Here is a 118,826-nt window from a genome sequence, read left to right as displayed (position 1 = left end):
GTCAGGGGCCTGCAGCTGAGCCATTCTCCTGACAACCTAATGAGTCTAGCTGGCCCTGATAGAAGCGGTCTGACTGAGCCACCTGATTGGCAGTAGGAGTCAGCATGCTGATACTTAAGGTCAGTAGTAGCAGCAGCACTTCAGTAGCTGCTCAATGTGCTCCTTGCCTGCAGCTGCCCTTGGTCCCGTCTCTCTCTCTCTAGCCCTGCCCTAATTCCAACTAGTACCTGCTTTTGCCTCAGCACCCCACTCTGATCCTCGGCTACACCTCTTGACTGTGACTCCAGCTTACTGTTTGGCTTAGGTGTTGGCTTCTGACTCTTGGCTCTGACCTTTGACTTCACTCCAGGATTCTCCCCGGCTGGATTCAGCTCTAAATAGTAGGCTGGACTGTTGCTCCAACCATTAGGCTAGACTGCCCATGACTTGGTTGCTGACAGCAGCCTTCTCACCTCCAGCACTTTCTGCCTTGGGGATGCTGCATCTAGATATTAATACTGAGCTGAATCTGGCTTCAAAACAAAGCCATCTACAAAAACTATCTGGAATAGGACAAAAATCTCAGCACATTCCAAACGTTGAGCTAGATTCTGAGCCATGCCTCTCAGGAGCCATACCTCAGGAGGTGCAGCAAGTACTTATACACCTCCTAAATTCTGGGCTAGGCTGAGGGCCTGCCTGGGACGTAGCATCAATTAGAGTAGCCCAGACCCTGTTAACATCCACCTAGATCTCTGGCTAGCTGCACCTTCCATTTCAGTGATCAGCGCTTGTGGTATTCCAAAGCTACCTTTGGGAGGTTATAGACTTACAACCAGCAAGAAGGGGCACCAGATCAGCCAGCGTGTGGGACATTTCATCCACTAGATAGAACCCCAGAAGAACATGATTTTCCTTTCATGTCACCCCACTAATTGATGAAAGTTTTGAGTTCACTTTCCCATTATCCAGGCCTGAACAATGGCAGCAGCATAAGAACCAACTGCATCTCATCTCCACTTCAGGAAGGATGCTGTAGGGACACTGAATGAGACAACCCAAGACTCCTACTCTGCACCTTCTGGATTCTTCACAATCCTCACAGAGTGAGTTTGCCATAAATATTATGGGGTAGAAGGCCTAGCCAAGGGAGAAGGCCCATAACATAGGCAAGTTATCCCCACTGCTTTGAAGTAACAAGTTTAGCTGGATTCAAACTGGCAGAGTCTGCTAACCATTCCCTGCACCATCCAGATCTCCTCTTTGCAATGATTCTTCTTATATGAAGAGAGCTGTTAGCAGTCGACAGACAACTCAGCCAAAATCCAGCAGACAGAAGAGCTGTCATAGCCCCACTTTCAGAGCTTAGCTGCAGCAGGTTTGTCTACACTAGGAAATTAACCTCTTGCTGACCCTGGACTTCCTCAGTAGATACAACTGAACAATATTTAATCCTGTTTATGCTGGCAGTTAAACTGTGTTCAGCACCAGTTCTGCTGTACCACTATCAATAGCAGGTAAATTTCCCAGTGTAAACAAGACTTAGGAGAAGGTACTGCAAGCAGTGAGACAGGATGGAACTGCTATTTAGGGAGCCTGATAACTCTTTTCTTTCACAGCTTATGCCTGTTAAAAATTGCCTTCATAAAAAAGAAAGTTGGGAAGATGAGAGTCTTATTTCTCACTACATAGTATTGTTGGCGAAACCTGCTGATAAGAACAAGCAGGTTTAATATGGTGCCATTCATCTCAAAGCACTGTACAAATCATGTACATACACCACTGAAAAGCAGCCATCTAGGCTTGCCAGGCATCCGGTTTTTGGCCTGGTCGAAAAGGGACACTGGCGACTCCGGTCAGCATCACTGACTGGGCCAGTAAAAGTTGGGTCAGCAGTGCAGTGGGGCTAAGGCAGGCTCCCTGCCTGCCTTGGCTCCGCGTGGTTCCCAGAAGCGGCCAATGGGAGCTGGGGGGGCAGCATCTGCGGGAATGGGCAGTGCGCAGAGCCCCCTCGCCCCTCCACCTAGGAGGGAGTTGCCTGAGGTAAGTGCCACCAGGCCGGAGCCCGCACCCTGAACCCCATCCTGCATCCCAACCCCCTGCCCCAGGTCAGAACCCCCTCTCTCACCCAACCCCCTCCTGGAACCTGCACCCCCTCCTACACCCTGACCCCATGCCCCAGCCCCCTCTTGCACCCCAAACCCCTTATCCTCGGCCATACCCCAGAGCCTGCACCCCCAGCCAGAGCCTTCACCCCCTTCCACAGCCAAACCCCCGCCCCAGCCTTGTGAAAGTGAGTGAGGATGGGGGAGAGCGAGCGACAGAGGGAGGGGGATGGAGTGAGCAGGAGGCAGGGCCTCAGAGAAGGGATGGGGCCTCAGGACAAGGGCATTTAGTTTTGTGCGATTAGAAAGTTGGCAATCCTACAGCCATCTCTAGTGTGGAGAACCACCGCCAGCCAGTACACAGCACCCCAGAAGAGGAAGAGGAAATTTTAATTGAGGCTGTCAGGCCAATCCCCTATTCTTCCAATCAGTGCAATATATTATTGTCACCTACACAGAGCAGACAAGGCCAGAGAATCAAAGGTCTCATCTAAAACTCAGCATAACTCCGTTGGAAGGAATGAGTTATTTGCGCTGGACTTTGACCCTGTAGCTTCTAGGAATGTTGATAGTCCCTATGCACTGCTTAGCCCACTATCCTGGTATAAAGCCTGCACCTGGTCGGAAAGTGGGTTGGTGGGACACCTACTATGTTTGAGGAAGGATATAGTCCAGCACTTTGTCCTAAAGCATAGGGTGTGGCAGGCCTTTAGAGTTCCTGCTCTGCCAGAGACTTCCTGTCTTACCACGGGCAAGTTACTTACCCACTCTGTGCCTCAGTTTCCCATTGTAAAATGTCACTTCTATACCTCACAAGGGATGCTATAAAGATAAAGATTATAAAGTGCTTGCATATTACAGGAATGGGGGCTATATAAGCTTGACCTTAGATGGATCAAGCAACCAGAGTGACATTCAACCCTAGGCAGAGGACCAATGCAAGGTCTATGTATCATTATTTAAATCCTACTTATGCCCTCAAAAGAAGACTTTACATATGCTAGCCCTTCTGATGGCCCTCTGCACAGGGGTGGCTTTCATCCCACAGTAGGCAGAAACATTTCAGAAACTGAGCTGAATCCAGAGACCAGATCACCAACTGGAGTTTTGGATTCATAACCTCACTGCCTGTGGCTGAATTTCTGAGACAGCAACCAGACCAGATATAGATAAAGGCTTTTCTAATGATGATTGCCAATTGTGAGGGAAAGTAAAGGCAATCTGTGCTCTGCTTGTGCTTAGTTGGTGTCTTGAGACTGCATCTATTAATGAGTCAATCTGAAATGCATCCAGAAAGGCACCAGCACTGAAACACCAGTTCCTGATCTGCTTATCGTTCCTTAAAGAAGATGAGTGGTTAGCTAGTTACTGTTCAGATGTGTGGCTGCTATACTGACATGGAATGAACACGGCCAGGCAGAGTGCAGGGATGTGCTGCTATTAAACTTTGGATGGTAGCGTCTGCTAAAGGCAAGTCCCAGAACTCTGACTACTGCCTTGGAAATATATCAGTCATGTGGGTGCCCACAACAAACATGGCTGCCTCAGCATCTCTCATTTCACCCAGCTGACAAAACAAGGGGAAACTTCTAGAGCCAAAGTCAGCCTTGGCATGGGTAGGAACAATTTTGATTGACTTCATTTGGAGTTGGGGATACTCAGCCCCTCCAAAAATCAGGGAAAAATACCTCAGGTGGGCACCCAAAAAAATCAGTGGCCCCATAGGAAAATGGACAAGTCACTATGATTAAGGCTGTGTATCTTCACGGAAGTCACGGATTCCATGACTTTCTGTGACCTCCGTGACTTCTGCAGCAGCCAGGCAGCCCCTGAGCTGACAGCAGCAGTTTAGGTGTGTGGGAGGCGGCTTGAGGCAGGAAGTTGGGGTGTGGAGCAGTGTTTACCTCAGCATGGGGGAGCTCCCCAGCTCCCACTGGCATGTCCCTGCAGCTCCTAGGCGGAGGAGCCAGGGGGCTCTGCGCGCTACTCGCACCTTCAGGCACCACCTCCACAGCTCCCATTGGCTGCAGTTCCCGGCCAATGGGAGCTGCGGAGCCGGTGCTTGTGGCTGGAGCAGCATGCAAAGCCCCCCCTTGTTGCCCCTCCCTCTAAGAGCTGCAGGGACATGCTACTTGGAGCCAGGTAGGGAGCCTGCCCACCCCTCCCCCTCACCACAGTGGTCCCGGGCTGCCCTCCCCAGAGCACCCCCAACCCCCCAGCCCAAGTTTTAGTTAGAGGTATATAGTAAAAGTCATGGACAGGTCACAGGCCGTGAATTTTTGTTTACTGCCCATGACCTGTCCATGAGTTTTACTAAAAATACCCGTGACTAAAATGTAGCCTTAACTATGACCAACAAGATCACACAGCAAGTGGCCCAATTAGGATTAGAATTCAGAATTTCCCAAGGAGTTTGACACAGAACAGAAAGCTTTAATAAGAAGCCTGGGAGGTGACTGGATCACAATCTGTAAATCCCTACATGAGGAGGAGTAGAGGACTCTTTAATCTAACCAACAAAGACATGACAAGAACCAATGGCTGGAAGCTGAAGCTAGACAAATTCAAACTGGTAACAACTGACCTACAGATGTGGTGGTTTCTCTATCATTTGAGTCTTTGGATCAAATAGGATGTCCTAATAGATCTGTTCCAGCCCAGCCAGAAGTTATTGGGCTAGATGCAGGATCTATCTGCTGAAATTCTCTAGCCTGTGTTGTGTAGCAAGGCAGACTAGATCATAATAGTCTCTTCTGGCCTTCAAATCTATGACTCTCTGATATGATTGCTTCCTGTTGTAGACGTGAAAACTGGATCCTGGAGTAGCCTTTGGCCTCAGAACTTTTTGGTCCAGAATATAGTTATTAATAAGTTAATTTGACACAGCTTTATGCATTTACTTATTATTGCAATGGGCTTTCATCCTATCACCTCAGGGCTCTGATTGTGTTGTATGGAAGGCAGTAGCCAATCAGAATACAAGGATTTGCATAGTCTGAGTATAATCACAGTATTATTTTCTGGCTCATAGAAGGATGCTGGATGCTTCTCAGGGACATAGTAAGTCCCACCACAAAGAGTGGGTGATTAAAATTCTAGATGTGACACAGTAAGTGGGGGGTAACAAACCCTGCAGAGGTGATGAGGTGAGGAAGGTTTTGGCTGCATGTTGCCATCGGTGCCAGAATGGGCACTGGCATGTTCTGTTGGTCTGTTCAGATGGTTCATTTGTGACCAGAACCACCCAGATAGATAGTTATTGAAAAATACAGGTATAGGTGTTCCCCAAATACCTGTACTCTGATTAGCAGAGGACTACTACAAGGATTTCCATGCTGCATGACTACTGAAAAATAAGTGTGACATAATTAGAATCAGAATCTCTCTGCCACTCAGACTCCTGGGAACTACATAATTGAGAGGTAAGTGTGCAATTATATGCTAGTTACTACATGGCATCCCTGCACTCTGGCTGGCTGAGAAAATTCTCAATTCTTTATGGTACGCCATACATAGGAAGTATCTTTTAAATTATGGGAGGAGAGTTTTAAAACAAAGGCTTATCCTGGCTCTGCCACTGATTTGTTGTATGATACTGCTGATTCACTTCACATTTTTGTGCCTCTGTTTGCCCATCTGTAAGACTTACCTTATCAGGGAATTGTGAAGCTTATAGAGCCTGGAGATCTTTGGACAGAAGGTTCTATAGGAATAGAACATACTATTCGCTAAGTAACTGTTTGGAGTTATATGGTGCTGACACTTCACACAGCATAAAATTTACCATAGCACAAAGTTTACACCCCCCTAAGGCTAGGTCTACACTACCCGCCTGAATCGGCGGGTAGAAATCGATCTCTCGGGGATTGAATTATCGCGTCTCGTCGGGACGCGACAATCGATCCCCGAATTGACGCTCTTACTCCACCAGCAGAGGTGGGAGTAAGCGCCATCGACAGGGAGCAGCGGAGGTCGATTTTGCCGCCGTCCTCACAGCGGGGTAAGTCGGCTCCGATAGGTCAAATTCAGCTACGCTATTCGCGTAGCTGAATTTGCGTATATTAAATCGACCCCCCCCTGTAGTGAAGACCTGCCCTAAATCCCATGTAGGCAACTGTAACGGTGCGGGACTCACCCCTGCGGCGCCTCCTGCTGGTGTCCTGGGAATTAGCTCATTTTCCAGCCTTGGAGCACCCTCTGCAGGTCGGTGTCCCATTGCCACTGGGCCCCCACATCCCTTCCAGGACTCCAGTGGCCCATTATCTGGGGTGCTGCCCCCTGCCACTAACCCCTCACTCTCAGGGTCTCCCCTCCCCAGGGAACCCCACCCTCTATCCCCAGCTCACCTCAGTTATAGGCTACTGCCAGTCACCAACTAGCCCCTGCTCCCTGGGGCAGACTGCAGTATAAGCCTACTCATCACAGGCAAGGTTGGGTTTGGACCTGCTGCCTCTGCCTAGCCTTGGGCTGGCCCCTGCAACCCCAGTACCTGTTTGGCCTTATATTAGGCCACAGCCAGGGGGGTTTCCAGGCCAGAGCTCCCCAGCTTCCTTGGCCTTCCCCTAGCCCTGCTCCACTCCAGGTACCTTCTGTAGCTCCCCAGCAGCCAGGCCCATCTCCCTCCACAGCTAGAGGAGACTGTGTGTCTGCTCCTGGCTTCCCTGGCCTTTATAGGGCCAGCTGGGTCTGTTCGGGGCATGGCCACAGCTGAGGCTGCCTCCCCAGTCAGCCCAGCCTAAGGCTCCCAGCCCCAGCCCTCTCCAAGGGCTGGCTTTTAACCCCTTTCAGACCAGGAGCGGGTGACCACCCTGCTACAGTAACCCTGCTTAAATGGGAATCAATGGATTTAAAGCCAGAAGGGACCATTATCATCATCCGCATAGGGGTTAATTTTACTGACACACAATAGGAGTCACTTGGAATAAGCGGATGAGCCAGCTGTCAGATATTATGAAGCGCCTAAACATGGCTTCCTGTGAATAAGGGATGCATGTAGCCTTCACTCTCAAGATATTATGCTTGATCTCGTCTACTCAGAAACAGCGTATCTATCGTTTACACGTGTTTATGTTGCAACATTCTGATCTCGTCCCCCTGCCCCCCAGACACAGCGGAAGGTAGATTTATATGTTGTATCTGGATGTTGCTTTTGTTGTCACACTTGTTTGTGAAATGACATTTATTTCATCGTGCCTGATCCAAAGCCCAACTTAAGTCAATAGAAAGACTCTCATTGACTTCAGTGGACTTTGAATCAGGCCCTTACACATATGATCCTCAGACCACTACCTCCACTAGTAATAACTACTGAGTAAATCTGCATTCCCGAACTTTTAAACAAGACAAAGTTATTTAAAAACAGTGGAGACATGCTGATTCTAACCTTGTCACCGAAATCTTCCTATAAATATTTATTTATTACCCTCCAGACCCAAATTCAGCTGGACCACACACTAAGCCATATTTAATATTAAGGGCCTGATTGTGTATTCTTCATGCACCCAACATTCTCATAAGAACGGCCAGACTGGGTCAGACCAAAGGTCCATCTAGTCCTGTACCCTGTCTTCCGACAGTGGCCAAAGCCATGTGCCCCAAAGGGAATGAACAGAACAGGTAATCATCAAGTGATCCATCCCTGTTGCCCATTCCCAGCGTCTGGCAAACAGAGGCTAGGGATACCATCCCTGCCCATCCTGGCTAATAGCCATTACTAGCCATGAACATATCTTGTTCTTTTTTGAACCCTGTTATAGTCTTGGCCTTCACAACATCCTCTGGCAAGGAGTTCCACAGGTTGACTGTGTGTTGTGTGAGGAAATGCTTCCTTTTTTGTTTGTTTTAAACCTGCTGCCTATTAATTTAATCAGGTCACCCCTTGTTCTTTTGTTATGCGAAGGAGTAAATAACACTTTCTTATTTACTTTCTCCACATGAGTCATGATTTTATAGACCTCTATCATATCCCCCCTTTGTTGTCTCTTTTCCAAGCTGAAAGGTCCCAGTCTTATTAATCTCTTCTCATATGGAAGCCATTCCATAACCCTAATAATTTTTGTTGCCCTTTTCTGAACCTTTTCCAATTCCAATACGATGCTTCAATGGGAGATTAGGGAATGCCAGAATTGGAGGATCTGGCCCTGAATGATTGTTTTTATTTTGGCTACCCACTTGTTCTTCATAGTCATTTTTTGTCTATCTTTTTGTTATTGTTTAAAAATGGCATCACAGTACTTCACGAATATTTATTTATTCATTTCCCCCCACCCCTCCATTATAAATATTTTGCCTCAGTGTTTAATAAGGCTAATGAGGAGCTTAGGGATAATGGTAGGATGACAAATGAGGATATGGAGGTAGATATTACCGCATCTGAGGTAGAAGCCAAACTTGAACAGCTTAATGGGACTAAATCGGGGGGCCCAGATAATCTTCATCCAAGAATATTAAAGGAACTGGCACATGAAATTGCAAGCCCATTAGCAAGAATTTTTAATGAATCAGTAAACTCAGGGGTTGTACCGTACGACTGGAGAATTGTTAACATAGTTCCTATTTTTAAGAAAGGGAAAAAAAGTGATCCGAGTAACTATAGGCCCGTTAGTTTGACATCTGTCGTATGCAAGGTCTTGGGAAAAATTTTGAAGGAGAAAGTAGTTAAGGACATTGAGGTCAAGTGGGAATGTGCTAATAAAGTCTGCGGATGACACAAAGCTGGGAGGTATTGCTAATACAGAGAAGGACCGGGATATCATACAGGAAGATCTGGATGACCTTGTAAACTGGAGTAATAGTAATAGGATGAAATGTAATAGTGAAAAGTGCAAGGTCATGCATTTAGGGATTAATAACAGGAATTTTGGTTATAAATTGGGGACACATCAGTTGGAAGTAACAGAGGAGGAGAAGGACCTCGGAGTATTGGTTGATCACAGGATGACTATGAGCAGCCTGTCACAGAGTGTGGGGGGACACAAGGCCCTGCACCCCCGGCTTCCTTGGATTCACCATGACTCTCAGCCAGCCAGTAAAGCAGAAGGTTTATTTAGACGACAGGAACACAGTCCAAGACAGGTCTTAAATAAATAGAGATCTCCCATCTCCTAGAACTGGAAGGGATCTTGAAAGGTCATCAAGTCCAGCCTCCTGCCTTCACTAGCAGGACCAAGTACTGATTTTGGCCCAGATCCCTAAGTGGCCCCCTCAAGGATTGAACTCACAACCCTGGGTTTAGCAGGCCAATGCTCAAACCACTGAGCTATCCTCTGTGTCTTGCAGGCACAGACAACAGGACCCCCTCAATTTGGTCCATCTTGGGGTCCCAGGGGCACCACAGCCCTGTTGGGGGGGTCAGAGCCCCGTCTGGGCTCTCCTCCATTACCAGCCAACTCCTGACCAACCTCCACTCCCTCCAGCATCCCTTCCCCCAGCCTTTGTTCAGTTTCCCAGGCAGAGGTGTCACCTGGCCTCTAACCCCTTCCTGGGTTCTCATGTTACATGCTCAGGTATTCTCCCTCACGGCCAGTCTCCCATCCCCCAATGCAGACCATCCTAGCCACACTCCCCTCCAACCTTCCAAGGCCAACACTCCCCACTCAGCCATTTTTGGGGTCGGGAAGGAATTTTCCTTCAGGGCAGATTGGCAGAGACCCTGGAGGTTTTTCACCTTCCTCTGCAGCATGGGGCACAGGTCACTTGCTGGAGGATTCTCTGCACCTTGAGGTCTTTAAATCACAATTTGAGGACTTCAATAACTCAGGCATAGGTTAGAGGTTTGTTAGAGGAGTGGGTGGATGCGATTCTGTGGCCTGCATTGTGCAGGAGGTCAGACTACATGATCATAACGGTCCCTTCTGACCTTAAAGTCTATGAGTATGAGTCTATTATTATTATTGTCACCATTTTACAAATGGGGTAAACTGAGGTGCAGAGAAGGGAAGGGACTTGCATGAAGTCAGAGAGCAAGATTCAGGAAGAGAACCCAAAAATCTTAACTCCAAGTTCCCTGCTCTAACCACTAGACCACATTGGGGGAAGAACCCAGGACTCCTATTGCCAGAGTGCTGCTCTACCCACTAGACCACATTCCCAGCTTGGATGAGTTTAATGCTCTAAGGTGACATTGGTTAAGCTATAGAGAGTGAGCCGTTTGATTTGATCAAAGACTCCATTCCTTACTCCTGGCAGCACCATCGAGGCTTTTAAGTTCTGTTTCACCCCCAGCTGTGCCGTCTATATAGCAAGAGAACTTCATAAAAAGCCTCTTTCCCTATCATCAGTTTCTGCTTGTATAGACTGCTGAGCCCACCCTCCCCACTTGATTCATGCCAGCTCAAAACTAGTAGACACCTTACCTTCTTGAAGATCCTAGCTTCATCTGCTTAGCTATTTAAAAGCTGCTAGTGAAACAGTATATTCCAAAATACTGTATATGACAGATGCACATGTCCACCTTTGCATACATGGAAATTTTATGGCTAAGAAACTATAACTACGTCCCAGGTGCTCAGATATCAAGATGATGAGTGTGGTATAAAGCCTCCATAGATAGATTAGTCTAGACAACATCAGTATTTCATAAAACCAAATGTACTTTAACTGCCCATGAGGTGTATAGATGCAACCTTTTGCCATTCCACTTGGCTACAGTGTGGAAGCCACCTGCATTCAAAGCTAGCCTTATGCCTCTCACACAGATGGCTTTAACAAATGTGTGGGGAGGAAGGGGGGAGGTCGGATGCTGTGATAATTATTTAATTATCATGCCAAAATATTAAGCCCTATTTTTTATGCAATGGATTTAAAAGCAGGAGCAAAGACACAGAGCTAGTTAACTATAAGCACACTTGTGAAATGATTGTGCAATATTACCACTCATACGATGTATAATACAACTCCATTATAGATTCAGAGACCTTTCTACCTAATGAACATATGAATTTTGCACTTGCCTGGCTTGGATAGTTTACCCTCTCTGGAGAAGGGTTTGGGATTCAGGACTTGGACTAACCTCTCACTTGCACCAGTTTTACACCAACAAGAGAGATCAGAGTGAGATTCCCAGCAGGTGGTGAGAGATCAAGCCTTCAGATCACCCTATTATTATGTACAGAACAGCTAATTTAGAGCGTGTTTAGAGATCTGTTCACTCACTAGACAGCCCCCCAACCTGAAGCAAACTCTCACCAGCAACTACACACCACACAACAAAAACACCAACCCAGGAACCAAACCCTCCTACAAACCCAGTGCCAACTCTGTCCACATATCTATTCAAGGGATACCATCATAGGACCTAACCACATCAGCGGGTCAGTCACCTGCACATCTACCAATGTGATATATGCCATCATGTGCCAGCAATGCCCTCTGCCATGTACATTGGCTAAACCAGACAGTCTCTACGCAAAAGAATAAATGGACACAAATCTGACATCAGGAATCATAACATTAAAAAACCAGTAGGAGAACACTTCAGTCTCTCTGGTCACTCAATTACAGACCTCAAAGTGGCAATTCTTCAACAAAAAAACTTCAAAAACAGACTCCAACGTGAAGCTGCAGAATTGGAATTAATTTGCAAACTGGACACCATCAGACTAGGCCAGAATAAAGACTGGGAGTCGTTGGGTCATTACAAAACCTAAACTTAATTTCCCCAATACTAATTTCTCCCTACTGTTACTCACACCTTCTTGTCAACTGTCTGTAATGGGCCACTCTCTTACCACTTCAAAAGTTATTTTTCCTCCTTTGGTATCCTGCTGTTAATTGATTTATCTCCTTAGACTGACCTCACACTTGGTAAAGCAACCCCCATCCTTTCATGTATTTATACCTGCGCCTGTTTTTTTCACTTCATGCATCCGATGAAGCGGGTTCTAGCCCACGAAAGCTTATGCCCAAATAAATTTGTTAGTCTCTAAGGTGCCACAAGGACTCCTCGTTGTTTTCACTAGTTTGAATTGCTCTCTGCTTTTTAAGGAGGAAATATGCACGAATGATAGCATCACCTGGAAGTTCCAAGTTATTTTGTATTTCCCAGTAATACACAGTGGACTAATCTGAAGATTTAATTAATGAGAGAATAACATTCAGTCCCCAAAGCGAATCTGAGACCACCTCACTCCCACTTTATGACTCCATGCCCTTTCTCAATGTCTCCTCTGACTCTCCTCTCTCTGATCACCTTCTTCCCCTTTGCTAGGAAACTCCATTGATGTCACCCTTTGGAGAGCTCCTACTTCATTTTAAAACAGCTGCTCCACTGGGACGCTGATACCAGCTGCCTGGTTTTTTAATCTTTCCCCTCCTCCCACCAGCAATTGCAATTGCAATTTCTGAACTCCACTATCCCAGCTGCTTCCTCATATCCCCTTGGCTCCACCCCCTCACCACAGTCACACTTTGGGGAAAGTGGAAGAGGGAAATAGCAAGCAGAAACAAATATCGATAGTATTTAGGAAGTGCCCATCACTGTATGGAACCTAGGCAGACAGCAGAATGATTGGTTGGCTCAGAAATCATGACATTAAGGCCCACACTTGCAAAAGCGGCCTCTCATTTTGGGTGCATCATTTTTGGGAGCCCAGCTTGACACTTAGAGACGGATTTTCATTCATGCTGGGTTCCCACAGCTCTTACTGACTTCATCTGGAGTTGTGGAGCTTGGGCAGCTCTGAAAATTAGGTTCATAGGATGAAAGCCTCACCCACCCCATCAAAGTAAATGGGAGTTTGCCATTGATTTCAATAGGACCAGGATTTCACCCAACGTAGCTAAAGTTGAACATTGGAGATCACTGGCTCTAATTGCCTTTTAAATTTCAGATCCTGGATTTTGTGAAATCATTTCCCCAAATCTCTGTAGATCTCTGCTTTTCACTTCCTGTCCCTAACTTTTTAACAAATCAGATCTCAGATATAGATTTAAACAAATAAGCCAGGCCTTTTCTGTGCGGCAGATAGGGGAAGTTATTCTACATCATCAGTAAGAAAGGGTCTCTCTGAGACAGACTAAGCACAGATCTGCCAAGTCTCACTGATTGGGGGGAATCTAATTCTAGCTGGTTTTAATTTTTCCTTTGTATGTCTCATTGGATTTTAGTAATTTGCAGCCACATGTTCAAATCCATTTGTGTGCAAATCCCCATGGGCTAGATTGTATCAGCAGGAAGAGGGGGAAAAGCCTTTTCTGAGAGGCTATGGGAAGGGGAACTGTTGTCTTTGTGGCATTGTATTGTTCCCAATACCTCAGGCTTTGGTGAAGCCCCATTGCAAGAATTTGGATTTGCAGCTGGGGAGATGGCAGGGGTAGGAAATGAACCCTCCCCATGCCTCGTCCCCCATGCAAAATCTAATTTAATCTTTCATGTCACCATAATCCCACTTCAGTTAATGCTACCATCAATTAATGCAGGCGCTGCACTTCTCCATGCCATGGGGCCAGGGCCAGCTTCAGCCTTTTTGCTGCCCCAAGTGGCAGGGAAAAAAATAGAAAAAAGCCCAATTGAGCTCCCGCCAAAGTGCGGCCGAAGAAAAAGAGATGGAGCGAAGGACCCACCACCGAACTGCCGCCGAAGAGTAACGTGGAGAGCTTGATAAGCCGCCAATTTGCCGGTGAAGACCCGGACGTGCTACCCCAGCAACGGATGGAGTGCCGCCCCTTTCTATTGGCCGCCCCAGACACCTGCTTCATTCACTGGTGCCTGGAGCCGGCCCTGCATGGGGCTTCCTTTAGAGGAACCTCTGAGAGTGCATATTGACAGGGGAGTGTTCTATTGGACCCATGTTGCTCTTTAGCCAGGAGATGACCAGAGGGGTCTAAGAGTCGGTGTAGAGCAGTGGTTTTCAAACTTTTGGTATTGCTGACCCCCCAGGGCCGGTGCAACCCATTAGGCGACCTAGGCAGTTGCCTAGGACACTACAATTTGGGGGGCAGTGACCGCAGCAGTATTTCGGCGGCGGGACCTTCCGCCGCCTCTGTGGGGGACAGCATTTCGGGGCGGGACCTTCCGCCGCCTAGGGCAGCAGAAAAGCTGGTGGCGCTCCTGTTCACAGTGTTCTTCCAGTCAATCCCAGAGAAACCCTCCCTGATATAACTTTGGGTTTCATGGTCTCTCCTGGTCAGTTTATTAACAGTGAGCTGCTGGGTGGTATCAGAGCAGCGACAGTCAACCGGAAACCCTGCAGACTCCATTCAAGACCTGCAGCGTGCCAGAGTTGTACAAGGAGCTTTGCCAATATTTGAAGGACATGGTCCAGGGCCGGTACAACCCATTAGGCGACCTAGGCAGTCGCCTAGGGTGCTAGCATTTGGGGGGCGGCATTTTGGGTCTTTCGGCGGCGGCCGGATCTTCAGCTGCCCCAGTTGTCGTCGGCATTTAGGCGGAGGGAGCTGGGGCAGGGGGGCGCAGGGAGGGCCTCCTGCAGCAAGTAAGGGGGGGGAGCGGCATGCAGGGGAACTCCCCGCCCCAGCTCACTTCTGCTCCGCCTCCTCCCCTGAGCACGCCGTCCCGCTCTGCTTCTCTTCCTCCCAGGCTTGCAGCGCCAAACAGCTGATTGGCGCCTCAAGCCTGGGAGGTGGGAGAAGTGGAGCAGCGACAGTGTGTTCGGGGAGGAGGCGGAGCAGAGGTGAGCTGGAGCGGGGAGCTGCCGCATGGCTTCCCGGGCTGGGAGGAGCTGCCGCGGGCGGGCGCCTCAGGGTGGAGGGGTGGAACTGCTGCGGGGCGGGCACCTTATGGTGGGGGCGGGGGGATGGAGAGCTGCCACAGGGCTCGGGGGAGGAGGGGCGCAAGGTGGAGGTTTCGCCTAGGGCGTGAAACATCCTTGCACCCGCCCTGCTGACCCCTTTCACACAGCAAGCCTCTGAGTGTGACCCCCCCCTTCCCTTAAAAATTAAAAACACATTTTTTATATTTAACACTAGTTTAAATGCTAGAGTTATAACTTTATGGTTTTAAAATTAATTTACCTTTTCTCTTTTAAATTAAGACTACACACATTTTTATCAAATTATTGTTATAAGCAGAAAAGTTATTTTTTAAAATTGTTACTGTTTAATACTGGAGCATGCAAAGAAACTTTGTCAGTATCGCTTTTCACAGCAGACTTAGCATCCCATTGCCACCCATTGCTTACTTCTGCACCGCTGCTGGCAGCAACGCAGCCTTCACAACTGGGCAGCTCGGGACTCCCACATAAAGACTCTCCCAGTTTGAGAACCCCTGGTGTAGAGGCACAGGGCCTTGGGGAGGCTGGATCTGCTTTGGGGAGGATGGCATTGCATTAGTGAAGGTCTGTTTCTGAAAACCTAGGAAGTCACCCCCGTGCCGACAGCCAGACTATTTTGAAGACTTAAGTGATGCGTAGCCCTGGCTTGTACTGGCCCTTCATTTCCCTCTGAGGCTAACCCATTATGCCATGCTAGGCTTCCCCAGCTCACAAAGGGAAGCTTGGACAAGCCTTAAGGGGATGATGACATTCTTGAATTAAAGACAAAGAGCTGGGCTTGGCTTAGAACAGCCTTTCCTAGCAACAGGGAAGATGGATTCTGGGGCAAACAGCAGAAGCTGTCAGCTCCACAGTCAAGTAGGAACAGGGACACTGCAACTGGCACATAAAGAAACCACTACTAGCCTCCACCCTTTGTGACCTCCATTTCCTATCCTATGGTAGCATAGCTTCCTGTTGCTGGGTCTGCACAAGCACTAGAGTCAATCCTTTATTCTCATCTGTCTCTCTCTTTCTCTAACCAGCTCTGGTCTGACTGTGCCTATCAGCCAGATCTGTTACTAGCGAGGGAACAAGTTCAGATCCACCAACCTGGGAGACAACAAAGCCTCTAGACTGGGGAGAAGAATGGCCAAGAGGTGCCTACCACCCCAGCAGTGCCAAGGTAGGCTCAGTAGGGACTGCAGGTCATGGGATTCTCTGCTGGTACAGAAGAAACCTTCTGGTGTTCAATGAACTGGGGCATAGTGACCTGCCATTAGAGGGGGCAACCCCCTGTCATTCCATGGGGGAGGAGAACAGCGCACCAGAGAAACAAGGCTGGCAAAACTCCATGACGTTCTAGGCCCCTGTGCAGCATATTCATATGTAGAAGACAGTCGGATCGCCAGCATAAATCATGGAACTGGGAAATAAGCAAAAAAGGAAGCAAGGTATAGTGGTTAAATCAGGGACCTGGGAAGCAGCAGAGCTAGGGGTGCTAAATGGGTTATTAACCAGGAGCTCACAAACAGGTTTGATGGGGTCACACCCATCCATGCTTTCTTTATGGATAAATGGGAGGAGCATCTTGAAAATATTTTCTGAGGTAACATGGGTCCTAGTATGGAAGAGCCTGAGTACTGGTCTCTCTAATCTGGCTTCCATGCCCATCCCCATAGTATCAGGGCACCTGACTGCAAGGCCGCCCGGAGGGGGGGGGGGCAAATGTGGCAATTTGCCCCCATGAGAATATAGTATTCTATAGTATTGCAACTTTTTTTTTATGGAAGGGGCCCCCGAAATTGCTTTGCCCCAGGCCCCCTGAATCCTCTGGGTGGCCCTGCCTGACTGTTCTTGGCTGTACAGATTTGCTGAGTGATGTTGGGCAAGTCATTTCCTCCCTTCCTGTCTCAGTTTCCTCATGTGTAAAAACAGGGACAACAATGGTCCTGACCCCACTCAGGGAGGTAAGAATATATAGACAAGAGGGTTCATTTGTTAATTCACTGACAAAAAACTTTGTTAACACAGAGTTCAGTGAGACGTTCCCCTGGTGTTATCTGGACCGGTGATCTCCTAGGTCACTCCAATCCTCGACTCTTGGAGCCAGCCTTACCCTGCTCTGCTGTGAGAACCCCCACTCCTGGGCTGTTCACGCACAGCCTCTGGCATGTCAGCTGCTCCCAGCTACGTGAGTGAGCACTTTTGGCCAACTGCTGCTTGGATTGTGCAACCGAATGACACTAGCCAATATCTCCAGTCCCAGACACAACCCTAGGAACCTCCATTTTGCAGTGTCCAGTTATGCCGGCTGGACGCTGTAAGCTTATATGAGTTTGTCAATTTAACAAAGAAATTGATATGTACCGGGCTTGTTATCCCAAAGGGAGTCTCTGACATGCTTCAGACCAAACACACTGCTTCCGGTAGAATAAACAAACAAATGTATTAATTACAAAAGATAGATTTTAAGTGATTATAAGTCAAAGCATAACAAGTCAGATTTGGTCAAATGAAATAAAAGCAAAACTCATTCTAAGCTGATCTTAACACTTTCAGTGTCCTTACAAACTTAGATGCTTCTCACCACAGGCTGGCTGATTGCCCTTCAGCCAGGCTCTCCCCTTTCTCTCAGCGCTTCAGTCACTTGGTGGTGATGTCTGTAGATAGAGGTGGAAGAGAGAGGAAGAGCATGGCAAACGTCTCTCCCTTTTATCATGTTCTTTCTTCCCTCTTGGCTTTGCCCCCCCCCCCTTCGGGGTCAGGTGAGCATTACTTCATCGTAGTCCCAAACTGACCAAGGGAAGTGGGGTGACTCACTCAAGAGTCCAAGAGATCCTTTGTTGCTGCCTAGACCAGTGAGGCTGGGCTGGGTTTGTCCCATACATGCCCTGATGAGGTGTGAACTGCCCCTCTGCTCCTGGAGTGTTTTGCCTGGGCTTGTTTTAAGCCACGAGGACACATTTTCAGCCTCATAACTATATACATTAAATTACAACCTATAACATCACTGTAACAACAATGCTTAGTGCATCAATGAGCCTTCCAAAGACACCTGACATGACCAACTTTGCATTGCATACCACATAATCATATTATAAGGATGAACATGGGGTTTCAGGGTCTTCCCCCGAGGTACAGAGCATCACATTCAGGTAGCTGGGTTCCAGAATGTCAAGTTCAGTGACACTCAACCCTCTGAAACCCAGGAAATGAAGAGTTTAGGTATACACCAACACAACCTTAACTCTGCCCCCTTGGAGCTGGCAAATGCCATTGGGAATTACCTGTTTGGCCTACAGCTGCATTCCCTGTTTGAAGTGTAGCTGTACTGAATGGTGGAAGCATTAGTTGGAGCAACTTGACTGAGCTCTGATTGTGATATGAGGAGATCAGGGAGGCCTAAGCTCCGCCCACCCCCGTGTGTGTGACAAAAGGAAAGAGGTGCATGTGTACCTTAAGGCAGGGGTTCTCAACCTTTTTCTCTCTGAGACTCTGCCAACAAACTATAAAAACTCCATGGCCCGCCTCTGCCAGAACAACTGGTTTTCTGCATATAAAAGCCAGGGGCAGCATTAGGGGGTAGCAAGCACAGCAACTGCCCAGGCCCCATGGCATATGGGGCCCTGCAAAGCTACATTGATCAGGCTTCAGCTTCAGCTTCAACCCTGGGTGGCAGGGCTCAGGGCCCCGGGCTTCAGCCCCATGCGGTGGGCCTTCAGCTTTCTGCTCTGGTCCCCAGCAAATCTAATGCTGGCCCTGCTTGGCAGCCCCCCTGAAACCTGCTCATAGACCCCCACAGGGGGCCCCATTCCCCTGGTTGAGAACCACTGCCTTAAGGGATCCAGTATACCTCATGTCAGCACACAGTTCTATAGGTTATGTCAGCAGTAGTGCACAAGGGTCTTCTTGCCATGGGATTGTAAGCAGAGAGGAGGAATATGAGAGTGGTCTGTGGGTTTAATGATGGATAACTGAAAATACGGTGTTAGATGGACTCCTGGGAGTACAGGTGAATGGATTGTAAAAGGAAGTGAAGGGGCTGTAAAACTTAACAAGTATGGGATTGTTTCTGGGGAGTAGGCTTGGCGTTTGAGTGTAGAACAGTTGTAGGTAACGCTCCTGATCAGCACTGCTCACCTAAACTCAAGTTTTGCCTTAGCAAAGAGAAGGTGCTTGACTCTGTGCTACAGCTGTCATGTGCCCTTATTCCTTGAATGATATGCACTATCTACAAAGGCAGAGTACAAATAGAGTATAAATATGGCTGTTATGGGCATACTCATCATCACTCAAGGAGGGTAGCATTAAGGTTATGTGGACATGTGCCTCAAAGCCTGTATTTCCTGGTTTTCAGAAGTTTATGCTTCAAATACCTTAATTCTTGAGTTACTGGTTTTGAAAGGTTTGAGTTTTGCTGAACTCGATGTTCTGGAAGGCCTAAAGAGCAATATGAACTCTGTATGAATGATGTTTTTGTCAGTGAATTTGCTAGGTTTTTTTAATAGAAAGAGAAGTGTTTGTTGTAGGAGTCTTTTGGTAGTTGTAGTTATCAGGTAGGTTTGTAGTTGGTATGCTTCTGTGGCTAGGTAATAATTATACTTAGCTCTTATATAGCACTTTTCATCAGTAGATCTGAAAGCATTTTACATCATTATCCCTATTTTACAGATGGGGAAACTGAGGAACAGAAAGGTGAAGTGACAGGAATAGTCCCAGTCCAGTGGTCTCTCCAGTAGGCCATAGTTGCGGTGTGAGTCCTAAGTGCTCCTCTCCACTCCCATATGTGTACACTTTTTTATAGTGCATTGAAGATAATGATCATTCATTTAAATGTTTGCAGTGTATAGTTGCTGAGAGAAATCACAGATGTGGTCTATATCCTACATTTTTGAGAGTTTTATCATGTGGTGGTTACAGTAACTTTAAGCCTGTGAGAGGAAAGTGATGCGTTTCTTCTTTACTATCCCTTCCTCCCCCATTCTCCTCTCCTCCTGCCCATTCCCATTTAGCCTTCTCCCTTCCTGCAGACCCAAACCCCTTTTCCCACCCACTCTTCTGCCTCTAGTTCCTGCTTCCCTCCACCAACCATTCACATAGTTTGAGTGCCTTCTGAATTATCTGATCTGCTCAGATTACATTTCCCCAAAACAATAATAATGATTAAAAAACAAAGGAACAACCCTGGAGAGATGTGAATTTCACTCTGAGATTTCTGATAAGAGTAGATTTCAAACTTAAAGTGCCTGCATGTTAGTCAGTTTTCAATGGCCATGCTCCCTGAGGCTATATGAAGGCTAGCAGCTCTCTTGGCTAGTCTTTCTTCACATGTGCACTGTAATCTGTTCAGCATGTGAGTGTTAGGTTCTCGCCTATACAGTGAGTTTAACTCCTTTTTTGAATAATGTTTTCAATATTGCTTCCCCAAAGGGGCTGTGAATGCCATGCACTAGCTGGGATGAATGTTGATCCTGAGATCATTTTGAGCCCCAGGTCTGAGCAAAAAATGGCAGAATGTGTCAACCTTAAGAAATACTTTTGTGTAGGGGTGTGCTGTATCTTGGGAACCCCATTCTCAAATTAGCCCAATTTTGGAGCAGTTGATTCTACCCTGCGGTCCCATGAAGCACGCCAAATTACAAGGCAATGCGAGTAAGCATGCAGATTTTAGAGCATTTAGAAGAGTTGTCCTTTAAACAGTAAGGGCTCCTGAACCTGAACAATGGCAGAGCTAGCGTTTGGCCCTAGGTAAAGGCACCGGAGACCCTCCCCTGGAACTTCGAAGGTGCTCAGACTGCAGTGGTAGGGTAGGCATGGAGCAGGCAGCTAGATGAGCGATACAGGAAAGCTGGAAAGTACTGCTAACTGGTATTAATGAATTTAGAATTCCTGTGTGTCCAGCACCAGGTGAGTATGTGCACAAGGGGCTCGAAGGTGACAAATGCACTTGCAAACTGCCTGGGGGTCGGTGGGGAAACTTTACTATGTGTTTGCTTTAGTGCCCAGCCCCTAGGAGAGGTGGGGAGAGACAGAACCATGGCGCTGCTTGTATCTATTCGGGGTGGCTATTCATGCTGGTTTGCTACGCTAAATTCACTAATAATCGATTATTAATTATTGTTCATTAGAGAAAATGGTTCATCCTAGCTCATGGGTTCGTGCCTGTCCCTGATTTTCATTAGTTATCGGGGGAATTTAGGGCAAGGGACCCCACCCCCCATCCTTAGCCGCGTGCTCCTGGCGTCAGCCCCCCAGCCTGGCAATGTCCCGGACACTCCGGCAGTGCCGCGGCTGCGGACAGGGGGCGCCGGTGCCCCCAGCATAGGGACAGGCGAGGGCTGGGTTTTGGTCTCCACGTGACTCCGCGAAGTTTCGCTGCGAGTTTGACAGAAGTTTGAATCGCGGGTTTGTGCAGGGCGAAGCTCAGGAGCCAGCAGCCGCCGGCGGCAGCCCCGGAGCAGCGCCCCCCGGACAGCCCCCTCTGCGCCTGGGCTCACCCCCAGCCCTCCTCCCCGCAGCCCATCGCCCTGAAAGGGTGCGCTCCGCCCGGCGACACACGCATCGGCCAGCCCTGTCCGCAGCCTGAACATGTCCGAGCCCACCGCCTCGGCTGGCGACAAGGAGCCCGGGCAGCAGGTACCGCCCACTCCCTCTCCTGTCCCCTTTCTCTGCCTCTCCCTACTCCTCCCGGGGCTTGGCTGACCGTGGCTCCCCGCCCTTGTCTCTCCCCTGCAGGGCCGGCGGCTCTTCGGGCTGCGCTGGGGCCGCCTGGAGGAGCCCCTGGGCTTCATTAAGGTGCTGCAGTGGGTGAGTTTGCTATAGAGGCTCTTTCTATTTCGGTACCAGTGAGTGACGTTCCAGCAAAGCAACGCAGCGCTCGCTGGCTGGCTGCACTGGGGGGGTGGGTGGCTGCTCTTTTCGGGGGCGAGTTCTTGGTGAGTGGGGTATGGGGTAGGGTTAGAGGAGGGAAGGAGCTGGGCATGCGGTGCCCCTCCCAGGCAGCCCTTCTATGTGCAAGGAAGGCCTGCGTTTATGGGGAGGGGTATGGGGACTGGCCTTAGCCCTGCTCACGTTTCACTCTGGGGAGAGGGGGGGAAAGCTGGCTGCAGTGGTTTAACCTTTCCAGAGCTCTGATCCTGCACATACCAGGCCTCCGCGGTCCCCCAGCTCACTTGAACTCTCCTCTCCTGCCTCCCGTGGGAGAGATTGGAGTCCTGCACATATTTGGACCCCAGTACTTGGGGCTGAGTGTGTAGGAACCCTCATCCCCTCTCGGAATAGATCTGTTATAGAACAGCCTTCTGCCACTTTCTCCGATCACCGAATCAGGTGGTAATAGCTGGAATTGTCTGCTACAGCACTGTTGAAAGAACCTGTGTTCCCAGGGCAAAGTTACAATTGTTTTATAGCAGGGGTTCTCAAATGGGGTTGGGACCCCCCAGGGGGTTGCGAGGTTATTACATGGGGGCTCACGAGCTGCCAGCCTCCATCCCAAACCCTGCTTTGCCTACAGCATTTATAATGTTGTTAAATACACAAAAAAGTGTTTTTTAATTTATAAGGAGGGGGTCACACTCAGAGGCTTGCTATGTGAAAGGGGTCACCAGTACAGAAGTTTGAGAACCACTGTTTTATAAGGTCGGAGTCAGGCTCCACTCTGAATGTGTAAGGCATTGTCAAGAGAGCTTTATATGTACTGACATTGTTAAAGGAAAGAACTGTTGTCTAGGGCAGGATGCTGAGAGCCAGGACTCCTGGGTTCTATTCCTACTGACTCTCATGTGATCTTGGGCAAGTCATTTCACCCCCCATGAGCCTCAACATACCCATCCATACAGTGAAGATATGCACCCCCTTCTCAGCAGCGTTTCGCCAAGGCCATTGTGAAGTAATCAGGCCATAGAAGAACGCAGCGTTGGTGTTCTGAATACCACCAATTATGATTATAAAGTTTGCAAAGGGAACTGTTTAAAAGGCCTTCTGTCTGAATGAGGAACTGCAGCACTAGCGTATCTCATGGCACATCAAGGGTACTGCATTTGTTTCATGCCTCCATGTGGTGACGGAACTGTTCAGCAAGTGTTCGTGGTGGGCAGGTCACACTCTTGATCTGCCAGGATCCAGGGAAGCCTGTACTTGGTATATGGTATACCATGTATTCAGCATTCGGCTCGCCTGTAGCTCTCTTCATCCGGAAATCACTTCACAAAGATAGGGGAGTGTCATGACCCTTGTTTTACAGCTGGGGAGAGTGAACCAGACAGGGGAGGTGATTTGCCCAAGGTCACTGGCAAGGCTAGGAATAGACCCACATTGCTTGTCCCGCCCCACATCCCAGCCCCTCACCCACACAGCCTCTGAGAAGCTGTCTGTGACTCTGTTTACTTTGGGTGAACACCTCTAGGCTCACACCTTCCCAAAGTAGCTCCGGTTTTGGATCCCTCTGTTTTTGGAAGCCTAACCTGAGACACTGGGAGCCGGATTTTCAGAGGTGCTGAGTGCCTGCAGTCCCGACTAAAGTCAACGGGAGCTGCTAGTGCACAGCACCTCTGAAAATTCAACATGTTTCAAGTCAAACACCCTGAAATAGAGGCATCCAAAATCAGTGGCCGGTCTCTCAAACATTGGCCTCGCTTCTCACTTAGCCACATCTGAGAGGTGCTGAGTATCCGGAATTCTCATGGAAATCAATTGGAATGGAAAGTGCTTCAGCATGCTGCAGAATCAGGCCTCCAACCAATAGTAGCAAAAGGGTTTAAATCCCAGGGAGGGAAAGAAATGATACAGGGCGGTTCGAAGGGGCATAACTAGGAGGAACACTCTAACACTGAACAAAGAAACTTAAGCTGAATGCAGGAAAACAAGGGGTAACAAAGGCCAAGATCCTCAAAGGTATTTACGCTGTCAGTGGAAGTTAGGAGCCTAAATACCTTTGAGCATCTGGGTCAAGGAGTTCTTTGTGGTATAAAGTCTCAAGTAAAATGGTGGGAGACACATTTAAAATTAGGCTGGGCAAAGTACTTGGGACTATACAGAACGGAACAGTCCCGCACTGGCTGAGAATGGACAAGGCGATACAAGTCCTCCTCTGCCCCGACTGCTGTGATTCTCTGCCTGTTCAGGATTTGGTTACATAGATCAGTCCTTTATAGATGAAGTGGGAACCCCTCAGTCTGTTCAGCCTATGTTTTCATTCTCTTTCCCGTACACACACACACACAGAGTTGTTTTCTCTTCCTGTCGCTCATGGGAGCCAGAGTTCAGGGTGCATGAACTTAACCAGAGCTGAGTGTTTCTGCATGAGTTACCAGAAAACTATTCAGAAGCCACATTCATCTTTCCCCCACCATGCCAGTGGAAGAGAAAGAGAAATTCAACTCAGAACCAAGAACAGGAAATGTCATTTGAGACTCGTAACCATTTCCTGCATGGATGAATTACTCTCATTACAGGGGGCGGGGAGGCAAAGAAAACAAGACATCAGTTTATTGGTCCTGTAATTGAAAACTGATTTTAGTTTAGAGGCATAAAGGCCCTTGACCATCATCAGCCCCAGAAAGCGAATTAAAAGGCGCTTTAAAGGAAAAAGATCCTACTGGAGGCTCAGGCCCTCAGCTTCACAGTTCTGAGAGAGACATTCGGGTATTGGGCTGCATCTTGCAATGAGGCCGGAAGTTTGAGGTTCTTGTGAAAACACAGATTTTTCTTTTAAGGGATTCTCTGCTTCTGCCCATGCCACCTGCCTGCATGTCTCCACATCAGCCGTTCTGGAAACACAAGATTCTCCGGGAGGTTTCTGAACTGCTGATTCTGGGCTTTAGGGCACAGGTGGCCCTGCGGTGAAACTCTTCCAAAGATACCAAGGAGCCTGCTCAACCATCCGCATGGGCAGGTAATCCCCACTGAGGCCAATGGGGCGGGGAAGAACCGTGTGCAGCTTTAGGTCTCGTGGGACAGCATCCAGGTCCCTTCTCTGCCTGTGGCAGTTCCCTTCCACACACCCCCAAGCCCATTGTGCACCTCCCTCTGCCAAGCGAGTGCAGAGAGCCTCATGGAGTGCACACAAGCTGGCCTGCTCACTGGGGGCCAGTGAGCGATGTGGGGAAAGGAGCCAGTAAGAAGAGATCTTTGGGATGGTGCCCGGCCAGCCTGTGTTGCTGGCACAGATGGGTAGGGATGGAACAGAGGAGCTCAGCAGGGAGGAGGAATCACTGAGAGCGTGGGCTGTCTATCAACTGTGCTGGATGGTTACTAATGCTGTCAGCTGTTCAGTGGTGGGGATCAGGCCCCATGGAGCCCCCAAAGGAAGCGCTAGTGTGACAGATCTTTGGAACAGGGAAGCTTAATGAGCCAGCGACGTGTTCACTGCCTTGTGCGCTCAGGTGTCCTGATGCTGTGCTGCAGTCAGTGGGGCCTGTCTGCCCGTGCGGCACAGTGTCTTCTTTGTGAGCAGAGCCCCGGGTGCCATGAGGTGCCCCAGGGGGAGGCATCAGTCCCATTGTCTCCAGCAGTGGGACAGCTCTTGCTGTCTTTAAGCCATGATGCCTATGTCAGTCGCTGCAGCTATTCTCTGCCCTTACCTACTGGTTTCTAAGTGATTCTTAGAGCAGCTAGTAGTTGGAGGTGGGTGTGGGGCAAAGCAGAAATGGATGCTGTGTAAATACCTCTGCCAACCTGGCATGTTGCCCATTAGGGTTTCTTCCTGTGCTGACCCCCCTCAGCCCTGGAACCTGCAAAAGGCCTTGTTAGAAAGGAGAGTTATAGGAGTCATCCTGGCAGTGCTGTTGTTCCCTTCCCTGGGGCTGGTGCAGCTGGGAGGTGCTGGGATCTGCTAGAGCCGGGGGCAGGGAGTTAAGACACTGGGGTTCTATTCCCAGCACTGCTACTACCTGCTTTTGTGCTCCTGGGCAAGTCACTTCCCTGCTCTGGGCCTCATCTCTGCCTTCAGTAGGAATCAATGGGCCTGCTCCACAGCTGCTGTAAACTGGTGTAGTTCTGCTGAAGTGAGAGCACCAGTCTAGGGGCACATAACAGTGGCGGGGAACATGCATCCTGAGAGAGGTTGTAGTCTGAGATCGCACCTCTCATTGTCCCTGCAAACGTGTCTGGTTCTCTCTGAGGAAGGTACGTACTGAGTTCGTATGCAACATAGCAAGTAGAATCCCAACCAACCGAACTGGGAAGAGAGGCTGGCTCAGAGGATTCCTGGGATCTAGAGAATTTTCACTGCTAGGCTGCCAGCTTCGCCAGCTCCCGGTCAGGGGAGCAATGACTGAGAGCTCTGGTGATGGCTCTCCAGTGGTGGTCTCGGCTCAATTCCATATCACAGAACCTCTATCCCAGTTGGCACTGACTGTCCCCCTTACTGGGCCTTAGCCAGAATGGACTACAGAAACTGCTTCCGTCTCTGCCTGGGTCATAGCACTGCCTGGTCTTCTGTGAGGAAGAGATTGACTCCAGCTCCGCTCTTTCCTCCCCTTGCACTGCTGCTCAGGGGAGTGCTCTAAGAGCAGTTGCTTGGGAGACAGGGGTGCTCAGGAGCCCTGGGTTCTGGTTCTCCATGTTTTGCTTGCGTCGGCCTGTTCTGATTTCTTGTTACAAACATTATCACTCAAGGAAAAGACCTTGCTGACTGGGTTTTCTGCTGGGTCCTTGCACCAGGTGACAGGGATATCATATGACCATGGCACTACATTGCAACTGTTGAGGATGTTGCCTTGATGATGATGTGTGGATACGCCATTGTTATATTGTGATGATGCCCCAAATAAACTCAGGACTATTTACCTGTGAACACTGAGGCTATCTTGTAAATTTCAGGAGGCGTGGTGAGCCAAGAAGAGCCTGTTGCATGTTGTTAGTTCACTGTCACCAGCTGGAGTCCCTCTGACTCCAAAACCTTTTGCTTTTCTCTTCCAGCTCTTCGCCATTTTTGCCTTTGGATCTTGCGGCTCTTTCAGTGGGGAGACAGGGGCTACTGTGAAATGCAATGATGACCTGAAAGAGATGACTGCCATCTCTGTCCAGTTCGGATACCCTTTCAGGTAACGGGGGACTTTGCTGGGACTAACCCAGAGGATGCTTCCTCTCCAGAGTTACATGCCACTGGAGATGGTAATCAATCCATCTGAATAGACAGACTTGGCCTGACAACAATACTTGACTCAATGGAGAGAGGTCTGTGAAGGCACCAGAACCCATATCCTACCCCCAGCTTCCCAGATGAGAGCTTTTCCCAAACGAGTACACTCTGACTTGCTTTTATTACCATTTTCAAAACGGAAATACTTTTTGAGGCAATGTATTGTTAACCAGTGGAACTCACTGCTGCATGATATTTCTGACAGAACAGGACTCTCACTGCAGGTTTTTCTTTAATTTTAATGCTACCTAAACAGATTGAACTTAGTCTGGCAGTTGAAGGGTGGCTGTTTAACTGCTCCTATTGAAAAATGACTCCCATTTGGGCTCTCCTTTGGGTTTTGAAATCCCCTTCTGCAATGGGTGTGGGCAAAGGAAGGGGAGAGGGCAGGCTGGTATAGATCTTAATTACCCCCAAACTAACTGCAAATAGGAAGCCGCGAGGGAACGGATCCAAAGAAATTACCTTTGGATGCCTGAAGAGTGGGGGCAAGTGGGCACAAGATGGACACTGCCTGATCCTATGGTGTGGCAGGGAAATTGGTTCCTATGCCAGCTTAGTTGCAAAGAGAACAAGGCAATTTTAAATAAACAAGTGGGGAGAGCCAGCGAGAGGAGCTACCAGCCTTCTCCATGCTCTACCGAAGCCCTGTCTACGCAAGGCTCCTATGGCCACTGAAGCACTGTAACTCAGACCGATTCACACCAACTGAGGATCTGTCTCCACTGAAGTCAGTGGAGCTGCGTCCTTTGACATCAGCATGTCTTAGACCTGCTCTGAGGAGTAAATGGTGCTTAAAATGGTGCCAGCTGTCTCCCTAAGGCTCCCAGCATTGCTGCTGCCGGTGGAGCTGAGCTGGGGTTAGCAATGTTTGGAAAAACTCCCTTTGTGTAGAAAAGGGAGCTGCAGTCAGGACACAACTAAGGTTATGGCCAATGGAGAAACCGCCCCCTCAGCCCAGCCCAGATCTCCTCTCGCCTCAGCAGAGCAGACCCCGCTCCTCAGGCCAGAGTTGGGCCATGCTTTCTCATGTGAGTGCCTGCAGGTCGTGTGTTTTGTTGATTATATTTTTTTCTTTCTCCCCTGAAACATGTTTTGTCCAGTAACATAGACACCCACTCACTGGGGATTTACTCAGGAATGCAGTGTTCTGTATGGGCCCATCTTCTTGGCCCTCTGCTAGGTGACGTAGGGACCTTGAAAGCAGGGTTAATCAATGCTTGAATAGCTTTGACTGCATCGTATTTAAAGGTGTATCCTCTCCGAACATCTCCTGGAGACAGAATACCCAAGGGAGAGCCAGTCCATTATGGACAGATCTGTTCTGAGCCCTTTGCTCTTCATCCAGGAGAGCATTTCAAACACAGACCCCAGAGCATAGGGAACCTTTTGCCCAAGACAAGCTAGGGAGGCTGTATGACTGAGGTGAAACCTTTTGGATATCTTCAGGCTGCATTGTATGGGTGAATGCATGAACAGACCCGGTATCAGTTCCCACAAGAGAGGAATTCGTGCCACTATTATCTGAGGCAAATAGCATAGCAAAGCTTCAAAGAATGATTAGATATTTGTATGAATAAGATCAGCACCTTCAGTTATAGTAGCTCTGATAATAACCGGAAGGGTTTTTAGTCCTCATGCTTCAGGGCATATGCTGATCACCAGCTGGGTCAGGAAGAAATTCTTCTTCCCCCTGCCCTGCCCCCCGGTACGGCATTTAAAACAAGGTATTTTTCTTAAAGCATCTTGCACTGGTCACTATTAAGAGATGAGATGCTAGATAAACCATTGATCTGTTCAGTCAAGCAGTTTCTTTGCTCAATTCTCTGTAGGTTGGAGGGCTCTGAGATCCTCCTTAATCAGCTAATGTGGGTGTATGGAGAAAACCATCATAATTCAGAGGTGACTGCTTTAACCCCTTGTAGCTCACAGGTGTCAATGTCACATCTGTGAATTCTGAGTGCTATGCTATGGACTGGCTGCACGCCTGACCCCCTCGCTGGTGTCGCTGAATGTGCCCCTTCAGGTGTCAGGCCTCATGCCTTTACTTCCCTGGGGGTGGAATTACATGATTCTCTCACTCTTAAACTGGGCCCTGTGCTTCAGCACCTTGTGTATCTACCGTGCTTACCCCGACAGGTCCGAGTGGGTTCAGCACCAGTGGGTCATCCCTTCGGGAGCTTGTGAGCAGTGGTTAGTACAAAGAACCAGAGAGCCTTCTTACACCAAAGCATTGTTTAGCCTTAACAGTAGGAGCCAGGCATAACATAAGAGAAGGATTAAACAAGAAACAGTCTGCACTCATATCTCTTAACTAAGGTCCACCACTCCCTAGGAAGCCTAGAAGGCTGATTTCTTCAGTTCCCTCAAATAGGTGTCTGTGTCTATCTGCCCCTCCCTGACAAGGCAGAGAGAGACTTTTTAACTGTTTGATTTCTGTTTCGTTGGTTGGCTCCCAGTACTGGCAGAGCAAGTCTTGTAACTTGGCTGGAGCCTGGAAATAGCAACTTCACAGCAAATAGCTCAGGCATCTTCTTTTAATGAGTGGCTGGTTGCTTATCTGCAGCCATTGTGTTGCCTTCCTACTTTTTCCTAGTCAGTCCTACTATTAAACTAAACCAACTCGTACAGAGACAGTGAATGTCCCAACAACCCACCATAGCCAACAACCAGGTCACATACAGTGTTCATACATCATCACCCGCTCCTTCCCACATCCTGCACAGCTGTTCCTTTACTCCATTGGCTGTAAACTTGCAAAAGGGGCAGCAGGCCTTGGAAAATATCCCTCAGTCACCTGTTTGGAGGTGCGGTAGGGAGAGGGAATATACTGCAGGATCCATCACCCCCATTCCTGATTGCTGCTGAGGTCAGGAGGCAAGTTGCTGCAGACTTCAGCTCATGTTTCAGGTATAGGCCACTGCTGGGTACTGGCATTGATGAGCCAATGGTCTGTTCCATTATGGCTGGCATTTGTTAATCCCTCAGCCACCCCAAAGCCAGAAAGGTTGTCAAGCAGCAAGGAAGTCAAAGCGAGCACAGGAATAGTCCCGTTTGTTAGGGATCAGCAAAAAGGCCTTTCGGGTGAGCAGAAAAGAGGCCAGAATTAGACTGAAATCCAGCCTGTGAAGCTAAACGTATGAAAAGTGTGAACATGGCTATATCTATCCACACATCTCGGCCTGCCTGCCAACATTTGATAGCTATAAATAGAGGCACACCTCTGATCTCCACTGAAATGCATCTGACTAGGAGCACTGCTAGGAGGCTCAGAGAGGGGGGAAATGGAGAACTGTGCTACTGAAATAACAGTGACTGTCCCTGCTCAATAGGGACAGGTGGCAAGAAGGCGTGGCGAGGCCTTGGGCATATCTCCGTTCCTCCTTAACAAGTGCTCGCACCATCAGAGCTCCTCTAGGGATCTCCAACATATGCAAGACTCCTGCCCAGCTCCGAACACAAGATGGAAGAGTAGAGTTCTCATCCCAGTCTGCTAAGGGCGCGTCACCAAACTCACACCCTGAGATGATGAACACAGGGAGAATTTTAAGCATCTAGCGAACTTGTCCCCCTTTTGACAGTCCCTGTTTGCTTGATACATTTCACTGAATGGAAAGCAGGCTGCTCAGTTTCACTGTCCAGGTCAGGTCCTCATCCTCCATCCTGAGGTACACAGGCCGAGCGAAGTGGAGCGTTGCTCATTTAGACCTGCTCCGACCTGGCACTCGCTTTCTGCTCAGTTTCCAGCTGTAGTTCTTGGGTACTAGCCTGGTGGTGTTGTATTCAGCTGCATGAGAGTGAAGGGAGAGGATCGGGTCAAAGAGAAAATCCCTCTTTTCCTTTAAAGTCAAACTTGGTGGGTGGGGTGATTGGGCCAGAAAGTTTTTCACCCCTCGGTGGCTGTGTCATATTCAGCGTCGGAAGGTGGTGACAGAAAGTTACCTGTTTATGTATGGGGCTTGACTGCCATGGACAAAGGAGATCTCACTGTCCGGGCAGGGTGCAGTCTAATCAGAGCGTACAGAATTGGAATGCTGGTGCCATCTGATGGATCTTAGCAGCCTGTGTGAAATGAGTGGGTGGGTGTCATACCGGAACTGAAGTGACAAGTCACAAAATCCTTTCTGTTACTGGCATGAATCAGCCCCACTGCTGGTAGCCTTAGCAGAGAGGTGGTTGGATACCATGGTGATGGGCAACCTTATGGAAACCCAGATAGACAGAGTGGCCAAGGACTGACTGCTGTGGAATCTGAACTCACTCCTAGAGTATGTCTACACTATCAAATCATCCAGGGGTAGCGCAAGTGTAGACCAGACACCGGCATTTATACAGCCATGGGCAGGGCTACTGGTGTAGGTCAAGCCCCAGAAGGGATGAGGTATGTTGGTAGGCTGAAGTGTGGGGATCTTACCCTGCCACTGCCCGTGCTGTCCTTGCTCTGTGGGTAACTCCCGCCCATGACCCCCCCAGCCCCAAGACCACACTATCAACCTCCTGCAGAGACAGGCCAAGACAGCTGTCCATCTGTCCAGGAGGAAGAAGTAGGACAGGGGTTTCTCTGTGACTATGGGACCTTTTTTCAGGCCCTTGTCCATTCACACATCCAGGCAGGGTTCCTATGGGTGCCATCCACTAACTCCTTGGACTGCTGGGCAGCAGGTGCTCTGTGGGGTTCTCTGCTCAGTGTCTCCCTCTGCATCGCTGGTTTTATCCCATGACCTGCACCACCAATCCTGTTGGCTTTTGTCCCCCATACTCAGTCCACCCCATCTGAGGGGGTAGGCCTTCCAAGGCTCTGCCCACCAATCCCAGCCTTCAGATAGGCTGGCTCCTTTGACCCAAGAGGGCCGATGGAGGTCTCACCTTCCTCCCTGCTAAATGCGTCTCTCTCCCCACCCCTTTCTCTGTGGGCAGGTTATCCAGGATTCCCTTTGAGATGCCTGTCTGCGAGGGCAACACCACTAAAAGGACTCTGCATCTCATGGGGGACTTCTCGGCCCCCTCCGAGTTCTTCGTGACCCTGGGAGTCTTCTCCTTCCTCTACAGTATGGCAGCCCTGGTGATCTACCTGCGATTTCACTCCCTTTACACAGAGAACAAGAGGCTTCCCTTTGCGGTGAGATCCCTGCTGTAGCCCCCAGGGCTGGGGTTTGTTTGGTGGCTCTTACAGCTGCAGGGCTTGCTCTAAAGAACCTGTGCCAGAGCACAGGGCTGGGAGTTAGGTCTCCTGGGTCTGATTTCTGGCTCCTCCACTGACTCGCCATGGGGCTTTGGGCAAGTCACTTCCCATTTCTTGGGAGGGGAAGTCTGGGAAGGCAGAGCTGAGCATCTGAGGGCTTCCGCCACCACCGAGCCATCATTCTGTCCCCGCAGCCCCTTCCAGCCTGGGAGCTCTCTCCCTGTGGTGCTGTCATGGAGCTGACCCATAGCAGGCACCTTCCCCCTAATCCCGGACAGGGTCAGCAGCCAAGTGATTGAGCCTTCAGCTCTGGGTGCTAGGTGCGAAGGCTGAAGGCAGTTTCAGAGCTGGGGCTCGCAGATGAAGGCTGCAGGTCCCGTGCCGGGATGTAGCAGGATGTCTGTCTGGTGCCTGAGGCTTCAGGTCAAGAAAGGGAGGCATTAGATGCAGGCAGCAAGGGCAGACTGAAGCTGTGAAGTGCAAGCCAGGCGGTCCTAGACCCCTTTGCTTATCAAAGATCAGGGGAGGGGCTGGGACACTTGTGGGACCCTCCGGGGAATTTAGGGGCCTTTCTGGAGCATTGGGCCTAGATCTTTTGGAGTCTGCCCTAGTCTGCCAGCCAGAGGGGCTGCGGCAGAGCTGGGGGGTTGGTCCCTGGGCAGGTGGTGTTGGGAGGCAGCATAGGCCAGGTGGGCTGGAGGTCCTGGAGCCAGAAGAGCGTTTCCATCTCCATGCCTGGGGCTGGGGAGAGTGAGAGGAGCCCTGCTGCGCACAGTGCCAGAACCAGCATGACATTTCCTTCCTTCCGCCACCAGGATTTCTGCGTGAGCGTCTCCTTCACCTTCTTCTGGCTGGTGGCAGCTGCAGCCTGGGGCAAAGGCCTGTCAGATGTGAAGGGGGCCACGCGGCCGTCCAGTCTCATCGCCGCCATGTCCGTGTGCCATCTCAAACAGGCGGTGTGCAACGCCGGGGCCACGCCAGCCATGGGGCTGGCCAACATCTCCGTGGTAAGAGCCCGCAGCAAAGCCAGCACCACAGCTGTGTGCAGGCAAAGGGGGCAGGGGACCCATTCGGCCAGATTTACACCTGGTGTAAATGGGCTGTGCTCTGTTGAAATGAACGGCCCATTTACACCAGCTCAGGATTTGGTCCACAAGCTGCAAAGCCTGTGACCACAAAACTGGAGTAGAGCGCTGGTGGAGACTCCTCTTGGGCTATGCCATGCCCTGGGTGGGGGTGGAGGCGTTATCAGCACTGGGGTTTGATCCAGGGACTACGAGCTGCTACTGGCTGAGCTCCAGCACACAGCTCTGTGAGACAAAGCTGGACCAGGCCCATCGGCCTCTGTACATGGACTGCCTGCACCTAGGGGAGATGGATGGCCACATGGTGCTGTAGTTTAACCAGTGCACCAAGGGCAGTCAGGGTGCCAGGAACTGCTCAGACACCCTGGTGTCAGTGGTGCATTGGGTGCTGTCTCTGTACTGAGTGAATTGCCCTGAGAGGCAGTCATTGGGAGTGAATGTGTGCACTCTGAGTGACTTGGCTACTTCTTCAGCACCGGAACAGGGGCAGAGGCAGCAGTTGAAGAGTTGAGGGGATTTTGCCAAGTCTGCATAGCCTTTAGGCCTGGGGAGCTAAGGGAAGTTCTCTGTGAGCTGTAGCAGTAGGCAGCCTTATATCCTTTGAGCCACCGGGGGGCCATGCAGCAGATAGCCGAGCCGTTCTGATTCCACCCAGTAGCGGGGTGTGCACGGCCGGACGCACGCACCCGCCTGAGGCTGGGAGGCCTTGCTGTGAGTGCATTGATGGTAATTGTGCCCTTTGCTCTCTCTGACTCTCCCCTAGCTCTTTGGCTTCATCAATTTTATCCTGTGGGCTGGAAACTGCTGGTTTGTGTTTAAAGAGACCTCATGGCACGCGCAGACCACCAACAAGGAGAACTCTGCTGAACAGGGAGCCATCGACAAGCAATAAAGACCCTCTCAGCCTGCCCGCCCCCCTCGAGACCTCCTCCCATCCTGGACAGCCGGTACCTTGTCACATACATGCCTTCATACCAGCGCTGTGGGACCGCGTTCTGTGCAAGCTCCATCTTCATGTTGGCATCTCTCCTGAGCATTCTGGGATGCCCGCCTATGAGTGACTGGCAGGCGGGAGTCCTGGCTCGGTCCCAGGTATACATAACTCATTGCAGACTCCAAGGTTCTGGTAGCAGGGTTTATTATTTTTGTTAATAAGTGTAATTTATTTGATTCTGCGTTCCTGGCCCCCGAGCCTGCGACTGTGTGGAATTGCTCTTCACAGTTGCTGTGATGAGCCTAAACCAATCAGGAGTTTAGAAGCCACAAGATGGGGTATGGAGTCACTTGCAGGTGAGAGTGGATGCTCTGGGGAGACCTGAGACTGGGGCACTACAGGACCACCCCTCATGCAAGAGCACCCCCTACTGCCCAACCGTGGAAAGGCAGAGGCTGTCTCAGACCTACCCCCTCCTTGACTAGGAACAAGGGAGACAGACTAAGATGCAGAAAGGGAAGGTGGAGAATATGCTGTTTCTTGCTCCTGGGAGGAGAAGGCCGGTATATTTCTCCTCTTCCCTTCTGCCTGCAGCATTGTGTATGTCCTGGAGGAAGCTGATGGAGGGTTTTCAGCTGCTCTTGAACTCCAGTTTGGCTCAGTGGGAGACCACGCATTAGGCCAGATAATCTAGTGTAACAGCAGCTTGACACGGGGGTGTGATCCTGCCTTTGCCGGACAGTGCTCTAGGAGAGCTTTCCCATCTCTGATCGCACACACGGGCAATGCGGGGGGTGGGCGGTTCCTTACTCAGATCTCCAGATCGTTCCTCTGCCCAAGGCAGCCCTTTTAGCAGCTCTTGGTGCTCGTCCCCTCCCTGTCCTACAGCTGAGGAGCAGCCCCAGATTCCTCCAATCCCTCCTTATAAAACCTCCGAGTGTATGTGAGTGTCTGCTCCATCAGCTCCCCGAGGGGCAGCAGCAGGGGACTGACCCTCTCCAGTGTCCTGAGCCAGAGAGCTTTGCTTGGCTCCTAGGAGACTTTTCTCGCAGCCTAGTGGAGGATCCACTAGCCGAGTTCATGACCTTAGGTCCTAGGCGGAAGGACCCAGGGCTGAGCTGTGCTGACACCGGCACAAGCAGAAGGGAAGCTTTGTCCAAACAGAGTGTTCAGATCATCGTCAGTCTCCTTGCCTGCAGTAGTAATGCTGTCCCCTTACCCCACTGGCACTACACCAGCTGCTCCTACTAGTCCTGTCCCTGGAGCCCAGCAACACTGATTGGTGACAGAACCCCTGAACAGTACTATCATCCCCCCGGCCACTGGGGCACTAGGCAGCTGGCCCCGAGCCCGTTGGCATTGTAACCCCTGACCCCCCAAGGTGCTCTGTGCTACCGGAGCCGCTGGGCAGAATGGTAGCGTAGCATCCCTGGTCCCAAAGACAGCCCTGCTTTGTTCTCGGAGAAGGGGCTTGTTCAACAGGTGCCTTAGTGCCCTGAACTCTGTAAACCCCTCTGAGCCTCAGGGCATTGCTCTGTTGCAAAGGGCTCACTGCCTCCCCTAGAGACAGGCGAGAGCTTTGGTTCAGGGGCCCGGGGAATCCAGGCTCCTCGCTGACTCTTCTGGTCTTACTCTCTCCCTTTCCTCCTCCGCCCCCACGATGGGGGTGCCTCCCTTCTGCTGAAGGAGAGACTGGTGTTAATGGTGCTTTGTTAGCTGGGGACCTTCTGTTCAGCAAAGACCCAATTCCTGCATATTTTGTACATTTCCCCTCGCCAGCACCTCTCGCCCCTCTACAGCAGCCAGGCTCTGGCCAGTTGTAGGGAGCCCTCTGGTGTCTCTGCCCCCAGAACCGCAGGGGACTGAGCCCCACACAGCTGCGATACCCAGTTCCCTGCATCACAGTCCCAGTGCCACATGCTCTGATCCTTATTGTGGCCACAGGATGCCCTGCAGGACAAGAGAATCGACCAATCTGTTGCTGGACGGCTTCCCCTTCCCCTTCCCCACCCAGGCTTCCAGTCCAGCCGGCCCTCAGCCGACTTCTCCTGTCCTTGAGTTCCTAGAGGTAGGTATAAACCCTCATGTTTCTGGGCATAAACCACCACTAGCTGCCAAGGGTCAGGAAGAAGCTTCCCCTGTGGCCAGGCTATTCTTTAATTGTCCAGTATGGGTTTTCTTGCACCTTCCTCTGAAGCAGCTGGTGCTGGATCCCAGACTAGGCGGACCACTGGTCTGATAATTCCTACGCTCCCATGGTGGCTCTGAGGGTACCAGGACAACCAACCCACCAAAGCGCCACCACCGCATTTGGTTCCTTCTGCTTTGCCTGTGTCCCTGTTTCCTAATTTGGGGGGATAGTTGAAGCCAATCCTCAGCTGCTAGGCTCCCTTAAAGTCAGGAAGTGACGCTGCTTTACGCTAGCTGAGGGTCTGGCCTCTTTGTGGATAAGCCACTGCAGGGACTGAGGCTGCTCAGATCTTCCAAGAGTCCAGCGGTGGAATGGCCTGGTCTTTATTTTGCTTATCAGTTAATTAGTAATAACGGCTCCAGAACCTGAGGGGAAGGAGAGGGCACGTCTCTGCATTTTGTAACCTCAGCCCTCGGGGGGGAGGGGGGGGAAAGCGGGGGCTGGGAACCATTTCGACTGTGAGGCTTGTTGTGTTCTGTCTGTGTTTATTTATTTGAAAGGGGAGAGAGAAAATATTACTTTTTTTTTTTTGCTTTGGTGCTAAGGTTGGCACCTGCCCCTTTGCCCAGCACTAGGAGCAGCTCCAATGGCAGCCTGCAGTCCTCCTGCATGGATAACCCCCGCCCAGCTCAGGCGGCAGGCTCCAGGCCAGAGATGTGCTCTCCTCACTGGGCCCTGCCCCATGACAGAGATCCCAGAGGAGGGGTCCTGGGGTTAGGCGGAGGGGGAGGGACCAACCTTAGCTGTGCTGGCTTTGCGTTTTCCTGTAGAATCTCTTGACTGGAGGTGGAGGCAGGCCTGGCGCCAGCAAAGGGCCCTGAATGTGTGTGACTCTGCAGGGAGAGGGGTCACGGGGGGGAGGGGAGGAGGCAATTGCTCTTTAACCCTTTTGGACACTGTTAAAGCAACCAATTGCAGCAGGAGTTGAGAAGGGGGCAGTGGCCCAATCCCGAGCTCTGCTGTGTGTGCCCTGGCACTGACTGGCTGCTTTCCAGCAGCCCCTTCGGCCTCCCCAGGCCAGGCCCGGCCCGGGATTACATTGCATGGTTTTCTGGTGCTTGTTGTTATGACTCTGAATAAAAGTGCCGTGAGGGTTTGCTACAACAAGGTGCCACTCCGGGCCGGTTTCCTTTGCGCTCCCCACCCATCTCCAACAGTCGCTCTCTACCCTGCTTCGTGTCACGGTACTAGCAAGCCACTTCTCGGCTCCTACAGCCGTCACGCTTGCAACGTGTGGTGAGCCTCGAGGGGCTAGTCCAGATAGATAACAGCCTACTATTACTGCCAGCCGATGCTCCCCTAGCTGGAGAGCTGCAGGCCTGTGCTGTTGGATCTGAGGGCCGTGGGTTCAAACTCCTGAAAGGGGAGTTGTTAGCACAAGCAAGCTGTTGCCTGCACTTGGCTCTCTCTCTCTCCCCCCCTGAATCGGAGGAGAGCAAATTCAGACCTTGTTCCACCCAGCGGCTCGGGAGGTGCTGGCACTAGGCCACTGAGGACACAAAGCCATGTTTGCATCAGCAGCTAGGACCCAGCTTGATATCCACTCAGCAGCAGGTGCTGATGATAGCCTGTGGCCCCCATGTCTCCCAGGGTGGGGTGGAGTGCAGTGGCCATACCTGTGATGGACCCTGCATTACTCCAGGGAAGGGGTGGGTATGCTGCTGGGCTGGCTGCCTCCCTTGCCCCAAGGGAACACGCCTGCACTCACCTCCAGGGCAGGTGCTTAGGTAACCTAATACAGCTTTGCTATTTGTTGCAGCAGTGTCATCTCTGCATCTCTGATCAGTGTCTCCCCGCTGACTCTACCACCAGTACGCGACATTGGTAATTCGACATTGGTGAGGCCTCATCTGGAATACTGTGTCCAGTTTTGGGCCCCACACTACAAGAAGGATGTGGAAAAATTGGAAAGAGTCCAGCGGAGGGCAACAAAAATGATTAGGGGTCTGGAGCACATGACTTATGAGGAGAGGCTGAGGGAACTGGGATTGTTTAGTCTCCAGAAGAGAAGAATGAGGGGGGGATTTGATAGCAGCCTTCAACTACCTGAAGGGAGGTTCCAAAGAGGATGGAGCTCGGCTGTTCTCAGTGGTGGCAGATGACAGAACAAGGAGTCATGGTCTCAAGTTGCAGTGGGGGAGGTCCAGGTTGGATATCAGGAAAAACTATTTCACTAGGAGGGTGGTGAAACACTGGAATGCATTACCTAGGGAGGTGGTGGAGTCTCCTTCCTTGGAGGTTTTTAAGGCCCGGCTTGACAAAGCCCTGGCTGGGATGATTTAGCTGGGAATTGGTCCTGCTTTGAGCAGGGGGTTGGACTAGATGACCTCTTGAGGTCCCTTCCAACTCTGATATTCTATGATTCTATGATTCTACGCCACTTGTTCTATTGCCCATAGCATCCAGGCAGGGAGGGCATATTGTACGCAGCCATAGCCACCCGTATGCCAGAGTCGCACCATCCCCACTGACCTGGCCTGGGAATACACTGCCATCTCACCCATCACAACATGCCCCAAGGATCAAGGGGGGAAAGCCCTTGCTTTGATTGTTATGTCTGACCAATCATGTTAGCAGAGCCATACAACCAGGAACGCCCCAGAAAGGGAAAATCACCATCTGTTAAGGGCAGAGCAAATCCCACGAGGCAGATAGGTTGGGGTCATATTAGCCCCAACAAGCTGCTGCACCATTCTTTGCCCACAGGCAAGTGCCAATCAGGCAGGGCAAAATGCTTCCCTGCCTTTGAAAACATGGGAGAAAATGCTTCTGGGCTGATCCCAGCCTCAGGGCGCCCCACGGCTCAGCGTGAGCACCAAGGGAAAAGGCTGTGAGGGTGGGATGGTCGTTGCTTCATGTTACTATGTACATCTCAGCAGTGTACATGGCACCTAGAAAGAGGAGCAGCTGGATTGTGATCTAGGTTATACTGGAAAAAATCCACAGGAACTCCACCGACTTGGACAGAGTCACTTTGGATTTACACCAGTGTAACTTAGATCAGAAACTGGCCCAAGCTCTTTGTTGCCAGGATCTTTCGGTGTAGTGTTAGGCTGAAGCCAGGATGAAAGGGTGCTAGACACAGAGGGGATGGGTGTGGCAGTGCTAAAGAAGGGGATGCGGTCTCCTGTGGAAATTGAGTGCTAAAAGCACAGCGGCTTTCTTGTGGAGCATCCTTCCAAACAAGGCTCAGGGCTCACACCCAAATTCCTCCCTCTAAATCGTATTCAGTGCTGGTGTAGGTTGCTGCCCTGCAGCCAGTGAGAGTTGGGCCTTACAGCCTTGGCTCCATGTGCAGTAGGGACTCTGCAGTCAGTGACTGCCATGTGGATTCATTTTAAGGGCATTTGCAATGGCCCTCGCTCTCTGCCTGATCTACTAGGTTCTAGTGCAACAACACCCCAAATCTCCCTCAATTACTGGTGCTTAAGAGGCTCATCTTTGAACACAGAGGAAATGAGCCTTTGTGGAGGCATTTTTTTTTAAAGCGCTGCTGCGCCGCAACCACACAAGGCACGTTAAAGCACTGCCGTGGCAGCGCTTTAGCGTTGCCAGTGTAGACCAGCCCTGAGCTGTGCAGGATAATGAACTATGCAAAGTGCTAATGATGCAAGAGGCTGTGATTACAGCTAGGAGAATCTGGTCTCTGCACAGCTCCCACTGTCTTAGGCTATGTCTGCACTACAGCCTATGTCAGCAGAACTTATGTCACCCAGGAGGGTGAATAAATCACCCCCCGAGCGATATACGTTACACCGACAAGTGCTCATGTGCACAGCCCTATGCCAGCAGGAGAGTTGCTTCTGCCGTTCGTGGAAGTGGTTTTATTATGCCAAGGGGAGAGCTCTCCCCCATTGGCATAGAGTATCTTAACTGGATGCGCTGCAGCAGCGCAGCTGCATTGGTAGAGCTGGGCCATGCACTGCTGTTCATGTAGACATGTCCTTAGTTTAACCTGGTACCCCCAGTGCTGCAGTGGGGCCCTTTCTCCCCCCCCAGCCCTGAGATTTCCAACCCCTAGGCGTATTCCCAGAGCCTGAATCCTCTCCAGGCCTTCAGACCAAATGCTGAACTAAAGCAGGTGGGCAGAACCCCAGTGAGACTGACTTTTATCTCTGTAATCTGATGGGAAGGGGCAGGGTTCTGGGGGAAGGAGGATCTGGACACTGTGATTACAGCCCCACCACAGCCTGCTAAGAGGAGTGACAGATTCCGGAGAAATATCGCCGTTTGGAGACTTAGCAACAGCCCTTATAGGAGAGAAAATATTCATTAGAAAAGGAGCAAAAGTGATGGATGAACTCATTCTGCAGGCTGGGCTGGCGGATGCCGGCTGGCTGGCTGTATTGATTTCCATGTGGAAGGGGGAGAAATGGATCAGCACAGGCACTGTAACAGACAAAAGCTTTCAGGGCCCCAGCGGGCCCCCTTGGCTGCAGTCCTCGCTGACCCCAGGGAGTCCTCTGTCACCATGACAGGAGAGTCAGGCCAGCTCTGCTGGAGTTTCTCAGGCATATTGGTGCAGGCTTCTTACAGCCTCATCCTAGGTGGTGGGGTGAGGCTGCAGGGGTTCTGTCACCCCAGTATCCTGATGGATGGTTACTGCTAGACCCTGTATCTCGGGTCATTACCTTCTGCCTCCCTCAATTCCCCCTGGCAGTTTTCAGTGATACAGGATACTTCTTCACTTCCTGTCCGAACCTGTTGGGTGGTGTTTTCTACTGAGGAAAACAGAAAGGAGCATAAACTTTGGCCAGCCAAGTGTAGAAGTATAATTAGGCAGGGCAAAAAGAATTTGAAGAGCAACTAGCAAAAGACTCAAAAACTAACAGCAAAAAAATGTTTAAGTACATCAGAAGTGGGCACTGGAAGATCAAGGACGATAAGGCCACTGCAGGGAAACTAAATGAATTCTTTGAATCGGTCTTCACTGCGTAAGATGTGAGGGAGGTTCCCAAACCTGAGCCATTCTTTTTAGGTGACAAATCTGAGGAACTGTCTCAGATTGAGGTGTCAATAGATTCGGTTTTGGAACAAATTGATAAATTAAACAGTAAGTCTCCAGGCCCAGAAGGAACTCAAATATGAAATTGCAGAATTAACTGTGGTATGTAACCTATCGCTTAAATCAGCCTCTGCACCAGATGACTGGAGGATAGCTAATGTGATGCCAATTTTTTAAAAAAGACTCCACAGGTGATCCCAGCAAGTAGAGGCTGATAAGCCTAATTTCAGTACCAGGCAAATTGGTTGAAACTTTAGTAAAGAACAGAATTATCAGACAAGTAGATGAACGTGATTTGTTGGGGAAGAGTCAAAACAGCTTTTGCAAAGGGAAATTGTGCCTCACCAATCCATTAGAATTCTTTAAGGGGGTCAACAAGCATGTGGATGAAGGAGGTCCAGTAGATATAGTATACTTGGACTTTTAGAAAGCCTTGACAAGGTCCCTCACCAAAGGTTCATAAGCAAAGTCAGCAGTCATGGGATAAGAGGGAAGATCCTCTCCTGGACCAGTAACTGGTAACAAAAATAGCAGGAAACAAAGAGTAGGAATAAACAGTCAGTTTTCGCAGTGGAGAGGTAAATAGTAGCGTTCCCCAAGGATCTGTACTGGAACCAGTGCTGTTTGACATATTCATAAGTGATCTAGAAAAAATGTAAACAGTGAGGTGGCAAAGTTTGCAGATGATTCAAAATTACTTGAGACAGTTAAGGCCAAAGCAGACTGCGAAGAGTTACAAAGGGATCTCACAAAACTGGGCAAGAAAATGGCAGATGAAATTCAATGGTGATGAATACAAAGTAATGCACATTGGAAACCATAATCCTAACTATACATATAAAATGATGGGGTCTAAATTAACTGTTACCACTCAAGAAAGAGATATTGGCATCATCATGGATAGTTCTCTGAAAACATCCACTCAATGTGCAGCGGCAGTCAAAAAAGCAAACAGAATTAGGAAAGGGATAGATAATAAGTAGGTCCCTACCAAATTCATGGTCCATTTTGGTCAAGTTCACGGTCATCGGATTTTAAAAATTGTAAATTTCATGATTTCAGATATTTAAATGTGTTGTAATTGTAGGGGGTCCTGATTCAAAAAGGAGTTGTGTGTGTGGGAGGGGGTCGCAACGTTATTGTTGGGGGGTTGTGGTACTGCTACCCTTACTGCACTGCTGCTGGTGGTGGCGCTGCCTTCAGAGCTGAGCAGCTGGAGAGCAGCAGCTGTTGTCCGGGAGCCCAGCTCTGAAGGCAGAGCCACCGCCAGCAGCAGCGCAGAAGTAAGAATGGCATATGGTATTGCCACCCTTAGTTCTGCGCTGCTGCTGGTGGGGCGCTGCCTTCAGAGCTGGGCTCCTGGACAACAGCCACTGCTCTCCAGCTGCCCAGCTCTGAAGGCAGTGCAGAAGTAAGGGTGGCAATACCACGGCCTCCCTAAAATAAACTTGTGAGCCCCCCACAACTCCCTTTTGGGTCAGGACCCCCAATCTGAGAAATGCTGTTCTCCCCCATGAAATTTGTATAATCTAGGGTAAAACTTATACAGATTTCATGGTCCATGATGCGTTTTTCATGGCCATGAATTTGGTAGGGCCATAATAACAAGATAGTAAATATCATGATGTCACTATATAAATCCATGGTACTCCCACACCTTGAACAGTGCATGCAGTTCTGATCACCCCATCTCAAAAAAGGTATATTAGAACTGGAAAAAGTACAGAGAACGGCAACAAAAATGATTAGGGATGTGGAAAACAGCTTCCATATGAGGCAAGATTAAAATGACTGTGACTTCAGTTTGGAAAAGAGATGACTAAGGGGGGATATGTTAGAAATCTATAAAATCATCACTGGTGTGGAGAAAGTGAACAGGGAAGTGTTATTTATTCCTCAGAACACAAGAACCAGGGGTCATCCAATGAAATTCATAGGCAGCAGGTTTAAAACAAACAAAAGGAAGTATTTTTTCACACAACACACAGTCAACCTGTGGAACTCTTTGCCAGGGGATTTTGTGAAGGCCAAAAGTATAACGGCATTCAGAAAAGAGCTAGATAGATACTGGGCCAGATGGGCTATTGGTCTGACCCACTCTGTCCATTCTTATGTGTTGCTCTGCAGTGTTAGACAGCTGCTGTGCTCTGTGCCTAGGGTGACTAGGCAGCAAATGTGAAAAATCGGGGCGGGGGTGGGGAGTAATAGGAGCCTATATAAGAAAAAGACCCCAAAATTGGGACTGTCCCTATAAAATCGGGACATCTGGTCATCCTAGCTGTGCCATAACTCCCTGCACTTCAGAGGTAGGTGAGGAATCACTCCCTCCCTCCCCCCCCCAGTAGAAACTGTCTGTACAGCATCAGTGATCCTTGTGCTATGTAAGGCCCTATGGAAACCCCAGAGGCTATTACGACTCTCTAGATAACTTTTGTGCTGTAGAAATGTTGAGGGTGAAACTCCCTCCAGTGGAGGGAGCCCAGGCAGAGCTGGACACAGAATAGGGTGACCAGCTATCCTGATTTTATAGGGACAGTCCCAATATTTGGGGCTTTTCCTTATATACGTGCCAGTTTCCCACACCCCATGCCCTGATTTTTCACACTTGCTATCTGGTCAATCTTAAACAGAAGCCTGGCGTCCGAGCTCCCAGTGCCCCTCCCCTCGAGGGCAGAGCTAGAACCCAGGCATCCAGGCTCCCAGTGCCCCTCCCCCCGAGGGAGAACCCAGGCGCCCCGGCTCCCAGTGCCCCCCCCACAGAGGGCATGGAGAGAACCCAGGCGTCCCGGCCCCGAAGCCAGCAACCCCCAGGGGTGGCGGCTGTGTGGCGCCCGCAGCTGCGCGCCTGCGCAGAGCCGCCCTCCCCCGTCGGGGCCGTGCCCCCTGCCCCGGGCGCAGAGGACTACACTTCCCAGGATGCGCGGCGCGCCTGCGCGTGGGCCGCCCCGGGAGGGCGGCGGGGGGCGCGCGCTCCCGCGGCGGTGATGGCGGTGCGTGGACGCGCGGCGGCGGCGGCAGCAATGGCCGCTGTGGATCGGCGGCTGCCGAACCTCGATGACTTCGCGGGGCAGAGCTGGAGCGCCTGGGTGGAGAGGGCAGGGCCGCCCGCCGAGCCAGGTGAGGGGCCGCGCGCGCCGACCGGGGCCGGGCCGGCGAGGCGGGGGGGCCAGGGCGGGGAGCGGGGCAGCCGCCGCCGCCGTACGGCTCCTCACCCCCGCCCGGCCGCCGGCCCCGAACAAAGGAGCCGCGGGGTCCTAGCGCCGCCTTCGCCTCTTGCGCCGCCGGATCCTAGCGCCGCGGGATTCCCCCGCATCACCGATCCCCGGGATCCTGAGCACCCTGGATCCCTGAGCTCGCGGGATCCCCCGGATCCCTTATGGGATGCTGAGCACCCCGCAATCCCCGGACCCCACTGGATCCCTTGTGGATCAACTACAGCCCCCAACACCACCAGGCCCTGTGATCCTGTGTGTGTGTCCAAAGCACCCCGTGATCCCTGACCCCACGGATCACCCATGATCCATGATGTGTGTTCTGAGCACGTATCATTTCCTGACCCCACTGGATCCCCTGCGATCATTAATCCCTTTTGTATGTGCTTAGCATGGTGTGTGAGATCTGTTATGTGCATGCTGTGATCCCCAACCCTGCCGGATCCCCTTTGATCCGTTACGTGCATCCTGGGCACCCCCTGATCCCAGACCTCACGGGATCCCTCAGGATCTCTGAATCTTGATCCACTAAATCCTGCTACAATCCTTGAGAGCCCTGATCCTTTCTCTGGATTCCTGACCACATGGATTCCTGATCACACTGGATGGTCTCTGTGATCCCTACTTGCCTGACCTTCTCTGTAGCCCCTGAAAGCAGATTCACCCTGTGATCCCTAAAAACAATGAGGAGTCCAGTGGCACCTTAAAGACTAACAGATTTACTGGGGCATAAACTTTCGTGTGTAAAAAAACCCACTTTTTCAGATGCACAGAGATCCTTCTCACCATTTCCTGCCCAGCAGATCCCACCATGATACTTGTCCTCAGCTCCCTAGCCCCCCGATCCTCTGTGATGCCTGTCCTCCGATTGCCCAGCTGTCCCTTGCACCATAGAATATCAGGGTAGGAAGGGACCTCAGGAGGTCATCTAATAATATAATATAATAATAATATATGGAGCTATACCTATCTCATACAGCGGGAAGGGACCCCGAAAGGTCATTGAGTCCAGCCCCCTGCCTTCACTAGCAGGACCAAGTACTGATTTTGCCCCAGATCCCTAAATGGCCCCCTCAAAGATTGAACTCACAACGCTGGGTTTAGCAGGCCAAGGCTCAAACCACTGAGCTATTCTTCCTCCCCACCTATCACTTGTGACTCCACACCAACCTCAATTCCTCACAAACCCATGCCCTCATGGCTCCTTGCTCCTGATGTCACCTCTCCCTGCCCTGTCACCCCCTGAACTTTTCATTTGAATCCCTGAATCTGGTCCTCCTCCATCTCATGCACCCTGATTTTTCCCTGACCCCCCACATTATCCCTGACATTTGAACCCCCAACATGGTATGCCCTGAAACTGATCTCCCAGCCCCACCCCAGAGTCTCTCATGGTCCTCTGAGCTGACCCTCCCGGGATCTTCTCCTCCACTGGATTCCCCAGCAGACCTGAACTTGATCATGTTCCCCTTGTACCAGGATCCTGACCTTTGCCCTCCCTGAACCTGGTCCCTGAGCCTTACCAAGCCCCCATCCTGCTCCCACCCCTACTCCCCTCAGCCTGGACCTCTGCACCCTCAACCCCTGCATCCTGCATCTGTTCCACTTGCTCCAGCTACTTCACCATCCCTCTTAGCCCTCTTTCCTCCCATGCTGCTCTTCACTTCCATGTTGCTCTCACCCCTCACTCCCGCCCTCTGCCCTCTTTCCCCAGGGGGATGGAGCTGATAGCTGTCTCTTGAGACTTTTGCCCTTGAAATCCCAGGAATCGTTCAGAAGCATCACCATTTTGGGGGGGGGGGGTCATTTGATTTCTCCAACACAGTCTGACGCTGGACTCTGGAAAGGCCCTGGAAGTGGGGGAGCGGAGGCTGGTGGAGCTGTCCCTGGTGACGCTTCTTACACTGTGGAGCGGTGTCCCTTCCCCCTCCATTATCTTTCCCTTGCACTAGATGTAGTTAGAGCATCGTGCTTCCTGATCTACTTAGGGCTCCGGCAGAGTTTGCATAATGACTCCTGTGTTTTCAGGGATTTATAGCTGGGCTGTGAAGCAAATTCCCTTTGCAGACAAGTTCATGCTGTCGGCTAAGTTCTTTGCTTGTAGATTGAAAATGGTACAGCAATGAGAGCTGGAGAAAGCCTTGTTAGTTTTTATCTAATCTCTCCTCCCGCTGGGTGCAGTGCAGGAATCTCCCTGCAGTGGGTTTGTCCTGGCTGGCCTGAACTTACTCACACTGTGGCGTTTAACATCCATGGAACTTTTTGCAAGTTGTTGCTTTATAAATAGATGCAGTTTCCCTTCTCCGAGGCTGTTCGTTGCTAGGAGCCTGTTGGCATTTCCCCCTGAGATTGGGCTATGGATTTGCCCTGGTTGGCTTTAATTTCTAGGATCATTTTCAAATCTATTTTTTAAAAAGCGTCGTCTGGGTTTAGTGCCAGAAAGAAATGACAGTGCCGGGAGAAGGGCGAATGCTTTACTGCCTCATTGATGCCTGCATCAAAACGCAGCCCCATCCCGCGAACCGCTGGTTGGTGAGAGTCGGTCCGTGTTTTGAGGTCTGTCTACAGTGGGTGCGTCCTGCGCAGGCGAGTGCAGGCTGTGGTGTCCGGTTATTGGATGCAGAGGGAGCATGGTGGAGTGAAGAAAGCAAGGCCCTGGATGTCAGGACTTCTGAACCTGGCTCTGCCGTTGTGTGATCGTGGGCAGATTAGCCTCTTCAGGCCCAGTTTCCCATGGGGCTTGCTGAGGTTTCGTTGTGTGGGGATGCCTGGGTGAAACGAGCTAGAGAAGGGCACAGTGGTGGGGAGAGGATTGTGACTCCTGTTGTTTGTGTGTAGTACAGTAGCATGCAGAGGCCCAGAGATGGTCAGGACACTGTGCGCTGGGAGCTGCCTGGACATACACTAAGAGGCAGTTCTTGCCCTGACGTGCGTACAGCCGACCTAGCCCAGCTAGACAAAGGATGGGAGAATGGAAGAACCGTCTGCCCCATCTAACAGGGGAGAACTGAGGCATGGAGCGATTAAGTGAGTCGCTCAGAATCACACAGGGAGTCTTTGGGGAACAGGGGAGTGACCCAGGTCTCCTGAGTCTCAGTCTGGTGCTTTAGCCACATGACCACCAGTTTTGGAGCTGCAACAACCAGGTGCATCAGCTCCAACATGAGCGTCCGCAGTGGATTCTCTTTCTGCCCCTAAAGAATTTAAATTAGCCCCAGCTCCCTCCCCCACCAGAAATTCCCAGCCAGCCCTGTTGCAGGTGGCATTCAGACAGTACCATGGGGCTGATTCGAAGGGATGTTTGGAATCCTGGAGCTGGCGTGTTTGCCCCTTGCACCCCGTTGTGTGTGCATGGCAGGGTGGGGGCCGTGCTGCTCAAGTGGCTGGTCTGTGGCACAACCCCAAGGTGTTCATGGGGACCGGAATGGGAGGAGGGAGTGGTGGGAAGCTACTCGTGCCCCCTCTTTCTGCTGTTCTACCTCTGATCCTCTCCACCTTCCTTCCCAGCTGCTGGCCCCTATCCATTTACCTTTCCTTGTGGCTGCTGCCCATTCTCCCCGTCCCTCAGTGCACAGGGGTAGACCTGGGAGTGATAACATGGGTCAGGGTGGGTTCTCCATCACTGGCAATTTGGAAATCAAGACGGGATGGCTCTCTAAGAACTCTGCTGTAGGGGTGGTTTGGGGGCAGGTCTCTGGCCTGCACTATGCCGGGTGTCAGGCTGGATTGTCATATGCTCCCTTCTGACCTTGGAATCTATGAGCTCAAGGAAAGGAAAATGTCCCAACACGTGGAATCTGCTGGATCCCCCCTACCCTCTGCAGATCCACTTGGCTGGGGGATCATGTCCCAGGGGTGGTGGGGGCAGTCCCACAGCTCGGGACTCTTCGAGCAGGTCTGGGCTAAGCCCTGGAGAATGGTGCTGGGGACAAATTAGTGACTCTGATCTCCAGCCACCCTGGCTGAGCACATTGGCTGCCGAGATGGTCAGCAGGGAAAGAGTGAGCCCTCCGGAAGAGTTCTACCAACCTGGAAAAAGTCGGAATAAGAGTGTCCCCAAAGGGAGCTCTTCTGGAATAGTACTGCCCTTGGAATAACTTCCCCATGTAGACAACCTTGAGTCCTGCAGGATCCACTAGGGCGAGCAGAGAGGTTGTCATGCTTCGCAGGGAAAGGAGCTGTGCTAAAGGCCTTTCACAGACCCAGACAAAGACCCCTTCTCTGCCCCGGGGCCGCACCCTGGTTCCACCCCTACCTGTCATGTGGCAAACAGTCCATTGATGGCGCTGTTTGCATGTCCTGCTTGATTCAGGGAGGCCAAGCGGGAGATTCCCTGAGACCGAGGCCCTGCACCTTGTTAACTGACGATTCTTAGGGCTCCTCAGTCTGTTGGCAGCTTGGCGACCTGCCATCCTCCCACTTTGCAAACAATTAACACCCCCCCCCCCCCCATCAGCCTGTAGGGAGCAGGCTCTCTCGGCTTCTGGGTTATGGGGTTTGGGGAAGGGTCCTGACTGTTGCTGATGGGGCTGATTGTCTCTAGCAGGGTCTGAGGTGGAGGAGAGCAGCAAGAACGGAAGCAAGAAAGTGGATGCGATGACACTCATTAAGGAAGGTAAGAGCTCGTCCGGCTTCTTCCAGCTCAGGGAGCTGCCTGGTTCAGTAGTGGGCATGATCTGTTCCTTTGGCCAAGGCTCTTGTTATCTGTGAGAGCCGGGGGTCGGGGGTGGTTAGCACAGGAGCTGTTGTGAATTTGGCATCAGCAGGTAACTTTGTGGCCCTGCTCATGGGTTGAGGCTGTCAGCATCACTTCCCTTCACCTGGGCCGTTCAGACCAGTCCAACGCTGTCCGTCCCTCTCAGAGGAGAGAGCTGCTAAATAGCCAACGCAGCAGGATCCGCTCCTGCTCCTAGCTGCACAAACCACGTCCCCTTTGGGTACAAATGGGCTTCAGTGCACAGAGCAAACGCAGGGCAGACTTGAGCCCAGGCTGTGCCTCTCTGGCCTCGTGCTCTGTGGAGCTCTGCAGAGCTGGCCTGGAGCCCAAGCACAGAACATGGCTGTTGGGGGCTATGCTCTTCTGGGACCCCCACATCCCTTGCAAGTTTGGTGTAGCTCCAGCATTCCTGGCCTGACTGTTCCCCAGCTTCACCTGGCAGCCCAGGGCCTTGATCTTGCTTGCTGCGAGGGAGGCTCCCGCAGACATTGAAAGCTGGCCCAGTGCTCTATAATCCCCCCTAGCCTCACACCAGGCAGCCCTGCAATCCAAGTGGATGAGCCCCAGAAACTCAGCATACCGTATAGCCCTAAGTTAGTTGCTTTGGCCCAGTTGCTCTTGGGGCAGGGGCAACGTGAGGGCCACAGGCTGTCCCCCAGTTTAAGGCTTGAGATGCAGAGGTTTTGGAGCCCCTGGTGAGGCCCTTGTCTCTGGATCGTCTGTGCAGCGCACCCATAAACCGGACACCAAGGTGCCCATAGCCCCAGCATCCGCACGGGTGGCAGCTGCCCCTCCTCCGTGCCAGCCTTGCCCTGAGGGGCCTTCTCCAGAGCTGAGTGGGGAGGTCAGGCTCCATGACCCATTTGACCTTTGGCCTCTGCTGAAACTGCCTGGAGGGGGTCTCACTCATGGTGGCGGCAGCTGCTCTGTGTCCACTGAAATCTGAGACCCACCATGCTCATTTCACACAGGCCATGAACAGCCATTGGCTGGCAGCAGCGCTGAGCTGGGCTGGGTTTGAGCTGGAGCCCCTGTAGTCTCCCTTTAGGGAGGGGGGACGTGACTGTCCATTCGCATTGGGTACAAAAGGTGGATTTCCTTAGGCGTGTCTCTTGGCCTGGGCAGCCACAGCCCCACCAGGCCGCAGGGGGCCCTTCGTGGCCTCTCCCTTACTGCTGTCTCTTGCCCTGGCAGACATGTCTATCTTTGGGCACTGCCCAGCCCACGACGAGTTCTACCTGGTGGTGTGTAACCACTGTAGCCAAGTGGTCAAGCCTCAAGCCTTTCAGAAGCACTGCGGTAAGCCGATTGACTGTCCGGGGTGAGGTCAGCAGCCGGGCCCCTTCTGAGGCCGGCCGGGAATGGGGACCCTGGTTCTATTCTCCTCCCCCGCGTTCTCTAGGCACCGACCTCGGAGTGGCTCTGGTATGACGACTCCGCTGGTGTCCCGGCCACAGCCGCTGTGTTCTAGATTGAGCCTGGGGCGCAGGGGTCCAGAGGGAAGGCTCTGCCTCCTCCGTCTGCAGTGGGGAGAGAAATGCTGCAGAGGCAGCAGCATGGGGCTGTGCAGGAAGCTACAGGCCACCCAGGTCCCCCACTGGCTGCACTTGGTCTGGTTTTGCAACATTTATGCGCCCTTCGCCCTGGCCCCGCAGCCCTAATGCTGCCTGGTGCGGAGGGGCAGCCCTGGGGGGTGAAGGTCTAGGAGAGGAGCCCCCCGCACTCCCTGTTGTGGGGCTGGGCCTGGCTCCCTGCTCTGGGCTAATGACTGGGTGTAGGGGGTTGCAACGCCACACAGGTTTGGCCTGGCCATCATGATGCGGGGTGGCCAGGCCACACTTGAGTGAGTGGTATTGCGAACTGGTGCATGCCCATGAGAGAGGGACAGCCGGGCCAAACCTGAGTGACGCTGTGACCCCCGTGCTAGGCTACAATGCTTGTGGCAAGCCAGACCCGGCCCCACGGGACAGGAGCTGCCGCTATGGGGAGAGAGTGGGGCGGGATTGCTCTCTGGAATGTGAGAAATGTATGTTTGCCTAGGGCCTGGTAACGCACTTAGATCCTTCCCATGACTCGCTGGTGGGTCAGGACCCACCATTTGGGAAACGCTTTCTTAGGGGACCTTCAAAAAGCATCCCTGAGTTATGAGCTGGCAGCTTGTTTCCCATCCCAGCCGTCGTCCTCTGCCCCCCTGCACCTGGCACAATCCCACCCTCTCCTCCATGCCAGGAGCTGCCTGCTGCTGGGAGGCCCCCAGCAATCAGCGGCAGGGTGAGAGAGCATGGAGGAGCTACCTTCGGCATCCTGGAAAGGATGGGGGGTGGGAAAGAGCAGCATCGGGAGCCATGCTCCTGGGATGGGCAGAGCAAGGGATGCCTGGCTGCTCTGTCTGGCCTGGTTGGGTGGCTCCCAGGTTCTGGTGCTGGGCATGGTTCTCTGGGGGCCTGCAGGGAGGTGGAGTGGAGCAGCCTGTTCGGGATAGCTGCCACCGCACTGGGGCGTCGAAGGGTCTGATAGCTGTCGACACATGTTGGACCCGCTGGGGTCTGTTGGGCCGGCTCCCAAACACAGGGTTTTGCAAGCAAAGGTGATGTACAAGGCAGATCAGGCTGCTAGAGTGAGGGGGGTTGCCTGTTGGGCTGACCACAGGCCCGGGAGCCAGGACTCCTGGGTTCTTAGCCAGCACTACTGTTCAATTCAGACAAGCTGGCTGGAGATGGGAAAAGCGGCATTGTCCAGGCTCCAGCCCAGGCCAGCTGGATGGTTCTGTTAAAATGATCAGCAGTGACATGACTGTTGCTGTTTCAGTTGTCATCATTAGCCTTCAGAGTGAACGACACACTGAGATGAACGGGGCCGTTCCTGTGGGGCTGGCCTGGCTGCAGACTCAGGCAGCCCTTGGTGCCTTGGGGCGTGTTTGCAGCCCCTTTCCCCCGGGGCGTTGGGGAGCAGTGAGGGCTGTTCCCCTCCTTTGATGGGCAGGGCCACATGTGTGCGTGTCACTGACAAAGCCTCCCCCTCCCCTCCAGAAAGACGTCACGGACCTCTCAGCAAGCTCTACGCCCGGGCGCAGGTATCTGCCAACGCCCAGAAGTGCCATGCGGTCAACGGGCAGCCCCCTGCCTGCGGGGGCCACGGCAGCGCCAAGGCCTCACGGGAGAAGTTGCAGAGCTCCCGCAGCCGGGCCCAGCATCCGCCCGAGAGGCCAGACAAGGCACAGAAAGACAACCTCTGGTGAGTGGGACGGGGCAAAGGGGGAGCCTGCTCTCACATGGGGGGTGGGGTGGGCTCGACACAGAGGGGTTGAGGGGAACCTGGCTCCACTCTCATGTGGGTGTGGGGTGAGCCTATGCTCTTCTGATGTGAGAGGGGTTGGGGGGCAGCCCCACTCCGGGGAGGGTGACCCTGCTCTCCTGTGTGGGGAGGAGGAAGGGGGGCGATGGAGAGAGACATGGGGGGAGGGGCAGTAGGGGACTGAGAGCCCCACTCTGATATGGGTGGAGGGGGTTAGGGGGAGCCCCACTGCACTCTGACGTGGGGGGAGGGGCCGCAGGGAAACCCCAGCTGGCTCTGACGTGGGGAGGGGGATGAAGGGGGATGTGCTGGGGAAGGGGGAGCCCCACCCCACTTTGTTGGGCTCGGGAGATGCGCTGTTCAGGCTGTGCGGCAGGGTCTCGATGGAGACCGCGCCTTTGGCCCTGGCTGCCTGGGCCTTCGTGGACGGAGGCATTTCCAGAGCAGGGTGTCGTCTCGCTCTGTGCGTGCCGGGGGTCGCTCATCTGGACTGTGCTCGGGAGGGATGGCAGTCCCAGCCCAATGATCCCCCCAGAGGAGAGGCACAAGGAAATGAGGGCCCTGCACTAGCTCAGCCAGCCCCGGCCCCTGCCAGTGCTTGCACCTCCCATTCAGCCCAGCCACCGTGGCCGGTTGGACTGGCGTCTGTGTGCGACACAGGGGTAGCCCGAGGTACGTAGCAGGCCGGAGCACACGCGACCACAGGGCTGGTGGGCAGCAGGCCCAGTCCAGGGGCTCAGAAGGGTAGCCCAGAGTCCAGGTCTCACAAGCCCAGAGCACCTACCCCAGGATGTGGCTCGGGGGCTGGGACCTGGCCCAGACGGGCCTCAGTCACCCTCTGCTGCCAGGGAGGTTTGCAGCTGTCGCTAGCGCATTTCCTGGCTGAGCTCTCGGAGCCTGTCCCTTCTCCTTCCAGTTTGTTTATGCCGGTGGTGAACTTGGAGAAGATTTCCAGCCTTCCCAAGCCGGATGGACACGGCATCAAGGTGCCCCCGAAGGCTGCTGCTGCTGCTTCTGTCCCCGGGCAGCCACCTGCCAGCTCCAAAGAGCCCATGGGGAAGCTGTCCCTGGCAGTGTTGCCCAAAGAGCCGCTTGTGCCAGCCAAGGCAGGAGTCGACTCCGTTGTGCCCGCCGATGGTCTGGACAGGAAACCAGAGAGCACCTCTGCCTCAGGGGAGAAGGAGCCGGGCACCAGCAAACCGCCTCCCAAATCCCATAAGAAGATGGCGCGTGAGTCCTGCTGTTCCTCCTTCGCTGCCTGGTGGGGGTGATGCTGAATCAGGCCAAGGTGACAGCTGGACAGGGCGTTTGGGTGGTGGCGACTCAGCAGCCCTGTGCGATGACACAGCTCTGTGGCTCAGTGCTGACTGACAGCCGTGATTTCTTAGCAGCTCAATTCAGCCTCTCTCCTTGAGCGGGGAGGTGTGTGTGGGGGTGGGCTCTTCTCTGCCCCATGGCGAGAGCAGGGATCCTGGCATCTCCTTTTCTCTCCTGCCACACACACACCAGCTGAGCCACTCCTTTCCCAGCCCAAGGAGCGCTCCCCTGATTGGAGCCCAGGAAAATTGAGAAGGCCACCAGCCAGATCCTGGGACTCATCTAGTACCTGTATAGCCCTAAAGAGCTGCACGCAGCTAGGAGGCTGTCCGCTGGGTCCCATGAGAGAGAGCCTGGGCCAGTGCCTCAAACCTAGAACTGGGAGTCAGGCCATCTGTGTCCTAGTCCCCTGCCACCCATCCACCGTGCAGACTTGGGCAAGTCACTTAAATGCTCAGTGCCTCAGTTTCCCCATCTGGACAATGAGACTAACACTGGAGATTGTGAGGCCGAAGGAGCTGTTCGCAGTGTTCAGAGATCCCGTTGCACGTCTTTGCATCTCCTGCACTCGCCCAACTCTGCTTTAGTTGTGGTTCGGGACGTTTCAATCCACCCTGGCAAGCCCATGAAAACCTTTCCATTCATGCCCCGTTCAGTAAGCCCCAAACCCCACCTTGCTTTGTAATAACAGATCCTAAGAACTGGGCCTCATTTCTCGGGGGGAAGGTTTTATATAGCACCTGCTGCAGTTGTATCTGAGCTCCACCCCACGGCAAAGAGCATGAAAGCTGGTGATGACAGCGCCCCTTTAAATAGAGGCAAGAAGCAAGATTTTCCCTTTTGAAATGGCGAGAACCTCCTGGCACAAAAGCTTGTTCCAACAGTCAACCAAAGCTCCAGGCCAAACGCAGGGATCTTAGGAAGTTTGGCAAAGACTCTAAAGAGCAGGGCGAGCTCGGGATCCAGCCAGGCCCTGTCTGTGCTTTCCCCTTGTGCATCTCAGCTCTGTCTTTCTGCCCTGCAGGGAAGGAGTGTGATTTGAACAGGCAGTGTGGAGTTGTGAATCCTGACACCAAAAAGATCTGCACCCGGCTGCTGACCTGCAAGGTACTGTCATGTGTGAGATTGTTTCCTGGTAGAACAGTAGGAGGCAGGGTGAGTTCCTGTCCCCCTACAGCCCAGCTGGAGGTTGAAGGGCTCTGCAGGAGGCTCCAGACTGACATGCCCACTGGGGAAGAGAAGCGTTTGCTGTTGCATGGCTATAAAGTGCCACCTTGTGAAGGTCTAATCCAGTGGTTCTCAAACTATTTACCATTATGGGCCGCACATGCAGCTCTCTGTTATGTGGGCCACATCCACACAATATATATACTACCTGTATGGCCCTGAGAATGTCACATGGGCCGCAGCTGTGTGCTGACGGGGATGCAAGCAGCCCACAGGTCAAGGGTTGAGAGCCACTGCTCTAGCCTGTTGGAGGAGAGGGGGTGGGAGATGTAGTGCTGACTGGCTCTAGGAGGCCCCCATGGACTAGAGTCATCTCACGGCTCAGTGGCATGCATGCAGACAGGGAAACGTGGAGTCTCGGGCCTCTGCTCCAAACACAGGCCTCTCCCCCGGGAGGCCCAGGAGAATCTCCACTAGCTGAATTAGTACGAGGGTCTGTAGCTCCTGCAAGCCTCTAGGCACTAGGGGGGGTTCCCATGGTGGGTCTGATGGCATCCTATGGTGAGCCGGGGCTGTAATGCTCTCCCCTCCTGCCCTCGTCACAGATTCACTCCGTGCACCAGCGCCGTGAGGTGCAGGGCCGGGCGAAGGACTTTGATGTCTTGGTGGCAGAGCTGAAGGCCAGTTCCAGGAAGGGGGAGTCCCCCAAGGAGAAGAGCCCGGTGAGGAAGGAAGCGCTCCCCGACCGACTCTCCCAGGAAGCCTCCTCTGGGGCGCAGACCTCGTTGGTTCTACCCAGCACTTCCCCTTGCCGCGCAAAGCAGCCCCACTCCCACTGTGCACTTCCCAGGTAACGCAGCAGCAGTGAACCTCGGGTTTGCCTCCAGCAACCATCTGTGTGTGTCAGTCCGGGCAGACTCACTCGCCCTAGCGTAGGAGGGGGTGCTGTGCAGGTGCCTCTCTGGGGCTGGCCTCTCCCACCTTCCCCGTGCAGGGATCCTAGCAAAACCAGGCCCCAGTGGGGACTGTCTGCCCTTTCCAGCAGTGCCTCTGGCACATAGATCCCCCCGGCCTAACCCCGTCCCTCTGCAGCTTTAACCTGTAGGCCCCCAGAGACGACAGTTCTCACTCCTCTGCCTCTCATTGGGTTCAGGTCCAGGGTTTCCTCAGAGAGCGACCCGGAGGAGCCGTCCACGACCTGTGGCGACAGAGACCCCGGGCTCTACCCCTTCCCTGTGCCCAAGGGCAGTAGCCGGGTATCGAGTGACGAGAGCGAAGACGACATGGCCGAGGAATCCCACAGGCTGGACTGTCATTATGCAACACGGCCACCACGGCCTCAGGCGGTGAGTGCTTGGCATGAGGTGGGGTGAGTCTCTGCCCCTCTCTGTGCGGAGACCGGTGCCCCCTGGTGGCACTGGGGACAATGACCTGTCTAGTGATTCTCAGGCCAGTTTGTCAGCATCCTGCTCCGACAGAGGTGCTTGGATCTCAGAATCCAGCTGGCACCCGTGCAGAGTTGCCACATTTGGGGCGGGGAAGGAGATAGGGGATTGGGGATCCAGCCGACAGTCCGTCCTCTCTGCCATGCTATGGGCTGGGCTCCTGACCCACAGCAGGGTGCTGCTATGTGGTTTACAGGGGTCTCGGCCTCCCTGATGGCTCTCTCCCCCTCCTCTCTTAATCCCAACCAGTTCTGCACCTTCGGAAGCCGCTTGGTCAGCCCTGGGTGTTACGTGTTCAACCGACGGCTGGACCGGTTCTGCTCAGCCCTCAGCTCCATGTTGGAGAGACACCTCAGCTCACACATGTGGAAGTGAGTGTCCAGCTGGGGGAGGCAGCGCCTGGGCCAGGGTGGGGCGGGTGTGTCTGCGCCTAGCCCAGGTGGTGGGGGTGGGGTGCCTGGGAATGTGGGAGGAAATCGTTCCCGGCTCACATGCTGAGATAAGAGACTGCCCGAGTGGCACCTGCCCCTGCTCAGCTCCTGGGGGGGGGGTTTGCCTTCCCCTGTGGTGAGGACAGCTGAGCACTGGGCTAGACAGTTGGTAGTTCCCAGTCCAGCCACTCCCCTCCTCAGCCAGCTTCCAGAGGGTGGGGTGAGCATCAGCACCTCTGCCTCCCATCTTCGGCCTAGCACTGGGGTGGCATTGGGTGCGATTGACCTTCAGTCTTTTGGGAAGCCCATGCAGACGTGTGTGGGCAGAGAAAACGCATGGTAAGATCTCTAGCCATTCATGGGGGAAGCTCACCCTATATGCACGAGGGGGTGTCGTGACCCCATTATTGTAACCGAGGCAGGCTGCAGAGGAAGCCTTGGGGGACCCAAGGAAGCACTGAGGAGGCAGTTTTCATGAAGAGAGGTCAGCTGATGTGTCAATCACTTTTGTTCCTTTCAGCCTTGCTAAATTTAGAGGGTGGCTTCTATTTCAGTCTGTACGGTAATGCCTGCCCCTGCCCCCCTTCCCTTCTGCCTGCAGTGGGAGCGGCTGGTGGGGTCCCTCCATGCCCTTCAGAGCATCTGGGGGAGCGAGAGATGATGGCCATTGGGAGCGGAACTCCAAATAGAGTGGTAGCATGTTAAGAGGTTACAGCAGGCACTGGGGAGCCAGGATACCTGCGTTCTATTTGTAGCTCAGTCACTGACTTACTGAGTAACCTGAGCCAGCCCGTTTACTGCTTTGTGCCTCAATTTCCCCATCTGTATAACAGGGGTAACATCCCCAGTCTGTTGGGGGAGCCCAGGCTGGGCTAGCGTTCAGAATGTGCTTTGAGATCTCAGCAGCAGGGAATATTAAGAGCAGGATCCTTATAAAGTGCTTTGCCAGGAACGTAAATAATTCCTATTAACATTTATCGGGCTGGTTAACACCTCCCTGGCCTGTTCCTACCCCACACCCCCAAATCCCCACCACCTGCAGTGATGCTAAGTCCCGGCTTCCTCCAGCAGGTGGGGCTGGAGCACAGGGCTTGATGCATGGCCCTGATAGACAGGTGCATGAGAGAGACTGCCGGGGATCAGAGGGGGAGGAAAGAGCCCAGGGTCCCCAGGGAGGATGGGGGTCAGAGTAGGGAGGAGATGGTGGGGACTAGAGGAGGAGGCATCTTGGGATTGGAAGGGTGATGGGGCCAGGGGTGAGGTGGGACATGGCCTGGGATCAGATGGGGGAAGCGACAGCCTGGGGTTGGATGGGGAAAGGGCAGGTGGGTGGGGTGTGGGGGAGGCAGCCTGGGATCTGATGGGTGAGGGGGCTGGCAGGGGTTGGAGACAGCCCGGGATTGGATAGGAGAAGGGCAGGTGGATGGGGTGTGGGGGGAGAATGCCTCAGATTGGATGTGGGAGAGGCCAGAGATTGAATGGGGCAGGGCAGGGGGGGTGGGGAGTGCTGGGAGACAGCCTGGGATCGGATGTGGGAGGGGGCTGGCAGGCGCTGCAGATCAGATGGGGGAAGGGCAGGAGGTGGGGATGCAGGACATGGCCTGGGAACAGATGGGGGAAGGGCAGGTGGGAGAGATGAGTGGGGGACAGCCGGGATCAGAAGGGGGAGAGGCTGGGGGGTGGGATTTGTGGGTGTCGTTTAAATAAGCAGCAGCCCCTCCCCCTACCTTTCTGATTCCGCTTCATTGGCCTCACCAGGAAGATCCCTCCAGCTGCTGACCCCCAGCTGCACCCAGCCCCATCGCCCGCCGGCCCGGGCTCCTCCACATCCAGCACTTCCCAGATCGGCAGCTCCTCGCTGGCGTGCAGCCTTCCCCACGGCGCCCCCGGGAGGACCTCCTTGTCCTGTACAGCAACGGCTGCCAGGGAGAGCCGCGGCCACCTCAGCCTGAGCTACACGGTGGGCTCGCCCCACGCCGCGGCTGCCTGCAGCCAGTCAGACTGCACGGGCGGGAGCCAGTCCATCACCTCCCCGCTCCCGGCCAATACCCCCTCGCCATCCTTCAGCAAGTTGCCTTCCACCAAGGCCAGCAAGTCCTCCAAAGCCAAGGAGCCAGCGGGTGGCGGAGAGCCAGAGGCCTTGGCCCGAAAGCGCAAGCAGCCTCTGGGCGCCGCCACTGGCCCCCCATACAAACGGACCTGCCTCCTGGACCCGGGCAAGGGCAAGGTGGCCAGCTGCCAGGTCCCCCACCCGCCTGCAAAGACCAAACCCTCCCTGGGCTCCCCCTCTGCCACCTCCCTCAACGGTGCCATCTCACCAGGCTCCAGAGTCAAGCGGGCTGGCCACCTGGACTGCAGGGCTCCCGGCCACCCTCAAGTCAAAGCCTCCCAACTGGAGAACCGGGGCTCCCCCCTGAACGGGCCGAAAGCACTGCAGGCCAACTGCCTCTCGGACGAGGAGGCCAAGAAGCGCAAGAACGCGGCCACCTACTGCAGGCCGGTGAAGGCCAAGCACCCCGCCGCCGCCTCCGACTCAGGCTGCGCTGTGCGGAGGAAGAAGGCCGTTGCCTCGCTGGGCTTCGAGGAGAAGCGGAACGCACTGAAGGTACGTGTGTGTCCCCCCACACCACCACCACTCCCCACCACTGTGCACCCCCACAGCGGGCTGATCTTCCTGCCCTGCCCATCAACAATGCAGTGGGCCTCTGGGTCTCCCCCTGCTGCTCTGTCGTCCCCCCCACTCCATAGCAGTTCTTTTCCCAAAGTCCCCCTCCCCATCCTCGTGGCTGCGTCCTGGGGTCTGCAGTGCCTTCCCAGATGGACCCCGTGGTTCATGGGGCCCTTCTGAGCTCTGCGGGGCTGGACCAGGCTGCAGAGGTCTGAGCAGAGCGGACACAGGGAGTAGCTGCCACAGGATGAGAGCCCTTCCCTGGGGCACTGCCTGGCAAGCAGGCTCCTTGAAGCCCAGACAGCTGGCAGCTCATCCCCTGGCCATCAGACAGTACAGGTCCCCAGCATGAGACGGGTTAATAGGATTATGGTTACGTGCAAAGTGGTCTGTATTCCAAGCACTCTTCGGAGGTGTCACATCCCCAGCGGTTGGCACTGTTGGGAGTTGGCTGGGGGGAGTGCCCACAGCTGCTCCCTCCCAGCAGGGGCTCAGGCTGAGGACAGCCAGCAGGACATGCTTTTCCCAGTAGGAGGTGCTGTGGAACTGAGGCAGAGGCCTTGCCTTGCGGGAGCTCATAGCACTGCAGAGAATGGTCCTGGCTGTTGGGAAGGATTGTGGCCTCTCCTAACGGGAGGCATGTAGGTCATGACTGGTGTGAGACGGGTACATGACCAGTACCCCCCGGTCTGTGGGGTGAGAACACGGCTGATCAGCTTCTGAACTCTGCCAAGAAACAGTTCTGTTCCCACCTCTGCCCCAGACTCGCTGGGTGAATTGCTTCCCCTCTCTGGGCCTCAGTTTCCCCGTCCATAAAATGGGGAGAATGATCTTGACCTGCTTCTCAGGGGTTGTGAGCTTTGATGTGCTGATCTGCTCTGAAAGGTGAAACATCCCCCCTGTACTCAGCCGACCTGCTTTCTGGCTGTGTGCATCACAGCTGCTGGCTTCTTGGTGTCATTATGTTTCTACTGCTTATGACTCCCATTAGCCCTGCAGGGTAGAGTCTATTCCTGTTAGACCTGTGGGGCCAGCCCGGCCACCGGAAAGAGTCTGTTCCTTTTTGTGCATTAACAGAATCAGTCAGTGACCTCTGTGAAAACCCACCAAGTTATGGCCTGTCAAACCTTTATTATGGATGATGTGCAACAAAGACAGAGCCCAGCTGGATTCTCAGGTCCCTGGGGAAGTTTGCGGGGGAGGGAATCACCATTTTATGGGAGGAGGCACATTCGCTGGGAAGTTGCTGATCTTAACAAGGGCCACACGATGGCATTTCCAGCAGCACAGGGCATGCTGCACTTCTCTGAAGGGCTCTGGCACTGAGAGCTCTTATTCAGCTATTCAGATGCAAACACAAGAGTGTGCTTTTATTATAAGTAGACGCCAATTAGACACAGCCCTTGGGCTCCTGACAAGTCGCCCTAGTTTTGAGCCCCTGCGGCGGGGGAACATTGGCCCTCCGTGCTCGTCTGTTCTGCTCCTTTGTTCCGCTGTGCTGACCCCCTGTCCTCTTGTCTCCTTGCAGTCGAAAGCGCATTAACAAGCAAGTGCCTGTGCGATGCAGACGGAGCCATCGGTCCTGAGGACTGGGAGGCCCTGGGTCGGATTCAGAGGCCACTGCTTTTTATAACTTTATATTATTTTTTTTAAAAGAAAAAAAAAACTGTATAAAAATACCTCAAGACTCTTTTCCTGTTCTGTTGCTGCTAAAAAAACCTGAACGAACAAAATCCCAAGGGGGAAAAAAAAATCCAGACGCAAACCCGATCCACACCTGGGAGGAGGTTTGAAGCGGATGGACTGGACCGAGGAGGCAGCCACACAGCCGGCCTGGGATATTTATAAGAATTATTATTGCTGTTTTTGTTTCTTTTTTAAAAAAAGAAAAATCAGTATTGAAAGGGTGGTTTGGCCTGTGGCGTTCAGCGTGGGGGGGGGGGGAGGGGCAGGCGCCCCCTCCTGGCAGGGCCAGGAAGCGGATTTTCCAGCCAGCTACATGTGGGGGTAAGATCCCTCTGCAGGCCGTGCCCTGGTGTGCATGTCATCGCTCATTGCTGCTAGTGCCCTGACATATGCCTGGTGCATGGGTGGCTCCCCCTGCTGGCAGTGCCCTGACGTGTAGGCACTTCCCTTCTCCCAAAGCTGTGCTTGGTGACGCAAGCGTTTTTGCTGCTCCGGAACGGGGCTTATGTCAGGATCATGCAGTGTTCATGCCGGTCCTTTAGTGCAATGTCTTGGGCTACTTCATGAGGCCTCTGTTTTTCTGATTCCCTCTGCTGTTCATTATGCCTGGCCCGATTTCTATCTCAGTGCCCCATTCCTGTTCTAACCCTGGTCAGCGACTGGCACCCAGTGAAGTGGTTGTGTGATAGACAGGAATACCCCACCCCAACGGGACAGCCCTGAACCGGCACCCATGTTCTTGTCTAACTCTCCTCCAGCTCATGTCTTCGTTTGTGAAGATTACTACTTTGCACTGTCCTTAGGACCAGAAGGGTGGCTTGAGCCAGTTGTGGCGTGGCTGAGAATCATATCTGCTGCTTGGCCAATGCTGTGCTGGTCCAACCCCCCAAGTCTATTATTATGAATTATTTGTTGTATTGGGCTAATGGCTCAAGGCCCCGACAGGCTGGGCATTGTACAAATCCATGGTTAGAGACAGTCCCTGCCCCAATCTCAACTAGACAAAGGGTGGGAAGGAAAACAGGCACATAGAGAGTAAAAGTGACTTGCCCAAGGTCATCCAGCAGCCAAGTGGCAAAGCTGGGAATAGGCCCAAGGCTCCTGACCCCCAGTCCAGGTCCTTTGTCCAGCTGCCTTTTTTTCCCCTCTTCCAAGAAAGCTGGTTAGTGTCGGATCTGTAACTCGATGGTGAGATCCTGGGGAAAGGCTGCAGGGCTGGCATTCCAAGGAGAGCCCAGACAGGCGGTTTGGATAGAGACCCTTTTCAGCTTATAGCTCTTCTTTAAACAGGCTGGGACTGGGTGCCTGGCGGTGGTGACTTAGTTGCCTCAGGCTAATGTTTGTACAGCACCTAGCACAATGGTCCATAACTAGGGCTCCTGGGCACTACAGTAATACACGTCTCTGTTTGGCCCAAGCCGCGCCTCCCAGTCTGTCCTGCTGTTTTTAGCCATGTCGTGTCCTGCTGTCTCCCAGCTACTGGAGCCTTCCCCCACTGCCTGCCCTGCCAGCCTTTCACTGACATGTTTAGCTACACACTGCAGTGTGGACGCAGCCTGCTTTTCACTGTAGTGTGTCGCTACACGTCCCCTAGACGCTGCCGACGCTGGTGTGCAGCGTAGACATAGCCTCAATCTGCTCTCCCCAGCCCCAGCTCACAGTTCTCGCTCTCGTTCCCTCTGCGTTCATATCAGGCAGCTTCCTCCTCCAAGCTGCCTGGACCCAGCCAGGGGGGTCACTGAGAGCACAGGAGACTGGCTCCTGGCTCTCAGTTCGGGCACCCTGGCTGGGCCTTGGCTGCTTGGCATCACCCACAGCAACCCAGAACTGCACGTGCAGGGAAAGTGCTTGTGAGGCCCAGCCTGGAGTGGACCCAGTGCAGCCAGAATCTTTGGAGAACTGAGCTGCAAAAATCCAAGTCTCAGCTGAGCATATGCAAACCGCAATTTTTCAGATGCTCATAACTTGGCCAAATATGGGCAGATTTCTCCAGGGATGGCAAAAGGCACATTTCTAACACCCTGTCAAACTTCAAGTCCCTGTCCCAAAGCAGGGAGGTGCTAGAGCTTTCCAAAAAGAGGCTCAGAATTTTTTAATGTGGGAAAAACAAGGTATTTTTCACTAGCCTTCATCTCAGAAGCAGCTGAACTGTTTTGGCTGAAATCCTCCCTCATCCCCCACAAAAATCAGCTTGGAGCAGACACCCACATGAGAACAGCAGCCCTTCTGCTGCGGGAGTGAGGAAAGGCCTGTCTGGAGCAGGCTTGCAGGAAGCAGTCAGTTGATCCTTGCCCAAGAATGGGCAGGCAGGGCAGTGGTTTAGAAAAAGCCCTCAACATCCATTCCTCCAAGTGTCTGTGACCAGATCCCTCTTTGTGGAGTTTCCCCAGCCTCATTCTGCTAGCCATAGGGCAGCAGAGTGTGCCCACAGGACACGGGGCAGCCCAGGAGCCCTGGGTGATGTCCCTGTGTGGGAAGGCTGAATTCATACTGCTGGGGTGTGGGCGTGGGTCTTAAACACCCAAGGAGCTGCCCCCTTTGGGGTCCTGGCCTATGTTGGCTGCCAGCTGGCACAGCAGGGAACCGGCCCCAGAGCGATGCCAGCCCAAAGGGGCGATGCGGCTTTGGCCTCCAGGCTGACTGCCCTCCTAGAAGATGGGCTGCGCCCCATGAACCCAAAGGGAGGTGGTCTAGGGTCAAGGCTCTTGGGAGAAAGAGTGGCTCCACCGGTAGGATTTCAGTCCTCCAGATCCTCCCTCCAGCCCCCCTGGATCCCTCTAGCTCCGCCCCTCTGGCCCCTCCCTCTTCCCTCTGCCCCCTTTAGCCCCGCCCTCTCCCATCCACTCCTCCCTCCCCCCCTTCTAGCTCCACCCCTCCCTCTCCCCTCCGGCCCCGTCTCACGCCCTCGGCCCCTCCCCACCCCTCGCAGGCCGGTGTCGTTGGGGCGGGGGCTGCCCCCGGTCCTGCCATGCAGGCCGGGCCCCCTGAGTCCCGCGTCTCCCGCTGGCTGCGGCGTGGCACCGGCCTCCTGGCGCACCTGGTGGCGCTGGGCCTCACCCTCTTCCTGCTGCTGCTCTCCCGACCCGGCACCAGTAAGTGGGGTGGGGGCTGAGGGGAGAAGGGTTAAGGGGCGGAGGCTGGGGTAGGGGAGGCATGGTTTGGGGAGGGACTTGAGGGGGGCAGGGACTTGAGGAGGTCAGTGGAGGGGCTGGCTGGGGAAAGGGTTAAGGGGGGTAGGGACTGGGGTGGGGGGCTGGGGTAGGGGAGGCTGGTCTGGGGAGGGGGTTGATGGGGGTTTGTGGAGGGGCAGGGATGGAGTGTGGAGCCAGGGGAGGGGAGGCATGAACTAGGCGGGAGGCTGGGTGGGCCCAGGTGAGTGTTGGGGTGAAGCTGGATGGGGGGCGATGGAGGGTGCAGGGGCCAGAGGAGGTGCGGTGGGAGAGGAAGTGATGGGGCTTTAGGGATGCAGCAGGCTGAGGGCGGGGAACACAGGGCCAGAGTCAGGGGTTCCCTCTTAGTAATTACTGGTAAGTGGGCTACAGAGCAACTGAGCACCCTCTCCCAAGCCTCCACCCTGCTCCCTATAGTACAGTGCCCCCGTGTTGGGGCATTGGGGTCTGCACTGAGTCAGTTCCCAACCCCCTTCCGGACCCCTCTTCCACTGTGGAGAACATCCTCCCTGTCCTGGGTCTCTGAAATGGGGTGTCGTCCTTCCTGGGACTGGCCAGAGCCCTTCCTGTCCCAGCATTACCCATGTGCATGTCTCCTCTCACCCCTGGGAGAGGGAGCCAGGGGCTGGAGAGCAGGAGCCAGCAGTTTTATTTCTTGCTCTCCACTGTGTTGTCAGTCGCTCCTCTTCACGAAGATGGGTGACACTGGCTTTTAAAGTGCGGAGGGACCTAGCGGAGAGTGGGAGGAGAAGGAGGAAGTGTGCAATTATGGACCACTTAGTTTTTCAGCATCTATGAAGTTTCCCAGCATGTCAGTTTCAGCATTCCCTGTGTTTGGGTCAACTCTCTGCTGTTAGAAAAGGTCCATGCAGGGCCGGCTCCAGGCACTAGCCCACCAAGCATGTGCTTGGGGCGGCGCCTGGAGGGGGGCGGCGCGGCGGGGCGCTCCTGCCTGAAAGCGGGGCCGCGACTGGGCTCGCCGCCCTCCCCGCGGCGCTCCGGCCGCCGGGGGCTCCCCGCCCTGCTCCCGGCGCTCTGGCCGCCGGGGAGAGTGGAGAGCCCCGGTCAGGCTCCCCGCCCTGCTCCCGGCGCTCTGGCCGCCGGGGAGAGTGGAGAGCCCCAGTCGGGCTCCCCGCCCTGCTCCCGGCGCTCTGGCCGCCGGGGAGAGTGGACAGCCCCGGTCGGGCTCCCCGCCCTGCTCCCGGCGCTCTGGCCGCCGGGGAGAGTGGACAGCCCCGGTCGGGCTCTCCGCCCTCCTCCCGGCGCTCTGGCCGCCGGGGACTCTCCGCCCTGCTCTCGGCGCTCTGGCCGCCGGGGAGAGCGGAGAGCCCCGGTCGGGCTCCCCGCCCTGCTCCCGGCGCTCTGGCCGCCGGGGAGAGCGGAGAGCCCCGGTTGGGCTCTCCGCCCTCCTCCCGGCGCTCTGGCCGCCGGGGGCTCTCCGCCCTCCTCCCGGCGCTCTGGCTGCCGGAGAGAGCAGAGCCGCGGCAGGCTCGCCGCCCTCCTCCCGGCGCTCTGGCCGCCGGGAGCTCTCCGCCCTCCTCCCGGCGCTCTGGCCGCCGGGGGCTCTCTGCCCTCCTCCCGGCGCTCTGGCCGCCGGGGAGAGCAGAGCCGCGGCAGGCTCGCCGCCCTCCCCCCGGCGCTCCGGCCGGTCGGGGATTGCTCGGCGCCCTCCCCTGCCGCGCCTAGGGCGGCAAAAAAGCCAGAGCCGGCCCTGGGTCCATGTGGGGGGGTGGGGAGGGCAGGAGAAGTTGAGTGTGAAATGGGATGTATCTGGGAAAAGCTGCAGTGCAAAGACTCTGGTCAATGTAACATTGTTTAAAAGGCTGCACTCACCTTGGCTTCCGCTCAGTTTGAACACGCAGTAGTTTTGAAGAACCACTGATTAATTCTGAGAAGGGATATTATCTCCAAGGATAGAAATAAACATTGCCAAGGGTGGGGGTGGGGGTGGGGAGAAAGGGACTGAAATGCTGTATTCCACAAGCCTTCCCAAATCCATCAGGAAAACAGGATTCAGACCAGAGCACCAGATAGTTCAGTGCACCCTCCATGCTTGATTGTCCCCATCAGGCTCCACAGCCAGGGGAGAGGAAATGTAATGGTGATAAGAAGTGCTCCGGTACAGAATGGGTGAATGAAGCATCATTTCCTGTTTAGTGCTAAGTGTTGCCCCAACCCGAAGTGTTGACTCTTTCCTTCCCAGGTCTGTTTTCTTGGCACCCTGTCTTTATGTCTATAGCGGTAAGTTTATTTTTTTTTTTCTGTTTATCTACTAGAAATGTCCCCGGGTTTATAGCTGCTTTGGTTTGCTTTTGGAGACGTTAGCAGGTAGCTCTGGCTTCCCTCCCCCGGGGTCCCACTCGTGCAGATGGAGCCACCCTTAGCAGCATGCACTCATTTGTCCTTGTCGGATTCAGCCCATGATCCATTGCAGCAAGTGCTATCTTCCTGCGTACTTGCGTGTCCTAGCTGGCTCCCATTCACTCCCGAGGTCTGGTTTCCAGTGTTTCAGTCGGTGGATGTGGTGGTTGGAGAGAAGCGCAGACTCTAGAGCATCTGATCTGGTGTCAACAATGAATTTATTCCCCACATCTTTAAAGTAGGTGCTCTCCTGATTGGCAAAATGCCCCCAAACAGTAGTTCTTAGCCCTGCGCAAATGGCTGCTTCCAGATGTGGTTCAGTGTCAGTTTGGAGTGAAAGCTGCTGTGCCAATGGCTGAGAGCGAGGGTTCAGGGGTGAAGGGATCTCGTCTGGAGCAGAGTGGGAAGCTTGTGAACATCAGTAAGAGAAGTGTATCTGGGAATTCTGAATGTACAGTGGGAGGCAAGACCCTCTTACACTGCCAGGAGTTAAAGATGGTTTCCACTATATATGAAATAGATGAGAATTATTTATTTTGATTGATTAAACTGGCCACCAGTTACAATTTTCCAAACACATTTACACTAGTTTAAAAGCATAGCTAAATGAAAACAATGAAAAGGCAAATTCTAACCCCCGAGAAAACCCTCTTCCCATGACAGGCCTTAGGGAATAGCTGGATCCTGCAACATTCCCTGAAGGTTTAAAAATAATAATAAAAAGTGGGACACGTATTCGAGCCTGGAATGCCCTGCTTCTGACCTTTATCTCCCCCCACCCCGCAGAATAGAAACATGGGGGCTGCAGGAGCGTATCCCACCTGAGCTCCACTGGAGTGGGAGGAAGGTCTCGAAAGTCCCCAGGAACATGCAATAGGGGGCTTTTTAGATTCAAAACAACCCCTGGAAAGAGGCTGGAGGTGGGTGTAGCGTCCGCATGTGACATGCTAACGCTGCGGCAGCGTCGACCTGCCCTGCAAAGCCCTGACGCTGATGATGGGAGCAGGAGTGTGCATGATTTGCTAGGATTGAACTAACTCACAGGGACAAGGCCAAGTTTCCCAGTCCCCCCTTATGTACGCTGAGCCCTCTCGTCACTGGTGGTGGCGATCTCATGGCTCTACCCACGGTAGTGGCTCATGGCTGGAAGTGTGAACTTTTCCTTCTACCCCTAAAGGCCCCTTGTGCTCTTCTGTCTCTGGGCTAACGTGCTGTCCCACTCAGGGTCCTTGGCCAGTGTTCCTGCTGGGCAGGGTGGGGGGCAGCCGGGCCTTGTGTTGCTAATGGTCTCCTGTGTCCCCAGTTCTGCCTCTGCCTACCCGAAGCCATCCTGCTCTTCTCGCCTGAGAACTCGCCGTTCTGCCTTTGCTCCCGCCAGGTGAAAGTGTGGCTGCACTGGACCGCGCAGACGCTAGTGGTTGTGGCTGCCACGCTGGGCCTGGCCTTCATCATCTCCAGCAAGAATCGGAGCGAGCTCCCGCACTTGGTTTCCTGGCATAGCCTCCTGGGAGTCCTGACTCTGGCTGCCACCTGCGGGCAGGCTCTGTGCGGGCTTAGCCTGCGCTTCCCCCAGCTGCTGAGGATCTCCTCTGTGGCACGGCTGAGGCTGTACCATGTCACATGTGGCCTGGTTGTGTGTCTGCTGGCCACCTTCACTGTAGTCCTCGGGATTTGCTCTGACTGGTTCCAAGCACAGATCAAAGGGGTAGCTTGGTATTTCTGCCTGGCACTGCCCTTCTACCCTACCCTGGTGATCATGAACCAGACCACGGGCGTTCACCTACCGAAGAAAAGGGTGCGTGTCTGAACTCCGGCCTCCCCTTCTCCTTGTGCCTCTTCCCACCCCAGGTCTGAGCTCCCACCTGCCCATCCCCCTCTCTTCTCCTCCCGACCGCCCCCCCCCCCCGGGTCTGAATTCCGGCCTGCCCATCCCCCCTCTCCCATCCCACCCCCCCCGGGTCTGAGCTCCTGCCTGCCCTTCTGCCTTCGTTCCACAGTGCACGGGTGCATTGTGGCTAGTCCCTTCACTCCCTGTACTAATGAGCATTTCCCCTTGTGTTTTTAGCAGAGCTGCCCTGTGGGCGTAGGTCCTGAGCTGGTGGATCACAGCTAAGATAGACACTTAATGTCTTTTTGTTCAGGTTTTGTACCCAGGGCTTGATTTCAAGCTCCTGGCTCACACTGGAGTCCCTGCCCCTTAGCACTGCAGCTCAGCTGGTCCTGCCCCTGGATGAGTTCCTTTGCTTTTGGGTTCAAAGCCCTGGCCCATCTTTGCAGGCAGAACTCCACTGGCCATCTCTGCTTGTCGTTCAACCCCTGGGGCTGCTGGGATTGTAAATGAGGCAGAAGAGCTCCTGGGTGCAATAGGTCCCAGGTTCTCTTCAAACTGGATTAATTATTGTTCCTAATGTTACTCTGGGCTTCCCATTGCCCTCTCCCCCTGCGATGCCCCCCAGCCCTGTCCCATGCAGGCCCTCACAGAGCCCCAGGCTTTTCCTAGGCAGGAGGGTTGGATTTTGTGGTAGTTGGGCCCCCCCAAGGGCCCAGCAGGCTGAGGGAGCAGTTGGAAGGATATGGGGCCTTTTGCCTGGATTCTCGCCAATGTGGGGTGTGAAATGGGCCTGTGTGAAATGAGTTGGTGGTCTAGCTATGCCTGAGGCATGCGGGTAAGCACCTAGATCCTATGGTGAGGATAGCGCCATAGACAGGTGGCATCGGGTGTGGAAACTTGCACTATTGCTGCCCAGGCTGTACCCATCCAGTGGGTAAGCAAAGGTCTTGGCTCTGCATGGTCTCTTTGACAAACACTGAGTTAACTTTAGCCAAGGATGGGGTGGGGGGATCCTGGGGAGGTGGTTGCTTGGCACCCTCCATGTCCTGTGAAGCCCCCTCAGAGAAGCGGCTGTTTCAAAGGCCAGTTGCAGCACTTGACTTCTGCTCTTGATTGTCCCCTGCTGCAGTGGCAGGTCTGTATCTGCGTGTCGCTTTGGGGCAGAGGCCATGGGTTAGCTCAGTGGGTTATAATGGGAAAGAACCAAGTTTGCAGTATCCCTGGGGTTTTCGAGGGCTGGGGATGGCTTTGCAGGTGTAGCCCAGGGGTAGGTTTACTAGCTGTGGGGGCTTCGTAACTCGCAATGACTTGGTCTTTGGACCTGGGCTCCACTGAAAATTTAGGTCAGCATAATTCCAGAGCTTGCGAGCGCCATGGCTGTGCTGACCGCACCCCCGGTGTTGACACAGCTGGGGTGACAGAAGCAGTTTTTCATCAGGCTAGCTACCATCACTGGGGTAGGTGGTGTTCCTATGCCAATGGAAAAGCCCCTTCCGTCTGTAGGTTGCATTGACACTGCGGGTGTGTGCTGGCATTGCTGCGGTGATGGAGCTGTGTTGCTATAGTCCCCATAGTGTAGACGTAGCCTTAGTCAGCAGCAAAGCTCCTAGGACCATGTTTGGGGTGGGAGCTGATTGACTCACACTGTTCCCATGTTTAACCATTTCAATGGCAGGACTTGCGGCTGGCGACTGTCTCCAGTATCTCAGGGAAAGTGTCCCACTGGCTTGCATTGCATTTTCCTTTTGGGGGTGCTGCCTGTTCACCCTCTTCCCTTTCCTCCGCTGCTGTCTCACCGGCATCCAAGGAACCTGCACAGCTCTGGGGAGAGGCCCCTGTTTGGACGGAGTGCTTGGTTAAATCACACATTTAACCCCTTCTTTCGTGAATAGTTGTTGGGGTGGGGCAGTTGTGGAGGGGATGAAGGACCACAGCAGAGAACAGGAGCCTGAGGTGCTAACTAGCTGGCACTGCACCAACAGAATGTCCAATGTCATGCCCCCCACACCTCCCTGTATGCGTCACCAGTGGGGTTTTCACCTGGGACCCTCAGCACCGCAGCCCTGGCTAAAGAGTAGATCTGCTAGGCTGCTATCCTTCCTGAGGATCAGCTACTATGCTAGTGTGGGGACACATGCAGTGAGCAGACTGTCACTGCATGGGTGGGGGTGGCAGCAGGGGCAAGGCAGATGTGCTAGCGGGGTGGAGACCCATGGAAGGGCTGTGATACCCTTTGATGGCTCTTGCTGTGAACATGCTGCTGAAACCCTTGTGCCGTCTTCTGCTCAGTCCCACTCGACTGGAAAATGAAAGAGCGTGCAGATTCTTTTGTGCACTCAGGGTTTGGTTGCCAGCTATCCTTCCCCTCCCCAAGGACTGACTCACTCTTTCTGAAACTCCACCTGCAGTGTCACTCTGGATTAACCCTGCGAAGCTGGCAGGAGCAATCCTTGCACTTCCCAAGCTCAGAACATTCCTCCTTTTAGCTGCTTTCTGAGCGGTTCTGGCTTGTTTAACCCAACTGAATCCCCTCTCTCTGTTGTGTCATGGGTCCAAAAAGCCGGGCCAAGTCCCTGCCCTGTGGGCTAAAGGCATTGGCTTTGCCTGCCGCTTGGCGGTGGGAATGTCTTCCATCTCAGGGAACTAATGAAGTACAATTCAACATTGAAGCCTCATCTGGAGTACCGTGTCCACTTTTGGGCCCCACACTACAAGAAGGATGTGAAAAAATTGGAAAGAGTCCAGCGGAGGGCAACAAAAATGATTAGGGGGCTGGAACACATGACTTATAAGGAGAGGCTGAGGGAACTGGGGTTATTTAGTCTGCAGAAGAGAAGAATGAGGGGGAATTTGATAGCTGCTTTCAACTACCTGAAAGGGGGTTCCAAAGAGGATGGATCTAGACTGTTCTCAGTGGTACCAGATGACAGAACAAGGAGTAATGGTCTCAAGTTGTAGTGGGGGAGGTTTAGGTTGGATATTAGGAAAAACTTTTTCACTAGGAGGGTGGTGAAGCACTGGAATGGGTTACCTAGGGAAGTGGTGGAATCTCCTTCCGTAGAGGTTTTTAACGTGAGGCTTGACAATGCCCTGGCTGGGATGATTTTGTTGGGGTTGGTCCTGCTTTGAGCAGAGGGTTGGACTAGATGACCTCCTGAGGTCCCTTCCAACCCTGATGTTCTATGATTCAATCCTGAATGCTGACAGCCACGTTCCTTTCTGGTTATATGGAGCCTTCCACATGCTGGGTGCTTCCCGGTGTGACATGGGACAGCCATGCCCACCCCACCCCGTGAACTCAGGCTTTGGGTGCTGGGGACGCGAAATGTGTATGTACAGCTGCACTCCAGCTGAGAGCCAGTGGAAGGAACTTGCCACTGCATGGGAGCTGGAGAACCCGACCCGGCTGTCTCCCTGCAGCATTGCCGACCAAACCAGTCAGAATCTGGACTGGGCTTTTCTTTAGTGCAGGGCCACGCACCAGGATTGTGCCCTACATGTCTGTAGCACCTCGCACAATGGGGCGCTGACCTCGGGGAGGGCCTCTGGGCACTATACAAATACCGAACTGTCCCTGCTTTGTGTTGGGATGGAAACCTGTATAAAGCTGCTGCTTTCTCAGAGAGAACTTCTTAGGAGAGCTGCAGTCCAGGACCTTGTTCTCTGCCAAACAGTTTCCATCAGCAGCTGCTGTTCGCAGAGATGGGCCAGGTACGGTTGGGGTTTGTACAGTAGCCCATTGTCTGGCACACCATGCTGGCATGCAGCAAGCATCACAGTATCTGACTCCATAGACCTCATTATGGCACATCTTGTTATAGATCTTAGCAGGAGTGGAAATAAACCAGAAGCACTGTAGCCTGAGGGAGAGCAGACAGACGAGCGGCTGCGTTGGACTGAAGGTTGCTAGGGCAGACGGATTGGGAGGGGTGCAGATGGAGCAAAGGCTCTCTGGGCCTCTCTGATCACATCCCACACCTGCTGGGTTTTGCTGTTCAAACTTTGATTCCAGCTTGCTGAGCAAGCCAGCATTCTGCCCTTGTGATTGCCAGCTTCGGGGGGAGGGGGTGACACTGGGGATGGGTAAGAGAAAATAGTCCATCTAATTAGACGTGTCTAAAAGGCACACAGAGAAGTTCGTCAGCAGCATGGGGTGGGAGGGAGAGACAGAGCAGGATTTGGATTCTGTTTGAAACACAATAACTCCAGTGGAAGAGGGTCAAGGTAAACTAGGGCACAAATGGTTCATTTTCCATTATCTCAGTCTCCAGGTTACTTTAGATCATGCTGTGGCAGAGGGCTCTTCACCCTTCTATTGCTGTCGTTGTCTGTCCTCTGCATTTCAAATAGCATTGTAATGGGTAAGAAGTGTTTGGCATCTATATGGCTGGTGCGTTTGTGTGCGCTCTTAGCCTGTGTTGTGTGTTGAAAATGCAGCCCTGCAGTAATTGGGGCCCAGTCATGGAATGTAATTCTTGTGTGTAACAATGAAACCTCAGTCAATCCCAACCATGCCCAATGTGTGCTCTGTTTGTGGTGTATGCAGATGGCATGTGGCATTGCTGGCAGGGTGGTACTGGAGTGCCATGACTGTGCCTGTGAGGCACTGAGGGCTCGTGGTGCTGTGAGCTTGAAGCTCAGCCATTTGTGTGTGTTATCTGGGATGGGACATGTAGGATGAGACAAGATAGTGTCTGAAGCTGAAGCCAAGGCCTAAAAGTCAGATCTGGCTCCTTTCCCCATTCTGCTGTTGACACATGTGACCATGGGCAAACACGTCACCCCTGTGTGCCAGAGTTTCCCATCTGTAAAATGTGAGGAACACTTCCCTGACTCGCAAGGCTGGTGGGGGCTAACTGAACTGCCTAAGCCCTGGGCGACCTGAACACCAGTGGGGGTGGGCTCGAGACAGGCAGAGTGTTGGCAGGAAGTGATCTGGCCTCATTCATTTCTCCAGGGCAGGAGTGCCCAGGCACCATGCAGCTGCTGCAGAGCCAGTGGGTCTGAGTGAAGAGTGAGCAGCACTGCACCTTGTATGGCACCTGGCATCAGAGGCTCTCAAGCACGTCACAGCCACTAATCACTTAATTCTCATCCCCCCCCCCCCCCCCCGGGTTATTTTTATTGCCATTTTACAGCAGGGCAAATTGAGATACAGAAAGGGAACAACACTTGCCCAAGATCCTACAGCTAACCCAGATCTCCTGATTTCAATCCTGCTGCTCAAACGACTGGGCCGGGCCTGAGATGGAAGGGAAGAGAAGGCCCAGCGGGCGGCACTGAGGATCTAGAATGGCCGTGTGGAGGCGTCTGCTCATGCCCCCTCTGATGGGCACCAGGATGGCAGGGAGAAGAGGAAAATCAGCTTCTGCCCCGCCCGTGAAGAGGGGGAAAGCTAGTGGGTCCCAGGGGATGGCTAAGACAACATGGTGACCAGATGGGCTGTTTCTAGTACTTACATGGTCCCTATTGCTGGAGTGTGAGCACCTCACACTGCACAACTCCCTGTGAGGTGGGCAGTCCTGTTACTCCCATCGTTTCTTTGTGCTTTTGCACAGATAGGGACCTAAGAGACTTGCCCAAGTTTGCCCTGGCCGTCTGCAGCAGGGCAGGGAATTGAACCTGGGATCTCTTAAATGTCAGGCTCTGCACTACCCTGGCCCCTCCGTCCTTGCATCACAGGGGCTTGACACATTATCACAGTCTCGTCCTTACGCCACAGCAAAGCCCTGTGCCTCCGGCACTTCGCCGGCCAGTGATCCGTGCTGGTGAGCTGGGGGTTCCGAAGGCGGCCCGGCCTGCACGCGCCTGGGATAGAGGCCCAGCTGCCCCGAGGAAGTGCGGCGTCGCTGTCAGCCGCACGGACCAGGGCCGGGGAGCTTGGTGTGATGTTTGCCCACACGGGGGAGCTGTTTGCAAAGGCTTCCTGGAGGGAGAGCTGCCAGAGCTCGCCTGGGTATTTCGCGGCTCGGCCATTGCAAGCTCGTCAGTCTCGCCCCTGAAGCCTCCTGCTCCAGTTGCCGGGAGCGGCTGCTGGGTCTGGAACAGGGTGGGCGAAAGCTGATGTATTCCTGCGCGGCGGCAGCTCCGCTAAGATAGCTGGAGGGAAACCGAGGGCTGCAGTTCTGCCAAGCTCGCCTCTCCTTCCCCCAGACCATGGGCCCCTTTCTCCCCCACCCGAGAGCACCAGCTCCCGCTCCTGACGCTCAGGGCTGGCACCCAAGGGCTCTGCCTGTGTCGCTGTCATGGGGCCGGGCCCATCAGGAGCTTGGAAGTTGGCCTTACAGATGTTGGGGGTGGGGTGGGGAAGTGATTAAATAATTCATAAAACAAAGTCAGCCAGAGGTCACCCTAACGGCAGCATCCAGCCAGCCAAGGAGGGAAGATGAGGATTAGCTGAGGGACCCATGTCCCCTCTCTCCAACTGTCGACCCTCCAGTACTGTCCAATCTGGTTTCCCAGGGCCTTGCTTTTGTGGCTGCTCTGGTTGTTGGGGGATGAAAATTGTGCCATGCTGGGACTAGCTATGTTTGACCTTAGGCCAGTGCCAGATTCCCCCCCACTAGACCCAGGGATTGGTAACAGATACAAAGGTCGACATACCCCCGGAGATAGTGGGGAAGGACAAGATGGTATGATTGTGAAGTCCCGTATCTTGCAACAAGCCAAGGCTAGTAATGCTTCACTGGCCGGTATGTCTGCTTTAGGCCTGGAATGCATTGCCCAAGCACTGGTCCTGGATCACTCCTGAGAAAACATCCCTCCCTGGGGTGCAACTCAGCCTCTCTCCCTGCCCCCAGCACATTGGGATCAATTGATCTATGGGACTGATCTGGGCCATGGTACTGTAATGTCTGAGTAGTAACAATCATTACTATATTGACCCTTGCAGACCCCTGTGGGATGGGGAAGCTTTGTTATTCCCAGGGTCTCTCTCGCCTCCTTCCCCTCCTCTCATAGTTAAATTGTCAAAGTCAGTCCTGCAGAGTCCTGGGTGTTAGTGCTGGCAGTTCCCCCGGCCGGGCAGCATGGGGTGGTGCCCCCCTTTGCCCCTCCCCCCCTCCCACAGTGTGCCTGCCGTTTGGCCGCTGAGCCCAGCAGACTGAGGTTTGGCCCCAAACGCCAGCTTTGACAGACATGCAGACAATGGAGCTTGGCAGGGCCTATCAGGCAAGTGAACAGCGCTGCTTGGCCTGCTCTTTTCAGCTCTCAGGGAAAGTGCTGCCCCTCGGGACCACGCAGCGTTTGATCTCTGGCCCCCTCTTTCACTCAGCAGCCCGAGACATGGCCTGGCTCATCTCCTGCGGGGCGCTGGGATTTGCTCCTGTTGTTAGAAGGCTCCGAGTCGTTTTCATCCCCTGCATAGAGCATACAGGAGCACCGACCGCACTCCTACTCAAAACAGCGCCTCTGATCCCATGCTCCTTGCGACTGGAGTTCTGGGCCCAGGCCTCTGGTGGTGGAATCCCTCTGCTGTTCCATTGTAAGGAGCCCATTGCCCTCCAGCCTCTGCCCAGCCCCACGGAGTCTCCCTGGAGTCCAGAGAGGGGATGCCCCCCTTCACGCTGTTGCTGTGCCACTGAGTTAAGCCCTCTCTGGTGACTGCTTATGCAGAGGGTAACATGCTTGTTTCAACTCCCCCTTCTTCATGCAGCCTCCAGAGAGGTGATCTTGGGGGCTGCGAGGCAGTGATGGAAGCTCCTCTGTTTGACCCATTGCAATGGGTGTTACAGCTGTGTCTCGTGGTCCCGACCGGGAACAGGGCCACCTTGTGCTAGATCCGTTACAAATGCATAGGAAGAGGAGGAATGGAGGCACTAAACAGAGCAGACGGAAGGGGAGAGAAAGGGATACACCATACAAGCAGGAGTTGGAGCCCTGGGATTCAGTGACTTGCCCAAGATCACCCAGGGTGTGGACCCAGCCCAACCCATCTAGTGCCTTAACAGCCAGACCCGTGTCCTTTTATACCCCATCTGATCTTCACCCAGTGCTGTGAAATGGCCCTGTTTGCACTTTTCCTGGAACATGTCAGCTGGCCCCGCCTCCACTGCTAGCTGCCCTGCCAAGTGCCCTCTAGTGCTCCGGACTCCTCCAGAGTACACCAGGCCTTTTAGTCAGTCTCCCCTGCACTGAGGGGTTTTGGGGGTTGTACGTCGCAGGCTCAGCCCATGATCCAGCCTCGCGCTGTTTCTCAGCCTGGCTGTTGGAACATCATCTAGCATGCCTGTCCCCATCTCTCCCAGGCAGAGCCTTGCTGGGGTCCAGCTGCCATCTCGGGTGTCTGTCTTGCCCTGAGGTTACCTGCCTCCCAGCCAGCGTCTGGACACGCAGCAGCTGGAGCAGCCCTGGGCACTGCTGCCTCCCATGGCAGCCACAAAGACTCTGCTCGCAGTCCCACATCATTCTGTAATTGGAGTGTTTGGGGGAGCCTGGGGTGCGGGAGTGAAAGGGAATGAGGTCAGGAGCAGCCTTTTCCCCAGGGTGGGCTGGGGCGAGTTCCCTTCTTTGGCCAGGGAGCCAGTTTTATTAGGAACCTGGTAGCAGAAATATGGACCAGTGCACGTGTGTGTGCCCAGGGGTCTCTGTGCAGGGGTACCTATGTGTGTGGCATAGGTGCATATGTGCAGGGGTGGTGGTGCACGAGTGTATATGTGCAGAGCTTTGTGAGTGGTGTATATATGTTGGAGTGTGAGGGAAAGTGTACGTGGAGGTGCCTCCATACAGATGGACCCAGGCAGGTGCATGTGATGTGGGAGAGAGAGTGCACAGCTGGATCTGTCAGGATTCTGAGCAGTCTGGCATGGTTTACATAAAATAGAGAGGACCCCCAGGCTGCCCTAAATTATGCCATGACCCAGGGCGATGGTGCCCCTGCCATGACCCATATCAGTCCCCAGACTACCCTGGAACCAGGAAGGCACTTTTGCCCTCCCAGCCCCATGGCTGCAAGAAGCAAAGGCTAGGACTGTAAGGCCCCTCATTCAGCCCACCACATTCCATGTTTCCAGTGGGGTCCCACAGGGATCGGTTCTTGGCCCTTCACTAGTCAACATTTTTATCAGTACCTGGAAGAAAACATAAAACCACCACTGGTAAAGTTTGCAGATGACAAAGATTGGGGGCGTTGTAAATAATGAAGTGGACAGGGCACTGTGACAGAGCAACCTGGATCGCTTGGGAACAACCTAACAATGTGTTTTAATATGGCTAAATGTAAGTGTCTCCACCTGGGCACAAAGAACATAGGCCACACTTACAGGATGGGGGGCTCGATCCTGGGAAACGGTGACACTGAAAAAGATTTGGGGGTCATGGTTGATAATCAGCTGAACATGACACTGTGGCCAAAAGGGTTAATGTGATTGTGGGATGTAAAAATGGGGGAATTTTTAGTAGGGGAGGAGAGATTATTTTGGGAGAATAAAGAGGTTATTTTACCTCTGTATTTGGCACTGGTGTGACTGCTGCTGGAATCCCGTGTCCAGGTCTGGTGTCCCGAATTCAAGAAGAGTGGGGTCAGAGAAGAGCCATGGGAATGATGAAAGGATTAGAAAACCTGCCTTAGAGTGATAGACTCCAGGAGCACAATCTATTTAGCTTAACAAAGAGAAGGTAACAAATATTTTAAAAAGGCTTCTTCAGTCCAGCAGAGAAAGGTATGGCAGGATCCAATGGTTGGAAGTTAAAGCTAGAGAAATTCAGAGTGGGGATAGGTGTAAATTTTTAACAGGGAGGGTGATTAACCATTGGAACAACTGACCAAGGGTCATGGTGGATGCTCCATTACTGACCATTTGTAAATCAAGACAGGATGTTTTTCTCAAGCTCTGCTCTAGGAATGATTCTGGGGCAGTTCTCTGCCCTGTGTAACACAGCGGGTCAGACTAGATGATCCCAACGGTTGCTTCTGGCCTTGGAATCTATGAATCAGCTTTGATCACTCAGCGCAGATGCTGAATCTGGGCTGATCAGTTTCACCTCCACATTCTTGCTGGGTGCTCATCCCCGGGGGGTGAGGGGGGATGTTTACATCGGTTTCTCCCCTAGAGCGAGCTGGTGCACAGATGTCTCTGTGTTGGGTTTTGCAAACCGTTCTCTTTTCTATTTATCTCCCTCCCCCACACCCCACATCTAAGCGTGGCACCTGCACCTAGCTGACAGCATCCTTTCAAGTTTCCCATCCAGGAGGAGCGTTTGAAACCCCAGCAAGAATGAAGGTGGTGTTGCTGCCAGATGATGTTATGTCTGTGACAGCTCTGGCGTGCTGCGCACTTCAGGCTGGGAGCAGTGGCTGGTTGATGTACAGGCAGAGCAGGAGCAGAAGTAGGTTGGGGGGGGAAGCTCCAGACAAGTTTCCTAGGAAACAAGACAATAGGCCAGGGACTTGGTCACCAAAGGGGAGAGTGGCATGGAGTGCTGGGAGGGGAATTCCTAACAGAGGAAACTCCCAGGGTTCTCCCTCCCCGCTGTCCCCCTACATCCCTTTCTCTCTCAGGCTGCAGCAGCTGGTGTCTGCTTCTCAGCTTGGGAGGGCGTCTGGATATTCTGAGAACAGAACTGCCCCAGGAGCTCCAGCACAGAGCCAGACACCAGCTTGCAGGTCCAGCCAGACGATTAGAGTGTGTGGAGGGGATCTTTGGACAGGAGAAATGTGGTAGCTTCCGTAGGGGAAGCAGTAGCGAGAGGAGCCTGTGCTAGCGGCTGCGGTGCCATCGAGGTGGCCTGGCTTCTCTTCGCGTTATATCGTCACCGGGGGAAATTCTGCAGCCCCTGATGCTGGAGGACCTTTGGGGGTGGGGTTGCTGTATTCCAGAGCTCATGTGAGCAGAGGCTGCATGGGGGTTAAGGTTTGGTGCTGCAGGGAGCTCAAGCTGTTTGCACACCTGCTGCACTAGTGTTCAGAGCACAAGGCAGAGGATGGATGGGAGGGGTGAGGTTGAGGAGCCATGGAACAGGCCTTCCCTTAGGCCTCACTCTGCCGTAGGGCAGGCGCAGCTTGGCAGCCACACGTCTGCAGTTCATTAACGTGGGGCCAGGGTCTCTAGTAATCCCCATGTGGGGTGGGGTATCTTGCCTGGTGCTGATCCACTCAGCATCCCATCGCTGCCCCGAGCAGGCTCAGACCTCCAGCCGGAGGTGCCTTGTGAACGGGAGGCTTTGGGGGTGATGCGCTGCCGTGTAGTTAATCATGATTCTGAGGCAAACCACATCCTGTTTGGGGCAGCTCTGCCGGGTGCACGATTAGGCCAGAGAAGCATTGGGGGGAAGGTGCATTCAGCACAGGTCCTGAGCGATGTAACTTCTTCTGGGCTCAAATTCAGTGCAGTGAGGGCTCCTTGCTGCCATGGCAGCGCCTTGAGCCACTTCTGTGCTGGGGGGCAAAGTGGACGAGATGGCAAGGGCACAATCCAACTCTGTAGGAGTCAGCTTTGCAGGCAGGACAGGCTGGCTTTGACAGCCTGCTAACCAGAATAATTCTGTGTGCATGCACATCTTCCCCCAGCCTCCGGCTGTCTCTGCCATGTCTTGGTCCTGCCTCATGGGTGGGTGCCTGCTACAACAGGTCAGCATCTCATGCCAGGCATTTGGGCTGCAACCCTACTAGCCTGCCCCTGCACTGTCACAGGCATCCTCTCGCTTGGCTCCTTCCCCACTGTATCTGGGCTCCCAAATCCACCCCACCCATACTGCCAAAGCCTTCTCCAGGCCTTCGCCACCTCCCGCTTGGACTACTGCAGCTTCCTCTTCTCCCTTCACATGCCTGTCCTGCCCTGCCACTCCCACCATATCACATCACCAGCCCTGGGCCTCACCTGTACCTCCTTCCATGTCAGCTCCAGCTCCTCACCCTGGCCTCCTAGGCTCTCCGTGGCATCCTCCCCTGCCCAGGTGCCTCCTTCAGCTTCTCCCTGCATGCCCTTCTCTGCCCCTGCTCCCCCTTGCACTCTGCAGTTGGTTTCCCACCTCCCACTTAAGCTTGGAACAGCTCCTCTTCTGATGTGTGCCTAGAGGCTTCAACTCCTCTGCATTCCTTCCTCTGGCCTTGCCTTCTGCTAACCTGCCCCGGGCCCGCCTGTCCCACGTGGGTGCCTGACCCCAGCAGGGTCACTGAATACACAGGCCACCATTTCTAAGCCGTGGGGCCCAAGCCAGGGGACCTGTCTCTCTGTGGTGCTGGGCACTCCCAGATCCAGCCAAAATCAGTGGGAGGCGGGGTTGCCTACCTTGAGGCCCCAGGTGTGGGGAAGGCTGCGATTTGAGGCAGAACCCGTGCAAAGCACAGTGGTCTGGGTCCATCTGAAAGCCAGAGGATGCCAGATATGGCGAGGTCCCCTGAAATGCTGGAGAAGGGAGAGCACTGAGCTACTGGGCTCCTTCTGGCTCTGTGTGTCTGTGTGCGCATGCGCTGGGTGGGTAGGGAGGGCAGCGATCCTAGTCCTGTGTGCCTGGCTCCGAAGTCATTTGTGGGGCCCAGGTAACATCATCCCAAGAGACTTTGCAGGTGCAGTGACGTTGTGACACCTCTGGCAGGGGGAAGCCCCATGCCTGTGGCTCATTTTAGCCCTAGGCCCTGCAGGAGGGCAGGTTGCTTAGCCAGGGCTGCTCCCTCTCCCCAGCTGCTGTTTCGGAAGCAATCATGACTGTGACAGAGAGAAAAAGAATCCACCCCTAAAACCCGGCACAGAAGAGTACCTATTGCCCCTTTCTGACCACAGGCCATGGGGGAGGGAAGATGCTTTTTAGTTCCCAAGAGGAAGGGAAATGGGAACCTCTGCAGAGTCTACCGGGCCTGCAGGAGCAGCAGCAACATAAAAACCCTTGCCCAGAGAGGATAAATTAGGCATTAATATCATTGCTAAAAGGTATTATCCCCTTCATATGGGGCTGGCGCAAAGCCCTTCTAATACCTGCCAGAGCTGAGTGGATTTCTGCAGCAGGGATACAATGCTGCCTACCTATTCATCCACTCCACAGAGCAGCTCACACAGGGCCCTTAGCTCGCCAGGGTGCCCCGAGATCAGCACTGCTGCTGCCCAGGATTTGGTTGGCACTCTGGAGAGAGAGTCTCAGAACCTTCCCATGAGCAGTAGCAAGGAAAGGGAGGTCTGTGCTCCTCCAGAGCAGCTGTATCACTGTGCTGCACCCAAGCCACCGAGCAGCATTGGCCCTATGGGCCCCAGATCCTGCAGCTCCCATGCCACCAAGCTGCAATGCACCAGACCTGGAAATGGGTGCAAGGAGGGGTGCAAACCCAGTGTTGGTCTCCAAAGGTAGAACTGTTACCTGGCTTTAGCGCTGACTGTATTAGCAGGCAGGGCACAGACAGTGATTCCAGCAGCCATGGGATGGGAATGCTGCTCATTGGAGAGCTCCATCTTTGGGGCATGGCCTTTGTCATTCTGTTTGTGCCCCCGCAGGCTCCTGGGTGCTGTAATGGCTATAATAGTGTTCGGCTGCCAGGGCCAGGAGGAAGGAGCCCAATGTGTCTAGTATGCGTCTCTCAGCAACGTCTCTCTCTTTGCTTGAAGGGTCTCTGGAGAAGCCTGATAATGTATTAACTCCAGGGGCTTGGTGAAAGGGATGCTAACTGTGGAGCTGCCCAAGGGAGAACTGCTTTCATAGCACAGGCTCTGCTTTAACACAGGAGGGAGTGGCAGATAGCAGATGTTGTGTAATGATTAGAGCAGAAGGACTGGGGGTTAGGAACCCTGGGTTCTACTCCCAGCCCTGGAAGGAGAATGGGGCCAAGAGATTGGGAGTGAGGTCTACTGGGTTTTATTCCTGGCTTTTCCACCGCCGCTCTGTGAGAAATTGGCCATTTCATGTCCAGGTCCCTTAATGCTCCTGTCTATTAAATAGGGATAATACGACTTCCCTCTCCTTCCTGAGAGCTGTGAGGAGCAATCGTGGCTAGCCAAGTCAGAGGCTAGAGATGTGAAAAATGTGATTGCATATGGGCTGGATGATTTGGAAGATTCCTGGGACTCCTCTCTGAGCCACAGCCAGACAGGGGGCTCATTTTTAAATCTGGAAGCCTGTGTACCACGGCGGTGGGCAAGACTAGCTCAGGGCACTCAGGTGGATGTGGCTGATGCGCTGCCTTTCTCCAAGGTCAGCAGGGCCGGCTCCAGGCACCAGCCCACCAAGCTTGTGCTTGGGGCAGCACCTGGAGGGGGGCGGCGGGGCGCTCCGGCCCCCGGGGAGAGCGGGGCCACGGCCGGGCTCGCCGCCCTCCCCCCGGCGCTCTGGCCGCCCACCCCCCCCAGCGCCCCCCCCGGCCGCCAGGGGGAGAGCGGAGCCCCCGCCGGGGCTCGCCACCCTCCTCCCAGGGCTCCGGCCGCCCTCCCCGCCCCGCGCCCTCCCCCCGGCCGCCAGGGGGAGAGCAGAGCCCCCGCCAGGGCTCGCCACCCTCCTCCCAGGGCTCCGGCCGCCCTCCCCCCGGCCGCCGGGGGGAGAGCGGAGCCCCTGCCGGGGCTCACCACCCTCCCTCTGGGGCTCCGGCCGCCTTCCCCCGCCCCCTGCAGGGGGGGGGCGGCCGGCGGCTTTTTTGCCTGGGGTGGCAAAAAAGCCAGAGCCGGCCCTGAAGGTCAGCTCCACCTTTCTCCAAGGCTCACCTGGGGAGGGGGAGGGGATGTGAGGGGTTCCTCCTTAGTAAATGACAGGGAATTGGCAGGGGCTGAACTTGCTCTTTTCAGAGGGTGAACGTGCCCAGGTGTGATGGTCCCCCATGTGGGTGTGCATTCTCTTCCCAGCCCCCCACTGCTGGCTTTCCCCTGCAGCTGCTCTTCCTGCCAGTTCCTAGCAGCTCTAGGGTGACCATATTTCCCCAAGGGAAAATAGGGCACCATGTGGAGCTGTCCCGAGCCCTCTCCCCATGCAGGGTTGGCCTGAGTTGCTCACCCAAGCCCCGCCCCCCCCAAAGGGCTGGCAGAGTTTTTTGTCCGAGCCCTGCCTCCCCCACTGCACAGAGCTGGCATTGCCACTAACTCCCCACCCCCTGCATGTTCCTCTGCATCCCACTTTTTTTTGGCAAAACTGGGCATTTGTCCTGTTTGCTCTTATCAACTGATCAACTTGGCAAGAATAAATGAGATAAATGCCCATTTTGGCAAAAAAGTCGTGACGGCCAGGACAGGGTTTAAAAAGCAGCTGGCACCGTCTGTTCTTCTCTGGGAAGCATCCTTTTTATGACTGAGTTGGTGGAGAGACCCACCCTGTCCCCTAACAGATCAGGGTTCACACCTAGAGTGGGCAGCCTCACAGTCACGTGCACACACAGAGACTGAGGGCCAGGGGTCAGCGCTGGACACCTCACTACTAGAAAACCGTCAGCACATAGGGGAAAAATTCAGGGAAGAGCCAAAGAAATGAGTAGAGGGCTGGAGGGGTTTTCTCACGGTGAGAATGGAAGGAGCTAAACAGATCTAGCTTGGCTAAGAGCTTGATTTGCCATCAGTTCCCATTAGCTTCCACTGGAGTTGTGAGCACACTGCATCTCTGCAAATCAGGCCCTGGGGGAGACATGATAGCATGCTGCAGGTATTTGCATGGGCTAAACATCAAGGAAGCAGAGGCACATGGGGGAATTGCTAGGAGGGCCTGGAGGAAATGAAGAAAGCAGAGTATTACAAGAAATCTCTTAATGGTGGATAGCCATTAGGCTGTGGAATAGCCTCCCAAAGTGGCAGGGATGGAAGCCAGGTCTCAGAGCTCCCCTCGTGCACAGACCCACAAACAAATGCTGGTGTCCAGTGCAGTGGTCACTGAGGTCACATCCAGGGGAACAAGCTAGCCCAGCACTACCGGAATGGCCACAGAGCCATCGTTAGCTGCGGTGTACAGAGGGGTCTGGCAGAGAGCATGTGTCCCAGCAGGCTGCAGTGTTTTCTCCATACACAGTGCTCCCGTCAGTCGGCACCAGTGACTCCATCGCCTTTGACATTTCTTGGCATTAATGACTAGAAAAGATTTTACCTTCCAGCACCACACACTGTCTCCTGAGCCGCTGGCGTCTCCCAGCCACAAGCACGAGCCGCCCTTTGAATGGGCCGAGCTGCTGTCAGCTCAGATCAATCACTCCTGTCAGCGCAGTGGGAAAGGGGAACATTTACCCTGATGGGCCTGTTGGCACCTTTGTGATGAATGCACAGCCCTCTCAGAAACGTGCAGACAGAAGCAGCGGGGTCCTTCCATGCATCACACTCCCAGCCCCCACCCAGTCATGTCTAGCCCTCCGGCAGGCATAGCTCTCAGTCTGTATGATGCAGTCATCAGTTTTGCTGCATTAGCCTTTCGCTTTTAAAGGCTCAAGTTAGATTCTGCAAGCCTACGGCCAAATTCTGCTTTGGCTTCCATCTAGGCCAGCCCTTATGCACCAGATCTTCTGGGCCGGCAGAGCTGCACTTTGTACAGGGGTGTGTGTGTGTATAAGGTACCTTTACACACGGTAGGACAGGAAGGTGGGATTGCAGAACCACCGTGCTTGTTCTGTGCCTCTCTCTTGGGCATCTGCCAGTAGCCAACGAGGCTGGGGTGTGCATGGCTTGGGGTGTGTGAGGTGTTTGCGGGGTTGATGTATGTGCAGTGTGCATGTGGTGAGTGTTTGGGACCTGTGTGTGGTGTGTGTGTGTCAGCCGACCCTGCTCCTTACTCTGGTGAGACCATGTTTGAAGAGAGGCAAGTACCACAATAAACCCTGTGGCCTGAAGCCTCAGAGAGCCGAGTGCTCACTATTGACCCCTGTTGGTGAGTAGTAGTAGAGCAGCCCCAAATGACCCACACACTCCAGCTGGGCAGGGGCGCTGTGTGGGAGGGAGCTTTCTGTCAGCCTCTAGTGGAGAGCAGCGGGAATGGACTGAATGGGCCCAGCCTTGCTGGCATTTTAGTTATGTGGCAATTTGGGGTGTTTTGGTGGAAATCCAGGTACGTTGTGAGTTTGAGGGCAATAGAATGCAACTGACACTGCTGGGAGATGTGAGGACAAGAGAGCAGCAGCAAGCGTGCCTGGAGTCACCCTGCCCAGGACTGCAGTAAGGGCAGAGAGCTAAAGGGAGAGAGACAGTGGGGCAGTGTGCAGAGTGCCTGTCTCGGGGGAGGACTGCATCGAGGGCTGGAGACATGGATTCTTTTCTAGAGAGCTGAGCTGAGATGCGAGACAGCAGCTGGTGCAATGCTGAGGTGGCTCTGGCTGTACAGAAAGCAGCAGCCTCCCTGCCCAAATCACCCCATCCAGGTCAGGAGACAGCGCCCCCAGAGCAGCCCAGGCTGCATCAGCCTGCTAGCATCCTTGGACTTCTCCAGGGCAGCTAATGGTGAGCAGGGAGCCGGGGAAACACATCAGCCAGTCACAGCGGCCAGAGGAGTAAGGGTGAGACTCTTGTTAAGGGGTGGGGGAGGCTTACCTGCTAGAGTTTGTTAATTGCTGGTTTTCCCAAGTTCAGCCAGTTGTCCCCTACTCCCCACCCCCATAAAGTTCTATTTGTTTTAGACCCCTGGACTCAGCGCTTGCAGGCAGGGAAGCATTGCCCATCAAGGACTCCCAGTGGGGTATAGACAGTCTCCCAGGTTTCTGGGTGGGGGCTGAAGTCAGTACTATTTAAGTCTTTAGAAGGAACCCCTAGAAAATAGAACCCGGTCCTTTTTGCTCCAGACAGCACCTGGCAGAAGGGTTAAAACTGCTAAACGGTCTGCTCCCCTTCCCAGTGAATCCTTTCAGCCCACGGGCCTTTGGCACCAGGTCAGACCTTTAATGGTTGGTTACCCTGTGTCACTGACACCAGGGGTCTATCATGGAGTTTGTATCCTCCACACCAGCCCCCAGCAGTGCCAGATCACCAAATGCCATGTTAGACCGCCACATCTACACCTAGCCACGCTGTCACTGAATGACTGTTGTGACTGCTTCCCACTGGGGCTGGGTCACATTCCCCCTCAATAACCCCACAGCACTGTCCTCTGGTGGCTCCCCAGCATGGCTTACTCACCGCAGCTTACCCTGCCCGAGATGGCCAACGCTCCCAACATTGATGGCCAACTTGGACATTGATCTCTCCCATTGTTCATTCCCCACTGGGAACACGTGGGTGCTGCGGAAACCCTAGTGCCTGCCAAGGTGAGCTAGAGAGCCACCTACAGCAGCGCATGCCTGTACCAGCTGGAGTCCTGCTGCTGCTGGCCTTCCTCCCTCCCAGCCGCAGCCTTGTCTACAGTGGGATGCCCCAAAGCAGCCCTGCTGGGAACCATGACCTGACCTGGGGCACCTAACCCCAGGCCTCGTTCCACCAAGGCGCCACCTTCATTCTAGAGCTGCCCTGATGGCTGAAGCCCCCACCATAGCCCTGTCTAGGTGAGCATGTCCGTTGTCTCAGGCCTCTCTCCACCTCCTGGAAACATCCTGTCATTACTCACCAGGCCAGTGAAAAACCAGACGAGCCTGTGAATGCAGAACCTTAAAACATGTTTATTTTCGCCTATGTCTATGCGTCAGAGCACAGCCTACCAGAGAGAGCTGCAGCCCGTGTGCTCTGCGGGCCGGGCGGCTCTGGCTGAAATGGAGAACAGAATGCACATCCCGTGCAGGGCAGAATAACATTCATGGGGCCTGCAAGCCCACAGAGTGGGGCAGGAGTGGCCAGGCTCTGCCTGGAGCTGTCTGGCCCTAGCCTGGTGGGAGCAGAGCAGCCACCTCTGACCTAGCCTGGAGGCTCCCCAGACACAGCCGTTAACTGGGACACCTCCCTCTGCGCATGCACAGACATAGACACACAGACACACTCTTCCCGCCCCCCACCCCGTGGAACCAGAGCTCCTCCTGCCCCCTCTCTGCTCTCCCTTAACCCTCCTGGGGGCTCCTGTCCACTGCCAGGGACCCCTTTAGGGTACAGGCTCTCTGTTCAGCATGCTGGGCCCCCGCCCTGCCCTGTGGGTTTCCCTCTCCAGCTTCCTTCCTCTGAGCGGTGACCCAGCATCACCACTCCGTTCCTGGCTGCCCCCAAACCCCTGTTCCTGGTATCAAGCGGTGTATTGAGGCAGAGCTGCGAGGATGCTTGGGGGAGGGGTGCCCTTCCATCAATACCCTCACAGGGTGGACCCCTGGACATGGGGAAGGGGTGTCCTGCCTCTCTAGCATCAGCTGTCGGGCACTAGCAGAGAGAGGCATCCAGATCAGGGGCCTGATCCTTCATGGTGTTGGGCGATGGAGTTGAAGGTGCTCAGCACCTTCTAGAATCTGCCCATTGATTAGCAAGCACAAGGGTGGCCAGTCTTGCATGCCGTGATCTCAGTCCTGTCTTTTTGGGGGCTATATCTCCTGGGATGTGGCAGGGATGGGGGGAGGAGAGCTCTCCCATGCTCTTGGTGGGCTGCATTTGCCTGTTTCCAGTAGGATCCTGTCAGCCTTCCCTGTGTGGCAGACACAGGCCGGGGGGTTGCCCAGACCTGTTCCCCAGGCCCCTCTTTCTGTGCACGTAGTTGTGCGGCCAGTGGGTGAATCTTCCAGCCACTTGTTTATTTACAATGGGAAAGAGAGTGGGGGGCTTCCCCTTCTGCCTGCGCAGGACTAAAGGGAGGAAAGGCCTTAGGAACGATTGATGATGCACAGTGTCATCCGGTGCCATGAAAGCAGGCAAGGCTCTAGCTGCTCACCAAGGGGCTACTGAGGTTGGAGCTCAGGCTATGGGGACACACTCTTCTGGTCAGATGCAACAGACACTGGCTGGCTTGGGGGTGGGGAATAGGCTCTTGGGCCTTTTCCCTCTCTGGGGCACTGGCTCTGATCTGGTGGACTGGTCAGCTCAGGGGGAGGGGAATAGGATACAGGGCACTGGAGATCTGACTGCCCAGAGCAGTCCTTTCTTCCTTCTGCATCCTTCTGCATGGCCCTGTCAAGGCACACAGCCATGGTGAGGAGCTCAGAGCAGGCTGCACCATCAAGCATCTAGGGTTTGCCTATCGGGCCCTGCTGGGGCTCACCAATGGCTCCCTAATGCACATTCTAGTAAGGCAACACCCCCCCGCATCCCCTCGCAAGGCCACAGCACACAGCCTGTGGGACAGCCCAGCACACAAGCTGGCGCACGGAACCCAGGGCTCCCGCACTCTGCTTCTGCCCCTGCCTTTCTGTTCCCGGGAGCAGCACCACAGGGAGCTTTTCAGTTCTCTAACCCTGCTGTCCCTGGCGTCTCCCAACTGGGCAGTGGCACAGCCCCTACATGGGGGTCTTTCCATGGGGCTGAGTTGTGTCCTGGCCCATGGGTAGGGCTCTCAGCAAGTCAGGGGGCGGTGCAAGACACGAGCCCAGCCAGCAGCCTCACTCGCCATGCGACCCTGAACTGCTCTCTCGGGCAGCCTGGCTCTTGAAGGGGCTGCTGGAGAGCTAGGCATAGCTCTTCCTGGCAGCTCCGGCCATAGGTCTGGGCAGTGGGCTGTGCTCCCCGGGCCTTAGGGGATCTCATCCCCTTTGCTTCCTGTCACATGCAGAGGCGCCCACAGCTTCTGGCAGGCAAGCTGGGAGGGGAGCAGCAGTGTTTGGAGGCTGGGTCTTTGAGTGGGGTGTGTGTGTGTGAGTGTGAGTGAGAATGTACACAAGCACGTACACCCCCATGCATACTTGTGTGTGCTCTCAAGCACACACATGCATCCATACACACACAGGTATGCAACACCCCCATGCACACTTGTGCACTCATCCACACGGAGGCATGCACACACCCCTAGCAAGGTACCCATGTGCTCAGTCTCACTCCCCATCTCTGACCTCTCCCAGACACGAGCCGGCAGAGTCACTTGGCCCCCTTCGAGCTCCACGCTCACAATAGCCCCATGCACACAGCACAGCTGCTTGGCCCTGTGTGCCAAGCCACACACCAGCCCACAGATCTGCCCGCTGAGCACGTGAACTGGGCTGGATGCCCTTGCACAGATGCGATTGTACGGGGGGGGAGGGGGAGGGGGAAGCTGTGTGCGACAGCGTACGCGTGTCACTCCAGGGAGGGTCAGGCAGACATGGGAACCAGTGTGTGGAGGGCACTGACCTCCCCTGAGTCAGGTCTCCCTGTTCCCTCCCCCCGTTCCTGCAGCTGCCTCAGCCTGCCTGGGGCGCTCCCTGCCTAGCACCCAGGTGGCTGTGGTATTCGGGGAGCTCACAATGAGGCTGCAAGCTAGCAGGGCTTTTTGGGGGGATGGGGAGGGGAAGTGACTGCACGGGTGGTGGGGGGAGGGGCAGCTAAGCAGCCTTGTGGTTCCACAGGTGCCAGGATTGAATCTCAGTCGCACACAACCGGCCCATCAGGGCCAAATCACCCCTTCCTCCTCCCCCCTCCCCTCCCGGCACAATCCCTTTCACACATACCCTCCCCTTGCTCTGCCCCCTCCCCCCGAGCTCCCTGCTGTGTGGCTTGCAGGCTGGTCTCACCTGGATCGCATGCTTCTCTTGGAGGACTCATGCTTCACAATAACATGCCAGGAAAAGCATTTAGATGAGTCCCAGAGCTGAGCCCCGTTCTCAGGCTGATGAGTGGGATGGAGGAGATGGTGCCTCGTGCTCCTTCTGCTTGTGCCAGCCATCACCTTGGGCCCCTCGCAGGCTCGGACAACCCCCAGGGTGATGCCAGCTGGGGCATGAAGAAGAGATCTAGGGCTCCAGGGAGAGTCCACAGCAATGTACCATGGAGCTCGCCACTCTTTGCTGATGATGCTATTCATGGCCAGAGAGATCAGTGCGGGCTTCCCTCTACCCCAATCTCTCTGGGCTGTTCTTGCCCACCTTTGTTCACCCCCTGCTCCCTGAAGCTAAGAGAGCCACTAGTAGAACGGACGGCTTGAGAACCAGCTGTAGGCTGGGTGGGATCCCCACAAGGTAACACCCAGACAGCCATGGGCATCTGATTAGCTCCCCCTACCTTCATGTCCAGCAGCACCCTCCCTCTGGGACCCCCCCTCGTCTGAGGGAAAGGGGGAATGCTATCTCCTCTATGGATAGCGCCTGCTTAACGCAGAGTCCTCTAGCTGCACCTGGTGCATAGACCAAACCCTACCTCCAGCTGGCCCGTGCTGGGCGAGTTTGTGCTAGCAGGCTCAGAGCTGGGATGTCCATGTCAAGACCACATCTCTGTCCCCCTCATATGGGGGCAGGCAAAGGGACCACTGCAAGGGGACAGTCTGCTCTTCTGCCCCCACTCCTTCTCTGTGCCTATCCCCTTCCCGCTCCCTGGGAAGGGCCCAGACTCTCCCAGGTGACAGGAAAAGGGAAAAGGAAATATAGGATGGAATCAATTTGTAGCTGGGCAGAGAGAAAAGCCACCTGGATCATGGGGGTGGGGGAGGCTTAAGGGGGGGGGATGTAGAAGGAGCAGGAGCATATTTTGGGGGCCCCACCCCCCATGTCTGCTCGGAAGTGCTGCTATGTCTGATCACAGTTCCCAACCCCCCTTCCCTGCAGGGCTCCTGTGCTCTGCCTGCTGCCTTCAGCAGACTCCATTACCAGCTCCCCTTCCTAACATCCCTGGAGCACGCAGCCCCTCGGCTCGCTGGGACAGCCCACACGAGCGCCGTACAGAAGGGGTAGAGGCGCAGTGCCTCCCTGGCAGCCACGGCACAGCCCGCCAAGGGGTTGCTGATGTTCTGCAATGCGAATAGCTGTCCCGGAAACCCAGCTTGTGCCTTGATGTATCATTGTAATTAGGAATGGGAATCTGATCATTAGGCTGTCAGCCAGAGAGCTCACTGGGGGACCAGCTGGTGTTGATCATGCCCCACTGTGTCCTGAGTTCCCGCTGCAGGAGGGGCAGCTGGCATGCCATCTTACAGGCCCTGGGGGGATCAATTCCTGCTTTCATCCTGATGGAGCTGAAAATCTTTGGGTTGCCTTAGTTCTAAAAGGGGGTATCTAGCAAGAGGCTGTTTGGTAGCAGGAGAGAGACCCCCTGCTCCCACATGCTGGTCCCCAACTGATGTCAAGGCTTTCAGTGGCCAAGCTATAAAGCAGAAGGTGACCTTCAAATGGCGGATACAGGCCAAGGTTGTGGTGCTGGGACACCTCAGAGATGAGCGTGGTTTCGTGCCAAGGTAGTCAGAAACAGACCTGGGATGTCCCTTGAACAGTAAGGAAGGATTGCCCCAGCATTGCAGCATGGGCTCTTTCAGCAGCAATCCCCTGCCCCACCTTCTCAGCTCTGCGGGGCACTGGTGCCATATCCCTGCTGCATGTTTCATTTCTTGGTGGGACTCTGCAAAGCTCTGGCTGGAGTTCCTCGTCAAGGGCTGGGGGCGGCTGCAGGGAGTGGACTGCCGGGCTCTGCTTGCCACTTGGGCTCTGCTGATGGGAGGACAATGTTCATTGGGGTGCTGGCAGGATAAGTGCTGCACAGCAGGAGGCAGCGCCTGGCAGCAGCGTTGTGCCATGTGCATGGAGACCCATCACCCCACTGCTGGGCCCAGCCCCTGCCCCGCTGGCCAGCTGCACTCTAGGGGAGGGTCACTACCTGTCCTTGTCCACTCGCTCTCCATCATTCCCACCTCTCCGCATCTTCCGTACACCTACACTACGATGGGCGTGTCCGAGAAAACAGAGCTGACAGAGTCCGGGTCTGACATTTTCCTGGGGGCCTTCTGGGCCCTTCTGGCCGCCTGCTCTGGCGTGCTGTTGGGTTTGACCTTACCGTTCTGGCCTTGCATGGGGCCGGAAGCCGCGAGGTGGCTGAGGCTTCCCTTGCGAACGGCCACCTCGGGGTTGTGGTTGGGCGTGGTGCTGAGCATGGAGGAGTTGATGCTGTCCTCTGGTTGGGCGGCCAGCTTCTCGTTGCCACGGCAGCAGCAGCGGCACGGTGTCAGGTACAGGTAGATGAGCACCAGAATGACGCTGAGGATGCAGCCCACCAGTGTGGTGTAGGCAGTGTTCAGCGTGTCGTGAGTTCCGTGCTGGGTGAAGTTGTGGACCATCACGTCCACGTAGAGGGTCTCATTGAAGGCTTGGCTGACTGCATAGCAGGTGTACGTGCCCATGTCCTCCACCCGGATGAGGCGGATCTGCAGGCTGCCATTGCCCAGCACTGTCATGGTGCTGTTGGCGGTCTCCTCCGGGAAGCGCCTGTTGTTTGGGGTCACCCACTCCCTGGTGATCGCCCCCCGGACCTTGGTGTCGCAGTCGATGGTCACCGTGTCCCCCAGGTAGGCCTCCAGCATGTGCTCCTTGAACTCGCTGCAGTTGAGGGAGTCCTGGCTGTTGAGGGTGAAGACGCTGACGCTGCGCTTGGCCAGGGGCAGGCTGCACACCAGCTCCTCCCGGAAGTCCACCACCGAGCTGAGCTGGCGTGCGTGCCAGTGCGTGAAGAGCTCGTACAGCCCGCAGTCACAGCTCAGCGGGTTGCTGTGGAGGTAGAGGCCGTTTTTCATCCAGGCAGGGAGGCCTTTCAGGGCCGCGACCGGCAGGCCCTTGATTTTGTTGGCAGAAAGGTCCAGCAGGGCTAGGTCGGGCAGCTTGGCCCGGTCCTTCACCAGCTCCATGGGGAAGCGGGAGATTTGGTTCTGGCTCAGGTAGAGTTTCTGCAGCCTGGCCATGTCATCGAAAGCGCTGCGGTCCATCTGGGCGATCTGGTTGTTGTAGAGCAGCAGCACCTCCAGCTCCTGCAGCTGGCTGAAGAGGAACTCCTCCAGCGCCTTGATGCTGTTGGAGGAGAGGTCCAGGTACCGCAGGTGCGGGACGTGGCAGAAGGCCTCGGTGGAGATGAAGCCCAGGGCGTTGTGGTTGAGCAGCAGGGAGTGGAGGTGGGGGAGGCGGGCGGGGGTCCAGTCCGCCCGCAGGCGGGTCAGGTTGTTGTGGCTGAGGTCCAGGATGGCTGTGAAGCGAGGCAGCTTAGTGGGGATGATTCCGAGGCCCAGCTTGGAGCAGCTGATGATGTTGCTAGCACACACGCATTTTGGGGGGCAGTTCAGGACCGACCCCCCTTCCCGGGCAAGGTCACAACCCAGCAGCAAGAGGACCAGGAGCCAGACTCTCCCGCAGCTCAGCCCCAGGCGTTGACCAGGCGCTAAATACCAAAGCCACATGGTAACGCTCAGCGAGGCAGGGCCAGGTGCCAGGCGCAGAGAGCCGCAGGGCCGGGAACCATTGGTGCAGCGGCGATGCTGGTGCTGGCTCGGAGGCTGCTAGGATCTGGTGCAGCGAGCGGGGAAAGCTTGGCACGCTGCCGGAATATTAATCACCCGAGTCATGCTCGCATCCACCTGCTCTTTGCCATGGGCTGCCCGGCTGCAGCGTGCCCGGAATCACCGCTGCGGGCGGGGGATCGGGCCGGGCGGGCCAGCGGGAGCGAAGCCTGGCCCTGCGGAGTCCGTCTCTTCCTGCCTCGCTGCTCTGCGCCGAGCCCCGGGCCGGGCAGGCGGCGCCACCGCTCCCTCTACGAGCAGGACAGGTGTGGGCCGGGCCGCGGGTCCCCCAGTCCGGGGAGAGGCCCCCGCGGTGCTCAGCCCATCCTCGCGTCTCCCGGGACCGGGGCCAAGCGAGCCCCCCGCGCCGCCCTGCGAAGGCAGCCCCCGGCCCGCTCCTCGGACGGCGCCGCGCAGCGGGGGAAGGAGCCTGAGGCGCAGCGAGCGCGGGGAGCGCCGGCCCCGGGTGCCGGGGGGAGGCTGTCACCGCGCGGGGGGCTGGCTGGCCGGGGGGCCGGACCAGCGCTGCCCGTCCCGAGCCGCGCTCATCGCCACCCGCCGCAGCCGGGAGCGGGGCCGGGCTCCTCGGGCAGCGGCCGGCCGGGAAGCCCTGGGAGCGAGCGAGCCAGGGAAGCCCCGACGCTGCAGCAACCCTGGCTCGGACCCGGCTGGAGGGGGGCTGGGGGCTGCTCCTGGATGCTCCGCTCCCGCCTGGCTTCGCAAAGGTTCCGGTTCTCGGATCCTCCTCCGCCTTGACGGTCACAGGCGCCTTATTAGCATTATTATGATTGTATTATTCGGGGGGGCGGTGCGAACCAGTCACCAGCCGCTCCCGGCGCACCGCGGCCAGGCATTGGCTGGGGCTGCGCCGCACTAGCCCAATGAATCGTCGCTGGCTTTTAACCTGTGACGTGCTGGCTGCCAGCAGGGACATCCAGCCCCGCTGCTTCAGGAGCAATGGGCGGCGGGGGGGGGGAAATAGGGCCAGGCACGGGCTGTGATCTCCTTGCGGGGACGGAGGCTGCTCAGCACGCTGCTGAATCAGGCCCCTCTATAGTTTATAATTAGAAGAGTATTCAAAAGGGAAATCACAGTGCAAACTCTGGGCTGGCTCTTGGACATGCAGTGCTTACAGCCCTGGACGGTGGGTGGCCTCCTGTGTTGGAGGGAAATAAGGGAAAACCACACGAAAAATAAGGGACAACACCATGTCCCTTCGCAGAGCATGACTTTTTCTCTCACTTGTACATATCTACTGCCCTCGAGACAGTACACATTGCCGTTGTCACCAGCGTCAACCTAATGTACTTACCAGTCTGAATACATTTCATGCATCTTAAAAATAAGAGATGCGTGGTCACCCAACTGCCAGCGACAGGCCGCATTGTGCCCAGGGATAAGCATTAACAATGCCAGATACTATTGATTGAGCCAGATCTTATTCTTTAGTCTAACGCGCTGGCAGATTCACAGCACCTTCCCGTCTAGATTAGACATGGCACAATAGCACAAGGAGAGCAGGAGAACAAGGGGAAGATGGTGGGAAAGGGTGGGGAGGGGGTGGGCACCAGGTAAGGAGATGGGCCAGAGGGGTGTGTGCATGCGTCTAGATGGGATTGTAATCGAGCTAATGAAGAATTCCCCACTGGAGAAAAAATTGCAACAGAAAATGGCTTTTCAGATTAAAAACATTTTCACAAAAATGTCCATTTTGGAAAAAAAGATAATTTTTATCCAAAACCTGAAATATTTCTATTTTAAACCAAAATATTTTAGTTTTTTTAAAAAGTCAAAAATATCAAATAATTTTATTGACAAAAACAAATATATTTTTGGTTTGGTTGAAATTTCTCCTGGGAAAAACAATCCAGCCCTAGTTCTGAAACTTTTGTTTGCTTATGTAGCTTTAAGTGCAAACTGGGGGGAGGGGGGAGGTTCCTGGTAGCAGGGCTCCATTACGCTGGTACTAGAAGGCTGGCCCAGACTGAGGGGTAGGCATTATAGGGTTTATTCCCATTGTAGATCCCACATGGGCAGTAGGACCCCAATGCCCGGGAACAGCACCAATTTTTCAGGGCCGGGTTCACATCACCCTCTTCCCCCTGCAGTGTCTGTGCATCCAAAACGGACATAGCCCCCTCCCCCCCCCCCCCGCATATTTTACCCTCTTTTGAAGCATCAGTTATTGCAATAGGCAAGATACTGGATGAGGCCAGTCTGCATATGGAGGAGACTAGATGGACCATTGGTCTGACTCCTTACAGCAGGAGGCAGGATAGTGGCATAGCCAGCCCAGTGCTGTGTGCAGACCCAGAGAGCTCAAAAAGCCTGTAAACATTTGGGTTCTTACAAGTCCCAACCCTTAGAATACTTTGAGGTTTGCCTTTGTGTTATCTCCGGTGCCTTTGTGGTGGTCTCCTGCCTCTTGGGGCCTCGTGTAGCCCAGTGTGTGTGCTCTGCAGTTTGCTCTGCAGGCTGGAGGGGAGACAGACATGCAATATTCACTTCTTTTCTACTACCCAAAGGCAAGCCATGGAAGCAGCCAACTTTTCATCTTAGTTGTGGTTTCCAAAGTTACTTTTAACTGAGATATCAAGGAAATTGCTAAAGGTCATAAATTATTAGTGCCTTTAGATTTTCATGTCACTTATGGGACTGGATCTTTCCCAACACAGATGCCCACAAACACAGCATTAATCCTCTCTCCCTCTCAGCAGAGAGCTCGGGAAGAATGGCTACAAATCATGGGTGAGTCGATGGAGACATGTTGGGCTAAACTCTCTCAGGGACAGCAGTGGAAACCCCTTTGACTTTGATGAGCAGTTGAGGGCACAATCTGACCCATTGAATCCAGATAGAATTGGATGGAGCAGAATGATATAAATATCTGTGCAAGGCTCAGGGGTGGCTGAACAGGGTCAGAGAAAACAAGAACCAGCCCGAATCTTCAGCCGAGGCCAAGTCTTTCTTTGACATTCTGAAAAGTCTGGTCTGGTCTTCTTGGGTGGATGCAAATTCGCATGTGAAACTGGGCTGGCTATCTAGTCCAGTATCCTGCCTCCTGCCATACTGGAGTGGATCATAAATCCAATGTTTGTAGTTCATTCTGTGACACTCTGTACCTCGGGGGAATGCCCAGCACTCCCATGTTCATCCTTGTAAAATGATTATGTGGTATCCAATGCAAAGTTTGTCATGTGTCTTTGGAAGGCTCATGATCATTGTTGTTATAGTGATGTTATAGTAATTGTTGCAGTAACGTTATAGGTTATAATTTCATGTATATAGTTATGAGGCTGAAAATGTATCCTCATGGCTTAAAATAAACCCAGGCAAAAACTCTCCAAAAGCAGAGAGGCAGTTCACACCTCATCAGGATAGGTATGGGACAAACCCAGCCCAGCCTCACAGGAACAAAGGACGTTGGCCTAGGCAGCAACAAAAGAATCTGTTAGACTCTCGAGTGAGTCACCGCCCTTCCTTTGGTCAGTTTGGGACTGCAATGAGGTAATGCTTACCTGACTCTGAAGTGGGGGGGGCAAAGCCAAGAGGGAAGAAAGGACATGATAAAAGGGAGAGATGTTTGCCATGCTCTTCCTCTCTCTTCCACCTACATCTACAGACATCACCACCACCAAGCGACTGAATCGCTGATCAAAGTGGAGAGCCTGGCTGAAAAGCAACCAGCCAGCCTGTGGTGAGAAGCATCCAAGTTTGTAAAGACACTGAAAGTGTTAAGATCAGCTTAGAATGCGTTTTGTTTTTATTTTATTTGACCAAATCTGACTTGTTATGCTTTGGCTTATAATCACTTAAAATCTATCTTTATAGTTAATAAATCTGTTTGTTTATTCTACCGGAAGCAGTGCGTTTGGTTTGAAGCGTGTCAGAGATGCCATTTGGGATAACAAGCCTGGTACATATCAATTTCTTTATTAAATTGACAAACTCATATAAGCTTGCAGTGTTCAGCGGGCATAACTGGACACTGCAAGATGGAGGTTCCTAGGGTTATGTCTGGGATCGGAGATATTGGCTAGTGTCATTCAGCTGCACAATCCAAGGAGCAGCTTAAATGCCAGAGGCTGTGCATGAACAGCCCAGGAGTGGGGGTTCTCACAGCAGAGCAGGGTAAGGCTGGCTCCCAGAGTCAAGGATTGGAGTGACCTAGCAGATCACCAGTCCGGATAACACCAGAGTGGAACGTCACACATGCCCCGTCTGCGGGTCAGAGAGTGACTGAGGTTTGTGCATGCTTGGAGAAGGGACCAGAGCTGCCCAGAGGATTCAGGGGGTCTGGGGCAAAGCAATTTCGGGGCCCCTTTCCATAAAAAAAAGTTGCAATACTATAGAATATTATATTCTCGTGGGGGCCACTGTGGGGCCTGGGGCAAATTGCCCCACTTGGCCCCCTCCCCCGGCAGCCCTGGAAGGGACATTGCAGGGAATTGTGACAATTATTATTTATCATTTGTATTACCAGAGTACCTTGAAGCACAGACACGGAGGAAGAGACGGTCCCTGCCCCGAAGAGTTTACGTCAACTATCCCATTTCACAGGTGCATGGGAGTGTGTGGGGGGGGAGAATGCTTTGTCCAAGGTGACATGTGGAGCATGCGGCAGAAACTGAATAGAACGCAGGACTCCTGACTCTCTTTCTGCTCTCTAAGCATCACAGGTGCATCAGTAGTATTATTACCATTACACAGATGGGGAAACAGATACAGATTTAGGAAGTGACCTACCGAAGGTCACAGAGAGTTAGAATTGGGAATAGACCACGCGTTTCCTGACTCTTAATCATGAGCACTAACCAGTGGCCCATGCTCCCTCTCACCCAGCTGGGAATTCACATGCACTCCAACTTGGCTCTATCTGAATCTCTGTCTATGTCTATGCTTCATGGGTTCCCTTCACTGTGTCATTCATCAGCTTTCTTTTCTCTCCTTGAAACCAATGCAAAAATGACAATAACAGTGATTATTTTGTAAATTATTTTAATGCGCAAAAGCCAGGAATTGCAAAGTTACTGGACCAAATTCTACTGTCACTTACCCTAGTGTAAAGCTGGAGTAATACCTTTGACATCCGAGTAAATGAATGAATGTGAGATTGTCACAGCAACGGTAACTCTGCCACACTGTGCAATAGATAAATGGGTGGATGTGGGGGGAGGGGGAGAGGGGGAGAGGGAGAGGGATGGATGGATGGATCTTGAGACACAGGAAAGGGCTGGTGTTCAGAAGGCAGGTGCTCAGCACTGTCTGAAAACCAGGCCCCTTAAGGCATCTCAAGTTGGGCATCCAAAAATTGATGCCCCCAAAATCACTAGTTACTTGGACAATCTTGGCTGAGATATCCCAATTGGGGGGAGGGGTGTGCTGAGAGATGCCTGGTGTGACCATGAGCCTCTAATACCTTAACTTCTGTGCATTTAAATGCTAACTCCGAATGTCACTGTACCCTGGTCCCTTGGGGAGGGGGCAGAGACAGGGTGGGAAGAGGTGGAACAAGGGCGGGGGCGGAATGGGGCACAGCCTTGGGGTGGAGTGGGGGTGGAGCACCCCCAGAGAAAAGGAAAAGTTGGTGCCTATGGAGGGTCATGACGATCTATATAATAATTATCCTTGCCCTAGTGACCCCTGGGCTCCCAAAGACGTGATAAGGAGGCATTTGGCATGTATCTGTGGCAGGCTTCTTCCCGGAATGGCAGTCTACGCAAATTTTTGATGTCCTTGGAAGACTTTAGCTCCAGAATGTCTGATTAAGGAATTAAAAGAGACCGAATCATGCAGGGCTGACAGCAAGAGATGGCAATTGGCTGACCCAGGACTGGCTAAAGCTGTTAAGTAGATAAATGCAAGTGTGTGCTGCCCAGTGCGGTGATGGTGCATGCAGTGAAATAATCCTCTTAAATGAGCACCAACTGATGGATAATTGAAGTGGATACCCTGCTAAAGAGCATGGAGAGTTGAACCACATTAAAAATAATTGCTGAAGCCTGGCTTGTGTGTGCTCCCAGTTCAGCCTTGCAATCCTCCTGGCTCTAATGACTGGAAGGTCGCACCAGCACTTGCAGTAGCAGGCAGTGTGCTAACAAGCAAACCAGGGGCAGCTGCGGACATGTGCCATGAACAGAGAGCCCTCACCCTGACCCTGGGGCTCAAACTGAATCAGGCTCCGCCCCTGCCCCATCTTCCAAGCCACACTTCTCCTAAGGTGGAATCAAGGGGTCTAGTTCTGATCTCACTAACACCAACTGTACACTGGTGTCACCCAGTGGGTGACCCTTATTTACACCAGGGGATGAGAGGAGAAGACCACCCAGTGGAATTGCAGGGGGCCTTGTATCATGAGGGGCCTGGCACATGACTGGGGACTGTGAAATAGCACAAGGATGGCCCAATGAGTAGGGTACTAGACTGGTACATGGTGGATGTGAGTTCAAGTTACAACTCTGCCATAGGCTTACTGTGTTACCTTGGACAATACTCTTAGCTTCTCTTGCCTCAGTTTCCATCTGTACAATGAGACTAACAGCCCAGCCCTGCCCCACAGGGGTATGTGAGGATATATATATTCAGGACTGTGAAATGCACAGACACTGTAAGTGTCACAGTGGGGTTGTGGGCAGACAGACCTAGTAGCCAGAGGCCGTGGTCATGAGACAGGAGTCAGCTGGGTCAGGGTACCAGGAGGTCAGAAACAGGAGACAAACTGGAGGTGAGAACAACAAATCAGATGCCAGGAAATTGGGCATGGGGCACACACTCCAGAACAGTGTGGACAGCTTCCTGTTCCTGCTGTTGGCTTAAGTAGGGCTAGTAGGCCAATCATCTGCTCTGGGACTCCACCAATAGGACTGCAGGGGCGGAGCCTCAAACAGGAGCTGGGCTTCAGGTGTTCCAGGTATGCAGGCTGTCAGATGGAGGGTTGGAGCACGGCTGCTCCTATAAACCCTGCAGACCCAGGTTTGCGACTGGTGGGTCACATAGGTACAGACTCCATGGGTGCTCCAGGGCTGGAGCACCCATGTCAAAAAAATAGTGGGTGCTCAACACCCACCAGACACAGCTATTTGGTGCCGCCACCAATCAGCTGTTTGGTGGCTTGGGGGAGGATGGAGAGCAATGAATGGTGGGCAGGCAGGGGCCTTGGGGAGGGGGCAGAGCAGGGGCAGGAAGAAGTGGGGTCTTGGGGAGGGGTGGAGGGGGGGCAGGGCTTTGGGATGGAGTGGGGATGGAGAACCCTCAGGGAAAAGGGAAAGTTTGTGCCTATGGTGAGTCATGACAATCTATACCTAATAGAGAGAGGAGTTACTCCTGATTTACAGCAGGATCAATACAAGAAGAATCAGGCCAGTAGAGTTCCTCCTGAGAGAGGAGCTGCTTTTGACTCAGACCTTGGCTACACTTACCCGCTAGTTCGGCGGCTGGCAATCAAACTTCTGGGTTCGACTTATCGCGTCTAGTCTGGACGCGATAAGTCGAACCCGGAAGTGCTCGCCGTCGACTGCGGTACTCCAGCTCGGCGAGAGGAGTACCGCGGAGTCTACGGGGGAGCCTGCCTGCCGAGTGTGGACCAAGGTAAGTTCGAACTAAGGTACTTCGAACTTCAGCTACGTTATTCACGTAGCTGAAGTTGCGTACCTTAGTTCGAATTAGGGGGGTAGTGTAGACCTGGCCTTAGTGTATCAGTCTGCCCTCTGGATACTGGTACCTCAGTATGGAGTGCCTTAGGACTCAGTGTGCCTAGTGAAGAAACTGTATCGTGGTATGCTGAGCGGAGTCAGCGTCCACAGCTGCCTTCTAGACTGGTTTTCAGTAGAATCAGGAGTACGCCGGGGTGCATTTTCTCACCTTCATTATTGAATGTTCTAATAGACTAACCAGTGAGAAAGCTGATGGAGGCCAAAGTAGGTGGTGTGAAATATAACGATTCATCAAATTTAGAGGATCTCAAACATGCGGATGATTTTGCCTCACTGGGAGAGCCACTGACAAACTACAGCTAATGCTGGATGAGCTGTGAAAAACTGTAGAATCTCTGTAACTTAAGATCAATGGTGATAAAATGCAAGCTACTCACGCCTGCTGTAAAATGGGACAGAACAACCTGCCAGCACTCCATGCAGATATCAAAGGCATTGAATGGTGAATAGTTTTATCTATTTGGCTAGTTGGTGGACAGCAGGAGGTTTGTCGGATCAGTCTTGCATCAGTGGCATTTCAGTGATTTCAAAGGCCTTTGTTTGGGTGGCAGGATGTCTGTGTGACAAAAGACACACATGTGCAATACAGTAATGATGAAAACAGTTCTATGGAGCAGAACCAAAAATAGCCAAGGAAGGAAACTAAACAGCTTTCAGTGTCAAAAGTTACAGCATATTCTTAACATCCATTGGTTTGCTTTTGTCATGAACTAGAAAATACATGGACGATCCCGGCAAGTTGCAGTCTTGCATCAGTTGAAAGCAAGATGATTGCAGTGTTGGAGTTATGTCCAGTGTGCTGAGGAAGGTACGCCTTTACAGATAGCTTATAGAGCGGAGGTTGAAGAAAGTAGATCATGAGGCCAACCACAAATGAAGTTGGAAGATGCAGTTTTGAGGGATTTAAGCACTTGTCCCATACTAACTCTTGCTGCAGCACAAAGACCTGCAAGGGACCATTCAAGATGGATGTCCATTTGACATGCCACCATGGCTACATTGTAGCCATGTGAAACTGCTGTTGCTGAAAGGATATCTGAATGAATTTTGTTATGTGCACCGATATGGAGGTGATGTGTGACACATCAGCTCCATATTGGTGCACATAACAAAGTTCATATGGTGGGGATGGGGCTGAGGGGTTCGGAGGGTGGGAGGGGGCTCGGGATGAGGCAGAGGGTTGGGGTACAGGGGGGTGAGGGGTCAGGCTGGGGGTGCAGGCTCTGGGGTGGGGCTGGAGATGAGGGGTTTGGGGTGCAGGCTGCCCCGGGGCTATGGCAGGGAGAGAGGACTCTCTCCAGCTCTCTCACCCCACAGCAGCACCTGGGCTGGGGGAGGGGAGGGGTGTCTCTCCAATTGCCGTGGCAGGTCTGGGCTGGGGCTGGGTTGGGGCTGGGGGAGGGGCGCCTCTTCCCCGGCCATGGCAGGTCTGGGCCAGGCTGGGTTGGGTCCAGGGCAGGAGGAGAGGAATCTCTCCCCATGCAGCCCTGTGTGCCTGCACGGCGCTAAATATGCTGCTGTGTGGCCATGCGGCTGCGCCGCTTCAAGGGAACTTAGGTCAGGACTGACACAGAGGAGGGAGGAAGCACCTCGCTGGCTCCAGCCAAGAAGCAGCAGGAATCCTGGACCGCGGGAGCAGGAGGTGCCGAGACCCAGCCAGGTGCCCAGACACCGGCAGACGCCTCAGGGAGATCGCCGTCACCAGGAGCAGCACTGCCCAAGGAGCCCGGGGACTCCAAAGATGCCCAGACTTCAACTATAGGAGTTATGGTAAGAAGTAGCTCAGGGAGGGACTAGCCAGAATCCCAGCAGCAATCGGTGTGTTTCAGGCGGATTCCCCACCGACTTAGTGGCAAACCCATTCCCTATCCCTGGGCTGGGACCCGATAGAGCAGGAAGGGTCTGGGTCCCCCTACCCTGACCATCCCTCTTTGGCAGGTGGACTCTCCTATGGGTTGCCCCCTCCTATGGACTCTGGCCATTGGTCCGCGCTTCCCTGCAGCCAAGGGGAGTCCTATTAACTCCAAACATCCGGCCACGCAGCCTTGAGGCTAAGGGCAGCCATATTGATTCAATCACAGGGCTACCATGCCCGGACCACCCCCTGCAAGAATGATGGGGTGGTACTTGCCCCGCGACACGTCACTTGCACCAAAAATCACACATCAGACTGATCCCAGACCCAAGAGACCAGTCACTTACTCCAGATCAGTTGGTGGTACTCTAGATCTTACACCAAAGACAATGCTGGCAGTCAATTGTATAGTAAACTAACTAAAGGTTTATTAGCTAAGAAAAGGAAATGAGTTACTGAGAGGTTAAAGTAGGTAAAATATATGCACAGATGAATCACAGTTTGTAATTCCAAATGGTGGCAGTGATGTAATAAACTGCCAGTTTCCCCAAAGTCTTTTTTGGGTACCCAGATTGTCGCTGGGGATCTCCGCTTTGCCTCTGGTGCACTTCCCTGTGAGAGTCCAAACAGGCCAGAGATGAAAGATCTTTCCTTGAATCCATATTTATAGCTTTTTCTCACAGAAAACAAGCCGACTGTGTCTTTACTTACGTGGACTCTTCCTCTGATGATGGAGAGTGAGGAATGCACTTGGAGTCTTTGACCTCTGATTAGGGATGAGAGTAACTTAAAGGACTTACCGGTATGCCGGAGTCCTGAGCTGGGGGCGGGGCCTCAACTGGAAGGGGTGTTGCCTCAAGTGGAAGAGGCAGGGCCTTTAAATCCGGCAGCACCCTGGGCCCTTTAAATCACCCCCGAAGCCCCGCTACCGCTACTCCAAGGCTCTGGCAGCAGGGCTCGGGCAGCAATTTAAAAGGCCCGGGGCTCTGGACACTGCTGGGAGCCCCAAGCCCTTTAAATCGCTGGCCCAGGGAAGCCGGTCTGGTACGGCGCACCGGCTCTTGCCAGTATGCCGGACCGGACCGGACCGGACCGGACCGGACCAACTTACTTTCACCTCTGCCTCCGATCATCACACACAATAACCACTGGCTTTGAAATTAGCACTTTTCTGTTAAAGTCCCTCACTGGCATTCCACATGGCTTCCCTGAGGGGTTAGTTAGTTATTGGCGTACACATAATGGAAATGTTTGCCATTACTTTATAACAGGTTAAGTAAAAACAATGCCAGTAACATCCCATAAGCTTTCATGAAGTTAACACCCCAAATACACTGTGATAAATTTAACAATCACTTTGATTTATACACAAGTGAATTGAACTGAAAACACTCTGGCATGATGTGGTCTGCCAACGTCACACTGCCAATGAAATGCAGGCCGGATACAGAGAAATGCCGCTAAAAACAGTCCCTCTCTCCTTGTACTGCCCTCCCTTGGCTACAGTGTCAGGTGTTAAATTCTGGCCAGTGGAAGCGGGTACAGGGATAAATGCACCAGGCAGTGACAGCAGCAGCTGCTGCTGGAGGGCTACCTGGGCAACGGACTGAAGGGAATGTCTAAGGAGCCCCGGGGGCATGATGGAACCATAGGAATGCAGGGGTTGTGGGCAAAAGAGGGAGAGAATTGTGCCCTTTGCTGTGCGTGGGGAAAGTGGAGAGGGAGGGAAGGAAGGACCCCCCCCCCCCGACATATATATGCACACAGCCTCACACCACATACATATGCACACAAAATACATACCTGCACCACAAATATACACCCCCCATTACACACACCCATACCCACTATATATGTATACACTACTCCTGAGGGCATTCTGTGCCAAAAAATAAAAAATTCTGCGCACAATATTTTAAAATTCTGCAAGTTTTAGTTGTCTATAAATAAATGCAGAGGCTCCAGCATGGCAGTGGGGAGCACAGGCCACTGGCTGCACAAAGGTGGAAGATCACCCTGCAGCCCCTCCTGCCCCAGGACACAGACTCAGCGGTGAGACTGCACCCAACCCTGACAAAGCACAAGGCCTGGGCCTACCCCAGAAACACCCTGGAGCCCTGCCCCTGTGTGCCAGGCGCACCAGGTGTAGGGCAGGTAGGCTCAACCAGGCAGGATCCAAGTGTGGAGGGGCTCAGTGTGAAGGGGATTCAGGTGTGGGGTGAGAGGATTCTGTGTGGGACAATCTGGGTGCAGGCAGCTCAGTGTTGGGGGATCTGGATGCACAGAGGTTTGTTGGGGAGGTTCCAGGTGCAGGGGCAATTGGACTCTGCAGGGGCTTCCAGGTGAAGCTGGTTGGGCTCAGTGGAAGGGTCTGGCTGCTAGAGAGTGGGGCTTGGTGGAGTGGGGGTCAAGGTGCAGCTAGTTGGGGATCAGTGGCATGGGGATCTGGATGTGGGGGCTCAGGGTGGCACAGGGGGTGGGGCATCAGGGTGAGGATTTGAGTGCAGGGAGCTCAGTAAGTGTTGGTTTGGGTGCGGGGTGGAGGTCTGGAGGCAAGTGTTGAGGTTCAGTGGGGTGGGGTTCAGATAAGGAGGGCTAGGGGAGTTCTGGGTGTGGCTTGGCAGGGATGTCTGGGTATGGGAGGTCTGGATGCATGGGGGTTGGGCAGATGAGAGAGCAGCTCCCTGTACAGTGACCCCTCCCCCTGCAGCTGAGGAGCGATAGAGACAGGAAGCAGGGGAGGATGCTGAGCTCCCTGCAGCTGGGGGAGGTTTCTGGGGATGGGTATGACACAGTCCCAGCCACTCCTTGCAGGGGAAGAGGAAGTCCCGTCCTCTCCTGCTTCCACCCCAGCTGGGACTAGCAGCTGATCCCAGTTTAGGGTAGGAGCCACTGGCTGGAGCGTCCCCAGCCCCATGGTGATTTACCTCTCTGTCAGCTGCCCCAGGTGCCTGAAATGATGTACCTGCGCAGCTAGGGAGTGGGACTGCTCTTGCAGCTTCCCTTTGCTTCCTTGTCAGAAAGCAATTTTTCTGCGAGGAAGCAAAGAAATCTGCAGTGGACATGAATTCTGCACACGTGCAGAGGCACAGAATTCCCCCAGGAGTAATTACACACAAATACTGATACACCTCACACATCTATGCAGCCACAATATACTCACAGACATGCACACAGCTACACCATATGTACAGACAGGCAATACACCTATACAGATTATACACACACACACACACACACACACACACACACACACACACACACACATATATGCATGCATAACGCTTACATCCATCCATCATACACACAGAACATACACTCACAGATATAAACAGTAAACACACCCACTACATAAATGACACGCACACAGAGTGCATTTATTATTATTACAGTAGTGTCTAGGACAGAGGTTCTCAACCTTTTTCTTTCTGAGCCCCCCCCTCCCCCAACATGCTACAAAAATTCCACAGCCCATCTGTGCCACAACAACTGTTTTTCTGCATCTAAAAGCCAGGGTCACTGTTAGGGGATAGCAAGCAGAACAATTGCCTGGGCCCCGCGCCACAGGGGGCACCGCAGAGCTAAGTTGCTCAGGCTTTGGCTTCAGCCCCAGGCGGTGGGGCTTCAGCTTTCTGCCCTGGGCCCCAGCAAGTCTAATGGTGGCCCTGCTTGACGGACCTCCTGAAACCTATTTGTGGCCCCACTGGTCTAGGAGCCCCACTCATGTCCCAGTACCCATTATGTCAGGCGCGGTACAAACACAGAACAAAAAGACGGTCCCTGCCTCAGGGAGCGCACAACCTAAGTATCAGATAAGAGACAACAGCTGGACACAGGCAAACCAAAAGGGGTGTACAAGAAAACAGTGAGACAGGATTGGCCAGCATGACAGGCTGTGTTTTCAGCACACCAGATGCCTAGGTGTGGTCAAGTTGTTTTGAAGCCCTCACAGCAAAAGAGAGTGTGCGTAGGGACATGAAGGAGAAGAATGAAGGAGTTTGTGGGTGCTTACAGGGAGCTCCACCCCAGTGGGAGGGGCAGTCTGGGGGGAAGCACAAAGCAAGGCTGGCTCCAGGCACCAGCGAACAAAGCAGGTGCTTGGAGTGGCCAATGGGAAGGGGCGGCATGTCCGGGTCTTTGGCGGCAATTTGGCGGTGGGTCCCTCAGTCCCTCTCGGACCGAAGGACCCGTCGCAGAATTGCCACCAACGAACGAAGCGGCGCAGTTGAGCTGCCGCAGAAGTGCCGCTGATCACGGCTTTTTTTATTTTATTTTTCCTTGGGGCAGCAAAAAAGCCTGAGCCTGAGCCGATCCTGGCACAAAGGGGCTTGTTAGAAAATTTAACAAGTGAGGGGTGGAGACTGGCCACATATATAGGCACATACACAGGCAGACCCATTAGTACAAATACACACTAACACTCACCTACACAGACATGTATAGTGCACAGACATACTATCCATCTGTCTGTCTGTCCCTCTATCTATCCATCCCCATACACTGCATCTCTCTCCCCACACACACCATTATCTATCTATCTATCTATCCCCATACACCACATTCATCTCTCTCTCTCTCTCTCTCTCTCTCTCTCTCTCTCACTCTCTCATGTGGTGACTCCTTTCCCCACCCCCACACAGGGCCGGCTTTAGGCCAATTCCACCAATTCCCCTGAATCAGGCCCCGCGCCTAAGAGGGCCCCACGCCCAGTGGCAGGGCCGCCGGGGTGGGGGCAAGTGGCCGAGAATCCCTTCCCTGGCTAGAGGCTCCTTTTTAATTTTTACTCACCCGGCAGCGCTCCGGGTCTTCGGCGGCACTTCAGCGGCGGGTCCTTCACTCGCACAGGGTCTTCGGCAGCACTTCAGCAGCAGGTCCTTCAGTGCCACCAAAGACCCGGAGCGAGTGAAGGACAAACCGCCGAAGACTACGAGTGCCGCCCGGTGAGTACAAGCCCCACATGTTTTTTTACGTGTTTTTTTTTTTTTTCAGTCATCCCTGCCGGGGCTCCGTCAAAACTGTTCGAATCGGGCCCCGCACTTCCTAAAGCCGGCTCTGCCCCCACAGCTGAACTATGGGCACCCATCAGCCTTCATGGGTTGTGAACGTCTCGCCCTGAACCCACCCCAAGGAGGGGCTAGTTGATTGTCCTGCCCTGGGTCCCTTGTGCTCTGGACAATGTAGAGCCTGGCCTGGTCCTCCAGCCATCCCAGCCTAGCAAACTAACAGCCTGGCAGGCAGCAAGGAGGAAGATGATAATGTCTGACACCAGTCATGGCCCCACCCTGCCCTGCACCTCAGCGGAGCTAGTCCAGCTCCCACCTGAGAGAGCCAGGCTGTGCTGGCTTGGAATGAAGGTCCAGCCCATGTGTGTGGATGGAACAGAAACCGTCAGGCTCCAGATGCTGGGAGTCTGAGAACAAGCAGCAATCTCATGAGAGCACAGCTAGAGGGCTTTAACCTTCACTCAGCAAGCCATGTCCTTCCCCCTCCCCCACCTGCTTGTTCCAGGAATGACCTTCCCTTGCATCAGCCCTCTCTCTTGCTGTCTTACGTAAGTTACTTGTATCCTTGGCTCCCAGGCATATTTTTAGATGCAAACATTTGTGCAATTTTTTGATCCAAAATTAGAGGGAAGGGAAATGAAGACAAATAAACAGGGATCAAAATCTGAATCAGATGTTTGGATGAAGGTGGGAAGCTCGCCAGACAAAATGCAAAGAACGTACGATCCCCTGAACTTCTTCTTCACCACCCACAAACCCAGCAACCCCCAACTCTTCCTTATTACCCATTCCAGAAGGTTTCAGACCTGCTGAGAGCAGGAAGAGAAAACTGGGCATGGCAGACACTGGTGGGCTCTAAGGATCTCACTATTATCACCACTGGTGGAGCTAACCTGGTGCGGTCGCAGTGTGACATTTTAGGACAGAAAGATCCTCTGCTAGTCCCTGCCCCTTCTGGCTGCTGGGTTTCACACCAGAGCTCTGTCTCCACCTGGCGCTGGTCCCATCAGCTCCTTGGCTGGCCCTGCTCCAGCTCTGCAACTTCTGCTCCATCCCAGCGGGTTCCCAGAGTGATGTTTGTTCCTCAGGCTAAACTAGTCTCAAAATAGAAGCGGTGTGGTCCAGTGGATAGGACATGGAGGTAGGCCTCAGGAGATTTGGGCTCTATTTCAGGCTCGCTGTGTGACCTTGGCCAGGTCCCGTCCCGTCCCAGTGCCTCAGTTTCCCTATTACTAGCTGGAGATACTAGATGGACCACTGGTGCAGCATTAGGAGCCCTGTGGACAGCAAGTGCTAAGTGTGGCTCTGAATGGTATCACTGGCACTTGTACTGTAGTGCCCGGCTGAATTCAGAGCTCTCCTTATGCCCAGCCTCACAGTGTCTGAAAGAATCACCTCAGCATCTCCTGTCCCCCAGCCTCTCTCCAATTATCACCCCTCTGTCCCTTTCCCTGTCTCTTTCTCCCTGCGCAGTCTCCTCTCCTTCCTTCTTTCTCTCCCTTGAGTTTATGTTTCTCCTTCCCTGACTTTTCCCTCTTCTCTCCTTCATCAGTGTCTCCACCTCCCTCCTTTCCCTCTGCTACTTTTCCTTCCTTCCTTCCTTTCTCCCTCTTTCTATTTTCCTTTTCCTCCCTCTCTTAATCTCTTCACCCTCCCGCCCACTCATCCATCACTTGCCCCCCCATCTCTTTCTCCCTCTAGTTTATACAATCTCTTTCCTTCTTCTCTTCCCTGCTCCCCTATCTCTCGCTTTCTCTCCCTGCGTCCCTGGCCCAAGGTCACCCCTCTATACAGCCGAATCAATGGCATTCTCTTCTAAAGCTGGCTTTGGCTGTGGTGCTTTGGCTGCAGTGAAGCAGAACAGAATGAGATGAGAATCCCTCCCCATTGGAGGGGAAGCACAGGGAGTGTCATCTTCAAAGGCTGGGTACAATCGTGTATATTATCTTCAGAGCCAGCCCTGGCTGGATCTCTTTTACTCTGCCTTTGCGCTGTTCTGCAAGCGCATGGGCTGCAAACATTCCAAGCACTGAGCACCCCTGGGACCTGGCCTCTGTTTTTCTCTCTATTAGTTATTTGTGGGCTTCTGATTAGTGCCTGGAATAAATAACGGCGCGATAATGATTTCCCTGATCACTGCCTGGTGGGAGTTAGAGGCTCTGCCATGCAGCTGGGATGCCGCAGCGTTGCAGAGGGTGCCTGCAGGGTGGTGGATTCTCAGCCATCTCACTCGAAATCACCCAGGCTTGGAGCTGAGCTAGTATCATTCCCTTCACCTGCACCCTGGGGCCACTCAAAGCGGAGGCACCCCCATCTCCTGTCCTGGCCAAAAGACCCCGGGACAGGGTAGATAAGGGGTTAATTTGCCCCCCAGTGTACCTGTGTTGGCTGGGAGGCCTCAGTAAAGAGGGAGAACCCAGGCTGTGGAATCCCAGGCTAGGGGTGGGGGAAGCTGTGGGAAGGGTGTCCTGCCTCCCTGGCCCCTTCAGCTGAATTCAGCATTTCAGAGCCAAGAGCCAGGCTGGTCTGACGTCATGCAGCTAATTAATAGAGTGCTGGGGGGAGGAAAGGATCCAGCCCCCAAGTCTGAACATCAGGACTTTAAAACCCAGACCCAGATTCTACCGCCCGTGCACCCATCTCTTGCCTTCTCCCTCCCATGCCCAGTGGTGCTGCCCCATCTCTGCATGCTCATCTGGGAGCAGTCGCTGTCCCAGTGCCAAAGCCACATCACTCCCTAGTTTCCCTTTCCTGCGGTGCTGGCGGGGGGACACAGACTTAGCACATGGGGCTGGTGGGCCAGGGAGGGACCCCAGCACAGTGGGTGGAGATTAGCGAGTAGATTAACTGCAGAAGTGAAAGGAGATCAAGATAACAGATTACAAGGGAGGAGATTTATTGCGTTTCTCTCCTCCCCCTCTCCATAATCTCCCCCTTCATTTGGATTCTGTAGGTGGAAGATCTGCTACCTCTGGCCAGGGTCCAGAGAGTGAAAGTCCCTGTGATTAAGTGGTGTTGCAAGGGCACATGAACACAGAGTGCTGGGAGGGAATCAGTGTGGGCAGGACAGTGTGGGCATGGACTATAAGGTGGATAGAAATAGAAAACTGGCTAGATCGTCGGGCTCAAAGGGTAGTGATCAACTGCTTGATGTCTAGTTGGCAGCCGGTATCAAGCGGAGTGCCCCAAGGGTCGGTCCTGGGGGCCGGTTTTGTTCAATATCTTCATTAATGATCCGGAGGATGGTGTGGACTGCACCCTCATCAAGTTTGCAGATGACACTAAACTGGGAGGAGAGGTAGATACGCTGGAGGGTAGGGATAGGATACAGAGGGTCCTAGACAAATTAGAGGATTGGGCCAAAAGAAATCTGATGAGGTTCAACAAGGACAAGTGCAGAGTCCTACATTGAGGATGGAAGAATCCCATGCACTGCTACAGACTAGGGACTGAATGGCTAAGCAGCAGTTCTGCAGAAAAGGACCTGGGAATTAAAGTGGACGAGAAGCTGGATATGAGTCAGCAGTGTGCTCTTGTTGCCAAGAAGGCCAACGGCATATTGGGGCTGTGTTAGTAGGATCATTGCCAGCAGATCGAGGGAAGTGATTATTCCCCTCTATTCGGCACTGGTGAGGGGACACCTGGAGTATTGTGTCCAGTTTTGGTCCCCCCACTATAGAAGGGATGTGGACAAATTGGAGAGAGTCCAGCGGAGAGCAACGAAAATGATTAGGAGGCTGGGGCACATGACTTATGAGGAGAGGCTGAGGGAACTGGGGTTATTTAGTCTGCAGAAGAGAAGAGTGAGGCAGGATTTGATAGCAGCCTTCAACTACCTGAGGGAAGGTTCCAAAGAGGATGGAACCTCAGCTGTTCTCAGTGGTGGCAGATGACAGAACAAGGAGCAATGGTCTAAAGTTGTAGTGGGGGAGGTCTAGATTGGATATTAGGAAAAACTATTTCACTAGGAGGATGGTGAAGCACTGGAATGGGTTACCTAGGGAAGTAGTGGAATCTCCATCCTTAGAGGTTTTTAAGGCCCAGCTTGACAAAGCCCTGGCTGGGATGATTTAGTTGGTGTTGGTCCTGCTTTGAGCAGGGGATTGGACTAGATTACCTCCTGAGGTCTCTTCCAACCCTAATCTTCTATGATTCTATGGCAGGAGAGGGGCGTGCAAGTGACCAGACAGCAAGTGTGAAAAATCGGGACGGGGGTGGGGGGTAATAGGAGCCTATATAAGAAAAAGACCCAAAAATCGGGACTGTCCCTATAAAATCAGGACATCTGGTCACCCTAGTCCAGAGTGAGTGGACTCCCTGAGGGGGCTCACGGCGAGAGACAGGCATGCTAAGGCTCAGAGAGGTGCGGTTCCAGGAGGTGGAGGGGCTTAAACCCCAAGAAAGAGTGGACCCCCCAAGAAGGGCTGTCTCACTGAAGGGGATTCCTCCCAGGGACCGTACGGGGCCAAGAGTGGGCACAACCTGGGAGTCCGTGATACCCACTTTTGTCAAAAAAGTCAGGACGGCCGGGACAGCGCTTAAAAAAGGGACTGTCCCAGCCAAAACAGAACATATATGGTCACCCTATCCCTTCAGCATATGATCCTAACTCAGCATATCTCGGGCTCTGGTGGGTCAGGTGTCTTGAACGTAGCAGCTCTTCTTTTAGGTTACCAGCCAGGGGAAAAATCGCCAGCCTGGCCATTTGCATGTTCTCTGACATGACCTGTATCCTCAGCCTGCAGACTCCCTGGATTCAAATCCTGGGCCATTACTCAGAGAGATACAGTCATTTCCCAAAAGGACATCAGTGCTGGTATCTTGGAGGACCCCAGCTACTAGCCACCCCAATCTGTGCAGGGATCTGAGCCATAGGCAGGGTAAATGGCTTCATATTTGAGACCTTCTCTCAAGTGACTCATCACCTCACCATTTAATGGGCTTGCACCACACACAGTCTGACAAGAGTTCTCTCTGTCCCAGGAATCTCTCCACCTCAGGAATGTCTTTCCATTGACCACCACCACTTTCCTCTCCCATTGGGGATCAGAGGTGTCTGAGCCCTAGAGAGTACAAGAGGATATGTACATGGGGCCCTGGAGTGGGACCCTGTCTACCACCCCCTGTGCCCCCAAGGAGCTGGCTGGCTCCAAAAGGTCACTCACCCAGTCAGGGCCGGCTCCAGCATTTCTGCTGCCCCAAGCAAAAAAAAAAAAAAAAGAAAGCCGCAATCGGCAGCGGCAGTTCAGCGGCAGGTCCTTTGCTCCTAGAGGGAGTGAGGGACCTGCCGCCCCCGAATTGCCGCAGGTGCCGCCCCTTTCCCTTGGCTGCCCCAAGCACCTGCTTGTTAAGCTGGTGCCTGGAGCCAGCCCTGCATCCAGTTAAATCTCTAAGTCTAGTTACAGGCTGGCTCCCTGGGCGCACCGAGGCTGAGTTAGCCCCTCTGTCCTGGACAGTCTGGCAGACAAAGGCATAACAAGATCCAGTGGTTGGAAGTGGAAGCCACAGACATTCAGATTGGAAATAAGGCGGAAATAACAGTGAATTTTACTTAACCACTGGAGCAACTTTCCAAGGCTTATGGTGGATTCGTCATCCCTGGGAAATTGTTCAATCCAGACTAGTTGTTTTTCTCAAAGCTCTGCTCTGGGGATTCTTTCAGGGTCATTCTCTGGCCTAAGATCCCTTCTACCAGAGCCTCTCCAAGAGGGGCAGGGCCTGGCTCTGTCTGTAGGTGGGTTTGTCGTTGTGTGGGAGTTTGGGTGCATGTCTGTCGGCCTGTCTGTGTGTGGGAGAAGGTGTAGCTGTGTGTGTGGTGCCCGTGTTTGTGGGGGGGAAGTGTGTGTCCATCTGTGTTCTGCCCCTCTAAGCTTCAGCAGCTTTACAACACAGCCATTTGTCTGTGTTCACTCCGCACCTGCCCCTGTTAAGGTGGCCAGGTGGGCCAATTAACCACCTAGGCTGCACCTGGAGGAGCCAGGAAGCATGAAGACTAATTCATGATGACACTGACCAGGACAGACACAGGCTGGCTGGTATAATGCCGGGTAGCTGAGGGCAGAAGGGGGCTGCAGTCCCTCTCTCTGAGGCTCTGGAGAGAAGGGAGCTGGGCTGAAGGGAAGAGTATACCTGGAGCGGGTGGAGAAGCAGCCTGATAGAGGCAGTGTAGGAAGCAGTCCATGGAAACAGCAGCAAGGTGCAGGACAGTGCAGACCTTGGCCACTGGTTGTAGGGTCCCTGGTCTGGAACCTGGAGACGACGGCAGGGCCGGGTTCCCCTACCAGCTACTGGGGAAGTGACACCATTGAGGGGCAGTGAATTGGAAAATTGCCTGAGACAGTTGGGTATGGAGAGACTTTGGGCAGAAGGGGAAAAATACGGTGAGCTGGCTGGTGGGCCAAGCCATGAAGCTGGAGCAGTTGAGTCCCAAGGGAGAGAGAGAGAAATGGAGCATGCTCCTGGCAGAGCTAATCCCCATGCTCCAGTGGTGAGTAGAGCTCCCGGGACAACCCCGTTCAGTGGGGGCTAGTCAGGGATCACAGGCAGCAGGAGATGGGGTTAGACTGAGTCACAACAAGCCACACCATCCCCTTTTGCTTTGCGTTGCTGCCGCTCAACCCCTGCAGAGGCAGCGAGGCCCTGTCCCTGCTGCAGTGGCCGGTGCTGTGGCAGGGGCAGACCTGCAGTTCTCCTGCAGCCAGCGCAGCCCTGGCCAGCTGACCACAGTTCAAGCTCCCTCTCCACGCTGGGAGCTGAGCACACTGCCTCCACCCACAGGGAGCAGACACCAAAGCTCAGGACACTGCCTGTGAACAGGGCTACACTGACACCTTGAAGAGCTAGGCCCGATGCCTGGAGCATTGTAGAAATGGTTCACGCTGGGGCCCATCTAGTGTGAGGACTTGGCAGTTCTTCCCCTAATCAGGGATTGTTCACCTGGGATCAGGACCGTCCCTCTCAACTTCATCCTCTGATGTGAGGTGGAGCCAGCTGACAGTGGGGAATCACAGAAGGGTTAATCAGCCACATGCCCGTCAGAATCAGCCAATGGGAGTTTGTTCTGATGACAGAATGCTTGAGTTTCATTGAATGAGTGCATTGTCACTTTTCCTCTTGGAGCTGTTGAGCAGGGAGCAGTCCTGGTCAGAGCTGCATGCCCCAGCTCCCACCTTCTCCTGCAGGTTCCATGAAGCTTGGCTGAATTCAGACCATTAACTCATAATGATGCCCTTATCTGTCAGCTCTTTGGGGCAGGGGCCATCTCTTTGTTATACACGTGAACAGCGCCTGGCATGAGAAGGCCCCGATCTGTGATTCGGCCCCTATGTGCTATGCAATGTGAATATTCAGTATGTTGAGTTAACATAAGAACGGCCATATTGGGTCAGGGTTCATCTAGTCTTCCGACAGGGACCTGGTGCCAGGTGCTTCAGAGGCAATGAACACAGCAACTTCAAGTGATCCATCCCCTGTCGCCCATTCCCAGCTTCTGGCAACCACAGGCTAGGGACACCCAGAGCATGGGGTTGCATCCCTGACCATTTCCCCCCCAGATCAGCAGATCACCTGCACTTGTTAATCCAGATCCTCAGCGATCAGGAACATGATGCTTTGGTACAGCACAAGGGCTGAAGTAATCCTAATGGAGAGTCACTTGCATGCGTTGGGGAGCTGAAGGTGCAAAGTTATGCCCTTTCTCTTTTGAGTTGGACCACCCATAACCCTTGACTTGCTTCCAAAACTCAAACTACTCCTTCTGTTCTGAAGCGTAGACATGACCTGTTCTCAGAGGCCAACCCTTATGTTTGAATTCCTTGTTCCAATTTTTGTTCCAATCTGTAACTTACTTGGTTTTCTTAGGTTTCAGAGTAGCAGCCGTGTTAGTCTGTATCCGCAAAAAGAAGAACAGGAGGAACACATGTATATATATCTCCTCAATATATGTTCCATTCTATATGCATCCGAAGAAGTGGGCTGTAGTCCACGAAAGCTTGTGCTCTAATAAATTTGTTAGTCTCTAAGGTGCCACAAGTACTCCTGTTCTTCTTTTTTTGGTTTTCTTAGCGAGACAAAGTGGGTGAGGTGATATCTTCTATTGGACCAACTTCTGCTCATGAAAGAGACAAGCTTTCAAAGAGCTCTTCCTCAGGTTTCACACTGCCACTCCTAGTCAGATGGTGTCTTTGGGGTCAGAAGGGAACATTGTGATCATCTAGCATTATCTCCTGAGGCACGCAGGCCAGAGAACTGCCCTGAAATTATTCCTGTTTGAACTTACTAAAGTGTGTATTTTATAGCAGCGTGGCAGCATCACAACTTCTAGTTAAAGTTCAACCTCTTCTAACCTCTGAAATCGATGCACTTAGTAGATTTCCTTTGAAATTTGGTGTGCCTTGGAAGGGTGCAGGGAAGGAACTCAATTTGGGTGTCATTTGGGTTGTGGAACCCAGGAGAAACCCAGGAGAAAAAAAATAGCCATTTTTTCAACAAGTTTCTAGGTGTTTTTTGTTTTTATTTTGGGGTTTTTCGTTCGTTTTGCGCAGAGCTCGAGATCAAACCGTTGAGGTGATGCGGGTCCGAATAAGACCCCACTGAAGATGAAAAGTGGGAGTGAACCTGCCCAAGAGCTTTTGGCTTAGTATTGCTTTGGTCAGAGGGGTGTGTGTGTATGTGAAGAGAGATCACAGAAACTGAAAACAGACAAGGCCCAGTCAGGGAGGGAGAGGCAGGAAAGCACAGCAGGAGCCTATCAGCACAGCGTGACCCTGGGAAAAGCCAGAGAGAGCTTTTGGGCTCTGATGTTGGCTCCTTTGGTTCTTGATTTCTTCTGCGTTCAGAGACATGGGCTGTGGTACATTCCTTGTAAATAAACCAGATTCCAGCAAAGTCAGTACCAGACTCCATCAATTGCTGCTTCCAGTTGGCACATCCTCAGGGCCCCAAACTTTGACGACCCAGTGAGATTAAAAAGGGGCCATGCTGAGGTGAGGAGCAGGACCCGGTTTCCACAGGGAGAGGTTGTGAGCTGGTTGTTCTGTTGAGCCCAGGGGGAACACCTAATGGAGGTGCTTGCAGAAATGAGAAATGGCCAATGGACTTTCACATCAGACTTGAAATAGGAGCTGGAGATGACACAAAAGAATTTAAAACAAGACCTGGAGGTTTCACTAAAGGAACTAAAGCAGCACTGGTGGGTTCCTTGTAGGCGGAGGTTAAGTCTCTGTTGGAGCAACAACTCCAGCCAGGTTGACAGGCCCAGCTGCAAAGCTCCCAGGCTGGAAGGAGAGGACAGATCAAAGGGGTGCCAGCAACCTGACTGCCACAGACCAGGAGTTCTTCCATGAAATAGAGGAGACCCCACGAGCATTAGCTAGCAGTCGGTGGAGGGATAGCTCAGTAGTTTGAGCATTGGCCTGCTAAACCCAGGGTTGTGAGCCCAATCCTTGAAGGGGCCATTTAGGAATCTGAGACAAAAATCTGTCTGGGGATTGGTCCTGCTTTGAGCAGGGGGTTGGACTAGATGACCTTCTGAGATGAGTTGCAGCAAGGCCTTCCCAGAAGTGTCACAACCAGAACTTAATTTGTGCCAGGGTTGAGCCCCCGCCCCCCCAGCACCTCTGGGCTTGCTGCATCAGTTATGAATGTAAAAGAATTTCTTGAGCTTTGGCACCTCTTTCATTCCAAATTCAGCACTGGTCACCAGGAGCACCACCAACTTTTCTGCTGCCCTAGGCAGCGGAAGGTCCCACCCCAAATGCGGCCCCCCCCACAGAGGCAGCGGAAGGTACCACCGCGGTTGCCGCCCCCCCAATTGTAGTGCCCTAGGCGACCGCCTATGTCGCCTAATGGGTTGCGTCGGCCCTGCTGGTCACAACATCTAACTTTTAGGCACCTAGAAATTCACCAGAACAACACTGCGATCCACAGACCTTGAGTCAGGTGCCCAGGCTCTGAAGCAATGAATGGGAGAGCTAGGCGCTTGGAATGGGACCCACGGGACAGGGAGCTGCTTTAGGTAGCCAGTGGGTGATACCGAGAAGTAGAACACTGCGTGAATACAAATTTATACCCGCGAATGCGGATATCTGTGGATATAAATCGGTATCCGTGGAACCGCAGGACTCTTCTGGGAACTGCAGTGGCGAAAGGAGCAGAACAGAGGGCCGCTGCTCCCAGCCCCATGCTGGCAGCTCCTCCAGTGTGGCTGTACCAACCCCATCCACTGGGGCAGGCAGTGGAGCACCAGGCTCACCGGCACTCTTGTGTTCAAGCAGTGTGCACGTCCCCAGACAGAAGATGCTGACACTGCGGGGAAGGGACAGGGGTGGGGCTGGGGCCGGTACAGCTGCACCAGAGGAGCTGCTGGCTCTGGGCGCTGGCTCCTGGGAGCAGCAGCCCTATGTTCTGTTCCTTTCGCCACTGCAGTTCCCGGGAGAGCCGTCTGGTTCTGTGGATACCGATTTATATCTGCGGAT

At 53.7% G+C, this 118,826-nt stretch overlaps 4 protein-coding genes across 11 annotated transcripts; 3 read left to right on the top strand and 1 right to left on the bottom strand.

Annotated features, from left to right (window-relative positions):
- Positions 1 to 21,182: 21,182 nt before the first annotated feature.
- Positions 21,183 to 37,438, top strand: SYPL2 (synaptophysin like 2). 2 transcript variants are annotated; one of them, XM_005310996.5, is made up of 6 exons: positions 21,239 to 21,433; positions 21,533 to 21,604; positions 26,717 to 26,841; positions 31,857 to 32,058; positions 32,937 to 33,128; positions 33,970 to 37,438. In XM_005310996.5, the coding sequence occupies exons 1-6, from the start codon at positions 21,386 to 21,388 to the stop codon at positions 34,096 to 34,098; spliced, it is 768 nt and encodes a 255-aa protein (XP_005311053.1). In that variant the 5' UTR covers positions 21,239 to 21,385; the 3' UTR covers positions 34,099 to 37,438. The 2 variants fall into 2 exon arrangements, with proteins under 2 accessions (XP_042717788.1, XP_005311053.1); XM_042861854.2 differs by lacking the exon at positions 21,533 to 21,604 and having other exon boundaries at positions 21,183 to 21,433.
- Positions 37,439 to 39,694: 2,256 nt separating this feature from the next.
- Positions 39,695 to 61,491, top strand: ATXN7L2 (ataxin 7 like 2). 6 transcript variants are annotated; one of them, XM_008175226.3, is made up of 11 exons: positions 39,695 to 44,453; positions 49,095 to 49,163; positions 50,460 to 50,564; positions 52,295 to 52,499; positions 53,476 to 53,789; positions 54,901 to 54,983; positions 55,649 to 55,893; positions 56,197 to 56,389; positions 56,738 to 56,859; positions 58,678 to 59,524; positions 61,116 to 61,491. In XM_008175226.3, exons 1-11 carry the CDS (start codon positions 44,102 to 44,104, stop codon positions 61,128 to 61,130), a joined length of 2,550 nt encoding a protein of 849 aa, XP_008173448.2. In that variant the 5' UTR covers positions 39,695 to 44,101; the 3' UTR covers positions 61,131 to 61,491. The 6 variants fall into 6 exon arrangements, with proteins under 6 accessions (XP_008173448.2, XP_065448527.1, XP_065448529.1 ...); XM_065592455.1 differs by having other exon boundaries at positions 49,092 to 49,163; XM_065592458.1 differs by lacking the exon at positions 39,695 to 44,453 and adding an exon at positions 47,387 to 47,575.
- Positions 61,492 to 64,112: 2,621 nt separating this feature from the next.
- Positions 64,113 to 73,144, top strand: LOC101939790 (probable transmembrane reductase CYB561D1). Of its 2 annotated transcripts, none has more exons than XM_024111727.3 (3): positions 64,113 to 64,365; positions 66,647 to 66,684; positions 68,108 to 73,144. In XM_024111727.3, the coding sequence occupies exons 1-3, from the start codon at positions 64,242 to 64,244 to the stop codon at positions 68,609 to 68,611; spliced, it is 666 nt and encodes a 221-aa protein (XP_023967495.1). In that variant the 5' UTR covers positions 64,113 to 64,241; the 3' UTR covers positions 68,612 to 73,144. The 2 variants fall into 2 exon arrangements, with proteins under 2 accessions (XP_023967495.1, XP_023967496.1); XM_024111728.3 differs by having other exon boundaries at positions 64,115 to 64,365; positions 68,183 to 68,612.
- A 13,934-nt stretch (positions 73,145 to 87,078) lies between these two features.
- Positions 87,079 to 94,735, bottom strand: AMIGO1 (adhesion molecule with Ig like domain 1). The gene has a single exon (XM_005311000.4). The coding sequence runs from the start codon at positions 93,680 to 93,682 to the stop codon at positions 92,174 to 92,176; it is 1,509 nt and encodes a 502-aa protein (XP_005311057.1). The 5' UTR covers positions 93,683 to 94,735; the 3' UTR covers positions 87,079 to 92,173.
- Between the last annotated feature and the right edge of the window lie 24,091 nt (positions 94,736 to 118,826).

The sequence above is a fragment of the Chrysemys picta genome, chromosome 4 (genome assembly GCF_011386835.1).
Source record: "Chrysemys picta bellii isolate R12L10 chromosome 4, ASM1138683v2, whole genome shotgun sequence".
Lineage (NCBI taxonomy): Eukaryota > Metazoa > Chordata > Testudines > Emydidae > Chrysemys > Chrysemys picta.
Note: the sequence above shows the minus strand (reverse complement) of the source record. Positions and strands in the feature narration are given on the sequence as shown.

Excerpts from the sequence above, each read along its gene's own strand:
- SYPL2 (XM_005310996.5), top strand. The coding sequence starts at position 21,386 with ATGTCCGAGCCCACCGCCTCGGCTGGCGACAAGGAGCCCGGGCAGCAG. Across the intron at positions 21,605-26,716 it reads TCATTAAGGTGCTGCAGTGG|CTCTTCGCCATTTTTGCCTT; the intron begins GTGAGTTTGCTA and ends TTTCTCTTCCAG. Across the intron at positions 32,059-32,936 it reads ACAAGAGGCTTCCCTTTGCG|GATTTCTGCGTGAGCGTCTC; the intron begins GTGAGATCCCTG and ends TTCCGCCACCAG.
- ATXN7L2 (XM_065592455.1), top strand. The coding sequence starts at position 44,102 with ATGGAGAGAACCCAGGCGTCCCGGCCCCGAAGCCAGCAACCCCCAGGG. Across the intron at positions 52,500-53,475 it reads GCACAGAAAGACAACCTCTG|TTTGTTTATGCCGGTGGTGA; the intron begins GTGAGTGGGACG and ends TTCTCCTTCCAG. Across the intron at positions 56,390-56,737 it reads GGCCACCACGGCCTCAGGCG|TTCTGCACCTTCGGAAGCCG; the intron begins GTGAGTGCTTGG and ends AATCCCAACCAG.
- LOC101939790 (XM_024111727.3), top strand. The coding sequence starts at position 64,242 with ATGCAGGCCGGGCCCCCTGAGTCCCGCGTCTCCCGCTGGCTGCGGCGT. Across the intron at positions 64,366-66,646 it reads GCTCTCCCGACCCGGCACCA|GTCTGTTTTCTTGGCACCCT; the intron begins GTAAGTGGGGTG and ends TTTCCTTCCCAG. Across the intron at positions 66,685-68,107 it reads CTGTCTTTATGTCTATAGCG|TTCTGCCTCTGCCTACCCGA; the intron begins GTAAGTTTATTT and ends CTGTGTCCCCAG.
- AMIGO1 (XM_005311000.4), bottom strand. The coding sequence starts at position 93,682 with ATGTGGCTTTGGTATTTAGCGCCTGGTCAACGCCTGGGGCTGAGCTGC.